This window comes from Myripristis murdjan, chromosome 18 (genome assembly GCF_902150065.1).
Source record: "Myripristis murdjan chromosome 18, fMyrMur1.1, whole genome shotgun sequence".
Lineage (NCBI taxonomy): Eukaryota > Metazoa > Chordata > Actinopteri > Holocentriformes > Holocentridae > Myripristis > Myripristis murdjan.
Window position 1 is genome coordinate 127,375 of NC_043997.1, and position 144,179 is coordinate 271,553.

At 43.1% G+C, this 144,179-nt stretch overlaps 6 protein-coding genes and 2 long non-coding RNA genes across 10 annotated transcripts in view; 6 read left to right on the forward strand and 2 right to left on the reverse strand.

The window, feature by feature from the left end:
* The first annotated feature begins 13,661 nt into the window (after positions 1–13,661).
* On the forward strand, positions 13,662–20,398 carry LOC115376706 (rano class II histocompatibility antigen, B alpha chain-like). Its single transcript, XM_030076468.1, has 4 exons — positions 13,662–13,821; positions 15,198–15,443; positions 18,817–19,098; positions 20,150–20,398. Exons 1-4 carry the CDS (start codon positions 13,773–13,775, stop codon positions 20,269–20,271), a joined length of 699 nt encoding a protein of 232 aa, XP_029932328.1. The 5' UTR covers positions 13,662–13,772; the 3' UTR covers positions 20,272–20,398.
* Positions 20,399–24,368: 3,970 nt separating this feature from the next.
* LOC115376696 (H-2 class II histocompatibility antigen, E-S beta chain-like) lies at positions 24,369–35,681 on the forward strand. Of its 2 annotated transcripts, XR_003929828.1 has the most exons (7): positions 24,369–24,717; positions 27,465–27,737; positions 31,919–32,135; positions 32,289–32,356; positions 32,493–32,606; positions 32,938–33,204; positions 35,556–35,681. XR_003929828.1 is itself a non-coding variant. In XM_030076455.1 (6 exons), exons 1-6 carry the CDS (start codon positions 24,663–24,665, stop codon positions 32,961–32,963), a joined length of 753 nt encoding a protein of 250 aa, XP_029932315.1. In that variant the 5' UTR covers positions 24,369–24,662; the 3' UTR covers positions 32,964–33,308. The 2 variants fall into 2 exon arrangements, 1 of the variants encoding a protein (XP_029932315.1); XM_030076455.1 differs by lacking the exon at positions 35,556–35,681 and having other exon boundaries at positions 32,938–33,308.
* Positions 35,682–36,878: 1,197 nt separating this feature from the next.
* Positions 36,879–58,590, forward strand: LOC115376744 (uncharacterized). Its single transcript, XR_003929836.1, has 3 exons — positions 36,879–36,890; positions 50,813–50,825; positions 58,494–58,590. It is a non-coding gene; the product is annotated as an uncharacterized LOC115376744 (long non-coding RNA).
* LOC115376741 (uncharacterized) lies at positions 53,324–54,410 on the reverse strand. The gene is made up of 3 exons (XR_003929833.1): positions 54,359–54,410; positions 53,965–53,970; positions 53,324–53,533 (listed from the first exon to the last, which is right to left on the reverse strand). It is a non-coding gene; the product is annotated as an uncharacterized LOC115376741 (long non-coding RNA).
* Positions 58,389–64,698, reverse strand: LOC115376738 (H-2 class II histocompatibility antigen, A-U alpha chain-like). Its single transcript, XM_030076513.1, has 4 exons — positions 64,546–64,698; positions 64,175–64,420; positions 59,181–59,462; positions 58,389–58,625 (listed from the first exon to the last, which is right to left on the reverse strand). Exons 1-4 carry the CDS (start codon positions 64,592–64,594, stop codon positions 58,504–58,506), a joined length of 699 nt encoding a protein of 232 aa, XP_029932373.1. The 5' UTR covers positions 64,595–64,698; the 3' UTR covers positions 58,389–58,503.
* Positions 64,699–83,895: 19,197 nt separating this feature from the next.
* LOC115376723 (H-2 class II histocompatibility antigen, E-S beta chain-like) lies at positions 83,896–103,980 on the forward strand. 2 transcript variants are annotated; one of them, XM_030076496.1, is made up of 6 exons: positions 83,897–84,042; positions 84,905–85,177; positions 88,188–88,404; positions 100,248–100,315; positions 100,581–100,694; positions 101,094–103,980. In XM_030076496.1, exons 1-6 carry the CDS (start codon positions 83,988–83,990, stop codon positions 101,117–101,119), a joined length of 753 nt encoding a protein of 250 aa, XP_029932356.1. In that variant the 5' UTR covers positions 83,897–83,987; the 3' UTR covers positions 101,120–103,980. The 2 variants fall into 2 exon arrangements, with proteins under 2 accessions (XP_029932355.1, XP_029932356.1); XM_030076495.1 differs by lacking the exons at positions 100,248–100,315; positions 100,581–100,694; positions 101,094–103,980 and adding an exon at positions 97,032–97,339 and having other exon boundaries at positions 83,896–84,042.
* An 8,513-nt stretch (positions 103,981–112,493) lies between these two features.
* LOC115376705 (H-2 class II histocompatibility antigen, I-E alpha chain-like) lies at positions 112,494–118,630 on the forward strand. The gene is made up of 5 exons (XM_030076466.1): positions 112,494–112,579; positions 112,726–112,971; positions 116,147–116,428; positions 117,624–117,820; positions 118,308–118,630. The coding sequence occupies exons 1-4, from the start codon at positions 112,531–112,533 to the stop codon at positions 117,743–117,745; spliced, it is 699 nt and encodes a 232-aa protein (XP_029932326.1). The 5' UTR covers positions 112,494–112,530; the 3' UTR covers positions 117,746–117,820; positions 118,308–118,630.
* A 16,313-nt stretch (positions 118,631–134,943) lies between these two features.
* The window catches only part of LOC115376695 (H-2 class II histocompatibility antigen, E-S beta chain-like), a 34,911-nt gene continuing 25,675 nt past the window's right edge, over positions 134,944–144,179 (forward strand). Inside the window, exons 1-2 of the mRNA XM_030076453.1 lie at positions 134,944–135,013; positions 136,620–136,892. Coding sequence (XP_029932313.1) covers positions 134,959–135,013; positions 136,620–136,892 — 328 coding nt within the window. The 5' untranslated portion in view covers positions 134,944–134,958. The remainder of the gene's footprint in view (positions 135,014–136,619; positions 136,893–144,179) is intronic.

A 144,179-nucleotide genomic window follows, 5' to 3' on the forward strand; every position in this document is an offset into this window, starting at 1 on the left:
ATAAGTCGACTTGTGAACAGCATGAGACGTCGCTGTCAAGCTGTAATTGATGCTCAAGGGCACATGACAAGTTATTGACACTGACATTTTTTGTTGTGGTATATCCACCACTGTTGTTGGCTTTTGTTTCAAGAAATTGTTTGAGATGAGGAAATCACCAGTGTATGCTTCTACTTAAATGCCCTACTTTCATGATATAATATCACTGTAGCGTGAACATTTTATATTTTCCATAAATTTCACCCGAAAGCCAAATATCCCTAACTTTTTGTGAGTAGTGTATTTCAAGTGTTTATTTCCTTTAATTTTGATGATGATGGCTTACAGGCAATGAATACCCAAAATTCAGTATCTCAGAAAATCATAATATTGTGAATCAGTTCAATTTTGGAGACTCGTGGAGTCACACTCCAATCAGCTGATTAACTGAAAACACCTGCAGAGGCTTCCTGAGCCTTTAGATCTCAGGTGTCAAACTGGTGCCATGGAGGCCAAGAGGCTGCAGGTTTTCATTCCAACCAAAAACTCCACCAGGTGATTTCACTGATTAGTCCCGCCTCTCTGTTTGGAGGTAGGGTGATCAGTGAAGTCACCTGGTGAAAACCTGCAGCCTCTTGGCCTCCATGGCACCAGTTTGACCCCCCTGCTTTAGATGGTCTCTCAGTCGGGGTCAGCAGCTACACAGTCATGGGGAGGACTGCTGACTCGACACCCTGCACCAGGAGGGACGGCACAAAAGGTCTTAGCTGAAGAGGCTGGCTGTTCACAGAGCGCTGTATCCAAGCTCATTAATGCAAAGCTGGATGGAAGGAAAGCTGTGGTAGAAAAAGGTGCAGAAGCAACAGGGAGAACCTCAGGACTGAGAGGATTGTGAAACAAAGCCCATTCCAGAATGTGGGGGAGCTTCACGAGGAGCGGCCTGCAGGTGGAGTCAGCGCTTCACCAGCCACCGGGCACCGACGAGTCCAGGACACGGGCTGCACCTGTGGCATCCCTCCTGCCAAGCCACTCTATTGGACCAGAGACAGCATCAGAGTCGTACCTGGGCTCAGGACCAAAAGGACGGGACTGTGGCTCGGTGGTCTGAAGTCCTCTTCTCAGATGAAAGTAAATTTTGCATCTCATTTGGAAATCAGGGTCCCAGAGTCTGGAGGAAGAGGAGAGGCACAGAATCCGAGCTGCCTGAGGTCCAGTTCAAGTTCCCACAGTCGGTGCTGGTTTGGGAGCCATGCCAGCTGCTGGTGCTGGTCCACTGGGTTTCACCAGCTCCAAGGTCAGAGCAGCCGCCTGCCAGCAGGTTTCAGAGCGACAGGTGCGTTTTTGCGCAGCCGTATGCCTAATGTCGGTTTTAACAATAACAATAATAATAATAAAAGTAAACTGTTAATTTACCATACATCGGCGCTGTCACACTGTGTCCGCTTTGGGTGGAGATAAAAGGCAGGTGGATCAGGAGGCAGCAGGGAGAGGTAGGCTATTTCTCCAGGGAGGCCACCGGACACAGTGGGTTACCCGGCTGCTCATATATGAATCCCTGCAGGCTGTCTATGTTTTTTTTCAGCAGCATCTTTGTGATTTTTTGTGCATTCGTTGAAAGACAGGGTGACATATTTTAGGCCATTTTCGTCGTGGCGAATGCTGAAGGAGTCGGGCTTTAATTTGCGGTTGCCCTCGTTCGCCCTGCGTCCCATGAAGCTGCACGTCAAACCAGACTTTACAGACAAGCCCCCTCCTGATCCACCGGCCTTTTATCTCCACCCACCAAACGCACGCCACCGTCAAGTACTTTCACAACATGATAAATTATAAATTATTATAAATAAATAAATAAATTATAGTCAGTGGTGTACTGTAGTGCTTGTGGACCAAATTTTGAGTTACTCTTTGTTATGATGGAACTGGCTTATGCAGTTCTTTCACTGGCCCCTAGATGGGGCTGTGCTCCAGGGCAATGTTGGGTGAAATGTTGGGAGCTATTCCCAGATTACATCGTCAAAATATTTTGTGTCTTTGAAAAATAATTCCTAGTCAAATGTTCAAAAAATCTTTATTTTGAGAGTGACATGAGTTAATTTATGGGCTATTTATTTACAAAGCTAGCCACAGATTAACACAAAATCAGTCACAATAATCGAAGAATCGTGGCACCAATAATCGCATCGAATCGACAATCGCTATAATCGCTACAATCGAAAAATCGAAGCTCCCATAATTGAAATCGAATTGAATCGTGAGGTACCCGCGATGGAGCGCCCCTACTTTTTACTGTAACAATATGTTAAATTATTATTTGTTTTAACAATGTAAATTGCTTATCAAACAGACCTAACAATTCAACTACCAATGAATGCTACCAATGAACACAAGTATGACCTGCCCCCACCTGGCAGATCGGAGGTGTGAAGCGCTCAACACGGCAGGTCAGGGTCAGGGTTAGGGGTCAGGGGTCACGGGTCAGGCTCAGGGTCAGTGTAATGTTAGTTTGGTCATTTGTAAGTGATTCTGCTGTGTGATCTGAACCTGGAGCCACTTCATCTCAAAGTAAACCAGTTAAACCCACCTGACCCCCCAACCTCCTGGATGCTGGTGTTGGTGGGAACAGTGGGAATATCTTCATGCCACTCTGCATCACCCCAACACGAGTACGTTCTGGGTCACGTTCTCCAACAATAAGGACAGGTTCCCGCTCTCCACCCGGTTCTTAAAGGATTCATTCTGGTGAGTCTAAGTCGGTTAATTGCGCGGTGAATTTAAATGAAGACAGTAACTTTTCTGACTGTGGTTAATCTCCACGTTCATGCGAGTTTGTTTTCCTCGTCTCTGCCAGAGAGAGCAGAGGACAAGAGACACTGCCGAGCCTCGTCTGTCAGCCAGGTGTCAGGTGAGCCGCTTCATCAGAGGAACAAACGGAGGGAACGCTCCTGTCATCCAGTGTCTTTCCCTGCGTTCCAATACTCATACTACCATACTATTTAGTAGGGAAAAACAGAATTAATATGTCCCAATACATACTAAACTACATACTTTTTAAGGGCAGCTGCAGTACATACTAAAAGTAAAAAGTATAAGTATGAGATTTGGAACGCAGGGAAGGTCTCTGTGGGGGGGGGGGGGGGCGGGGCCATGGGCTACACACACAGACACAGACACAGACACAGACACACACACACATACACACACACTGCACTACTGGTAGATAACACGTAAAGACTGGAGGAGAAGGGGTGATTCCATGAGGCTGGATCAAGTCTGACAGTTCCTGAATCCCAGTACCGGGCGTCAGGTTCTGTCGACGGTCTTGGTCTCATAGTTTCACACTAACTCTGAACCTCAGTCAGAGCGTGTGTTCTTCAGGTTAGGTTATTTTCCTCTGCTGTTTAAACTGTTAATACTTCTGTTGAAATTGTTCATATTCCTATCTTTTTATAATCCTTGTTCATAGTGTTTATATTGCTTACTGCTATTTATCATGTGTATACTGTATATTTCTTCTAAATTTGCACATTGACCTACCTCTATGCACATTTTATACACCCATGCACACAGTTTTTTCTGTTTTTTTTTTTTTTTTTGCACATTGCTTTTTGCACACTGGGTTGTACTTAGGTTATTCTGTTGTACTCAGATCTTATTCTGTTGTACTTATTTGTACTTACTTATGTTGTACTTATTTTTATTTCTTTTTATTTACTTAATCTGTAATCTGTGGATACTGCTGAAAAAATGTGAATTTCCTGCGGGATGAATAAAGTATCTACCTACCTACCTACCTATGAGATTTTCTTTAAGAATCAGTAGTCTGTTATTAGTCACAGTCAAACAAATGAAATAACCCTTACTCAAATTAAACACAAAGGAAGATTAAGTGTAAAACTTAACAACCCAAAAAGAACACTGGCAAGTATGCAATCAATGAAACACACCACGTTTTCCTTGTTTTCAATAAAGGCAATATGTATATATTTTCACACACACAATACAAACCCACTATGCAACTCAAATTATATATATATATATATATATATATATATATATATATATATTTTTTTTTTTTTTTTTTTTTTTTTTTTCCACACAAAATTATAACAAAAAATTATTTTCAGTCCTTTCTTTTCTTGATTTTTTTCACAAAGTATACAAACCAAAATTCAGTCCTTGTTTCCTTTGTTTTTCAGTCCTGGGGCCCGTTGCACAAAAGTAGGATTAAGACATCCGGGATAAGTGACTGAGCTGAGCTCAACGAATCCAAAACACGAGCGTCCAGGCTTAATTGGTTGCACAAACGCCAAGCCAGGATGATCAGACACGGATTCATCCAGCAGCTGAAACAGATCCTGGATCAGTGCGTGCACGCGGCTTCCTCAGTAGACCCCGCCATCGATCACAGATTCACCGATCCACCATGGCAGCGAGAGCAGCGTATTTCCCCCCCTCTGAGGCAGAAATCCTTATGGAGGCTTACGAGGAGGTGAAAGATCAAATAAAAAAGAAGGACAACACGGCCACTGTTATCAAACAACGAGAGAAAGCGTGGAAAAGTATTGCGGACCGCCTGAATGCGTAAGTAGTGCGCAAATACACACTCACTGTTCCGCTGAAACCATCACAATTACAATCCAAATAGTTAATTAACATCTACGAAAACGTAGCTGTACTCTGATTATTAATCAGTTGAAATTGTAAGTGTAATTGACTGCAGATGTGAGTGAAATTGTGTAAATGCAACTCCATCAGACTGTATAACAATTTGATAAATAGATGAGCTCACTGACTGAATTGAATTTCCCTTTAGGATAAATAAAGTTCCTCTTATCTTATCCTTATATTTGCCCCTCATGCTCCATGCTCCTCTGCATGCACATCAAGATAAAATCCCCCTCAGGTGCCCATGAGGCAGGTTTTGTGAATAGGAAATCCTTTCACAGCATTAATGTTTAGGTGAACATGACTTTTTGATATTGTCAGTTAATGAACACTGTACACTGCTTGTGATGTGCGTTGATTGGTTTAATAGTCTTCATCTTATAATTTCAGATGGTCTGCAATGCTGACTGTCTGATCAGCAATGTTGTGGCAAAGTGGCCTGGCTCAGTCCATGACTCCCGAGTCTTTCAGACCTCTGGAATCTATCAGCACCTATCACAAGGTGAGCCACACAACCTCTATTAATAACCACTTTTTACATCATGGCTGTGTCAAGAATGTCACTCTATTTATGAGGCTGTGATGACGAGATTTTGTATTGACAGGTGAATTCTCTGGTGTGTTGCTGGGGGACAGGGGGTATGCCTGCCAGCCTTTTCTCCTGACACCACAGACCCCCAGGGAGCACAGCAGGCCTACAGTCCTGCCCATGCCAGGACAAGGGCCAGGACTGAAATGACCTTTGGCCTCCTGAAGGTGCTTTCACTGTCTTCAGGACTTAAGGGTCAGCCCTTTGAGGGCATGTGACATCACTGTGGCCTGTGCTGTCCTCCACAGTGTGGCCTGCCTGAGGAAGGAGAGGGCCCCCAGAGTGCCATCACACACAGACTGGGACAATCCTGCATCTTCCCTGATGACGACAGTGGTCGGCTGCTCAGGGACCAATATGTGTTAAATTATTTTAGTTAACATTCATGCTTTAAATTTAAATTAAATATGTCCTGCAGTGGCAGAGATGCATGCTGTGAATTTCAGTTAAATATGGCCTACATTGGCAGAGGAATTAACAAAAAAAAATGTTTAATTGTATTTAAACTGATTTTGCCTCTTATGTCGTTTGTGCTGTATACTGTGTGTATACAAGCTTGCTACTGCATCCATTCATTTGTCTGTTCATTTGTTGTGTATGGATTTGTCCTGCATTTATTTCAGTGTGCAGACATGCAGGGTGTATTACATACAGACCTTTGAATGTGTCTTTATTCTTGTATTGTATAATATGCTTTGATTCTGTGCTTTCTATCATGTAGAGTCACTGTGTGAAGGAGCTGATTGTTTACCTGCTTTGATTTATCCTTATTCAATAAAGGAATGTCATGTTACTCTTTGATGTGTATTGATATTTATATGGGATGTGTATTTTATAATCTATGGGAAACTGTAAGTTATCTAATGATTGCAACATCTAAAATCATCATTTATCATCAAACTAATGATCACAAATGTTTAAATAATGACAGTGGATCTAGTTTCGACACCTTCCTAAAATAATCGCCTAAGTCTTTTTTTTTTTTTTTTTTTTTTTGTCAAAAATGAGTTTTTTGTCTAAATCATCTCCTCTTGATGCTGGCCACCTCTGGTGAAATCACCAGCATCAGAACAGGTCATGCCATCATGCCAACTGTGACTTCGGTAGTTTTATTTTGCCTAAGGCAAAAAAAAAAAAAAAAAAAAAACGTTTTTAGGCTATTTTAAGCGTTTCAAGATGGCAGCGGTATCAAGAAGAAAGAAAATTTTCTCTGCCAGTGAAGTTATTTCAATGATCCAGGGCTCATCCTCAATTGGTAAGTGATGAGGTTTAGTATAAATTTGGCATATAACATATTACAATTGCCTAAGTCAACAAAGGCATGTTCAGAAATTTGCCTAAGTCATTTATTTCTGTTATGTTACATAATTGACTGACATTGTTTTTAGTATGTCAGTAGTCATCTTTTTTATAACCTTTTTGAGTGAAATTATCAATAAATATCATCCAGTTATTTTTTGGTGAATTTTTTAGTGTCTCCTGAAAAACCTGAAAAAATGACTTAGGCGATTATTTTAGGAAGGTGTTGATGTGATAACAATGCATAGTGGGCAGTGGAATAACGTTTAGTTTCCGTTTGTGGTGACTGCTGACTGAGATAAGGGATGAGATTAAATAAATCCTGGAACTCAGCCTGGTCTGGAGCAGGCTAGCTCCACAGAATATATCTCCATGGTAACTTATATCAAAACATATCCTGCTATCCACTATCCCACTTTTGTGCAACCGGATCAAGCATAAATTAATCCAGGATAACCAAGATATCCCGGCTTAATCCCTTATCCTAGTTTTGTGCAACAGGCCCCTGTTTTCATTCAAAAGAAATAGTTTTCAAAACAAAATATTTTCAGTCCTTTTTCCACAAACAAAATCTTATCAGTCCTTTTTCTTTTCCTCACAATATTTATTTCAACAATAACAACCAAAAAATGGTTAAGTCTTTTTCTTTTTTCTTTTTTTTTTTTTTTTTTTCCAAAAACGCCACCACAAAATTCCCAAACAAAAATCACGCTCTTCTGTGAGGTCTCTCAAAAAATAAAACAAAAGAGAGGAAGCAAACAAAATGCGTACTCACGCCGCACGGCACCACAACAGTCAAATGTCTTGGGTCAGGTGTATATTTTTTCCCAGCCTGTGCCGGACCACACACAGCAGGGGGAGGGAGAGGAGACGGCCGTCTCACGGATCTCCCCAAGGACTGGACGGGAGACTCAACTTCGGGTCGATTTTGCCTTGGCCTTTACCGGAGAGCTGCTCTGCTTTTCTCCAAAGATCTTCCCTACTTCACGTCATTTCCTCGCGACCTTTATGCACCGGCTTGCAAAGGGAATTTGTGACATTGTTACAGAGGAAAGTTGCATGATAAGTTGCATGAAAGTGTGTGACCGTGCATGTGCTCATATAGGTTTGGCAGCCGCTTTGCAGCAGAAACATCACAGAGGAAAGACAAATGGAGGACGAGCGTCAGTCCTGGTCAGACGAGGACGTCAGGGCTCTGCTCGCCGTCTGGACAGAGGACACTGATCCACACTGTCTGACCACATGAGGACGTTAGGAGTTAGGACAGAGAGAGAGAGCTTCAATCCTTTGGTTTGATAAAGTGTGTGTGTCTGGAGTGGAGTTTGAGAATGATGTAACACTAAGTCGAAGAGGGGTACATTTAGTTAAGTTTGAATATGGTCTGATCCACTGCAGTAGCCAGCCACTGCTGTACCTGCTCTCGACCCAGAGAGGTTTTTGAGTGTGTGTGTGTGTGTGTGTGTGTGTGTGTGTGTGTGCGTGCGCGCGCGCACGTGTCTGTGTGCGCGCGATTGCCTAATTTAGATTATGCCAATTTCTGTTTTGTCTGTCAATGTTAGGGGTATTAAAAATGAGGTGAAAAGGAAGAGTTTATTTTTATTTCTTAAGAATAAAGGTGCAGATTTTTATTTTATCCAAGAAACCCACTCTTCTGAGATTGATGTTTCACACTGGAGTCAATGGGGAAGAAATGTGTGGTTTTCTCATGGCAGCAATCGCTCAGCAGGGGTCGCCATCCTACAGGGGAAAGTTGGTGGGCAAATTATAAAGCATGATACCGATAAAGATGGCAGATGGATCATTCTGTTGGCAGATATCAACCAATCTCTTGTTATTCTGATAAATATATATGCCACCAATAATAAAATTCTCAATAACATAATTTTCTCAACAATAGAGAATAAGGTTAATCATTGGCTGACATTGTTTCCCTCTGCTGGAATCTTATGGGGAGGAGATTTCAACACAGTATTTGGCCTCCCAAAACTAAACAGATGACAGAATTGGAAAATATTTGCCTGAGAATGAATTTGACTGACATATGGAGATATAGACATCCACAGGAAAAAGTATACACTTGGAGCAATAAGGACAGATCCCTCCAATCCCACATAGATTTTTGGTTAATGTCAGCAGAACTAGAAAATAAGGTAGACTTAATCAAAATAGAACCCACAATACTGACAGATCACAAAGCTAGAACAATTCAATTCCATGTTGGATCTGATAGGCAGAAGTTGAAGAGAGACTATTGGAAATTAAACCAAACGCTCTTGCCAAATAAAGAATTTGTAAAGGAAAGCCAAAAAAAACATTGATAAATGCTGGCAACAAGCAAACGTGCAAAAAAAATTTGGGCTATACTGGGAACTAATAAAATATGAAATAAGAAACCTTGCCATACGATTAAGCAGAAAGATCAGCAGATACAATAAAGAAAAAGAACTACACCTTATCACCCAAATTATTCCATTATCAGAGAAAACTGACCCCACCAGCAATGAAGTGGAAGAATGGGATTACTTGCAGACTAAATTGGATAATATTTATAAGGAAAAGGCTAGAGGTGCCTTCATCAGATCCAGAAGGAAATGGCTTGAACAGGGGGAAAAGTGCCCAAAATATTTCTTCAATTTAGAAAAAAGAAATCATGAAATATCTTCCCTGAGCAAACTGAAAATTAATGATATTGTATGTGAAGATGAAAACTTAGTCTCACAATATGTAGTGAGCTTTTATGAGAAGCTGTATCGGACTGACCCCTTGAACCAAGATAAGATGACATTATTCCTTCAAACCATACAACCAGATAGTAGAAGAATAGATGAAGTTTTCCAATTAAGATGTGATCAGAAAATAAGTATAACAGAGGTGCAAAAATGTATTGATGCCCTTAAGGATAACAAAGCTCCGGGGAATGACGGGTTAACAGGGGAATTTTATAAATGCTTTAAACAATCAATTGTTCCATTTTTAGTTGGACTGTTTGAAGAGGCTCTAGAGAAAGAGGAACTCCCCCACACTCTGAGACAGGGATTGATAAAACTAATCCCAAAGCCAAAAAAAAGATAAGTTAAGAATTGAAAACTGGAGACCGATTAGTCTATTGAATAATGATGCAAAGCAGTTCACTCTCATCTTTGCCAAAAGATTAAAAACAGGACTAGCTGATATTATTGATGATGAACAACCTGGGTTTATGCCAGGAAGGAGCATTGCTAATAATATTCGTCTGATATTAGATTTGATAGATTATAATGAAATTATACCAGATGAAATTCTTATTCTATTTGTTGACTTTTACAAAGCATTTGATACAGTCAGTCACCAGTTTATGTTTAAAGTCATTGAAAGCTTTAGCTTTGGAAATAGATTTCTAAGGGCATTAAAAACACTTTATAAAGGAATTAACAGCTCCATTAAGGTAACAAATGGTACAATGCCCAGATTTAATATCAGTCGTGGAATCAGACAAGGATGCCCATTAAGTCCATTTTTGTTCTTGCTGGTCACACAGGTCATGGCAACACATATTAAAAGAAGCCACTTTCAGGGTATAATGGCGTTAGGTAGAGAATTCAAATTAGCTCAATTAGCCGATGACACAACAATTTTTTTGTCCAATCAAAATGAACTTGACACAGCTGTGCACTGCATCAAGGAATTTTCTGAGGTCTCTGGTTTGACAATGAACCTTATCAAATCTGTGCTGTTTCCCCTGAAGCACTGTGATCTGGTAGAGCTGAGTGAGATTCCCATAAAACACACTGTGACATACCTCGGTGTAGTACTTGACAAAAATGAAAACAGGCGCTCGGAGGTAAACTTTGAGCCAATAACTCAACAAATAGAAAGAAAATTCAATATGTGGTTAATGAGGGACCTGTCCTTAAAGGGCCGGACGCTGCTATCTAAAGCTGAAGGAATGTCAAGATCTGTATATTTGTCTGCAGGACTAGAAATGCCTGCTGCAGTCTCCAAGAAATTAGATCAGATACTATTCATCTTTATCTGGAAGAACAGGAGTCATTACCTAAAAAAACATATTCTGTGTAACGCCAAGAGGGACGGAGGCTTGGATGTCTTAACTTTTGAAACATTGAACAGTTCTTTTAAGATTAACTGGTTAATTAATTTAAGCAGATCAAAGAACAACTTCTGGAACTCTTTTTCCACACATGTATTTAATTCATTAGGCGGATACACAACTTCTCACCAACCAGCTACTACATATGGAATAATGAAGACATCCTTTATAAGAATAAATCACTGTTTTACAAGGATTGGATGGAGAATGAAATTTTATTAGTTAATCAGCTTCTTAATGACCAAGGTCTTTTACTTTCTTATGAAGAATTTTTGTTAAAATTTCAGTTGCCAGTTACTCCAAAGAATTGTGCTGTGATTTTTGATGCACCACCACAGGGGGCGCTGCAGCTTCTGAAGGGGACTGAAAGGAATACTGCTGTTGCAGAAAATTACAAATGTGAGATTTTTGTTGGTGAAGAAGAAATTACCAAGAAATCCTGCTCTAACAGATCACAGAAGTTGCTTACACTCTACAACTTTGCCCAGAGGGCAAATTTACTGGTCTGCTCGATTTGGAGAGATGAACTGGCATAAAGTGTGGCCGGCTGATGATAAATTCTTTTTTAATAACAAGGTAAAAGAAGTTTCATTTAAAATATTGCATCAAATCTACCCTGCAAAGAAAACACTTGAAAGATTTAAAATAGATATTGAATATTTGTGTGATTTCTGTGGACTTGAAGATGAAACCATCGCTCACTTATTTTATCAATGCACACACAGCAGAACTTTTTGGGAAGATGTCCAACATTTTGTACAAAGAAATACAGAAAGAACGATCATTTTTCAGGAAAAAAACATTTTAATTTACTTTGATGATCAGACTGTAGACAAACATATACGTTTTTTCTGTCAGTTAATCTTGAGTTTGGGAAAATTTCATATCCATAAGAACAAATGGGCCAAATCTAAACCAAACATTGTACTCTTTAGAAAAGAACTGCTCCGTTATGCTGCCAATAATCAAAGACATTAGAAATCAGAAAGCTGCTAAGGCATACACTATCATGGAGACATTTTGTGGAAGTGATCTGTAAAGTCCTTTTCTGTTGGTTATTACTTTTTTGCTCATGGCACCAAGTACCCCTTGTGTGTTTGTAAATATGTATTGTTATGTGTGGTTTGATAAATAATAATAATAATAATAATAATAATAATAATAAAAAGTCGACAATAAACATTTTAAAAGATCAGAGGGCTGTACTACGAAGGAGGCTCAACATCCCCAGGCTTTGTGTTCACTATCAGGCTCAACAAAACCTAAAGCTCCAGTCAAAGTTAAGTGGTGTCACGACGTTGGTTCTCATCAAGGTTTGTTCAGTCCGGCTGTCAGCTTTGTGCTCTGTGCGCCTTCACAGAAAAGGGGGCGTTTTGGCCTCATGTGATTCTACTTCCGCGAAAAATGGACCGTTCACGGGCTGCAGATTTCACACAAGAGGAGCAGCTTGTCCTCATGGAAAGCTCTGAAAATTTTAAAAATAAAATTAACGCTAAGAGCAACAATGTGGCCGCAAATAAGGCGAGAGAGGAGTGCAGGCAGAAAATTGCTGACCAAGTGAATGCGTACGCTATGTCAACACTGACTCATTATATTCTATATATCCATTCAGTAGGCTATTATGAATTTTAGTTTAGAAATATGTAACTTCACTAGCTTTATGGGAGTGTTGTAAAGCCTGAGGTGAAGTCAGGTGACTGAAGGTGTGTGTGGGTGACGGAGCAGGCGGTGGTTACCATGGTTACATGACAATTTTGACTTCTATTGACTCTGCTTAGAGCTACTCGTCAGTAGTTTCAGATAACTGTTCGTTACATTTGAAGTTTAACTAGAATTATGGAGCCATTTCTGTTCATGTTTGTTTGCTGTTTGTTTTTTTTCTAAATCAGAATAAGTGGCGTTTGGAGTGCGTTTGAATCACCACGGGCTGCTCCCGTCCAATCAGCACCTTCGGATGCCGTGACAGTCACCGTTATAATATAAAGGATTTCCTTTAAAAAAAAAGTAGGCTACTATAACAAAGTCTATGATACAACGGAATATTTATAACAAACGTGAAGTCTGTGCACCACTAATAGTAGACCTGCATTGTGCAAATGCAAATGTAGCGTATTCCCTCAGATGAACATCTGTACCGCTCATGGAGAATATCGTCAGGAAATGCCAGCGGAGCCGCGCGATCCCTAAATCCTCTTTGTCTCCGTAATTTTATAGCCGGACGGGGTTAAACTTAGCTCATAACCTGGTCGGGACCAGGTTATGAGTTACCATAAGTTACCATGGTGATCTAGCATCAGTTACCATGGTGATCTAGCATCAGTTACCATGGTGATCTAGCCGGGTTAAAAGAGAGCCACCTTCGTGATACAGGAAAGCCTGGCTTTAGACTCAACATACCTGCTAACCCACTGAACCTGCTTCGTAGTACAGCCCTCTGATCTGACTGATCAACCCAACAAACAGATCAATACTAAGCAGAACCGGGCCTCCAAGTCGGGCTTCATCCAAACCTCAGCTGCCCCGGCTAGCCAGCGGCTAACGTCAGCCGGCGGCTAACGTCAGCCGCTGGCTGACGCACAGGGACATGTCTGCAGAGCAGCAAAACTTTGACTGGACAGAACTGCAACCAGAACCAACACTTAACCACAGACCACCACGCACTGCGCCGATAAACGTTATTGTTATCATTATTATTAATAATAATATCATTATTATTATTATTATTATTATTATTATTATTATTACTGTTATTACTGTTATTATTATGAAGCCGACAGAAGCCTCAGCAGCTGATGGTGTGCTAGCTGGCTAACAGTTAGCCTCCTGCCTCCCGCTAGCGGCTCGCTGTCAGCGGCAGCTCGGTGGGCTTCTGCCCGCTCGCAGGACGTCGGAGTCGTGATACAGGCCTCCGGTTCTCTGCGTCTGGGTTCCTCCTCCTGGTTCCTCCTCCTGGTTCCTCCTCCTGGTTCCAGCTGTGTTGTGGCTGTTTCCTCAGCAGCTCTGCTCTGTGTCTACCTGGAGACTGATGATGTCACAGAAAGCTGTGCTGTGATTGGTGGCTGTGTGTGCGAGCCAACATTTGGACAGAGAACTTGCTCCTGTTTGTGTTAGTTTCCAGCAGAGAGTGAAGTCAGCGCTGAGCCCCACACCGAGATGAAGAGCCTCCTCATCCTCTCCTGGCTGCTGTGTGTCCGAGCAGAAGGTCAGCACAGCTTCTCACCTGCTGCACTCTCACCTGACAGCTACACTACAACTAATGCTGTCGTTATAGTTCAAACACATTCATCATGTCTTCTTTTTCACTAACAAGACTCTTTTTTTTGCGTGTTTCTTTTGGTCAGACTTAAGTTAAAGGGAAGTTATTTACATTGACAGTTTCGGAGGTAACTTCCTCCTTCTTCAGAAAGCGTCCAAATTATATTGTCAGCAGGCAGCTATATACAGCAGCCTGTGTCAGACCCGGCAGACCTGACAGGGCGGTGTCGCGGCCGGCCCACCTGACCTTACAGACCCGGCCCACCTGACCTTACAGACCCGGCAGACCTGACAGGGCGGTGTCGCGGCCGGCCCACCTGACCTTACAGACCCGGCAGGCCGACCGCGTCTCCTGCCGTAAGATCAGCTGGGCCGGCCGCGACACCGCGCGCACAGACTGCTACATACACATATATAGAAACATATAGAAAGACAGCTCGCTACGTCACCGCGCTGTGTTAGCACGGTGAGCGACGTGCTCACGCGGCGGCCATTGCAGAGGGGGCATCCCTCCCATTGTGGACAATGCCCTTACAATTAAAATGAATCATAACTCACTTATTTCTCAACCATTTTTCACGCGTTTTTTTTTTTTTTTTGTTACCAACGTCATGACATGTTGTTATAAGACAGAATTTTTGATTAAGCAAAAAATCAAAAATTCTGTACAAAATAGGCTACTTTTTATCCAGATAAGAGTAAAATATACTTCATATTTAATTATATTAACAATCAAATCTTTCAAACTAAAATCTTATTACCTATATATATATATATATATATATATATATATATATACATATATATGTATTACCCATACACACACACACACACAAACACACACACACACACACACACACACACATATATATTAAAAAATAAAATTAGTTTACAGCATTTATATAATCTAGGCAAAAAAGTTCTGCACCGCTTTTTCAGTCTATAATTTCTCCCCTTTATTTATAGCCAATAGTGTTGTATCTTATACTGTAAAGCCTGATTCGTCCTCTTTCCACTGAGATACAACTTGTAAGGATCCTGCATTTCTGGAATGAGTGACACCGGTAATTGTGTGGGAAGCGACCAATTTTTTTTTTTTTTTGAGAAAATCCTCTGCAATATTTTTTCAGTTGATCATTTCTCCCATTTAACAATACAGATTGGTGTTATCTTTTATACCGTTAGAAAGCCTGATTAGTCCCCTTTTCAATGAGAAATAAGTCGTAAGGATTGTCAGTTGATTGGTATGGCCAACATTCATTTTATTAAAACGCCTTGTTAATTAATGCTGTCGCTTGTTTTGTCCTCCTGTTTCCTGTCCAGGTCCTCATGAGGGCATTGCCATGACTGGCTGTTCAGCCTCTGGTGGAGAGTTCATGATCGGCGTGGATGGTGAGGAGGGATGGTACGCCGACTTCAACAACCACAGAGGAGTCAATGCTCTGCCCAAGTTTGTAGGTCCTCTCAGCGTCCCAGGATTGTATGAAATGGCTATGGCTGTGCTGGGGATCTGCAAACAAAACCTGGAAATATTTGATGGTGCCCATAACAACCCACCAGTGAAACTTGGTAAAGACCCACAACATCTGACTGTCATGAGATTGTTTAATAAGAGATATGAGGAGCTGCACTAACACAGATCAAAGGGTCAGTCAGTAACTAGTTAGGTTATGGTCAGTCAATAATTAGTTAGGTTAGGGTTAGTCAGTAACTAGTTATGATTAGGGTTAGTCAGTAACTAGTTAGGTTAGGGTCAGTCAATAACTAGTTAGGTTAGGGTTAGTCAGTAACTAGTTAGGTTAGGGTTAGTCAGTAACTAGTTAGGTTAGGGTCAGTCAATAACTAGTTAGGTTAGGGTTAGTCAGTAACTAGTTAGGTTAGGGTTAGTCAGTAACTAGTTAGGTTATGGTCAGTCAGTAACTAGATAGGTTAGGGTTAGTCAGTAACTAGTTAGGTTATGGTCAGTCAGTAACTAGTTAGCTTAGGGTTAGTCAGTAACTAGTAAGGTTATGGTCAGTGAGCAACTAGTTAGGTCAGGGTTAGTCAGTAACTAGTTAGGTTAGGGTTAGTCAGTAACTAGTTAGGTCAGGGTCAGTCAGTAACTAGTTAGGTTAGGGTTAGTCAGTAACTAGTTAGGTTTTGGTCAGTCAGTAACTAGTTAGGTCAGGGTTAGTCAGTAATTCGTTAGGTTAGGGTTAGTCAGTAACTAGTTAGGTTATGGTCAGTCAGTCACTAGTTAGGTTATGGTTAGTCAGTAACTAGTTAGGTTATGGTCAGTCAGTAACTAGTTAGGTCAGGGTTAGTCAGTAACTAGTTAGGTTAGGGTCAGTCAGTAACTAGTTAGGTTAGGGTCAGTCAATAACTAGTTAGGTTAGGGTTAGTCAGTAACTAGTTAGGTTAGGGTTAGTCAGTAACTAGTTAGGTTATGGTCAGTCAGTAACTAGTTAGGTCAGGGTTAGTCAGTAATTAGTTAGGTTAGGGTTAGTCAGTAACTAGTTAGGTTATGGTCAGTCAGTCACTAGTTAGGTTAGGGTTAGTCAGTAACTAGTTAGGTTATGGTCAGTCAGTAACTAGTTAGGTTAGGGTTAGTCAGTAACTAGTTAGGTTATGGTCAGTCAGTAACTAGTTAGCTTATGGTTAGTCAGTAACTAGTAAGGTTATGGTCAGTCAGCAACTAGTTAGGTCAGGGTTAGTCAGTAACTAGTTAGGTTAGGGTTAGTCAGTAACTAGTTAGGTCAGGATCAGTCAGTAACTAGTTAGGTTAGGGTTAGTCAGTAACTAGTTAGGTTATGGTCAGTCAGTAACTAGTTAGGTCAGGGTTAGTCAGTAATTAGTTAGGTTAGGGTTAGTCAGTAACTAGTTAGGTTATGGTCAGTCAGTCACTAGTTAGGTTATGGTTAGTCAGTAACTAGTTAGGTTATGGTCAGTCAGTAACTAGTTAGGTCAGGGTTAGTCAGTAACTAGTTAGGTTAGGGTCAGTCAGTAACTAGTTAGGTTAGGGTCAGTCAGTAACTAGTTAGGTTATGGTCAGTCAGTAACCAGTTAGGTCAGGGTTAGTCAGTAATTAGGTTAGGGTTAGTCAGTAACTAGTTAAGTCAGGGTCAGTCAATAACTAGTTAGGTTATGGTCAGTCAGTAACTAGTTAGGTTAGGGTTAGTCAGTAACTAGTTAGGTTATGGTCAGTCAGTAACTAGTTAGGTCAGGGTTAGTCAGTCACTAGTTAGGTTAGGGTTAGTCAGTAACTAGTTAGGTTAGGGTTAGTCAGTAACTAGTTAGGTCAGGGTTAGTCATTAACTAGTTACGTTAGGGTCAGTCAGTAACTAGTTACGTTAGGGTGAGTCAGTAACTGGTTAGGTTAGGGTCAGTCAGTAACTAGTTACGTTAGGGTCAGTCAGTAACTGGTTAGGTTAGGGTCAGTCAGTAACTGGTTACGTTATGGTCAGTCAGTAACTAGTTACGTTAGGGTCAGTCAGTAACTGGTTAGGTTAGGGTCAGTCAGTAACTAGTTACGTTAGGGTGAGTCAGTAACTAGTTAGGTTATGGTCAGTCAGTAACTAGTTAGGTTATGGTCAGTCAGTAACTAGGTAGGTTGTGGTCAGTCAGTATCTAGTTAGGTCAGGGTTAGTCAGTAACTAGTTAGGTTATGGTCAGTCAGTAACTAGTTAGGTTAGGGTTAGTCATTAACTAGTTAGGTTATGGTCAGTCAGTAACTAGTTAGGTTAGGGTTAGTCAGTAACTAGTTAGGTTATGGTCAGTCAGTAACTAGTTAGGTCAGGGTTAGTCAGTAACTAGTTAGGTTATGGTCAGTCAGTAACTAGTTAGGTTAGGGTTAGGTGTTCTCTCTTTTCTCTTGAGGAACAGAACAGAAAAGTGGTTCTCCTGCTTCGTTCCAACAGGATCAGATTAAAGCTACAACAACATGAGAGCAGGAAATAAAAGTCCTCTGGTTGGTGACGGTTAAAACAGTTTTATTTATGCTAGCAGTCCATAAAATAATCTTGACATGCAACACAGATATAATTTGTACATTATATGGTATGTAACCTCCGATAATCCCTCCTAACCTGTCTATACTAACCTGTCTATGGTAACCTGTCTATAGATACACACGGCGTAGTGTCATCAACGCGTCATAGCTGGGGGGCGGAGTCACCTGGGTGGAAAACATTGGTTTGCTCTCATTGATTCCCATTCATTTAGCACGATTTTTGAATCTTATTTTCTAGTAAAATATAGATTTTCAAATGAATATCAATGGCTTACATTAACTCTTTATTGCCAGCCGACAAAGAACGATATCTGACAAAGCTGGCCAAAATCGGAATTGATCGTTGTCCCTATGTTATTAATGACTGGACAGACGATCCAACCCAATGGCGTCCGGTTGCATACGGAGATATTTGAGACACTATTACATTTTCTACAGCTGTGTTCAATTAAACTTACCTTAATATCAAACAGCAAGAGCCAGTAATGAATTAATCATGTTTATGGAGCTCATTTGAGTGAATTACAGGTAGGCTAGTTGTTTTGACACATGAGCTGACCAATACAGATGTTTGCTAATGACCACCTCTTAGTCAGTTTTTTCTTCTTAAGACTCAGTGGCTATGTTGCTGCCCTAGGCCAAATTACTGGCTGTCTATGGTAACCTGTCTATGGTAACTTGTCTGTGGTAACCTGTCTGTGGTAACCTGTCTATGGTAACCTGTCTATGGTAACTTGTCTGTGGTAACCTGTATATAGTAACCTGTATATAGTGTTGAAGAACAGAACAGAAACGTAGTTTCTCCTGCTTCATTCCAGCAGCATCAGATTAAAGCTACGTCAGCAACAACTGCTGCTGCAGCTCACACTTACACAGCCCAGTGTTCTACTTTCCTGATCAACATGAGATATGACGTTCTAATGAGAACCAAACATGTGTTCCCTGTGTGTGCAGACGTTCCTCACAGCACCATCTACACCAAAGACGATGTGCAGCTCCACGTGGAGAACCGCCTCATCTGCCACGTGAGCGGGTTCTTTCCTGCTCCTGTCTCCGTCTACTGGACCAGGAACGAGCAGAACGTGACCGAGGGAACCAGCATCAACACCCCGTACCCCAGCAAAGACGGAACCTTCACCCAGATCTCCACCCTGAAGTTCACCCCCCAGCAGGGAGACATCTACAGCTGCACGGTGCAGCACCCAGCTCTGGAGCAGCCGCTGACCCGAGTCTGGGGTGACGCACCTTTCTCACCTAGCTACCCCTGAGCTGAGCCTGCTGCTAACCTGTTAGCCTGACCCCACCCTGCTGCTAACCTGTTAGCCTGCTGCTAAACTGTTAGCCTGACCCCACCCTGCTGCTAACCTGTTAGCCTGCTGCTAACCTGTTAGCCTGACCCCACCCTGCTGCTAACCTGTTAGCCTGCTGCTAACCTGTTAGCCTGCTGCTAACCTGTTAGCCTGACCCCACCCTGCTGCTAACCTGTTAGCCTGCTGCTAACCTGTTAGCCTGCTACTAACCTGTTAGCCTGACCCCATCCTGCTGCTAACCTGTTAGCCTGCTGCTAACCTGTTAGCCTGCTACTAACCTGTTAGCCTGACCCCATCCTGCTGCTAACCTGTTAGCCTGCTGCTAACCTGTTAGCCTGACCCCACCCTGCTGCTAACCTGTTAGCCTGCTGCTAACCTGTTAGCCTGACCCCACACTGCTGCTAACCTGTTAGCCTGCTGCTAACCTGTTAGCCTGACCCCACCCTGCTGCTAACCTGTTAGCCTGCTGCTAACCTGTTATCTAGCAGAATAAAGCTAAAGCTAACCTTTTAGCAGATTGAAGCTAAAGCTAACCTGTTACCTAGCAGAGTGAAGCTAAAGCTAACCTGTTAGCAGATTGAAGCTAAAGCTAACCTGTTATCTATCAGATTAAAGCTAAAGCTAACCTGTTAGCAGATTGAAGCTAAAGCTAACCTGTTAGCAGATTGAAGCTAAAGCTAACCTGTTATCTAGCAGATTAAAGCTAAAGCTAACCTGTTAGCAGATTGAAGCTAAAACTAACCTGTTATCTAGCAGATTAAAGCTAACCTCTTAGCAGTTTAAAGCTAACCTGTTAGTAGACTGAAGCTAAAGCTAACCTGTTAGCAGAGTAAAGCTAAAGCTAACCTGTTAGCAGATTAAAGCTAAAACTAACCTGTTAGCAGGTTAAAGCTAAAGCTAACCTGTTAGCAGGTTAAAGCTAAAGCTAACCTGTTAGCAGAGTAAAGCTAACTGGTGTTGGTGTGTTGTTCCTGCAGATGTGGAGCAGGACCAGCCGGGGATCGGACCTGCGGTGTTTTGTGGACTGGGTCTGACCGTGGGTCTGCTGGGCGTGGCCACAGGAACCTTCTTCCTCATCAAAGGAAATGGATGCAGCTGATTGGCTGTCGCTGCCTTTAATCTGCTTCTGTCTGCTGCTGATCAACATGGAGCACAGCGCTAACATGCTAGCTAACACACTGATAAAATTCAGTTAAACAAAGATTGTATTTGAGAGATTCAGTTTGAAGTTCCTGTTCCTGTGATACTTTAGCATCATCATCACAACACCAGCTCCTCCTGATGTGTGAGTCATGAACGAGGCGCTTCAAACTCAAGACTCTTTTTATTGACTCTGGACAGCTGAAGCCTGAAGAACTGGGCAGATGAGCTGGGTGAGGTCAAGGTGAGGACTCCACTTTGGTGCCCTTCTCTGTGTTGATGGAGAAAAAACACTTTAGGAAATAGAAAACAGACAACTGTATTAGTAAGAAAACAGCTACATTGACAAAAAGTTCACATCAATTATCATTTTTAATTCAAGTTATGATTTTAAAGCCACTTATAACAGTAAAAAAATAAAGTTCCCCAAAATCACTGCAGCAGCTACTTGAGGTTTCACCCTAACCCAATATACTATACTATTTTCAAGGATTTTCAAGGTGAATTATGATATTTTTCCATAAATTATGTATTTACACGCACACACACACATACATATACATATATATACACACACACACACACACACACTTTACCACAGAAAGATAGCAAACTTCCAGGCTTGGTGCAAAAGCAACCACCTTACTTTAGACACTAAAAAAACAAAAGAAGTGCTCTGTGACCCAAAGGTAGTGAGAGTTCATGAGCCGGTGGTCATAGGTAACTGTGTAATTGAGCAGGTCAACTCTTACAAGTATCTTGGCATCCATATTGATAATTCTCTCAAGTGGCATCACCACATTGATCACTCATGCAGCAAGCTGAGGCAAAGGCTCCACTTCCTTAGGAGGCTCCGGCTGTTTGGTGTGAGCCCTAGGATTATGGAAATACTCTATAATGTGGTGCTTGGCAGTATTATAGGATATGATATGGGTGTGTGGTTTGGTGCTCTCACTGTTAAGCTCAGATCAAAAATAAAAATAAAAAACAGTGAATACAGCAATGAAAGTGATAGGTAAGACTGACTCCTCATCCATACAATCCACTTATGAGCAAAAGCTTGTCGGCCTGGCTCAAAATATACCAAATGACCCCACTCATGTTTTATTTTCAGAATATGACCTGATAAGATGTAAAAGTAATATAAGTTTTCTTTTCCCCCGTCTTCTGTGGAACTGCTAAACAAAAACAGGTATTGCCACGCCCTGCAGGTGGCAGTGTTGCACAGGAAAGAGAGCGGACTGGACTGACTAGTGAAGCTGTTGGTTTATCTGGTGTTTTAATACTGACGATGCAATATTGTTATTTATTGTTTGTGTGCTCGTCTTCTCTGCCAGTGGTTGCGCTTTGCACTTTTCCTTACCTGAGTATTATTCTATTTTAACTCTACTGGGTATGTTATTACCTGAGTGACAATAAAGTTGATCTGAATCTGAATTGGAACATGTAATCAATCATTAACCACTCCATCTCTTTCTGCAATGGAGAAACTGATATCTGAGAATTGTCATTGCAAAGGTTGTATTTCAGTGATGTATGATATGTTGGTTTCAAGCTCATCTGAATCCTCTAACGATCAGTTGAGAGCGTGGAAGGAGGATATGCAGGAGGATATTTCATTGGATGACTGGGGTGAGATATGTGCTGAAGCACATAGTCAAACCGCAAATACCAGGTTAAGATTGCTGCAGTATAATTGGCTGATGCGCACTTATATAACACCAGTTAAATTACATTTTTTGAATTTGAATTTGAATGAATGGTTTATTTTTGGTTTTGGTTTGTACATCAATCATTGCACACAGTACAACAATCACAATAAACACATAAAACCAAAAAAAGGAATATTTTTTTATTTTTGTGCCTACACCTGATACACGGCTTCCATTAAATTACATATGTACAGCATCGAGCATTCTCACTGAACAAAAGAATCAACAATAACAAAAACACATTTACCATCTCAACTTAATATTCCTGTATGATCTTATACTTAACCCTATAAAGCCTGAACTATGAAAGAATCAGCAGAAAATTCCAATTTTTTTAAAATTGAACCCTTTATTTAGTCCTATAACAAAATATATATATAAAAAAAATCAAAAAAAGATGTTATTCCACGACCTTTCTGGTGTATGATATATGATATTTACTTGAAGTGCCAATGGTCCAGGGTGAACAGGGGAAGAGTTCAAAGGTAAACAACAGGATTTTGGTCAAGTATTGATTAAACTGAAAACAGAATGTGTGAATTGATAACGTGTATCATATGATACGAATGGCTTTGTAGGGTTAAGGCATTTTTTAAACTTTGTCAGAAAAGTGAACAACTTAAATTCATCATCAAGTCCATTACATAATTTCACACCCACAAGAGAAATACATCTAGACTTCACATTTGTCCTCACTTTCATACATTCAAAAATACAATGACCTCTTAAATTATAGTTACTCTCTCTTAATTTAAAGAAATCTTGAATGGTATTTGGAACAATATTATTTTTTACTTTATAAATGTACTCTATTCTAAGGTTAACTAGACGTCTTTATGTGCTCCACGCCTCAGTCATTGGTATGTGTTCATGTACAAAACCATCCTGGGTATCACTCCAAACTGAACTGGGCAAGAAAGCATTTAGGTCTTCAGCACCTAATGTTTGGAATAAATTACAATCTGATCTTCGAATCAAAGCCCTCGTTACACTGAGTGAGTTTAAAGCCCTGGTGAAATCATTGCAGTCTACATTGTCTGTATGCACATGCTTTATGTAAGCAAGTTTTAATGTTGTAAATTTTATGTGCTGTTTATTGTTTTTTTATGTGCTGTAACTATGCTGCTGCCCTCTTGGCCAGGTCTCCCTTGGAAAAGAGATCTTTGATCTCAATGGGACTAATCTGGTTAAATAAAGGCTATAATAATAATAATACTCATACTACTACTACTACTACTACTAAGAATAATAATAATAATAAATCATCTCTGATATTTTAATATACAGTACAGGCCAAAAGTTTGGACACACCTTCTCATTCAATGCGTTTTCTTTATTTTCATGACTATTTACATTGTAGATTCTAACTGAAGGCATCAAAACTATGAATGAACACATGTGGAGTTATGTACTTAACAAAAAAAGGTGAAATAACTGAAAACATGGTTTATATTCTAGTTTCTTCAAAATAGCCACCCTTTGCTCTGATTACTGCTTTGCACACTCTTGGCATTCTCTCGATGAGCTTCAAGAGGTAGTCACCGCTTAGCAGTATACTATATCTATATCTATATATCTATATCTATATCTATCTATCTATCTATCTATCTATCTATCTATATATATATATATATATATATATATATATATATATATATATATATATGTGTGTGTGTGTGTGTGTATGTATAGTGTGTGTATATCTATATCTATATCTATATATCTATATATGAATGGGTTTTTGCTCCCCTCAAAAACGGGGGGAGGGGACATGTTTAGCCATGTTGGTCATACCAGTCAATTGACAATCCTTACAGCTTATTTCTCAATGAAAAGGGGACTAATCAGGCTTTCTAACGGTATAAAAGATAACACCAATCTGTATTGTTAAATGAGAGAAATGATCAACTGGAAAAATATTGCAGGGGATTTTGTCAAAAAAAAATTGGTCACTTCCCACACAATTACCGGTGTCACTCATTCCAGAAATGCAGGATCAAGTTGTATCTCAGTGGAAAGAGGACAAATCAGGCTTTACAGTATAAGATACAACACTATTGGCTATAAATAAAGGGGAGAAATTATAGACTGAAAAAGCGGTGCAGAACTTTTTTTTGCCAAGTGTATGTACTGTGGGCGGGGTGCCGGTCGGTCAATGTGTGTGTGTGTGTGTGTGTGTGTGTGTGTGTGTGTGTGTGTGTGTGTGTGTGTGTGTGTGCGCGCGCGCGCGCACAATTTGAGGGGAGTGGAGTTGTGTGTCGTAGGAAGCCGCAGCCACAGTAAGTTACATTAGACTGTGCCTTAAGTCTCTCAAGACTGTTTATCTTCTGTGTCCCGCGGACACAGTGTTTCTGTGCCGGTGGCCACGACACAGCTGACCCGCTGCAGTTGTGTTGTTGTCACTGCGAGCCAGGTTTGCGGTGCAGCTCTCAATAGCGTTTGCCTGAGTAGTTTATCAAACATAAGCTCGAACTGAGGCTGCCAACAAACGGAAACGTGTTCAGGAAAAATATTTTAAAATACTGTGGGAACAAAGCAGCTACTCTATCGCTGAGGATCGATCATTTCAAAAAGGGAAGCAGAAAGCGTCCTTCGGCCCACCGTTTACTAACAGTGTTTGTTCAGTCAGCAGAGGAACATGGCTTCATCCTTTCTGGGCTTTTCCCTCCTCTTCCTCAGCCTGAACGCAGCAGGTAGGACCACTACTGCTAAAAGTACTGCTAAAAGTACTGCTACCACTACTGCTAAAAGTACTGCTACCACTACTGCTAAAAGGACTGCTACCACTACTGCTAAAAGGACTGCTACCACTACTGCTAAAAGTACTGCTAAAAGTACTGCTGCCACTACTGCTAAAAGTACTGCTACCACTACTGCTAAAAGTACTGCTACCACTACTGCTAAAAGTACTGCTGCCACTACTGCTAAAAGGACTGCTACCACTACTGCTAAAAGGACTACTACCACTACTGCTACCACTACTGCTAAAAGTACTGCTGCCACTACTGCTAAAAGTACTGCTAAAAGTACTGCTGCCACTACTGCTAAAAGTACTGCTGCCACTACTGCTAAAAGGACTGCTACCACTACTGCTACCACTACTGCTAAAAGTACTGCTGCCACTACTGCTAAAAGTACTGCTAAAAGTACTGCTACCACTACTGCTAAAAGTACTGCTGCCACTACTGCTAAAAGGACTGCTACCACTACTGCTACCACTACTGCTAAAAGTACTGCTGCCACTACTGCTAAAAGTACTGCTGCCACTACTGCTGCCACTACTGCTACCACTACTGCTAAAAGTACTGCTACCACTACTGCTACCACTACTGCTAAAAGTACTGCTACCACTACTGCTAAAAGTACTGCTACCACTACTGCTACCACTACTGCTAAAAGTACTGCTACCACTACTGCTACCACTACTGCTAAAAGTACTGCTACCACTACTGCTAAAAGTACTGCTACCACTACTGCTAAAAGTACTGCTACCACTACTGCTACCACTACTGCTAAAACTACTGCTACCACTACTGCTAAAAGGACTGCTACCACTACTGCTAAAAGTACTGCTACCACTACTGCTAAAAGTACTGCTACCACTACTGCTAAAAGGACTGCTACCACTACTGCTAAAAGTACTGCTAAAAGTACTGCTACCACTACTGCTAAAAGTACTGCTACCACTACTGCTAAAAGTACTGCTAAAAGGACTGCTACCACTACTGCTAAAAGTACTGCTACCACTACTGCTAAAAGTACTGCTGCCACTACTGCTAAAAGTACTGCTAAAAGTACTGCTACCACTACTGCTAAAAGTACTGCTACCACTACTGCTAAAAGGACTGCTGCCACTACTGCTAAAATTACTGCTACCACTACTGCTAAAAGGACTGCTACCACTACTGCTAACACTACTGCTAAAAGTACTGCTACCACTACTGCTAAAAGTACTGCTACCACTACTGCTAAAAGGACTGCTACCACTACTGCTAACACTACTGCTAAAAGTACTGCTACCACTACTGCTACCACTACTGCTAAAAGCACTGCTACCACTACTGCTAAAAGTACTGCTACCACTACTGCTACCACTACTGCTAAAAGTACTGCTACCACTACTGCTAAAAGGACTGCTACCACTACTGCTAAAAGGACTGCTACCACTACTGCTAAAAGTACTGCTAAAAGGACTGCTACCACTACTGCTAAAAGTACTGCTACCACTACTGCTAAAAGTACTGCTAAAAGGACTGCTGCCACTACTGCTAAAATTACTGCTACCACTACTGCTACCACTACTGCTAAAAGTACTGCTACCACTACTGCTACCACTACTGCTAAAAGTACTGCTACCACTACTGCTAAAAGTACTGCTACCACTACTGCTACCACTACTGCTAAAAGTACTGCTACCACTACTGCTAAAAGTACTGCTAAAAGTACTGCTACCACTACTGCTAAAAGTACTGCTACCACTACTGCTAAAAGGACTGCTACCACTACTGCTAAAAGGACTGCTACTACTACTGCTAAAAGTACTGCTAAAAGGACTGCTACCACTACTGCTAAAAGTACTGCTACCACTACTGCTAAAAGTACTGCTAAAAGGACTGCTACCACTTGCTAAAAGTACTGCTGCCACTTGCTATAAGTACTACTACCACTACTGCTAAAAGTACTGCTGCCACTTGCTAAAAGTACTGCTGCCACTACTGCTAAAAGTACTGCTGCCACTTGCTAAAAGTACTGCTGCCACTACTGCTAAAAGTACTGCTGCCACTTGCTATAAGTACTACTACCACTACTGCTAAAAGTACTGCTGCCACTTGCTAAAAGTACTGCTGCCACTACTGCTAAAAGGACTGCTACCACTACTGCTAAAAGTACTGCTACCACTACTGCTAAAAGTACTGCTAAAAGGACTGCTGCCACTACTGCTAAAATTACTGCTACCACTACTGCTAACACTACTGCTAAAAGTACTGCTACCACTACTGCTACCACTACTGCTAAAAGTACTGCTACCACTACTGCTAAAAGTACTGCTACCACTACTGCTACCACTACTGCTAAAAGGACTGCTACCACTACTGCTAAAAGTACTGTTAAAAGGACTGCTACCACTACTGCTAAAAGTACTGCTACCACTACTGCTAAAAGTACTGCTAAAAGGACTGCTACCACTTGCTAAAAGTACTGCTGCCACTTGCTATAAGTACTACTACCACTACTGCTAAAAGTACTGCTGCCACTTGCTAAAAGTACTGCTGCCACTACTGCTAAAAGTACTGCTACCACTACTGCTAAAAGCACTGCTACCAGTACTGCTACTTCATCAGTACATGAGTCACTAGGTCATCAGTTTGATGATATTTCTATATTCAGTGGTAAATCAGTAAATGTTTAATCAGGTTAATGTTGTGTGCTTTGTCTCCAGATGGATTTAAATATTATATGGTTGGCCGCTGTGACTTCAACTCCTCTGAGCTGAAGGACATCGAGTTCATTTACTCTTATTATTACAACAAGGATGAGATCATCAGGTTCAGCAGCTCAGTGGATAAATTTGTGGGCTACAATGACATTGGTGTGAAGATCGCAGAGAGATGGAACAACGACCCTGTACAGATGGTGAGGATGAGAACAGCGAAGGAGAGCTACTGCAAACACTATATTGAGATCTGGTACCCACACATGCTGGCTAGGAAAGGTGAGCTGCTCTCCTCTCTGCACCATCATCATCATCATCACCTCTGAATAAAACATCACACCATCACCACACACCTCTCACTGGTCACAGTTATTGATTGTTGATTATTAACAGTATTGTGTTTAAGTCATCACAAACACTGTCTGTGTTTAAAACATCAGTGTGTTTCTACTGTTTTAACTTCAGTTTGAATAAAGTTTAGTTTATTTCGATGAGCAGGGTCAGGGGTCACTTTCTGTTTGTTTCTACACTCAGGGTCTGTCCCAGTTCAAAGGCTGTGCACTACTCAGGTCGTATTTGTAGGCTGCTTACGTCACGGCGATGCAACGAGTGCTGTCCCAATTCAATTTTACTGCGCAGGGTCCTGCAAATACAGATCCAGCCTGTTTTTGACTCATTTGCAGGACACACCTCCACCATGACATCACAGCCGACATCACAGCCTACCTCCCTCACAGTGTTGTCCATCTTGAAGCTGCTTATGGTTTGGTTTCATGCACAGGTGTTCACTGACACTCCTCCGAAAACGACTTCAGCATTTCACACTGCATCACTCAAATGTGCTTCGGGAAGCCTCAATAATAATAATAATAATAATAATAATAATAATAATAATAATGACGTAGGAATCCTGTGCAGGCTACATCGTCCCAATTCACTAAACTTTTAGTTCTGGTAAACCTGATATCAGCACACGTCGGACGCCTCCTACATTGGGACTGTAGGCTGTGACCCCGTGGTCATCTAGCCCTTCAACTGAGACAGACCCTCAGAGTTTTTCCAGCAGCTCATCCTGTCGTTTAATGGATTCATGTTCAAATGAATACTGTGACCAAACTATTTTAATAATTTGTCAGTATGATCTCAAGGTAATAATGGAATAATTAGAAAATAATAATAATAAGCTGCCATATTTTTTGTTAAAAAAAAAAAAAAAAAGGAATCAGTGTGTTTTAAAAAGGAAAATATCCCTCATGAAGGTTTCCTGTCTGTAAACCTGAAGCAGACTGAAGTGCAGTGGCACCCTCTGCTGGAAACACACTGACAGTACCAGTCCTGCTGCTGAAGCTGATACTGCAGGCTGGGGGTGTGGGGGTGAGGGGCCTTCATAATGTGTTCTGTTACAGTTACAAATTACTCCAAATATCATAGTATTATAGAGATGTAATGTGATTAATTTCAGTGAGTTTTGGATTACCTCAGTGACAAATATGAAGAAAAGATGAAAGAGAAGAGAATAACGTGACTTTTACTGGAGTTTATTTTGTAAAACTGGAAGCTGAGCACAACTCCCACTGTGCGGTTCCCCGACAACAGACCACCTTCCATCAATATAAATATAAATATAAATATATGTAAATACAGACAGCAGGCCCATCTGCCCCTGGTGGAAATTAACCTGCTACTCTAAATCATTGACACCCTGTGGGAGTTTCAACTTGTTGTCTTAAGCTCACTAATAAAGCTAAATCTAATAAATATAATGAGTTAAATATGATAGATTAATAGTTTGGTTAAATTCATAGAAGAGATAAATACAGACCTGTTTCCTTAGCAACCAGGACAGGCTCCTAATTAACTTTACTGTTTAAACAAACTGAAAGTAAATTAAATATTTTTTTACTGGAAGTGACTGATGGCTGAAATGCAGGATGCTGTTTTTGTGGTGCAGGAGGTGGGACAAGCGTCCCGGGTTGGGGCCCGCCCCCCCACAGTGTCCCGGGTTGGGGCCCGCCCCCCCGCAGCGGGCCGGTGGGCACCCCACACCTGACTGTCATGTTCTCCTCCTTTCCTGGTTAAACTCAGAGTCTCAGAGCTGCTGCCTCCACGCTGCAGTGGCACTGACAGTGGATGAGGCTCTGTGGTTACAATATCAATACAATATCATGTAAAAACATCTGGCTGATATTATTTTAAAACGTAGTCCTGACAAATAATCCCTGTTTTCTCAAACTGAACTGATAATCTGATTATGTGTTGTTTTCTTCTCTAACTGAACCGATAATCTGATTATGTGTTGTTGATTTTTTCTCTAACTGAATTGGAGTACAGAGACTTTGTTGTATTCTGATTACAAAATGCCTGTTACTGTGTTCCATCTCTGTCCGAGTGACTGCACTGACACTACTGCAGTATTTACAGCCACTACTACTACTACTACTAACACTACTGCAGTACCTACAGCCACTACGACTACTGACACTACTACTACACTGATACTACTGCAGTAACTACAGCCACGACTACTACCACTACAACGAATAGTACTGATACTACTACTACTACTGCTACAAGAACAACTACTACTACTGTGACTAGTAATACTAGTAATAATAATAATAATAATAATAGAACCACTGCATCCATCTGCTGGCCACACACTTATATTACAACTGCTACTAATATTAATACCTCTGCAGTAGTCAGTAATATTATTGCAGGTACCAGTAATACCACTGCAGGTACCAGTAATACCACTGCAGCGGCCACTAATACCACTGCAGGTACCAGTAATACCACTGCAGGTACCAGTAACACCACGTCAGGTACCAGTAACACCACTGCAGTAGCCAGTAATACCACTGCAGTAGCCAGTAATACCACTGCAGCAGCCAGTAATACCACTGCAGGTACCAGTAATACCACTGCAGGGGCCAGTAATACCACTGCAGGTACCAGTAATACCACTGCAGGGGCCAATAATACCACTGCAGGGTCCAGTAATTCCACTGCAGGGGCCAGTAATACCACTGCAGCAGCCAGTAATACCACTGCAGGAGTCAGTAATACCACTGCAGGAGTCAGTAATACCACTGCAGGGGCCAGTAATACCACTGCAGGTACCAGCAATACCACTGCAGGTACCAGTAATACCACTGCAGCGGCCAGTAATACCACTGCAGGAGTCAGTAATACCACTGCAGCAGCCAGTAATACCACTGCAGGTACCAGTAATACCACTACAGCAGCCAGTAATACCACTGCAGGTACCAGTAATACCACTGCAGGGGCCAATAATACCACTGCAGGGGCCAGTAATACCACTGCAGCAGCCAGTAATACCACTGCAGGTACCAGTAATACCACTGCAGGGGCCAGTAATACCACTGCAGGTACCAGTAATACCACTGCAGGGGCCAATAATACCACTGCAGGGTCCAGTAATTCCACTGCAGGGGCCAGTAATACCACTGCAGCAGCCAGTAATACCACTGCAGGAGTCAGTAATACCACTGCAGGGGCCAGTAATACCACTGCAGGTACCAGCAATACCACTGCAGGTACCAGTAATACCACTGCAGCAGCCAGTAATACCACTGCAGGTACCGGTAATACCACTGCAGCGGCCAGTAATACCACTGCAGGAGTCAGTAATACCACTGCAGCAGCCAGTAATACCACTGCAGGTACCAGTAATACCACTACAGCAGCCAGTAATACCACTGCAGGTACCAGTAATACCACTGCAGGGGCCAATAATACCACTGCAGGGGCCAGTAATACCACTGCAGGAGTCAGTAATACCACTGCAGGAGTCAATAATACCACTGCAGCGGCCAGTTATACCACTTCAGCGGCCAGTACTACCACTGCAGGGGCCAGTAATACCACTGCAGGTGCCAGTAATACCACTGCAGGTATCAGTAATACCACTGCAGCAGCCAGTAATACCACTGCAGGTATCAGTAATACCACTGCAGGTACCAGTAATACCACTGCAGCGGCCAGTAATACCACTTCAGGTACCAGTAATACCACTGCAGGAGTCAGTAATACCACTGCAGGAGTCAGTAATACCACTGCAGCAGCCAGTAATACCACTGCAGGTACCAGTAATACCACTGCAGGTACCAGTAATACCACTGCAGGTACCAGTAATGAAACGGCAGGTACCAGTAATACCACTGCAGGTACCAGTAATACCACTGCAGTACAATCACTAATGACAACACGCGGGACTCTGGGGATCTAGAATCGGAACAAGTTTGAAAATCCCTGGTTTATCCAGCAGTAGTGCCCTCCGGAGGGGAGTCACACCCACATAATGATAATGATACTACTGCTACTACTTCTACTATTAGTACCACTACTATTACCACTACCACTACTTCTACTACTAACAATGCTACTACTACTACTACTACTAATAATAATAATAATAATAATGTTTCTGGTCCCAGTGCCCCCCTCTGATGTCAGGCTGCGCTTGGTGACGCCCCCTGGTGGGAAACACACCCACATGCTGATGTGCAGCGTCTACGGCTTCTACCCCAAACTCATCAGTGTGAAGTGGCTGAGAGACGGAAAGGTCACAACCTCTGATGTCACTTCCACTGAGGAGCTGGCGGACGGTGATTGGTACTACCAGATCCACTCCTACCTGGAGTTCACGCCCAGGTGAGTCCAGAGGCCTCAGAGCAGCTCAGCTGAGCTTCAGCATCAGCACACACCAACACCTGACTGTGTGTGTGTGTGTGTGTGTGTGTGTGTGTGTGTGTGACTGTGTGACTGTGTGTGTGTGTGTGTGTGTGTGTGTGTGTGTGTGAGCAGGTCTGGAGAGAAGATCTCCTGCATGGTGGAGCACATCAGCCTGAGCGACCCACTGATCAGAGACTGGGGTAACTACCTGTCTGTCTGTCTGTGTCTTTTTTTCTCTCTGTCTGTCTGCCTGTCTGTCTGTCTGTCAGACCTGTCTGTCTTACCTGTCTGTCTGTCTGACCTGTCTGTCTGTCTAACATGTCTGTCTGCCATCAGATCCGTCTCTTCCTGAGTCTGAGAGAAACAAGATCGCCATCGGAGCTTCAGTTCTGATTCTGGGTCTGATCTTATCTCTGGCTGGATTCATCTACTACAAGAGGAAGATGCAAGGTCAGTCCGCCAGACCAGTTCAGACCAGTTCAGACCAGTTTAATTTGTTTTGTTTAGGCCACTGGACCAGCTTATACCTTTGTACAGTTCTAGACCACCTCAGGCCAGTTTAGACCAGTTATGACCAGTTTGGACCAGGATGGACCGTTTGCTTTCAGGCCATTTTAGAGCAGTTTGGACAAGTTCAAACCAGTTTAGACTGGTTTGAACTGTAATGAGCGTCTCTTCTCTGGTCTTTACATCAGGATGGATTCTGGTTCAGACCAGTTTAGACCAGTTTAAACCAGTTTGTCCATCACAGTAACGAGCGTCTCTCTGGTCTTTCCATCAGGACGGATTCCGGTTCCCACAAACTGAGGCAGGAATCCTGAAGCTTCATCCTGCTGAGGGAAAAGGCAGCTGGGAGTTGCTCTGCTGTGTTTTCAGTGCTGCCCCCTGCTGGAGAGGAGGACATCCAGGATGGAGCTCAGCTTCCTGCTCACAGCCTCAGCAGCAGCTGTTTGAAACCTTTAGTGCCTTAACACATTCTCATATTTCTGTCTTTTCTGGAATCATAATGCTCTGGGAAACGCTCTGTCACTCTGGTTTTCTGTCTCAGGTAGGAAAATGCAACATGGGCCAGATGTGGGCCAGATGTACTCCAGTATTCGTTCCAAACTGGTGAAACGGATCAGCTCCAGTGTCTTTTTGCACAATGGGCCTGATTCGGTGTGGACTCACCTGTCAGATCTGCAACAGTTTTGGGCCAGAACTGGTCCAGCGAAGCAAAAACCAAGTTAATATACGACCCAAATCTGGCACAGATATGATCAGCACTGGGCCGGATGTGGTCCAGATTTGTACCAAAGCCATTTTCCATATCAATGGACGAATGGTCCATTTTATTAATGTATCATACTTTAATGTGTTTAAATGGGCAATTAAGTTTGTCTGTCTATTAAGAGCAATAATGACAATACAGTACAATACTATGCCATTTATTCATGGTAACATTAGGCACCACAACATTGTACAAACTGCAACTCAACTTAACAGGTCTCTTCGTGCACACCTTCTCAGGGTGGAGTTAGAGACAACCCTTGTTTCCATCTTGTACTTACGTCATCAGGGTTCAGCACAGGAACAGAGAAGAGGAAGCATTTACACTGTTTTCCAACTCTAGGGCCTCAAAAATCAGCAGGCATGCAGTAGAAGTGTTAATGGTTCAGTCATTCTGACAACATGTTTGTCTCCCACCCAAAAAGCTGGGTGAGGCTAGAAACAATATTTTTCAACATATTAATCCCTAAACCTGGTTTCCCAGATCAGGCGTTTTTGAGACTGTAAAAGTTAAAGAATATCAAGGGCCAAAAATACATAAAAACATTGAAATTGAACACTGATATTTTACAGGCCTTAGTTTCGGGACCAAAATATTATATAGACAAACTCTGAACAAAAACTGAGTCGGTGCTGCAGCCACTTTCCTGGATTCTAACGGATTTGACACCAAACAACCGTTATGCTTTGCTGGCCAAATATGCTAACAGCTAGCGCTTTTGTAACGCTCAATTAAATGATTTCTAACAGGTATGCAGTTCTCTTACAACAGAAACAGAAACGATAAGTCACTAATACACCTGTGTTGTTTTAATATAGTGGTTTAGTGTTTTAACTACATCAATGCAACTAACGTTAGCTAAGTAACGCTAGCAATGCCAAATAATCTCCAAGCTAATGCTAACTACACTAACAACGGAATATGTATATATGCAAAATATTATGCCGACACCACATATCAAACAAAAGCCAGAGGCTAACGTTACATCGTATGAAGCTGCTTTGAACTGTAAACTCGCCGTTTATAAGCAGAAGGCAGCACATGTTCCCAGAGCCCGACGAGCACCGGGGGGCCTCTCCTCTATGCTGTCCTGCTCCAGCTGCCGTCACACTGACCCTGTCGGAGCCACACCGCCTCTTTGACTCGCCGCTGTGCAGCTTTCTTACTCTCTTTTTATGGTGGTTGACATAAAAAGAAATCCTACCACACTTAAAGGATATCCCAGTATTATTCATGTAATGTACTTAGGGATAACTCGCCACACTGATGTTGATGTTGCCACCTTTCACGCAGACAAATTAAGGACGCCCACCCCCCAAACACACACAGAGAGACTCAGCCACGTGAGGTGGAGGTCTATTCATTATCCATTCCATTTTCTTTTTCTCACTCGCATCTGTATTTTTGAAGCCTTTTCACCATTTTTTTCTCGGCGGAGTACTGTCCAAATCAGCGGAGTCGGTGCAGCCGTTATCAGCCATGTTTGTTTCAGACGCAGCGACCTCCTGGTTCCTGGTTACCTGATGCTGTTGCTATGGCAGGGCAGGCACAGTGTAGCTTAGCAACACTGAGTGACAGTGCTTTGACCAATGAACGGAGTGCATACTCACTGATGTGTGTGAATGATCTCTGCTCATTGGTCAAACAGCAGGAGAGGGGGCAGACTCTCAAAAATAAGGAACAAAGTGCATCCCTTATTGGTTCAATATTCGACGTGTCTTTCAGTTGCCAAATACGGGACGATTCCTTATTTCAGGGGATGGTTGGCAAATCTATTTTGCTCCGAACAGCAAAATGGATCTGATTTGGTGCGTCTGTGTCTTTCTTCCCAACAGCTTGGATTTGGATAATGGATCTGTAACAGATTTTGACCGAGCCTGGCCCAGTACAGTGGATAAAGCCATGACATGCGGTCTGTATCTGGCCCAGATCTGTGATCCATGCTTATGATATGTGGTTTGGATTTGGATTTGGCCCAGCTCAGTAATATGATATATGGTTTGGATCTGCTGTATGGGAGGTCGGGGGCAAAGCTGGTGCAGAGGTGTGTAACGGCGTGGCTGCTATGCAGATCTGGTGACTTGAGGGCGGATCCGTTTCGGAGTGTACTGCTGTGTGGGGTGTCTCAGGAAAAGTGAAAAAATGGACATATGTGTCATGAAAAGCTTTTAAAACTCAGAAAGTCTCATGAATATCAAACCTGGGTTACACAGCTTTAATAAATGGTGTAATAATTACTGCTTGATGCTTATTGGCTATGATTTGATGAAATAATTAACTAATTAACTGATGAGTAAATAATTACTTTGTCCACATAAGCACAGTACAAGCCACAGCGTGTTTTTCTTAAACATTAATCATGTATTCAGAAATCAATAAATTATATTGATTCAAGTATCTTATTTGTTGTCTTAGTCATTTCTTGGTCACTTGTTATGCCAGTTAATCACAATCAATAACAAAATAAATTATTGATAAATGTTAAACACATCATGTGTAATGCTGATGTTACAGAGATTAAAAATCAGTTAATTTCAGTTTGAAAGGATGTCACATGACACATGAACATTGATTTGGCGATTTGGCTGTTTACCAGTGTTCTCTCATATAAAGTTAATAATCAGTTTCTAAGGAGTAAATTAACGTTATCTTGGTGCTTTTAGAGTTTCAGTGGATATTTAAAATAATTAGTAACGTCTGACAAAATGTTGATATAAATGCAGATTTTCTTGGTGTCTCATCAAGTTCATCATCTGATGATCATATCCAAAGGCCACAAAATGACTTGAAGAAAAACAATCAGTTGAAAAACTGTAACACAATTCATACTAACTGCACATTCAAATAATCCAATGTAGTATATAAACTCTCATTATTACTATATTTGTATTTATTTATATTTAGCATTGCAAACATATACTTCAACTTTAGTCCAAGGGCCCAAACTGTTTTTCCATATTCAACAAAGTACTTACACTTTTTTAAATAAGCATTTAACAGCTGCAACTTTTTAATGTCTGATCAGTTTATTGAACTTTACAACCTGAAAACGTGCAATTTTCAACATAATGTGAATGTCAGTTGCATCTTATAATGACTCACTAAAAGTTTTATTGAGTATTTCAAAGTGTTTTTATCTTGAAGTTCAAACAGCATCAGCACAGAAGCTGAAGAAGGTCCTCCCACCACTTTTATTGATTTTACACTCCAGTGAGTTTCTGAGTCGGCATGAAGGCAGACACAGCGTTTAGTCTGCAGACGACTGTGGTGGAGGGTTTTACTGACTGCTGACTGCTCGTCTCTGAACATAAATGCTTTCAAAACCAAAGAAATGATCACTGACTTGAGGAAAAAGCCTCCTGAGTTTCCTCATGGCTTGGTGGTTGAGGCTGTGCAGCAGCACAGATTTCTGGGTGCAGATACAGACGACAGCCTGACGTCTGAGGCCAACACAGATGCAGTTTGTGCTGAAGCCCACCAGCAGGTGAACTTTTATCAGAGAAGTTTTAATGTTGATATGTCTTTTATGAAATGTTTTATTCTTCTTTTATTGAGTCTGTTTTAACTTTCTCTTTTATCCGCTGGTTTGAGTCTCTCACTTTGAGAAATAAGCTCAGACTGAACAACACTGTAAGAATGTGGTAAACCTGCAGGGCTGAAGCTTGCAGAGCTCTCCCTCCTTTACAGAGCCAGAGCAGCGAGGACGGCCAAATCCATCCTGAGCTGAGTCAGTCCTGGTCCCTCAGGTGCAGACGCTGCCGTCTGGCTGCAGGTTCATCGGACCAAAGAGTTGGACTCAGAGCTACAAGGCCTCATTTGTCTGTTGGCCTCATTAACAGCTTGATGTGATCTGACCCTTATAACCTTTAGTAGCTGACACCTGTTTGCTGGGTATCCTCTGCAGGTTGTCTGGTGGATTTTGTGCATTAGCTGTTGTCTTTACTTGTTTATTTATCCTCTGCTAGCAACAATGAATTGCCCCTTGGGGATAATAATGTTTACTTACTTATTTAGTTAAAGGTCTGAACAGAGCCGGTGATGAGCTCCAGCAGACGGGTCAGGGTCAGGGTCAGGGTCATGGTTAGGGTCTGAGGTGGCGTCTCCGATCTCCAGGGAATGTCTGGAGTAACGAGTCGGCTTCCACCCGGGCATGGAAGCACCGGTGGAGGTGTTGGTGGAGCCAACATCAAATAGCTTCTTGTCCAGAGTCTGCTATGGAGAGGAGGTCGGTAAATGTTCTGCTCTGGAATTTTCTTAGTGGCAGGTAGTTCACAAGGTTCTTGAAAGAACTTGAAGTGGAACAGCATTTAGAATAGCTCGATTGGTTCATTTTGGATCATGCAAGAGGTAAACAAAGTGATGCTTGAGAAACCAAGTCAAGTCAAGTCATGTTTATTTCTATAGCACATTTACAACAGCTTAGCTCAACCAAAGTGCTTCACAGTAAAAATAAATGCACAGTAAAACACAAATGCACAGGCATGGGTAAAACAGCAAAAACAAACAAAAGACAATTACTTGCAATTTGCAAAAAGTGCATTGAGAGAACGGGAAACCAGATGAGTCGATGATGAGTTGATGATGGTTTTAAAACAAACTGACAGCTGGGGGGCACCGGTGGCTCACTGGTTGAGAGCGTGTACCGTGTACCAGGGCTTAATCCTGATCTCAGCAACTGGGGTTCAAATCCGACCTCAGGTCCTTTGCTGCAGGTCATCCCCCTCTCTCCCTGCCTTTCCTGTCTCCACTGTGACTGTCAAATAAAGGTGAAATGCTGAAAACATAATCTTTTAAACAAACTGACAGTGAATCAGCTGCAGGGGGAAGGTGGCAGGGAGCTGAACTGGCTCTGGATGTCAGTAATGCTGTTAGAAGAAGCAGGAACATCACAGAGAACGTTCTGGTGTGTGGTGAAGTGCTGGATCAGACGGTGCCTGAGCCGGGCGATGGACGGGGAGTCGGGGTCGTCCCTGTCGATGAAGACAAAGCCTGCAGATTGTCTTGAGTTGCTGAGGGTGTGAAGTCGACATGAGGCAGCATTGATGAAACTAGATGGCTGCAGCTCTGATGCTGTAGCTTTCAAAGAAAGAGGGACGTGATCAGGAATTCACTCACAAACTTCCAGCGGCCGTCCTGCTGCAGAACATCTTCAACTGTGGAAACAACCAAGACTGGAATTTAAATAAAGAAGGAACACGGGCTGCCCGTCACAAACAAGAAACCAGACGCTTGTCATATATAAAATGTTTGCTCATGCTCATATTCACCCACATGAATCCCAGTTAGTATGAACATAATTGTTAGATTGCTGCAGGATTACAGGTGGAACATGTATGGCTTACCAATCTACCACTGTCCATGTCATCACTGTCAAGTTTCAAACACGTTGAATTAAAAACATCACCTGGACAAAAACGTCTCAGGTCTGTTTTCTTGAAAGACAAACTTCTGTGTTCTGATTTATATTCTGATTATCAGGGTTAGAAGAAGAACCGCCACAAAACTCAGGAAACACCATGAAATGTGAACGCCGCTTTAAATGTGGCTGCTGCAAGGGATTGTGGGAGGGCATCACCTGTCCTCAGGTAAAGGACGCTCCAGTGTCTCCTCTGCTAAAGGAGACAGGAAAGGAAGCAGTGAAGCTCCTTTCCTTCACATTTAGAGACCTGGATCATTCTCTCTCACACTTCTTAAAGTTTAGATAGATGCTATCTGTGATGGAGGAACACACACACACACACACACACACACACACTCACACACACACACACACCAGCCATGATGAAGCTAAGAATGTGAAGTTAAAAGCCAAATATTGTGATTAATGGGTTTCATTGCACTGACAGTGGAGTCGTGGTACCACACAGTCACAGATGGTGTGAGGGCGCCCTCTGTGGTGACAGAGTGGAACTGCAAGACTGTAAGAGAAATTAAAAAAAAAAAAAAAAAATCTCTCCTTCTAGTTGACAAAATACCTTGATGGACTTTATCAAATACAAATATCATCCAGTGGGAGCATTCATGCCGCCTTAAACATCTGTAGTTTTACAAAGAACTTCAGATTAACTTGAGTTCAGGGAAAAATCTCTGACATTATCTTAGTGGTACACAGTGTTTGTGTTTTTTAATACTTCATGTTCATGTTAATGTGTGTCCTGTCTGTCCAGGTGAGGGACAGTTTCTGTCATGGAGGACAATAAACATATTTCATTTAAATTCATGTCTTATGGGGCAACGGGCCTGGCCTGCTGATTTATTTATTGATTCATTTTTTGCCTGCAGTCTCACCACCAGGGGGCGCACTGGATGCCACATTCAGTCAGATGTGGCTACAGCCCCTCCTCCCCCACTCATATTTTCCCTCATGGTATGACAGATACTGGTGCATCTCAATAAATTAGAATATCATCAAAAAGTTGATTTATTTCAGTAAATCAATTTAAAAAGTCAAACTCATATATTATATCAATTCATTACACACACACACTGATATATTTCAAGTGTTTATTTATTTTAATTTTGATGATTATAACACAGGTACAGGTGTCATTACAGGTAATGAAAACCCAAAATTCAGTATCTCAGAAAATCATAATATTGTGAATCAGTTCCATTTTGGAGACTCGTGGAGTCACACTCCAATCAGCTGATTAACTGAAAACACCTGCAGAGGCTTCCTGAGCCTTTAGATCTCAGGTGTCAAACTGGTGCCATGGAGGCCAAGAGGCTGCAGGTTTTCATTCCAACCAGCAACTCCACCAGGTGATTTCACTGATTAGTCCCGCCTCTCTGTTTGGAGGTAGGGTGACCAGTGAAATCACCTGGTGGAGTTTTTGGTTGGAATGAAAACCTGCAGCCTCTTGGCCTCCATGGCACCAGTTTGACCCCCCTGCTTTAGATGGTCTCTCAGTCGGGGTCAGCAGCTACACAGTCATGGGTAGGACTGCTGACTCGACACCCTGCACCAGGAGGGACGACACAAAAGGTCTTAGCTGAAGAGGCTGGCTGTTCACAGAGCGCTGTTTCCAAGCTCATTAATGCAAAGCTGGATGGAAGGAAAGCTGTGGTAGAAAAAGACCGGCCCTCATGTGGCTGTGGCTCCGCTCTGTATGTCAGCTTAATGTTGCAGTGTAGTACTACAGTAATACTACAATACCACTACTACTACTACTACTATACCATTGATAATAATAACAGCAGGAACAATTCCAATGAATGAAGAGTAGAAAAATAAAGCCTTTGATGTGTAATAAATCTGACAACAGAGTTACAAAGTGCTTCACCATATAAATGAATTAAAGTCATGAAAAACACAGAAATACACAGGAAGAATCCCAACTCCCATCACCACATGTACAAATACAGTCAGTACAGTTACTACATCATGTACACAGTACACAGTAATACACACACACACACACACACACACCAGTCTCACTGCATCACTTCCTGGTTCAGCTCTTTCGACTTTAAAGCCTGAAGAAGACAGGAAGTGAGGACAGATTTAAAGACTCACACCTGTCCAGGTAGACGGTGTCAATAAAGTCTGTTCAAAGCAGCTGAGTGAAGCAGAGAGGCTGCAGCTGGAGGTTCAGGTGAACAGCGAGGCAGAATAACCACAGAGCTGCTCGCTGGGAAGCTGCTGCATGTTTTCATTCATTCAGCTCCTGTCATGAAAATGAACAATACTACAAAATGAAACTGGTACAAACATTCACAGCACATATTTCAAACTGATGCTTTTCATGATTGGAAAGGAGCAGAGAGAAAAATATAATTCTGATTTTTTGTCTGATTCTTTTGTCTTGGATGGTCCGTCATCTCCAGTTTCCTTTGCTCATCATTTATCATTGACTGCACCTTTTATTACAACTTAAAACAAAAAGAACCCATTAAGTAAAAATTTGTGTCTTTTAATGCAACATGGTGGGAACTCCCAAAACTTCGTTGTGCAAAATGTGTACAATGACAATAAAGGCTATTTCTGAGTAAAAATTTAAGCTCAAAACAAATAAAGATAAACATCCAGTTAAATTTCAGATGCATATTTCCTAAATTGTCTCTCTTTATACATTTGTTTTAAAGTGCACAATATCTGTACAACCCTTTAAGTCATTCTGTTGGGAGTTCCAAAGTTTTACACCGGCAACAGAAATACACATTTGTTTTAAAGTGTTCCGAGCAAGCTGATGCTTAAAATAACAATAATAATAACAATAATACTAAAACATCAAATTTATACAGCGCTTTTCTAGGTACTCAAAGACACTTTACAAAAGCAGACACACAAACAAAAAAAACATGTAAGCAGTAAGGTGGAGGAGGAGGGTCGGAGGGGGGGGGCTGGTCAGATGTCACAGGTGATCTTGAACAGGTTGGTTTTGAGTTTTAAAGGTGGAGAGTGTGTCAGAATCAAAATCACATCTCCTTCTGTGATTTAGATTCTGAGGTAAACACAAAGTTTTTGCATGTTCTCTGGCAATACTTTTTTGGCTTTAAACATAACTAATAATGTCTGCAGTTCTATTATCTCGTTAAGTTTCAACAGAGGTGGGAAGTAACAAAGTACAAATACTTTGTTACCGTACTTAAGTAGATTTTTCAGGTATCTGTACTTTAATGTATTTAATTTTCTGCTGACTTTTTACTTTTACTTTATTTTTGGCTTTAAACATAACTAATAATGTCTGCAGTTCTATTATCTCGTTAAGTTTCAATAACCTGACTTAGCAAATAATCTGTTGGTATGTTCTCTAAATTCAGCTTTGTGAATAGCTCTAGCTGCTCTTTTCTATAATAAAAATAATGTCATTATATTACGTATACGTGTTTCCCCACACTTCTACACAATAACTAAAATAAGGCAGTGTGAGTGCACAATACAGTATTCTCATTGTGTTACAATCCAAAACATACTTAGCTTTGTTCAAAATGAAAATATTCTTAGACACCTTTGTTTTAACATGATATGAGATTTCCATGTCAAATTTTCATCCATTATAACTCCCAAAAACCTAAACTCAGATACGTTCTAAATTTTAACTCCATCAATAGATAATGAGACTTCATCCCTTCTTTTATTAGCTTTTATTTTTTTTTAATTTAATGATAACTTATTTTCATCAAATCAGGATTTAAGCCTAACCATTTCATTTTCAATGTTTTCTGATAAAGTTTTTAAATTATCTCCTGAGCAGAAAAAATTTGTGTCATCTTTCTTTAAATCAATGAATACTCCTATTATAAACTTCTTTCTGTCAACTGCTGTTGTAATTTCTTCTATTATTTTCATTATTGCTAAACCTGTAGACCGGTTTGTCCGAAAACCATATTGGTTCTCACTCAGTAAATTATCATTTTCAATAAAGCTACCTAATTTCTGAACAAACTATTTTTCTAGCACTTTTGAAAATTGTGAAAGCAGTGATACTGGTCTGTAATTGTTAAAGCTGCGTTTGTCTCCTGCTTTAAAAAGTGGAATGACCTCAGCTGTTTTCATCCTCTCCAGAAAAACACCGGCTCTAAGGGAAAGACTGTAAACATAACATAGTGGTTTAATTATACAATCAATTGACATTTTTACTATTTTTATGTCAATTCCATCACTATCAGTTGATATCTTGTTTTTTGTGTTAGCTACCACAGAAATTATTTCATTTTCAGTCACCTCACCTAGAAACACTGACTGCATCACTTTATTTTCCCCCTTCAAACCACTTCCTGTATGGCCTTTTTTTTTTTTTGTTAAGTCATTTGCCAAACTGGGCCCAACATTTACAAAAAAGAATTAAATTCATTCATTTGAGTTATTATACATTACCCTTAGCAGAATAACCAGGAAATAACTTTGTTGGCACTTCAAAATACAACAAAACATTTTAGAATGTATAAAAATAGAGATTAAAAGGAAATGGTTTCTAACCGGTTTAGCCTGACAGAAAATAACTAAATAGTGACGAAGGTGTGATGAAACTCTGTGCTTCCTAACTGCTGTCAGGTCTGCAGATCTTATGTGCTATTTTTCTTGCGAGTCTCTTAAAAATAGGAACAACAACAACAGTCAGAAGTAGAATCACATCCAGGTCCAACACCTGCTGCCATCATGCCGACGCCCAGCAGGCTCCTCTGTCGGACCTGCAAACCAGAAAACAGATTCATCAGGTAAACAGTGACTGACTGGAGGAAAACCCTCCGTCTCCTCGTCTCCAGACTCCTGTGGGAGTTTAAAACATGGCTGACCCCCATCACTCATCACCTACTGCACCTTAGAAAACCTTTACGTCCAGAGGCTTCACAGTTTGATCTGCTGACATCCAGCTGGGGCTCCATGTGGAGCTGCACTGGAGAACTGGCTGCACCAAGCCATTTCTGACCACTAGGGGGCGCTGAAAGCTCAAACTCCCTTTAGCAGTCATGAAACAGGAAGCAGGACTGACTGTTTACAGCTTGTACAAACTAAAAGTAAAAAAGTGTTTTGTGATGGAGACGAGGCTACATGTGCCTCTGAAGCTGCCTTGCCCCACCCACTCCAGGTGCGTCTGCAGGTTCAGGTGGAGGATTTGCAGCAGGTACGGGGAGTCCCGCCCCAGGTAGCAGGGGGCGGGAGGGTCAGTAAAGCCCTCTGACAGCCAGTGTGCAGGACGCAGACTCACAACACTCCCAGAAACACTAAACCAAAGACGAAGGAACCTCCTAACAAATGTAGGTCCCTCCTGGTTTTTGTCCCATGTGGTGGTTTTCCCTGCGCCTGCTCGCTCCTTAAACGTCACACAGTGACACTTTGAACCAGGAAAGGGAAGAAACTAATCTTTAATCATTTGTCCCCAAACTCAAATAACTTGCACATGTTAGACAAATTACAACCATCCATGATGTAATAACTAAATGCAATAACTTGGAAGAGGCGCACAGGGCCGGGCTGACTGTGTTTTTTATATTATTATTATTATTATTGTTGTTGTTGTTGTTGTTGTTGTTGTTATTATCATTATTATTATGTATTTTTATACTGATGAGGCTGATGTGACCCTCACTGTCCACCGTACCTGTCCTGACGTCAGCCAATCAAATCAGAGATGCTTTCTACACCGTGTATGTGTGTGTGTTTGAGCTGGAGAAACGTGTGTGTGTGTGTTTGAGCTGGAGAAACGTGTGTGTGTGTGTGTGTGTTCCTGGAGCTGTGGCTGCACCTTTCCGGACAGAAAAACATGAAGGCAGAGAGAGAGGTCAGAGGTCAGAGGTCGTGTCGTCTGATCGATGCAGGAGCCCTGAGGATCGGCCACATGAAGCTCTACATCACAGAATGTAAACATGTAAACATGTAAATAGGCAAATATTTAAAAATGCAAATATGTAAACATGTAAGCATGTAAATATGCAAATATGCAAACATATAAACATTTAAACGTGTAAATATGCAAATATGCAAATATGCAAATATGTAAATATGTAAATGTGTAAACATGTAAATGTGTAAACATGTAAATATGTAAACATGCAAATATGTAAGTAATGCATCATGCAGTTTCACAGCCTGTCAGAAATATGTTTGGCTGTATTTTGTCTCAGTTTTCTCAGAGTCAGGGTCAGGGTCAGAGTCAGAGTCAGAGTCAGGGTCAGGGTCAGGGTTAGCATCAGAGTCAGGGACAGGGTCAGGGTCAGAGTCAGAGTCAGGGTCAGGGTCAGGGTTAGCATCAGAGTCAGGGACAGGGTCAGGGTCAGAGTCAGAGTCAGGGTCAGGGTCAGAGTCAGAGTCAGGGTCAGGGTCAGGGTTAGCATCAGAGTCAGGGTCAGGGTCAGGGTTAGCATCAGAGTCAGGGACAGGGTCAGGGACAGGGTCAGGGTCAGAGTCAGGGTCAGGGTCAGGGTCAGGGTCAGCGTTAGCATCAGAGTCAGGGACAGGGTCAGAGTCAGGGTCAGGGTCAGGGTCAGGGTCAGCGTTAGCATCAGAGTCAGGGACAGGGTCAGAGTCAGGGTCAGGGTCAGGGTCAGGGTCAGCGTTAGCATCAGAGTCAGGGACAGGGTCAGGGACAGGGTCAGGGTCAGGGTCAGCGTTAGCATCAGAGTCAGGGACAGGGTCAGGGTCAGAGTCAGGGTCAGGGTCAGGGTCAGGGTCAGCGTTAGCATCAGAGTCAGGGACAGGGTCAGTGTAATGTTAGTTTGGTTGTTTGGTCGTGATTCTGTTGTGTGATCTGGACCTGGAGCCTCTTCATCTCAAAGTAAACCAGTTAAACCCACCTGACTGGCCAACCTCCAGGATGCTGGTGTTGGTGGGAACAGTGGGAATATCTTCATGCCACTCTGCATCACCCCAACACGAGTACGTTCTGGGTCACGTTCTTCAACAATAAGGACAGGTTCCCGCTCTCCACCCACTCATCTCTCAGCTCCACCCGATTCTTAACAGATTCATTCTGGTGAGTCTAATCTGAGCGCCCATCACAGAGGCAGAAAACATACTGGGATGGGTCCAGGCCAGTTCTGCTCCACTTTACAAACCAGAATAACATCATCTCCAGGTTCTGCCTTTGTCAGGTTCTGCGCTGGTGTGTCTAAAAAAAAACACCAAGCAGAGCAGTCAGCTTCACAATGCAACACACACACAGCCACCTTTCAATACACGGCACTACATGTTGGTTATTTAACTGTCTGAAGGTCATCTGGGCTGAATCCAAATGGTATTTCTTATTTATGAGTTTATTTCATCAGTGACCATGTTCAACATACATTAAAGACATTTAGCTCAAGACCGGACTTCTATCTGCAGTCCCAGGTAGATTTTAAAATCACAATAACATTACAAAGTGCAATGAAGGTATACAACACACACAGATAGATATATAAATTAATGCTTGAAATAGGTCTCTCAAACAAATTTAAAAAGTTTATAACTTTATGAATTAAGAATTTTCTTTCCATTAAAAAAAAAAAACCTTCAAACACGTAGTTACATCACATCATTCTACTTTCTATGCCTCCTAAAAAGTTCATTTCTGGAACCTATTTCATAAAGAGCCATTCTTTTCGACTGCAGAAGTCAATCCATCATGAAGAAATCAATGTCTGTCAACCAAGGAACTTTGGTAACACTTTATAACAAGTACACACTAGTAAGCATTAGTTAAGCATTAATAAATATTGAATTCATCATATATAACACATGAATAATCATTAGTATGTAGTTTATAACACAGTTATAAATGTTTTACTCATCATTTATAGGCACAGTAGTTATGGATTAGTAAACACTGAATTCATCATTTATAAAGCATGTTTCTGACATAAATACTCATTAGTATGTGGTTTATAATCACAGTTATAAATGTTTTACTCTTCATTAATAAGCTCATCTATATAAATGATGGATTCAGCATTTCTAAGTTAAGTATTACATCACTTACCCATTTAGTGATGTAATGTATTTAGGATTTGTCAGTGGTTTGTAAGATCATTTAGAAAGCCTGTGCAAATAATGAACAGTCTATTTAGATGTACATGTCTGCATGCTCCACTATTCAGACATGTAAATGTAAATGTAAATGTTCTTTATTTATATAGCCCTTTACAACAAACCTTTTGGTGAACCAAAGTGCTTTACAATAAAAGGAATAAATAAAAGCAGTGAGAGACAATAAAGACAATAAAAAAAACAATAAAAACCAAATATAAAATACAATAAATAGAATACAATAAAATAAACTTAAAATGTCATCATGCTACTGGTTTCTAAAAGCCAACCTAAAAAGATAGGTTTTTAGTCTTGATTTGAAGGGGCCCAGGTCAGAAAGCAGACGCATTTCAGCGGGGAGCTTATTCCAGAGCCTGGGAGCAGCAACAGAAAAGGCTTGGTCGCCCCAGTGTTTGTATTTGACCTGGGCACTTCCAACAAGAGTTGGTTAGACGACCTCAGCGCTCTTCCAGGCTCACAAACAGTTAAAAGCTCAGATAAATAAGATGGTGCGAGGCCATTAAGAACTTTAAAAACAAACATTAAAAGTTTAAAATCAATTCTGTAGCAGATGGGAAGCCAGTGAAGGGAGTTAAGAACAGGAGTGATGTGCTCTCGTCTGTTAGTGTTAGTTAAAAGACGGGCAGCGGCGTTTTGCACAAGTTGAAGGCGACTAAGAGACGATTGCGAAACGCCGATATAAAGTGCATTGCAGTAATCTAATCGTGAACTGATTAGCGCATGGATGGCTTTTTCCAGGTCATGACGGCTCAAAAACATTTTGACTTTAGCCAGGAGACGTAGCTGGAAGAAACTAGTCCTGACAACATTGTCGATTTGTTTGTCAAACTTCAGATGACTGTCAAAAACCACACCCAGATTTCTGACAGTTGGACTGAGCTTTGAAAACAAAGTGCCAAGGCCAGCCGTCACAGTATCCCTAAACACAATGCATTCAGTTTTATCATCATTTAAATGAAGAAAATTAAGGGCTAGCCAATGCTTAATATCAGCAACACAAGCAAACAAGGAACTGCAATGTGCAATGTGACTGTTAGGCTTCACTGGCAGATAGATTTGTGAATCATCTGCGTAACAATGAAAAGAAAGGTTGTGCCTAGCTATAATTGACCCAAGAGGCAACAGGTATAAAGAAAAGAGAATAGGGCCAAGAATAGAGCCCTGTGGGACCCCACAGGAGAGAGGAGCACAGGAGGAGGACAAGTCACCAACCATCACAGAGTAGGTTCTACTGGATAAATATGATGTAAACCACTTAAGGGCAGTGCCGTGGATACCAACATAATCACTCAAGCGTGACAGGAGGACTGAATGGTCCACCGTGTCGAAGGCTGACGTGAGGTCAAGCAGTACTAAGACAACAGGGCATTTGGCATCCACAGACAGCGCAATATCATTGTGCACTTTTAACAGTGCAGACTCAGTGCTGTGTCGAGATCTGAACCCAGACTGAAACTTTTCAAGAACAGTGTTGTTTTCCAAAAAGGACTGTAATTGTTTAAAAACAACTTTTTCTAGGACCTTAGAGAGAAAGGGCAGATGAGACACAGGTCTAAAATTTGATAAAACTGAGGGATCGAGACTAGGCTTTTTAAGAAGGGGCCTGACAACGGCATGTTTAAAGGCCGTTCGGACGGTTCCTAACCTAAGGCAGGTGTTAATAAGGCCCAGCAGGCTAGGCCCCACAGTATTAAAAGCCGATTTCAGCACAGTGGGAGGGACAATATCCAATGGGCAATTTGTAGGTTTTAAGGATTTCACTATGTCACTTAAGGAGGAGAGAGAAACCAACTCAAACTGGTCAAGTACAGCAGAGTGAGTTGGGGCAACAAGCAAATCATCATTAAAACACAAGTTAAAATTATTACTGGTGTCTTGTCTGACAGAGTTCACTTTGTCAACAAAATAACAAAGAAACTTCTCACAAGTGGCGTTTGAGACATCAGTCACAGCAGAAATGCATGGGTTAAGAACAGCATTAATAGTATTGAATAACACCCTGGGACAGTGATTGCTGCTAGAAATAATATTAGAGAGGTACTGAGATTTAGCTTCCCGTACAGCCCTCTGATAGTCAGCAAGAGAATTCCTCAAAATTTCCAGGGACACATGCAGTTTGTCCTTCTTCCATTTACGTTCGGCCTGCCTGCAACGTTGCCTGAGGGCGCGGGTGATATCGTTCAACCAGGGATCCGTTCTTGGCTTAGCCGATTTTTGCCTAAAGGGGGCAATAGAGTCCAGAATGCCAGCGCAAGTGGAGTGGAAGGAGGAAAGAAAATTGTCAGGACAAAGAGGGGACACCAAGCCATTCAAGGAAAATAACTGTGAGTCCTTGAAAGCAGCAGTAAACTCATCAGCCGTGGATGAAGTGATGATGCGCCGCTGCCGAGATGGAACCAGAGGTTTGCTCACTGACTGGGGGACTGGCTGTACGTGGAGGCCGAAGCCAGGTGAGCTCTCAGCCGGCATATTATTCCACCTCTCTTTCCTCGTCTTCTGCGGCGACTGTTGCATAGCGATGCAGCAGGTGAACACCACAGGTAAGAGGGTATAGACGCCAGTACAGGCGGCGGTGGCTGTCCATTAAAGTCCTGGATCGGAAGTTTTTCCACAAAATCGCGGATTTTTAAAAGACTCAGGCGATCATACACCAGCAGTGATGACACTTTATGATAGCAGAGCGATAGGAACAGGACAATACACAGCAGAGGTAGCACAGGTAGACGGCCAGCCACACACAACGGCGCCATCTTCCCTAATGGTTAGTGAGTGTGTTAGTAGATGTTTTATAAAATCTCACAAATTCCATTTCCAATGGATGGCTTATAAACAGTTATTAATGCAGGAATTCATGAATTCAGGCAGTTGCAAAGCACTTACTACTCGTTAATTAAGCATTTTGTGTGAGCTCATCTAAAGTGGGGACTATCTATGCCTTATTAAGCATTTACAAATGAGATTTCAAGGCTGGCAATGCCTCAAAACTCACAGAAGTTCCAGACCAAGGAGAGACACAACACAGGGACAGAGAACATATTGCACTGATATTTATTGCAACTTCCCAACATATTGTAACTGTACAACTGAAAAAAGGATAAGCATGGCTGGATAAAAACACCAACAGTAACTACAGCAAATAAAATGTTTCTCTGAAAAAAAAAAAAAAAAAAGAAATAAATAATGAAATAAAATCTTTCTGTATCAAAAAATGAAATCTTTGTTTGAAAATAATAATATATATATATATGTATATATATATATATATATATATATACCAGAATATATATATATATATATATATATTCTGGTTCAAAACATAAAGTCAGAAAATATTTCAGTGTCACAATTCAACAATGAACTTTTTTGTCTTCAGTCTCGCAAACATTTGACAGTATCAGTGTTAATCTAGCATTATAGCTGACTTTGTTTTCAGGGGAAGCTTTCCAGAAATCTTAAAGGCTTTAACTGTGTCCACTATTCCTGGATCCTCCTCAATTGCAGTGGCACACTGTATGGCAAACCCACTGAGTTTCACCTGACCGTTGTAGCTTTTAAGGAGTTCCTTATATTTGATGGGGGCAGTGATGAACAGCTCTGTGACTGGAGCAGTGACAACAACCGCGCTCCGGTCCACCCCAACACGCTTGAAAGCAGCAGACATTGTCCTCCCTCGATTAAACAGCCAAAGAATTTTTTGTACCGGGACACAGCCTGTGTTGGATTTAGGACTGCAATTCAGACGACAAAGAATCAGTTAAAAAAAAAATGAAAAAAAGGTATTTTAAAACACGCACACACGCACGCACGCACGCACACACACACACACACACACACACACACACACACACACACACACACACACAGTGAGTTATTACAGTAGATTTACTCAGCTAGTGCCAACACAACAATCACACACAGAATGTCACATCATGTGAGAACCAGCCAGGAGAGGAACAATTGTACAGCAGAACTAAACAGGACCAAACCAAAAACCCAGTCAGTAGAAAGGGATGGAAGTATTACATGTAGCATATTTTACCTCTTTTACGTGTCTTTGGTTTCATTTTCTTTGACTTCTTGGACTTTCTCTCTTTCATCTTCCTCTTCCTCCTCTTCTTTTTCTTGTCTTCTTCTGATGAGGATGCAGTAGAAGAGGACTGACGCACACAGCGCCCCCTCTGGTCTGTATGCGGTGCGGCCCGGTCCTGGATGTTCTGGTGCAGCCAGGTTTCTGTTATCACCATAACACAGTTGTCCATGCGGCGGTTGGAGATCTGACATTTGTGAGCCATTTTTCCAGAAGTGGTCACAGGTCGACTCTACAGGTCAGTGTGTGTGTGGGAGGCAGCGAGCAGCACCTGCCATGCTGAGTCAGCTAACGTGTTTATATCCAGTTTTGGGAAATAACAGGTTTTACCCAGTCACTATACTGTCCCAGAGATGTTCCTTTTTACTACGACCAAGCTTGAAAGTGACTCTTAAGTGTCAATATGAGGCAACTGAAAATCACATTGTTTTCAATGGAAGTGGCTGGAGAGGCGTTTCTTCCTGCCGGTCTTTGTCCAACCTAGCAACAGCGACCCAGGGGGCGGGGCTTAGATAAAGGGTGAGTTGCTCATTTCTCTGAGCTATTGGCCCACCCGTGGTCGTTGGATGTTCTTCCATGATAAAGCAATTGATTGCTTTGCTTGGAGTAAGCACATGTGAAATCTCATTCCAGAATGCTTCAATTTCTGGACAATCCCACATACAGTGGAAAGGTGTGTCTTTAGATTGCTCACATTTAATACAGGTATCCAGGATATTGTCATTGAACCTATGTAATTTAACTGGTGTTATATAAGTGCGCATCAGCCAATTATACTGCTACTTCACACCTGTGAAGTGAAAACCATGTCAGGTGACTACCTCTTGAAGCTCATCAAGAGAATGCCAAGAGTGTGCAAAGCAGTAATCAGAGCAAAGGGTGGCTATTTTGAAGAAACTAGAATATAAAACATGTTTTCAGTTATTTCACCTTTTTTTGTTAAGTACATAACTCCACATGTTCATTCATAGTTTTGATTCCTTCAGTTAGAATCTACAATGTAAATAGTCATGAAAATAAAGAAAAAACACATTGAATGAGCAGGTGTGTCCAAACTTTTGGCCTGTACTGTATATATATATATATATATATATATATATATATATATATATATATATATATATATATATGTATATATATATATATGTGTGTGTGTGTGTATATGTGTGTATTTATATATGTGTAAGTAAGTAAGTAAGTAACATTTATTTGTATAGCACTTTTCACAGAGAAATACAAGAGAATACAAGGATCAGTAGAGTTATGACTCTTTGTAAGTCTAGCTAAGGTGGTGAAAAGAAACCTGGGATTATTTTTGTTTTCCTCTATCAGAGATCAGTAGTAGGCCATTTTAGCGACGCGGAGGGCCTTTCTGTAAATTCTGACTGTTGACTATCTTGCCAGGATGAGCAAGATTCTTCCATTTTGGAGGAGCGCCATAACCTTTCGAGTCTCTGTGAGGTTCGTTTCAGTTCATGAGTATGTGAGTTATACCATGGAGCTGACCTCTTTTGTTTTATAGTCTTCTTTTTAAGAGGAGCGACGGCATCAAGTGTCGCTGGCAGTGAGGCTGCAACACTATCGAAGAGACTGTCAATTTGCGAGGGACTAAAGGAAGCATAAGAGTCATCAGTTAAATTTAGACTTGGTAATAAACTCAGAGCTGATGGGAGTTCCTCCTTAAAATTAGCAACAGCAGTATCAGATAAGCATCTAGTAGAGACGCTTTTTTCAAGCGGACGGTAATCCTGAAGAAGGAATTCAAAGGTAATCAGATAATGGTCAGATAAGAGAGGATTCTGTGGAAACACTGTCAAGTGTTCAATGTCAATTCCATAAGTAAGGACAAGGTCAAGGGTGTGATTATCTTTATGGGTAGGTTCATTTACTCTCTGAGAGAAGCCAATTGAGTCCAGTAACAAAATGAACGCCGTGTTAAGAGAGTTTTCCGTGTCAGTATGGATGTTAAAATCTCCAACTATATTCACTTTATCAGCGCTGAGAACTAAATCTGATAAGAAATCTGGGAATTCCAACAGAAATTCAGAATACGCTGAGTTAGGAGGACGGTATATAATGACAAATAAGATTAGTTGAGCCGCCTTCCAAGCTGGATAAAAAAGAGTAAGAATTAGGCTTTCAAATGAGTTATACTTAAATTTAGGTTTCAGTTTTATAGATAATTTTGAGTTAAAAATAGCTGCAACTTTGACCATCCGGAGGAACATGAATATTAATGTGACTAGGAGGGGTTGACTCATTAATACCCACATAGTCATTTTCATTAAGCCAGGTTTCAGTCAAGGAAAATAAGTCAATATTCAAATCTGCCAGCATGAGGACTGAGCAGAACACCTGCTCAGGTGTGGAGACAAACAGTGACACAGAAAGAAATCAAGACTGACCATGAAATGGCTTTTTGTGTTTTAATTGAACAGGAAAGAAAAAGGCAGAATATCACAACATCATCAAAAGCTGGTCGTCTTTTAGCTCGTCACAGCAGACGGGAGGTTCAACTCCTTTTACTGACTGGAGTTTGTTTGAGTCACTCACTAGCAAGCAGGCAAAACAACACAACGATCTCTTGAATCACTATACAAAAACGCCCTCAAAACCCTTGATAAGAAATCCCGATACTATCACCACTGTCATATCCTTGATAAGTATAATATGCTGACTTTTGAAAATCTGATCATGCACTCAAATGTTTGTCTATTGTTTAAGATCATCCATAATGATGCTCCTCCCCCTCTGAGACAGTTTGTGACTGAGCTGTGAAATAATGACCCGAGCCACTAGATCAACTACTCAGGGGGCGTGCAGGATCCCACAACGTGAGACTGCTTTTGGTAAATCATCTTTCATCTTCACTGCCATAAAACAGTGGAATAGCCTCCCAACCAAACTCCCAACCACAACAAATCTACACACTTTTTCCCGCTTAACAAAGCAGTGGCTACTGTCACAACAGAGCAGCATACACCTGTAGCTGTGTGTGTGTGTGTGTGTGTGTGCATGTGTGTGTGTGTGTGTGTGTGTGTGTGTGTGTGTGTGTGTGTGAGTGTATGTGTGTGTAAGCACATACTGGGGGTAAAATTGTGGTTTTAAAGGTCTGGGGGTATAGTTTTGGGGGTATCCTTAAATGATGAGTGTATCCTTTATATTAACTTTTCGTATTACTTTTGTAAGTAACTATAATTGATAGTCTACTATTTCACACTATTTTAATGATTGTATATTTATTTGTCCAGGGACTGTGGGAGGAAATTAGGTTTATAGCTATAACCTTGTACAGTGCATCTCTACCTTTTGGGTTAATGTCTATTGTACCTTGTCCCTGTTTCAAAAATAAAATCAATCAATCAATCAATCACTACAGAGTCAGGTTTACGAGTTACTGAGTCTCTGAGTCACTGAGTCAGTGGTTAATAGATAAACTAACTTGCTAGTTTTTTTTTTCAAGATTTATTCGTCACATGCATGAATGTACAGGTACAGCAGCAGTGAAATGTAATTGCAACAACTCCAGCACTGTACAAGTAAAAAATAGAAATAAAAAGTAAAAATAATAATAATAATAACGATAATAATAATAAAAAATAAAATAATAAAATAAAATAAAATAAAAATAAAGATAAAATAGAAAGAATATATGACATTCCTAGATACAATGAACAACCTATATACAATATACAACAATATACAAAAAGTACAAATAAGTAGGGGGTAAGTACAAATGAGTAGAAGAACTGAGTTGCAAAACCCTGAAGAACAACACGCTCCGGAGGTCCAGAGTTAGTGTGAACCGTGAGACCAAGTGACAGAACCTGATGCCCGGTACTGGGATTCAGGAGCTGTCAGACTTGATCCAGCCTTGTGGAGTCACCCCTTCCCCTCCAGTCTTTACGTGTTGCAATCTGCCAGTAATGTAGGGTGTAGTGTAGTTGTTGGGGGGTTGGGGGGTGGGGGCAGTGAGTATCAGACAACAGGGGATAGTAAGGTGCTGAGCTGTCTGATACTGCATGCAGGTGGTGTTGTGGACTGATATACAGAGTTTGTGTTATGAGTTCAGAATCCGTGTGGCCTGGGGAAAGAAGCTCCTTCTCAGCCTCTCAGTCCTGGCTTTGATGGAGCGAAGCCGCTTGCCTGAGGGCAGCCACTCGAACAGCCTATGGTTGGGATGATGAGTGTCTTTTAAAATCCGACTTGCCCTGGACCTGCACCGCCAGGTGTAGATGTCCTGGAGGCTGGGCGGTGCCGTGCGGGTGTAGATGTCCTGGAGGCCGGGCGGTGCTGTGCAGGTGTAGCTGTCCTGGAGGCCGGGCTGTGCTGTGCGGGTGATGCGTTCAGCACAGTGTATCACTCTGTGCAGGGCCTTCCTGTCCTGGGAGCTGCAGCTGCCGTACCAGGCAGTGATGCTCACAGAGAGCACAGACCCCACTGTGGCGGCGTAAAAGGTTTTCAGCAGCGTGGTGGAGATCTTAAATTTCCTCAGCCGCCTGAGGTGGTACAACCGCAGCCTAGCCTTCTTCACCAGGGTGGAGGTGTGTGTAGTCCATGTCAGGTCCTCAGAGATGTGAACCCTGAGGTACCTGTAATTGCTTACTCTCTCCACCGGGGTCCCGTAGATTCTGAGCGGCGTATAGTGGATCCTCTGCCTCTCTCTCCTGAAGTTGACCACCAGGTCAAGGTTGTTGTCCTTACACCATGAAGACAGCAGCTCCACCTCCTCCAGATAGGACGTCTCTTTGTTGTTGGAGATCAGGCCTACCACCACTGTGTCATCCGCGAATTTCACAATGATGTTGGATTGGTGTGTCGCTGTGCAGTCATGGGTGTACAGGGAGTATAGCAGAGGGCTCAGTACGCAGCCTTGGGGCGCACCAGTGTGGAGGTACGGGAGCTGGAGGTGTGGGCTCCAACCTTCACCACCTGTGGTCTGCCAGTCAGGAAGCTCTGAACCCAGGAGCAGAGTGAGGAACTCAGTCCCAGGTCCCTGAGCTTGGTGACCAGTCTGTGGGGAACTATGGTGTTGAATGCTGAGCTGTAATCAATAAACAGCAAACGCACATAATTCCCCTTACCGGTGTCCAGGTGGGAGAGGGTGGAGTGGAGGACATGGGTGATGGCGTCGTCAGTTGTCCTATTGGGGCGACAGGCGAACTGAAGGGGGTCCAGGGAGTCCGGCAGTGATGAACAGATGAAGTCTTTGATGAGTCTTTCAAAGCACTTCATCACCACGGAGGTCAGAACTACAGGGCGGAAGTCATTTAGACCAGCTGGGTTGGTCTTTTTAGGCACAGGGATGATGGTGGACTTTTTAAGGCAGGTGGGGACGACAGAGTGGGCCAGGGACAGATTAAAGATGGTTGTGAACACCGGAGCTAGCTGGTTAGCACAGGATTTTAGCAGATGCCCGGGGATGCCGTCTGGGCCGGCTGCCTTCCTGTTGTTCACTCGCTTCAGAGCTCTCCTGACGTCGTGCTCCGGGAGCGAGAGTGGGCGGTCCTCCTCACCGGTCAGGTCGCCTGCTTCGATTACGCTAGCCACAGCACTAGTGCTAGCACCGCCAGCCTCAAAGCGAGCGAAGAAGGTATTAAGCTCTTCCGCCAGTGAGGAGTCCACCACAGCCGAGGTGTTCACTCGTCCTGTATAGTCCGTAATCGTCCTCAGTCCTTGCCACATGCGTCTGCTGTCGCGGTCGCACAGTTGTTCCTCCACCTTATCCCTGTATCGCCTCTTAGCTGCTTTCACCGCTTTCCTGAGCTTGTAGGCTGCCGCTTTGTACGGTGACATATCTCCGGTGAGTCCCTCGTTATAGGCAGCAGTACGTGCTTTCAGAGCCTCGCGGATAGACTTATCCACCCATGGTTTCTGATTAGGAAAAACCTTCACAGTCACCATAGGAATGGTATCATCTAAAAGCTTAGATATAAAGCATGTAGCCACTTTCGTAAACTTATTGACATCATCCGAGCTCGCCCGAAACATGTCCCAGTCTACGTCACTCAGCGCGTCCTGTAGTGAGGCCTCTGATTGGGCGGACCAGCGTCTGACCTCTCGCGATACCGGGGATTCCTGTCTTAGCCTTTGTTTATATTTTGGTAAGAGGAAAATGGCGTCGTGGTCAGCCTTACCAAAAGCCAGCAGTGATATGGCTTTGTATCCGTTCTTGAATGGGGTGTAACAGTGATCCAAAATGTTGTCACCCCTCGTGGGACATGTGACGTGCTGGAAAAAGCTGGGCATAACCTTTTTGAGGTTCGCCTTGTTGAAGTCACCGGCCACGATGACGGCTGCGTCCAGGTGTTTAGCATTGTGTTTGTTGATGGTGTCATGCAGAGTATTGAGAGCAGTGTCCGTATCCGCCTGTGGTGGAATATAAACGGCAAAGACGATGACCGCAGAGAACTCCCGGGGCAGATAGAAAGGGCGACAGAGGATTGCCAGGTGTTCGAGGTCCGATGAGCATGAACGCGACAGAACAGAAACATTCCCTGGATCACACCAGTTGTTGTTGGTTAGGAAACACACTCCACCACCTTTAGATTTACCGGAGTCCTTCGTTCTGTCCATGCGAAACACTGTGAATGTTTCTGCTGGGCGAACGGCGTGGTCCGGCACCTCCGGCGTGAGCCATGTCTCCGTGAAACAAAGGATGTTGCAGTCCCTCATGTCCCGCTGGAACCGGACCCGGGCCCTGATGTCGTCCAACTTATTATCCATGGATTGGACGTTAGCCAGCAGGATACTGGGAAGAGGAGGACGGTGTGCTCGTGCTCGCAGCCTGTTTCTGACTCCGGCACGTTTCCCTCGGTGTTTTTTCCTGCTTCTCCTCGGAGGCCCGTTCCCCTGGTTACACTCCGCGTCCCGCAGGATCTCCTTCAGCCAGGTGGACCTCTCGTGTAAAACTTCAGAAAAAAGGTAAGTAGACCTGGTAGCAATGTTGAATAGTGTGCTGTGGTCGTAGGTAATTAAGCCAGAAGAAAGAGAGGTCAAAGAACTAAAAAAAGCTAAGAAAGTAACAAACAAAAATCACAGTGTACGCGGAGCAGTCACGACGGCGTCTGGACTCGTCTGCGCCATCTTGAAATTGACACATGTAAAAGAAGTAAAGAACACACATGTAAAGAAGTTTAATGTAAGTTTACAGTTTAATGTAAGACTTGCACAGCAGTGACACACTGTCCCACCTCACCAGGCAGGAGCGAGAGGAGGAGTCAATAAAAAGAGTCTTGATTGGAGCGACTCGTTCATGACTCGCACATCACGAGGAGCTGGGTGCTGCTTTGGGATAGTGCTGTGTTAATTTTGGTTTGTCAAGCCGTGAAGCATGATGGGAAATTTATTGAGAGTAGATTTAAAGTAAGAAGCTAAAGTATCACAGGAACAGCAACCTAATACAGAATCTCTCAAAAACACTGTTTAACTGAATTTTATCACAGTGGAAGCTAGCATGTTAGCGCTGTGCTCCATGTTGATCAGAAGCAGACAGAAGCAGATTAAAGGCAGCGACAGCCAATCAGCTGCATTCGTTTCCTTTGATGAGGAAGAAGGTTCCTGTGGCCACGCCCAGCAGACCCACGGTCAGACCCAGTCCACAAAACACCGCAGGTCCGATCCCCGGCTGGTCCTGCTCCACATCTGCAGGAACAACACACCAACACCAGTTAGCTTCAGTCTGCTAACAGGTTAGCTTTAGCTTCCGTCTGCTCACTAACAGGTTAGCAGCAGGAGGCTAACAGGTTAGCAGCAAGTGGCTAACGGGCTAACAGGTTAGCAGCAGTGTCAGGTCAGGCTAACAGGTTAGCAGCAGTGTGGGGTCAGGCTAACAGGTTAGCAGCAGTGTGGGGTCAGGCTAACAGGTTAGTAGCAGGGTGGGGTCAGGCTAACAGGTTAGCAGCAGGGTGGGGTCAGGCTAACAGGTTAGCAGCAGTGTGGGGTCAGGCTAACAGGTTAGCAGCAGGGTCAGGTGGCTAACAGGTTAGCAGCAGGCTAACAGGTTAGCAGCAGGGTGGGGTCAGGCTAACAGGTTAGCAGCAGGCTAACAGGTTAGCAGCAGGGTCAGGTCAGGCTAACAGGTTAGCAGCAGGCTAACAGGTTAGCAGCAGGTTAGCAGCAGGCTAACAGGTTAGCAGCAGGCTAACAGGTTAGCAGCAGGCTCAGCTCAGGGGTAGCTAGGTGAGAAAGGTGCGTCACCCCAGACTCGGGTCAGCGGCTGCTCCAGAGCTGGGTGCTGCACCGTGCAGCTGTAGATGTCTCCCTGCTGGGGGGTGAACTTCAGGGTGGAGATCTGGGTGAAGGTTCCGTCTTTGCTGGGGTACGGGGTGTTGATGCTGGTTCCCTCGGTCACGTTCTGCTCGTTCCTGGTCCAGTAGACGGAGACAGGAGCGGGAAAGAACCCGCTCACGTGGCAGATGAGGCGGTTCTCCACGTCGAGCTCCACTTCGTCTTTGGTGTAGATGGTGCTGTGAGGAGCGTCTGCACACACAGGGAACACAGGTTTGGTTCTCTTTAGAACTTCATATCTCATACTGATCAGGAAAGTAGAACACTGGGCTGTTCACTGTGTTTAAGTGTGAGCTGCAGCCAGTGCCGGCTCTGCCTATGTCGGCGTCCTAGGCAAAATTACTCCCTTGGGCCCTTGCATGCTACTACCACCCCCATAGACAGGTCACCATAGACAGTTTAGCATAGACAGGTTACTATCAACAGGTGATTATAGACAGGTTACTATAGACAGGTGTCTATAGACAGGTTACTATAGACAGGTTACTACAGACAGGTTACTATAGACAGGTGACTATAGGCAGGTTACTATAGACAGGTTATCATAGACAGGTGATTATAGACAGGTTACTATAGACAGGTGATTATAAACAGGTTACTATAGACAGGTTACTACAGACAGGTTACTATAGACAGGTGATTACAGACAGGTTACTATAGACAGGTGATTATAGACAGGTTACTATAAACCGGTTACTATTGGAGGTTACATATCATGTAAATGTATAAATTATATCTGTGTTGCATGTCAAGATTATTTTATGGACTGCTAGCATAAATAAAAGTGTTTTAACCGTCACCAACCAGAGGACTTTTATTTTGAAACGGAGAGCAGGCACTTCCTGCTCTCTTGTTGTTGTAGCTTTAATGTGATCCTGTTGGAACGAAGCAGGAGAACCACTTTTCTGTTCTGTTCCTCAGGAGAAAAGAGAGAACACATCTCTGTTCCACGGCTCCAAAGACACTCAGGGAAACAAAATCACAGTGAACTTGTTTTTCTGACCTCCAGCAGAAAAACAACTAGTCTAGCAGGGGTCTTCAGATTTCGAGATACCCCTATCCGAGTTATAACAAAACACAACCATGCTTTTTCATATCCCATATGTGTCCCATTAATGAAATGGATGGTTGAGGGACTTTATTTTTGTGGGAAATCTTTTTTTTTTTTGGGGGGGCTATTCTTTAGACCTACCCTAATATTTGAAAAAGAGCCAAATTAGGCCAATCTGGATAGGGGTGAGGTGACAAAAAGCCCATTATTTCATAACGCTCACTCAAATTTGCATCAAATTTGCTGTGGTTTGACCCAAGTAACTGTCCAACAACACCAAAGAGTTAAAATGTAATTTTTCCAAAGAAATACTAGAATATAGTCCTGCAAACATGACTTTAGTGTAGCCGGAAATTGTTACTCTAGCAGGAGGGGCCCTCAGATTTTGAGGTAGGCTACTGTACCCCTATCCAAGTTAGAACAAAACACAACTGTTTTGTTTTTGTTTGTTTGTTTGTTTGTTTGTTTATCTTCAGGGTCACCATTGAAGAAATGCATTGTTGTGGAACTTTATTTTTGTGGGAAATTAGAGAAATCAACTGATAAAGTGATGAAGTGATGCACCCCACAGAGCCAATAAAGATCTTTCTAATTCAGGCTTCCTGACTTTTAGTGACCTTGCTGAATGCATCCTCAAGATCTTGTCTCTTCTACAGAAACAAGAGATAAAATGTGTCGTCAAAGTCTTTGACAGGTATGACAATCCACAGTCAGTAAAGATCCTGGAGAGGCAAAGGAGAGGAGCGACTGATGGGCCCACACGTGATCACAGGTAACGCAAATGTTCTGAACTACAGGGGGTACCTGAAGAGCAGTGGAAACATGACGGCACTGTGTATCTTTGTGAGCAGTTACATGCAGGCTCACAGATGATCCAATCAGATGGCTCCATCATCCTGGCAGGTGGATTTGAGAAAGGAGAGGAGGTGAGGAGCATAAGCAGAGCAGGAGTCAGCACTCTCACATCACTTTACAGTGATCAGGAGGAGGCTGATATGAGAATGGTCTTACATGCCATACATCTTGCCGATTCATATTCTTCCATCATTGTGAGGTGTGATGACACAGATGTAGAAGTACTGCTGGTGTATTATGCAAAGGCGTGTTGGGATCATCTTAAGTCTACATGCATGCAGGGCATGGAACGAGAGAGAGGTATGCCCCCATCAACACCATAGCAGACAAACTCGGAAAAGACATGTCCAACTGTCTTCCAGCATGTCATGCACTCACTGCTGTGACACAATAAGCATTTTGTACAGAATAGGCTAAACAACAGCATTCAACAAACTCAAGACACATCTCAGTGAGCTCAAAGACATGGCCCATTTTGGACTCTCTGGATGTTTGGAGGAGTCTTTGCCAGTAGCAAGACATTATGTGCTTCTCCTGTATGGGGAAAAGAAAAAAGAAAATGGAAGATTGTGCACTAACCTGGATGAACTCCGCTACATCATTGCGTTGACAACAGATGCAACCTCTGGAAATCTCCCACCAACAGAGGATGCATTCGAACAACATGTACAGAGAGCAATGTTGCAGACCACAATATGGTGCCTCAGTCACCTCCCCAAACCTCTCCTATGGAGTCCAATCGGCAAGGCATGGACTGTCAGTGATGGAGCCCTTAAGCCAATCCTGTTTAAGAAACCCATGGCACCAACAGAGGTTAGAGACATTACACATTTATATTGCACTGATGCAAATTGTGGACAGACTGGAAAATGCCAGTGCCTCTCCCTGCCCTTCCCTGTACAGAGTTCTGTACTTGCTGTGCAGAATGTCAAAATGTATCCCCACGTGTCTGAAGAACCTGATATTTGACAATTCAATTTCTAAAGCACACTTCGTCAAGTCATGAAACTCAGGTTTATAACAAGGAGTCACAAAGACACACAGAGAGACAAGGGGAACAGCTGAACATAAGAAACTAACTAAACTGAACAATCATACACTAGATGGTGTGGGGAGAATTCAAAGAACAAAACAATGAACCCAAAGGCTTCTAGTATCCAGGGGGGAGGAAATTGGATATACCAAACACTAATGAAGGAGCAAACTAACATAATGGGGAGTACTGAACTAGGGGAATGGACAAATGGACAACCAACACACAAAGGGAAACAAACAAAGACTTGTCAATAAGACATTACAGACTTACACACAGGAAGACTGGAGCATGGCGGAACAAGGAACAGAAGCACAGAGGAACCACAGGGACTGGACAACCACAGGGACTAAAATACTGGAGAAAGCTAGGGATCACAAAATGCATGGAGCAAAAAAAGGACTGGGCAAAGAAACAGGGAAACATGCAAGCTTCAAAAGGAGAACAATCAAGGAGTGAGGGGGAGAAGGCCACCCGGGCACGAGGTGAGTGGACGTCAGCCTGGGACACGGAGAGTATGAGCTGGGGGCCGCCAGACTGAGGCACTGGGGAGATACTTTAGGGGCCGCATCAGGCTGGAGTGGTAGCATTTGCTCCACGCTCTCTCTCTCTCTCTCTCTCTCTCTCTCCCTCCCTCTCTCTCTCTCTCTCTCTCTCACACACACACACACACACACTTTATTTTATGCATTTGTTCTATTTATGTATGGTATGTTCTTGCCTCTGATTTAAATGGATTATTCAATAAAGGTTACTCTACCTACATCTTGGATCTTTATGTTTGTAATTTTAGGTAAGCTTTATTGGGTTACTCAAACTCTGACTGTTTGGTGTAGCGTACAGCACCTGGCCTTTCCCTCTCCAAATATGAGCATTTCGTAATCATTTCATTTGTTTGGTTCCAGAGAAGTAGTCACCTTGTTTGCAATAAAACAATAAAACCAAATTACAGCTGCTGTGCAGCGACGGGTCGGGTCTGGGCATTTTTAGGCACTTCTGAGCAACAAGTAGAGAATAGGAAGATGAAAAGAAAGGTGGCATTCTACATCAGTTGAGGCTTGAACTCACAGTTTCTGGCATGAAGGACAACACTCTATCTCACTGAGCTAATTGGCAAGTGTCAGTTCATGTGAGGCTTCACAAATTGACTAAGCCAGTCACATTATAGCAGCCGCCTATGCATGGAAAGGCAGATTTCAAACCACTGTAAAATAAATAAATCAGTCATTAAGACAAAAATCTGACAATGATGTTCTGGCATGGGACTGGACCTTTATGCAAAGTTTGGTGAGTCTTTGCACATGGGAAGTATGATTTCCTCGGAAGAAAGAAAGAAAGAAAGAAAGAAAGGAAGAAAGAAAAAGAACACCTAGGAATACAATAGTGTCCGAGCAGCTTAGCGGCCCAGACCCTAAATATATATGCACACATCCATTTGGTTTTAGTTCAATAGCACCCTGGGCCAACCAGTAACAGTATATCACATGGGAATCTATGTTTTCCCAATGAATAAGAGAAAAGTTAAGGAGTGCTCTTGTCCGATCCACAAAAATACAATTTCTGCCTAAGTTAAAGTTATGTTTACATGACCTTATATAAGTATTTATTTATATAAAAATAAAAATTTGACTCTGGTTATGTTGGGAAGGTACCTATTTCATACCACAGCAAATCTGATGAAAATCTGAGTGAGCATTATGAAATTATGGGCTTTTTTGTCAATTTTTCCCCAATCAGATATTAGGTAGGTCTAAAGAATAGCCCAAAATACTGATTTCCCACAAAAATAAAGTCCCACAACCATCCATTAATGGGACACATATGGGATATGAAAAAGCATGGTTGTGTTTTGTTATAACTCAGGTAGGGGTATCTCGAAATCTGAAGGCCCCTGCTAGACTAGTATCTCGAAAACGAAAACTAAAGGCTTTTTTGAGGACTTGCTGCGAGCCTATTGGTCTTTACCGAGTTTCACTGGTGGGTTCTTTGAGTCACGATCAAATACTGCCAGGTTTCCTTTGCAGATCTCCTGCTGAGCCACAGACAGTTCATAAAATCCTGGGAAGCTGATAGGATCTGCAAACTTGGGCAGAACAATAACTCCTCTGTGGTTCTTGAAGTCTGCGTACCATCCCTCCTCAGTGTCCACACCAATCATGTTCTCTCCATCAGAGGCTGAACAGCCAGCGATATAGATGCCCTCATGAGGATCTGCACAGGAAACAGCAGAGCCAAACACGCGGCAGCATTAGTTGTTGTGTTTGTTGTGTTGTTGTGTTGTTGTGTTGTTGTGTAGCTGTCAGGTGAGAGTGCAGCAGGTGAGAAGCTGTGCTGACCTTCTGCTCGGACACACAGCAGCCAGGAGAGGATGAGGAGGCTCTTCATCTCGGTGTGGGGCTCAGCGCTGACTTCACTCTCTGCTGGAAACTAACACAAACAGGAGCAAGTTCTCTGTCCAAATGTTGGCTCGCACACACAGCCACCAATCACAGCACAGCTTTCTGTGACATCATCAGTCTCCAGGTAGACACAGAGCACAGCTGCTGAGGAAACAGCCACAACACAGCTGGAACCAGGAGGAGGAACCCAGATGCAGAGAACCTGTACGAGGACGAGGACAGAGAAAAGAGTTAAAGAACAGAGTTAGAGAACAGAGTTAGACAACACAGCTAAAGAACAGAGTTAAAGAACAGAGTTAGAGAACAGAATTAAAGAACAGAGTTAAAGAACAGAGTTAGAGAACAGAGTTAAAGAACAGAGTTAGAGAACAGAGTTAGAGAACAGGGTTAGAGAACAGAGTTAGAGAACAGAGTTAAGGAACAGAGTTAAAGAACAGAGTTAGAGAACAGGGTTAGAGAAGAGAGTTAAAGAACAGAGTTAAAGAACAGAGTTAGAGAACAGATAAAAAACAGAGTTAGAGAACAGAGTTAAAGAACAGAGTTAGAGAACAGAGTTAGAGAACAGAGTTAGAGAACAGAGTTAAAGAACAGAGTTAGAGAACAGATAAAAAACAGAGTTAGAGAACAGAGTTAAAGAACAGAGTTAGAGAACAGAGTTAGAGAACAGAGTTAAATAACAGAGCGAGAGAACAGAGTTAGAGAACAGAGTTAGAGAACAGAAAGAACAGAGAGAACAGAGTTAGAGAACAGAGTTCAAGAACAAAGTTAGAGAACAGAGCTAAATAACAGAGTTAGAGAACAGAGTTAAAGAACAGAGCTAAAGAACAGAGTTAGAGAACAGAGTTAAAGAACAGAGTTAAGGAACAGTCGGAACAGAGTTAAAGAACAGAGTTAGAGAACAGAGTTAAGGAACAGTCGGAACAGAGTTAAAGAACAGAGTTAAAGAACAGAGGTAAGGAACAGTTGGAACAGAGTTAAAGAACAGAGTTAAAAAACAGAGTTAGAGAAAAGAGTTAAAGAACAGGGTTAAAGAACAGAGCTAAAGAACAGAGATAAAGAACTAAAGAACAGAGTTAGAGAACAGAGTTAAAGAACAGAGTTACAGAACAGAGTTAAAGAACAAAGCTAAAGAACAGAGTTAAAGAACAGAGTTAGAGAACAGAGTTAAAGAACAGAGCTAAAGAACACAGAGAACAGAGTTAGAGAACAGAGTTAGAGAACAGAGTTAAAGGACAGAGTTGGAGAACAGAGTTAAAGAACAGAGTTAGAGAACAGAGTTAGAGAACAGAGTTAAAGAACAGAGTTAGAGAACAGAGTTAGAGAAGAGAGTTAAAGAACAGAGCTAAAGAACAGAGTTAGAGAACAGAGTTAAAGAACAGAGTTAGAGAACAGAGTTAAGGAACAGTCGGAACAGAGTTAAAGAACAGAGTTAGAGAACAGAGATAAGGAACAGTCGGAACAGAGTTAAAGAACAGAGTTAAAGAACAGAGGTAAGGAACAGCTGTAACAGAGTTAAAGAACAGAGTTAAAGAACAGTAGGAACAGAGTTAAAGAACAGAGTTACAGAACAGAGTTAAAAAAACAGAGTTAGAGAACAGAGTTAAAGAACAGGGTTAAAGAACAGAGCTAAAGAACAGAGATAAAGAACTAAAGAACAGAGTTAGAGAACAGAGTTAAAGAACAGAGTTAAGGAACAGTAGGAACAGAGTTAAAGAACAGAGTTACAGAACAGAGTTAAAGAACAAGGTTAAAGAACAGAGCTAAAGAACAGAGTTAGAGAACAGAGTTAAAGAACAGAGCTAAAGAACACAGAGAACAGAGTTAGAGAACAGAGCTAAAGAACAGAGTTAGAGAGCAGAGTTAAAGAACAAAGTTAGAGAACAGAGTTAAAGAACAGAGTTAAAAAACAGAGCTAAAGAACAGAGCGAGAGAACAGAGTTAGAGAACAGAGTTAGAGAACAGAAAGAACACAGAGAACAGAGTTAGAGAACAGAGTTAAAGAACACAGTTAGAGAACAGAGTTAGAAAACACAGAGAACAGAGTTAAAGAACAGAGTTAGAGAACAGAGTTAGAGAACAGAGTTAAAGAACAGACTTAGAGAACAGAGTTAAAGAATAGAGTTAGACAACAGAGTCAGAGAACAGAGTTAGAGAACGGAGCTAAAGACCAGAGTTAAAGAACAGAGTTAAAAAAAAAAAGAGTTAGAGAACGGAGCTAAAGAACAGAGTTAGAGAAAAATAAAAAACAGAGTTAGAGAACAGAGTTAAAGAACAGAGTTAGAGAACAGAGTTAAAGAACAGAGCGAGAGAACAGAGTTAGAGAACAGAGTTAGAGAACAGAAAGAACAGAGAGAACAGAGTTAGAGAACAGAGTTAAAGAACAGAGTTAGAGAACAGAGTTAAAGAACAGAGTTAAAGAACAGAGTTAGAGAACACAGAGAACAGAGTTAAAGAACAGAGCTAAAGAACACAGAGAACAGAGTTAAAGAACAGAGTTAGAGAACAGAGTTAGAGAACAGAGTTAAAGAACAAAGTTAGAGAACAGAGTTAGAGAACAGAGTTAAAGAATAGAGTTAGACAACAGAGTCAGAGAACAGAGTTAGAGAACGGAGTTTAAAAAAACAAAAAGTTAGAGAACGGAGCTAAAGAACAGAGTTAGAGAAAAGATAAAAAACAGAGTTAGAGAACAGAGTTAAAGAACAGAGTTAAAGAACAGAGTTAGAGAACAGATAAAAAACAGAGTTAGAGAACAGAGTTAAAGAACAGAGTTAGAGAACAGAGTTAACAGAGCGAGAGAACAGAGTTAGAGAACAGAGTTAGAGAACAGAAAGAACAGAGAGAACAGAGTTAGAGAACAGAGTTCAAGAACAGAGTTAGAGAACAGAGTTAAATAACAGAGTTAGAGAACACAGAGAACAGAGTTAAAGAACAGAGCTAAAGAACACAGAGAACAGAGTTAAAGAACAGAGTTAGAGAACAGAGTTAGAGAACAGAGTTAAAGAACAGAGTTAGAGAACAGAGTTAAAGAACAGAGTTAAAAAAAAAGAGTTAGAGAACGGAGCTAAAGAACAGAGTTAGAGAAAAGATAAAAAACAGAGTTAGAGAACAGAGTTAAAGAACAGAGTTAAAGAACAGAGTTAGAGAACAGATAAAAAACAGAGTTAGAGAACAGAGTTAAAGAACAGAGTTAGAGAACAGAGTTAAATAACAGAGCGAGAGAACAGAGTTAGAGAACAGAGTTAGAGAACAGAAAGAACAGAGAGAACAGAGTTAGAGAACAGAGTTCAAGAACAGAGTTAGAGAACAGAGTTAAATAACAGAGTTAGAGAACAGAGTTAAAGAACAGAGTTAAAGAACAGAGTTAGAGAACAGAGTTAAAGAACAGAGCTAAAGAACACAGAACAGAGTTAAAGAACAGAGTTAGAGAACAGAGTTAAAGAACAGAGTTAGAGAACAGAGTTAAAGAACAGAGTTAGACAACAGAGTCAGAGAACAGAGTTAGAGAACGGAGCTAAAGACCAGAGTTAAAGAACAGAGTTAAAAAAAAAAAGAGTTAGAGAACGGAGCTAAAGAACAGAGTTAGAGAAAAGATAAAAAACAGAGTTAGAGAACAGAGTTAAAGAACAGAGTTAGAGAACAGAAAGAACAGAGAGAACAGGATTAGAGAACAGAGTTAAAGAACAGAGTTAGAGAACAGAGTTAGAAAACAGAGTTAAAGAACAGAGTTAAAGAATAGAGTTAGAGAACAGAGTTAGAGATCAGAGCTAAAAAACAGAGTTAAAGAACTGAGTTAGAGAACAGAGTTAAAGAACAGAGCTAAAGAACACAGAGAACAGAGTTAAAGAACAGAGTTAGAGAACAGAGTTAAAGAACAGAGTTAAAGAACAGAGTTAGAGAACAGAGTTAAAGAACAGAGCTAAAGAACAGAGTTACAGAACAGAGTTAAGGAACAGAGTTAAAGAACAGAGTTAGACAACAGAGTCAGAGAACAGGGTTAGAGAACGGAGCTAAAGACCAGAGTTAAAGAACAGCGTTAAAAAAAGAGTTAGAGAACGGAGCTAAAGAACAGAGTTAGAGAAAAGATAAAAAACAGAGTCAGAGAACAGAGTTAAAGAACAGAGTTAAAAAACAAAGTTTAAGAACAGAGCTAAAGAACAGAGTTAGAAAACAGAGTTAGAGAACAGAGTTAAAGAAGAGTTAGAGAACAGTTAAAGAACAGAGTTAAAGAACAGAGTTAGAAAACAGAGTTAAAGAACAGAGCTAAAGAACACAGAGAACAGAGTTAGAGAACAGAGTTAGAGAACAGAGTTAGAGAACAGAGTTAAAGAACAGAGTTAGAGAACAGAGTTAAAGAACAGAGCTAAAGAACACAGAGAACAGAGTTAAAGAACAGAGTTACAGAACATAGTTAGAGAACAGAGCTAAAGAACAGTTACAGAACATAGTTAGAGAACAGAGTTAAAGAACAGTTAGAGAACAGAGTTAGAGAACAGAGTTAAAGAAAAGAGTTAAAGAACAGAGTTAAAGAACAGAGTTAGAGAACAGAGTTAAAGAACAGAGTTAAAGAACAGAGATAGAGAACAGAGCTAAAGAACAGAGTTAAAGAACAGAGTTAGAGAACAGAGTTAGAGAACAGAGTTAGAGAACAGAGTTAAAGAACAGAGTTAAAGAACAGAGCTGAAGAACAGTAGAACACAGTTTGTGTTCTGTTGTCATTTGTGTTTTTATTTTGTTTCCAGTGTTGTTGTTGTTGTGTTTCTGCTGTTTTTGTGTTTTGTTTGTTGTTTGTTTTGTTCTGTACAGAACAGCACAACAGAACCCGTCGTGTTCTTCAGCATGAGTTTGATAATCTGACAGCAGCCAATCAGAGATCAGCGTGTGGGTGTGGCAGCTGTTGCTAGGACAACATGTTTCTGAGACATGTTGTTGTTGTTGTTGTTGTTGTTGTTGTTGTCAGTCTGTCTTAACTCATCAGACGTTAGCATTAGCCACTGACATTAGCTTTCATTAGCTTAGCTGTCATTATCTACTCGGTTAAGGTTAGCAAACACAATGTTGGCTAACATCAGCTAGCTAAAAGGAGCGGGGTTCTCGCTAGCTCATGTTGGCTAACGTCAGCTAGCTAAGAGGAGCGGGGTTCTCGCTAGCTAATGTCAGCTAACGCCGGCTAGCTAAAAGGAGCGGGGTTCTCAGTAGCTCATGTTGGCTAACATGGTGTCTCTTTCCGCTGTTATGCTGATGACAGTCAGATATATGTCCCCCTGAAGAAAAGAGATGCCTTTTCAATCAAACCGCTTCTGTCATGCCTGGATGACATCAAAGCTTGGATGGCCCTAAACTTTTAAAATTTTAACGAAAAGAAAACGGAAGTAACCCTAACCCACGAAAGAGGGAGCACATAACGCCCATTCTGACCTCCCTCCACTGGCTGCCTGTGCACTTTAGGGTTCATTTTAAGATTCTTTTATTTGTTTTTAAATCTTTAAATGGCCTCGCCCCGCCCTACCTCTCTGCTTTACTCAAACCTTACGCTCCTGCCTGGTGCCTCAGGTCAGCTGAGCAGCTGCTCCTGGAGGTAGCATGAGGCATGAGGGGCAAATATAAGGATAACATAAAAGGAACTTTATTTATCCTAAAGTGAAATTCAATTCAGTCAGTGAGCTCATCTATTTGTCAAATTATTATACAGTCTGATGGAGTTACATTTACACAATTTCACTCACATCTGCAGTCAATTTCACTTACAATTTCAACTGATTAATAATCAGAGTACAACTACGTTTTCGGAGATGTTAATTAACTATTTGGATTGTAATTGTGATGGTTTCAGCGGAACAGTGAGTGTGTATTTGCGCACTACTTACGCATTCAGGCGGTCTGCAGTACTTTTCCACGCTTTCTCTCGTTGTTGATAACAGTGGCCGTGTTGTCCTTCTTTTTTATTTGATCTTTCACCTCCTCATAAGCCTCCATAAGGATTTCTGCCTCAGAGGGGGGGAAATACGCTGCTCTCGCTGCCATGGTGGATCGGTGAATCTGTGATCGATGGCGGGGTCTACTGAGGAAGCCGCGTGCGCGCACTGATCCAGGATCGGTTTCAGCTGCTTGATGAATCCGTGTCTGCTGATCCTGGCTTGGTCTTTGTGCAACCAATTGAGCCTGGACGCTCTTGTTTTGGATTCGTTGAGCTCGGCTCACTCTCTTATCCCGGATGTCTTAATCCTACTTTTGTGCAACGGGCCCCTGGAAGTAAACACCATGAAGTAAACACCAGTAAGTAAACACCATGAAGTAAACACCAGGAAGTAAACACCAGGAAGTAAACACCAGTAAGTAAACACCATGAAGTAAACACCAGTAAGTAAACACCATGAAGTAAACACCAGGAAGTAAACACCAGTAAGTAAACACCATGAAGTAAACACCAGGAAGTAAACACCATGAAGTAAACACCAGTAAGTAAACACCATGAAGTAAACACCAGGAAGTAAACACCATGAAGTAAACACCATGAAGTAAACACCAGGAAGTAAACACCAGTAAGTAAACACCAGTAAGTAAACACCAGGAAGTAAACACCAGTAAGTAAACACCATGAAGTAAACACCAGGAAGTAAACACCAGTAAGTAAACACCAGTAAGTAAACACCAGGAAGTAAACACCAGTAAGTAAACACCAGTAAGTAAACACCATGAAGTAAACACCAGGAAGTAAACACCAGGAAGTAAACACCAGGAAGTAAACACCATGAAGTAAACACCAGGAAGTAAACACCATGAAGTAAACACCATGAAGTAAACACCAGGAAGTAAACACCATGAAGTAAACACCAGGAAGTAAACACCAGGAAGTAAACACCAGGAAGTAAACACCATGAAGTAAACACCAGGAAGTAAACACCAGGAAGTAAACACCAGGAAGTAAACACCATGAAGTAAACACCAGGAAGTAAACACCATGAAGTAAACACCATGAAGTAAACACCAGGAAGTAAACACCATGAAGTAAACACCAGGAAGTAAACACCATGAAGTAAACACCAGGAAGTAAACACCAGGAAGTAAACACCAGGAAGTAACGGTTACGTTGAGCTCTGATCTCAGGACAGTTTGAGGCTCAGAGTCTCTGTCGGACGAACCAGAACACCAGTTTGGTCGCTGGAGGGTTCGGGTCGGGGTTAGCACGAAACCTGCTGAAGCCTTAAACCTTCTAAAAAGTTTCGGTAACACTTTATAATAAGTTAAGCATTAGTTAAGCATTAATAAATATTGAATTCATCATATATAACACATGAATACTCATTAGTATGTAGTTTATAACACAGTTATAAATGTTTTACTCATCATTTATAGGCACAGTAGTTATGGATTAGTAAACACTGAATTCATCATTTATAAAGCATGTTTCTGACATAAATACTCATTAGTATGTGGTTTATAATCACAGTTGTAAATGTTTTACTCTTCATTAATAAGCTCATCTATATAAATGATGGATTCAGCATTTCTAAGTATTACATCACTTACCCACCAGGTATTTAGGATTTGTCAGTGGTTGGTAAGATCATTTAGAAAGCCTGTGTAAATAATGAACAGTCTATTAGATGTACATGTCTGCATGCTCCACTATTCAGACATGTACTAATGGTTAGTGAGTGTGTTAGTAGATGTTTTATAAAATCTCACAAATTCCATTTCCAATGGATGGCTTATAAACAGTTATTAATGCAGGAATTCATGAATTCGGGCAGTTACAAAGCACTTACTACTCGTTAATTAAACATTTTGTGTGAGCTCATCTAAAGTGGGGACTATCTATGCCTTATTAAGCATTTACAAATGTGATTTCAAGGCTGGCAATGCCTCAAAACTCACAGAAGTTCCAGACCAAGGAGAGACACAACACAGGGACAGAGAACATATTGCACTGATATTTATTGCAACTTCCCAACATATTGTAACTGTACAACTGAAAAAAGAAAAGCATGGCTGGATAAAAACACCAACAGTGGAAGTGTAAGTACAGCAAATTTTGTAATGTCAGAGAATCTCTAACACAGGGAGAGGTGCCACTCTCATCTTACTTCCGGGTCTCGGAAACACGTCTCTGTCCATGTGAGGGCGCTCGCGGGTGAGTGCAGAATGAATGGGAGTCTATGGGGATACACCCCTAAAAATCCACTTTTCTCTGGAAATAATTTTTGTCAAGTAATTTGAATACTGTTTTCAAAAGGGGGGGCTAAAAAAATACACTCAGCTGAATATTGGATTTTTTAAGTTCACCTATCTGTTCTAAAAAGCCGTTCAAAAAGTGTGATGACGCCACACATTTCATATCGCGAGAGGTGCTGCTTTACGGCGATTTGAAGGCATTTCAAAAGCATTTCAAGGACAACAACAACCCCAGCATGTGGCAGGGGGGGTCTAAACAATCACCAACTACAGACAAACTCCCACCCTGCCCTCTCGAGTCGCCCCCTCCTTCCCGGATCAGCTGAACACCTTCTTTTCCCGGTTTGACCGAGACACCAGCAGTGTGGGAGCGCCACCTCCACCTCCAGCCCTCCAAAAACCCCCACCCCCTTCACATACAACCAACACACCTCATACACCATCAGCACCCCCCAGGAAGAGAGGCAGCCACTGGTATTGCACCAGTACCAGGTCAGGCAGGCCCTGTTTAACATCAATGCCAGGAAGGCAACAGGCTCGGACGGAGTCTCAGGTCGTGTCTTAAAGGCATACGCTCACCAACTTGCAGCTGTCTTCACTGACATATTTAACAGGTCTCTGGAAGAGGCCACAGTCCCCACCTGCTTGAAGACGGTGACCATCATCCCTGTCCCGAAGCATTCAGCAGTCACATGCTTAAATGAGTATCGTCCTGTTGCACTTACGCCGATTATCATGAAATGCTTCGAGAGACTTCGAGAGAATGAAATACATCAAGGCCTCCATTCCTGCTTACCTGGACTCGTACCAGTTTGCGTACAAAACCAACAGATGCACCGAGGATGCCATATCACTCCTGCTCCACACTGCCCTCACACACCTGGAGAACCCCAACACGTACGTGAGGATGCTGTTTGTTGATTTTAGCTCCACCTTTAACACAATCAAGCCGTGCAAGCTGGTCAACAAGCTGATGTCACTAGGCCAGGACTACCATCTCTGCAGCTAGATTCAAAACTTCCTTTCCAGCAGACCCCAGCATGTGAGACTCGGAAACCTGAGCTCCTCAGCCACCATCCTCAATACAGGCAACCCCCAAGGCTGTGTTCTCAGTACACTCCTCTACTCACTTTTCACACACGATTGCACCTCAATTCATAAAACAAACTACAGATACAAGTTTGCAGATGACACAGCAGTGGTGGGGTTGATGACTAACAACAACGAGGCAGCCTACAGAGAGAAGGTCCAGGCTTTCACATCCTGGTGTCACAACAACGACCTGCTCCTAAACACCACCAAAACGAAGGAGCTGGTTGTGGACTGCAGGAGAAACGACGGAACAACAACACACGCCAGTCTGGTGATTGACGGAGATGAAGTTGAACAGGTGGGAAGCTTCAAATATCTGGGTGTTCATCTCTCTAGGAACCTGACATGGAGAGCAAACACCAAAGAGCTGGTAAAAAAGGCCCAGCAGAGACTCTTCTTCCTGCACACCCTCAGGAAAGCTGGGTTACCACGGATCAGTGCACCATAGAGAGTGTGTTGACCTATGGGTGCACGGTGTGGTTCTCCAGCTGTACCGTGGAGGAAAGGAGAGATCTGCAGTGAATCATTAAGACAGCTCACAAAATCATCGGCGCCCCCCTCCCACCCCTGGAACAGCTCTACTCAGTCCGGCTGAGGACCAGAGCCAAAAAAATCAGGTCTGACAATACACACCCCGGAAAATGTCTCTTTGACACCCTCTCCTCTGGCAGACTCAGGATCATGAGGGCACGAACTGAGAGACTGAGAACCAGCTTCTTCCCTAGAGTAGTGAAAGCCCTGATGGAAGCCTGACGTGGACTGCGGCAATAAGCACTGCACTTTACATTGATATGTTTTTATGTTTAGGTTTTTAGTGTTTTTATGAGTGTCTATTTATTAATGAGCGCTGCTATGATGATTAGGACTGCTCTCAAATTAAAATTTTGTTGTATGGAAATGTGCAATGACAATAAAAGCATCAATCAAATTCCAGAGTCCATCTACGGAGACCAGACCAGAGAATGTCTAATAGTTACATATATATACACTATATTACCAAAAGTATTCGCTCACCCATTCAGAATCAGGTGTCCTAATCACTTGGCCTGGCCACAGGTGTATAAAATCAAGCACTCAGGCATGCAGACTGTGAAACAAGACATTTGTGAAAGAATGGGCCGCTCTCAGGAGCTCAGTGAATTCCAGCGTGGAACTGTCATAGGATGCCACCTGTGCAACAAATCCAGTCGTGAAATTTCCTCGCTCCTAAATATTCCACAGTCAACTGTCAGCTCTATTAGAACAAAATGGAAGCGTTTGGGAACAACAGCAACTCAGCCACGAAGTGGTAGGCCACGTAAAGTGACGGAGAGGGGTCAGCGGATGCTGAAGCGCATAGTGCAAAGAGGTCGCCGACTTTCTGCACAGTCAATTGCTACAGAGCTACAAACTTCATGTGACCTTCAGATTAGCCCAAGTACAGTACGCAGAGAGCTTCATGGAATGGGTTTCCATGGCCGAGCAGCTGCAGCCAAGCCACACATCACCAAGTGCAATGCAAAGCGTCGGATGCAATGGTGTAAAGCACGCCGCCACTGGCCTCTAGAGCAGTGGAGACGCGTTCTCTGGAGTGATGAATCACGCTTTTCCATCTGGCAATCTGATGGACGAGTCTGGGTTTGGAGGTTGCCAGGAGAACGGTACATTTCAGACTGCATTGTGCCGACTGTGAAATTTGGTGGAGGAGGAATTATGGTGTGGGGTTGTTTTTCAGGAGCTGGGCTTGGCCCCTTAGTTCCAGTGAAAGGAACTTTGAATGCTTCAGGATACCAAAACATTTTGGACAATTCCATGCTCCCAACCTTGTGGGAACAGTTTGGAGCGGGCCCCTTCCTCTTCCAACATGACTGTGCACCAGTGCACAAAGCAAGGTCCATAAAGACATGGATGACAGAGTCTGGTGTGGATGAACTTGACTGGCCTGCACAGAGTCCTGACCTGAACCCGATAGAACACCTTTGGGATGAATTAGAGCGGAGACTGAGAGCCAGGCCTTCTCGACCAACATCAGTGTGTGACCTCACCAATGCGCTTTTGGAAGAATGGTCAAAAATTCCTATAAACACTCTCCTCAACCTTGTGGACAGTCTTCCCAGAAGAGTTGAAGCTGTAATAGCTGCAAAAGGTGGACTGACATCATATTGAATTCTATGGCTTAGGAATGGGATGGCACTTCAGTTCATAGTATGAGTAAAGGCAGGTGAGCGAATACTTTTGGTAATATAGTGTATGTTATCACATATACATATGTTACATACACATATGTTATTGCTTATTGTTCTGTCCTCCACTTGTTTGTTTTTTTGTTCAGTTCAGAATAAAGAAGTTCTTTTTCTGAATGTTTTGATGCCTTTTTTCCCCCTCTGAACTATGAATAAACTTGCCTCATTGCAAGGTTTTTATTACTGTTTCAATGTGAGTGTTAGTTTATGGGATGTTAGTTAATAATTGAATGTATTCAATAAATTAAATACAATTTTTATTTAATTTAAAATTAATTTAAATGAACTAAAATTAAATACAATGGCTTACAACAAACCTATCTCTAAAGATCATTGAATGAACAGCAACCAATGAGAAGCAGTGTAGACTTTTCCGTGCAAGGCCCATGGCATAGGCAAACCTATACAGTCTACAGTAGATGTTGAAGTTGGTAAATCATTAACAAAACTCTGTATGGAGCAATATATTAAGGCAAATTAAATGCTAGAGTCCCAACACTTGCTAGCGCGCAACGTGGATAGGTCATGCACTCAAGCTTTCGTAATCTTTCCCTTTAAGTCTGGTTCATTCATACAAGAGCAAGAACGGTACCTTATTTCGTCCTTTGGAAATGAAAAGAATGACCATCCTTTCCCACCATTTGAATGATTAAATACAGCACACCTTCGCGGCATTTTTTCTTTTATTAAGAATGACCGAGATATATTTTTAATTTAATGAAATCGAAAGGATATTAAGTTCTCGCTAATTTCACTTTTAACCTATAATCCATATTGAACTTTCAGAAACTACAACAGTTTTTGGGATTTTTCAACCATAAACAGGAGTAAGAGACAAATTTAGCCTTCTAGCTCTATAGAGCCCCATTCATTCTGCACTCGCCCGCCATCACTCCCAGTGGAATTACGGTGGAACTGCGCCCAATTTTGATACAATGGGGGTTAATGGAGAGTGGCAAGGCTCGGCGTAGACGGGCTCTGGTAATGTAGCAAAGTTTGCAATCCCGCTCTCAGCACGTCATCAACATGATGACGTGGCAGGTGGCAACGCTTTACGTACGAGTGTAGCGGTCAGACTGGAGAGATGGAGACGGAGCGGTGAATCGACGCGTCCGGCGGATGCAGGCTCAAAAGAAAGCCGGTGTGGAGACGGATATATCAGAGTCGACGGCCGTCAGTGGAACTAGTGGTGGTCAGTATGTGTTTGTTTGCTGGCACACATGGACGATAGCTAACTTTAGCTTAGCAGCTGAAGGCGTTAGCTCTCGATTCCCGAAGCTAAGCAAGACATGCAGACATGTACATCTAAATAGATTTTTCATTATTTACATAGTGTTCTGTTGCCCTCATGCGCCCTACATGCACCAACAGACAGATAACTCCTTCCCCAATCACCACGATGAAGACGTTCAGCTTCAGTTCAACGTCGTTTAATGATGACGTAGGATAGGGTAAAACTGAGAAACAAATACAGCAAACAAACACATTGTGTACAAATAAAATACACATTTGACACAAATGCTGCATATTATTCCAATATGGTAATGTATGGACATTAAAATGTGTATATTTAAATGTAGTAGCACCTTAGCAGCCTCAGAGGATGAACAACAAATAAAACAACAGCAAAATATTTTATCTTAGGTATAAACATGTTGCTAACCAACGTAACTGTAGATTATATATCACACATGAAACAAGCATCAATGTACATACCGACAATACTCCAAAACACACATGGATGTAGCAGATGGAACCAGATGCTAGCGACATGCGGCCATGATCCGCCATGTCCTTGCTTTCCTCCATGAACTAAACTATCGTGAGAGTTCCTGGTTCTCATGAGATTTTGCGAGATCACATGATCAGCAAACTCAGGTCTCTTAAAGAGACAGTACACTAGGCTCTAATACAAACAGTATATCTAACTAGAACAGAACACATAGGCTTTCTAAATGATCTTACAAACCACTGACAAATCCTAAATACCTGGTGGGTAAGTGATGTAATACTTAACTTAGAAATGCTGAATCCATCATTTATATAGATGAGCTTATTAATGAAGAGTAAAACATTTACAACTGTGATTATAATCCACATACTAATGAGTATTTATGTCAGAAACATGCTTTATAAATGATGAATTCAATGTTTACTAATCCATAACTACTGTGCTTATAAATGATGAGTAAAACATTTATTAACTGCATACTAATGAGTATTCATGCGTTATAAACAGTATTGGGACCAATTACTCACAAAACTAATAAGTTACAATTACTAATTACTTCTGTAAAAAAGTAATTTTGATTACTACTCAATTACTGCTGCAGAAGAGTAATTCAATTACTGGGGAAAGTAATTTTTACGATTACTTTTTTTCTTTTCTTAAATCCTCTTATTAATGCACATATTTTTGCACATTGCTGTTGCAGTGTGGACATTGCTGTCAAATTTCATCTATCATTGTCAGTGTTAGGCACGTTACTTTGAAAAAGTAATTCATTATAGTTTAAAGTAGTGATGCCAGCTTGTCCAGGTGGCGAATTGAACCCCCGGTCTTCTGTATGGCAGGCGGAGATACTATCCACTCTGCTGTCGGGGAACGCATGTTTCTTGTAATTTGTGCTCATTCTGCATGCATGTTGACAAGTTACGAAAAACTGCAAAGTCCGACCGGTTTGAAAATTGACACACCGCTTTTTCTCCACAAGACACACATTTTTCGAATAGGATAATAAAATAATAATAATAATAATAATAATAATAATAATAAAGCTAAAAGATCTGGGGCTTTTGAAGAAAGGTCCGGGGCTTAAGCAACTCTGATTGCTGACAGAGAGCATGCTCGGTTGAAGCCACATCAGTGAGCTCAGTTATAGCCTAGTAATGGCGCATTTTATTGTCAGTAACGGCGTTGTAACGAGGGAAACAGTAATTTCTTTAATTACGCGTTACTGATAAAAGTAACGCCGTTAGTAACGCCGTTTATTTATAACGCCGTTACTCCCATCACTGGTTATAAATGATGAATTCAGTATTTATTAATGCTTAACTAATGCTTAATAGTGTGTACTTATTATAAAGTGTTACCTTTCATTTTGTCTTTGTTTTTTAATTATTTTTTTTTTCATAAATACCCCATGGAAAAACGAGGAAGAGGAAGAGTGACCCTGCCCGGAGGAAGCCTGGGGCCCACTTCTGGAGCCAGGCCCAGAAGGAGGGCCCGTCTGCGAGTGCCGCAAGCCATGGAGCCTGGCCGGGCCCAGCCCGCAGAAGCGACCACGCTACAGGCCCACCACCTGCAATGAGAACCGCTGGGGTTGGGTGCGCTGCCCGTTAGGTGGCAGTGGAGGTCGGGGTCCTCGACAGACCAGACCCAGGCGGCAGAAGCTGGCTCTGGGGACGTGGAACGTCACTTCTCTGAGGGGGAAGGAGCCAGAGCTTGTGCAGGAGGTGGAGTGCTACCAGCTGGATCTGGTTGGGCTTACTTCTACACACAGCCATGGCTCTGGAACCTTACTCCTGGATAAGGGTTGGATTCTGTTCTTCTCTGGAGTTGCCCAGGGGGTTAGGCGCCAGGCGGGTGTGGGGATACTCACAAGTCCCCGGCTGAGTGCCACTGTGTTGGAGTTCCCCCTTGCGGACAAGAGGGTGGCTTCCCTATGCCTACAGGTTGTGGGGGGGGGGACGACTCTGACTGTTGTCTGTGCCTGTGCACCGAACAGCAATTCAGAGTACTCGGCCTTCTTGGAGACTCTGAATGGAGTTCTACATTGGACTCCGGTATGGGGACTCCATAGTCCTACTGGGGGATTTCAGTGCACACATGGGCAATGATGGAGACACCTGGAGGGATGTTATTGGGAGGAACGGCCTCAATGATCTGATCAAGAGCACCCTTGGCCAAAGGTCAATGATAGATTTTGTAATTGTATCATCTGACCTGCGGCCATATGTTCTGGACACTCGGGTGAAGAGAGGGGCAGAGCCTTTGGACAGACCTGGTAAGCCCAAGTGTATAGTGAGGGTGAATTGGGAACGTCTGGAGAAGACCTCGGTACCTTCAACTGCCACCTCCGGCGGGGCTTTTCTCGCATCCCTGTGGAGGCTGGGGACATTGAACTGGAGTGGGCAATGTTCAAAGCTTCCACTGCTGAAGCTGCAGTTGTGAGCTGTGGTCTGAAGGTCTTGGGTGCCTCAAGGGGCGGTAACCACACCCTCAAACATCGTGGTGGACACGGGTGGTCAGGGAAGCTGCCCAACTGAAGAAGGAAGCCTTCCGGGATATGTTGTCCCGGGGGACTCCCAAGGCAGTTGCAAGGCACTGAAAGGCCAAAAGGGCAGCAGCCGCAGCTGTGGGGGAGGCAAAGCAGCGGACGTGGGAGAGGTTCGGAGAAGATATGGAGAAGGACTTTCAGTCGGCACCAAGGTGCTTCTGGAAAACCATCCAGCACCTCAGGAGGGAGAAGTAGGGGACTATCCAGGCTGTATACAGCAGGGATGGGACACTGTTGACCTCAACTGAGGTCATTGTCGGGCAGTGGAAGGAGCACTTTGAGGAACTCCTCAACCCAACTAACCCGCCCTCTAGGGTAGAGGCAGAGCTGGAGGATGATGGGGGATCGGCGTCAATCTCTAGGGAGGAAGTCACTGAGGTAGTTAAACAGCTCCCCAGTGGCAAGGCCCCGGGGATCGATGAGATCTGTCTGGAAATGCCGAAAGCTCTGGGTGTTGAGGGGCTGTCGTGGATGACACACCTCTTCAACACTGCGTGGAAGGCTGGGGCAGTACCGAAGGAGTGGCAGACCGGGGTGGTGGTTCCCCTGTTTAAAAAAGGGGACCAGAGGGTGTGCGCCAATTATAGAGGCATCACACTCCTCAGCTTCCCTGGGAAAGTTTACTCTAAGGTGCTGGAGAGGAGGGTTCAACCGATAGTCGAACCTCAAATTGAAGAGGAGCAATGCGGTTTTCGTCCGGGTCATGGAACAACAGACCAGCTCTTTTCTCTTGCAGGTATCCTGGAAGGGGCCTGGGAGTATGCTCATCCGGCCTACATGTGTTTTGTGGATCTGGAGAAGGCATATGACCGGGTTCCCTGGGATATTCTGTGGGAGGTGCTGCAGGAGTATGGGGTGAGGGGGGCACTTCTTAGGGCCATCCAAACCCTGTATGCCCAAAGCGAGAGCTATGTCCGAATCCTCGGCAGTAAGTCGGACCTGTTTCCTGTTGGTGTTGGCCTCCACCAGGGCTGCGCTTTGTCACCAATCCTGTTTGTGATTTTCATGGACAGGATATCGAGGTGTAGTCATGGAGGAGAGGGGTTGCAGTTCGGTGGGCTGAGGATCGTGTCGCTGCTTTTTGCAGATGATGTGGTCCTAATGGCATCATCGGTCTGTGACCTTCAGCACTTACTGGACCGGTTTGCAGCCGAGTGTGAAGAGGCTGGGATGAGAATCAGCACCTCTAAATCTGAGGCTATGGTTCTCAGCAGGAAATCGGTGGAATGCCCACTGCAGGTCGGGGATGAGTTCTTACCTCAAGTGAAGGAGTTAAAGTATCTCGGGGTCTTGTTCACAAGTGAGGGAACACTGGAACGTGAGATTTGCCAGAGAATCGGAGCAGCAGGGACGGTATTGCATTCACTGTACCACACTGTTGTGACAAAAAGAGAGCTGCTGCTGAAACTGCTTCCTCCGCGACCTGACTTCGGATAAGCAGTTGAGGATGAGATGAGATGAGATTTTTTTCTGTATTTGTGTATGTGTATACATTTTTGTAATTATTGTGTAAAATCGTGTCCTCTTCTATAATTGTCTTACTTAACATAAAACAAATACATAGTTTAAAAAGACATATATTTCCTCTTCATTCTCTGTAATCTATGAGACAGTGTATTTCCTTTTGGAGACATAGTGTAACAGTGGCATGGTCTGATATTATAATGTCATTAATCCTCCTCGATAGTACTCCGTCCAGACCTGCCTTAGATGTAGATAAGTAATCTACTCAACTGTGCCTATACTGTAACTATAATTATATTCATAATCAAAAGGCCTTTTCACTGCACTTTAAGGTTCTTTTTCATTGTCATGGTGCAGTTCTGTTTCAGTATTTTACAATTCAAATACAGGAAGACACTGAAGCCTTTCAAAAGACCAAATGACAAAGACTGGAAAGTAAACTACACTATATTACCAAAAGTATTCGCTCACCTGCCTTTACTCATACTATGAACTGAAGTGCCATCCCATTCCTAACCCATAGAGTTCAATATGATTTCGGTCCACCTTTTGCAGCTATTACAGCTTCAACTCTTCTGGGAAGACTGTCCACAAGGTTGAGGAGAGTGTTTATAGGAATTTTTGACCATTCTTCCAAAAGCGCATTGGTGAGGTCACACACTGATGTTGGTCGAGAAGGCCTGGCTCTCAGTCTCCGCTCTAATTCATCCCAAAGGTGTTCTATCGGGTTCAGGTCAGGACTCTGTGCAGGCCAGTCAAGTTCATCCACACCAGACTCTGTCATCCATGTCTTTATGGACCTTGCTTTGTGCACTGGTGCACAGTCATGTTGGAAGAGGAAGGGGCCCGCTCCAAACTGTTCCCACAAGGTTGGGAGCATGGAATTGTCCAAAATGTTTTGGTATCCTGAAGCATTCAAAGTTCCTTTCACTGGAACTAAGGGGCCAAGCCCAGCTCCTGAAAAACAACCCCACACCATAATTCCTCCTCCACCAAATTTCACAGTCGGCACAATGCAGTCTGAAATGTACCGTTCTCCTGGCAACCTCCAAACCCAGACTCGTCCATCAGATTGCCAGATGGAAAAGCGTGATTCATCACTCCAGAGAACGCGTCTCCACTGCTCTAGAGGCCAGTGGCGGCGTGCTTTACACCATTGCATCCGACGCTTTGCATTGCACTTGGTGATGTGTGGCTTGGCTGCAGCTGCTCGGCCATGGAAACCCATTCCATGAAGCTCTCTGCGTACTGTACTTGGGCTAATCTGAAGGTCACATGAAGTTTGTAGCTCTGTAGCAATTGACTGTGCAGAAAGTCGGCGACCTCTTTGCACTATGCGCTTCAGCATCCGCTGACCCCTCTCCGTCGCTTTACGTGGCCTACCACTTCGTGGCTGAGTTGCTGTTGTTCCCAAACGCTTCCATTTTGTTATAATAGAGCTGACAGTTGACTGTGGAATATTTAGGAGTGAGGAAATTTCATGACTGGATTTGTTGCACAGGTGGCATCCTATGACAGTTCCACGCTGGAATTCACTGAGCTCCTGAGAGCGGCCCATTCTTTCACAAATGTCTTGTTTCACAGTCTGCATGCCTGAGTGCTTGATTTTATACACCTGTGGCCAGGCCAAGTGATTAGGACACCTGATTCTGATCATTTGAATGGGTGAGCGAATACTTTTGGTAATATAGTGTACATGTAAAACTGGGACAGGCAGACAGAGCTGAGCTGTTGTTGTTGTTGTTGTTGTTGTGTTGTTGTTGTATTATTGTTGAAGTCAGAGTCTGTCCATCAGGAGGTTGGGGATTCAGTGTTTTGCTCCAGGACACTTCAACAGGTTCTCTGGAGGAGCGGGGGATCAAACCAGCAACCTTCTGGTTACCAGGCAACACTCCGCCTCCTGAGCCCCGCCCCCTGGTAGCAAGGAGACACAGAACAGCAAGGGAGGACAGGAAACAGGACAGAAAGGCTGTAGCTCAGTGTATATCTCCCATGATGCTCTCTGTGTGCCTCCAGCAGCCGTCAGGCCGTGCAGTCTGCCCGGCAACAGGTGATGCTGGTCATGTGATCAGCGTGTGGCTCCTGGGTTGGTTTTTGTAGCAGGACTCAGTTTGAGCTCTGTCAGTGTTTGTTCAGTCAGCAGAGGAACATGGCTTCATCCTTTCTGGGCTTTTCCCTCCTCTTCCTCAGCCTGAACGCAGCAGGTAGGACCACTACTGCTACCACTACTGCTAAAAGTACTGCTACCACTACTGCTACCACTACTGCTAAAAGTACTGCTACCACTACTGCTAAAAGTACTGCTGCCACTACTGCTAAAGGTACTGCTACCACTACTGCTAAAAGGACTGCTACCACTAATGCTAAAAGCACTGCTACCACTACTGCTAAAAGGACTGCTACCACTACTGCTAAAAGTACTGCTACCACTACTGCTAAAAGTACTGTTACCACTACTACTAAAAGTTCTGCTACCACTACTGCTAAAAGTCCTGCTACCAGTACTGCTAAAAGTACTGCTACCACTACTGCTAAAAGGACTGCTACCACTACTACTACCACTACTGCTAAAGTACTGCTACCACTAGTGCTACCACTACTGCTAAAAGTGCTGCTACCACTACTGCTAAAAGTACTGCTACCACTACTGCTAAAAGTACTGTTACCACTACAACTAAAAGTACTGCTACCACTACTGCTAAAAGTCCTGCTACCACTACTGCTAAAAGTACTGCCACCACTGCTGCTAAAAGTACTGCCACCACCACTGCTAAAAGTACTGCCACCACTACTGCTAAAAGTACTGCCACCACTAGTGCTACCACTACTGCTAAAAGTACTGCTACAACTCCTGGACAGTACTGCTACAACTACTGGACAGTACTGCTACAACTACTGGATAGTACGGCTACAAGTACTGCACAATACCGCATCAATACTACAGTACTTAATCAGTTCTTCATCAGTACATGAGTAACTAGCTTATCAGTTTGAGCAGATATTTATATATTCAGTCGTAAATCAGTCAATGTTTAATCAGGTTAATGTTGTGTGTTTTGTCTCCAGATGGATTTAAAAATTATGTGGTGGTCCGCTGTGTGTTCAACTCCACTGAGCTGAAGGACATCGAGTTAATTGTCTCTTTTTATTACAACAAGGATGAGATTGTCAGGTTTAGCAGCTCAGTGGGGGAATTTGTGGGCTACAATGAGCTTGGAGTGAATACTGCAGAGTACTGGAACAACAACCCTGCAGAGCTGGCGAAGATGAGAGCAGGGAAGGAGATCTACTGCAAACACAACATTGGGAACTGGTACCCACACACACTGACAAAGAAAGGTGAGCTGCTCTCCTCTTCCTGGTTTGGATTAGCACAATCAATCAATCAATCAATCAATCAATCAATCAAACTTTATTTGTCCCACAGGGGGAAATTTGGTTTAAGTTGCATCCCGTCCAAGAAACACAAAAAAGACATGACAAATACAGGGTTACAGGATCAGGAGAACTTCGGGTCAGCCAGCGTGCGCAGCGCCCCTTGCGGTAGATGAGAAAGGAGGACAATAGGGAAAGAGGGGGGGAAAGGTCAAATGTCAGACTGGGCTCTTAGGCGAGCACAACATGGCATTGGAACAAAAACACCCCAGCACAATAAGCACATATTAAGCATTACAACATGACTCGAGACATTGCACAGTCTGCATAACCATCCAGGAGAAAAGTGAAGATACCGGCCTTCCAAGGTTGCTGGGGCGCCGAATTGTAGATAAAGTGATTGTTTTGGGTCAGGCTGATTCTGCAATTTCCATCAGCCTTCAGTCTCTGTGGTTCTCTCGTGATTCTGAATAATTTCCAATTATGGCACATTTCCTCAGTGTCGAGCTTCCGACTTCTCCAAGTTGTTATCCATCTGGCGTAAAAGTCCAGGAATTTCTTCCTGCTTGCGAACCAATTTGCGAATTAATTCCCACAACGCATGAGTCTGAGTGTTGTTGGCTCGGCTCAAACCTTCTATTGCTGGCAGCTTCTCGAGAGCCAAAAGTGCTGCCAGCACCCTCTGAACTTTGCGATAAATCAGGAATCCACCAGCACCAAACAGCAAAAATCCTGTTATCATAAATCCAATAATGTAGACGTCTTCAACATCCTCGACGGAAAGAATCGACAGGCACATCACCCTCCACTTCTCCCAGGAGTCCATGGTGTACCCAGCGGCAGACGTTCCGGCGGGGCATGTGGGCTCTCCTTTGCCCAGTTTCCTTGTAGAGAAAATTTGATCAATTGCACTGAGAGACCAGCTGATCAGATCCATTGTTGTAGATTTTCGGAGAGAAATGCAGAGAGAGGCTCCGATAGAGACAACACAAGACAGAGAGCAGAGCAGGGCAGATAAGGGCAGGAGGGAGCAAGAGAAAAAGCGTCCACCTTCGTTGAGAGCAGGAAGAAGACAGTGTCAAATATGAAGAAAAAATGAAAGAGAAGAGAATAACAGAGTTTGTTTTGTAAAACTGGAAGCTGAGCACAGCTCCTACTGTGCAGTTCCCTGACAGCAGACCACCTTCCATCAATATAAATATAAATATAAATATAAATATGTGTAAATACAGACAGCAGGCCCATCTGCTGTGCTGGTGGAAATGAAGCTGCTGCTATAAATCATTGACACCCTGTTGGATTTTCATCTTGTTGTTTTAATCTCACTAATTAAGCTAATTCTAATAAATATAATGAGTTAAATTTAATAGATTAATAGTTTGGTTAAAATCGTAGAAGAGATAAACACAGATGTGTTTCTTTAGCAATCAGGACAGGCTGCTATTTAACACTACTGTTTAAACAAACTGATAGTAAATGAATTTTTTTTTTTTTTTTTTTTACTGTGAATGACTGCGGGACACTGCTTTTGTGGTGTAGGAGGCGGGACAAGCGTCCCGGGTTGGGGCCCGCCCCCCCACAGCGTCCCGGGTTGGGGCCCGCCCCCCCACAGCGGGCCAGTGGGCACCCCACACCCGACTGTCAGGTTCTCATCCTTTCCTGGTTAAACTCAGAGTCTCAGGGCTGCTGCCTCCACGCTGCAGTGGCACTGGCAGTGGACGAGGCTCTGTGGTTACAATATCAGTACAATATCATGTAAAAACATCTGGCTGAAATTATTTTAAAAACGTAGTCCTGAAAAATAATCCCTGTTTTCACAAACTGAACTGATAATCTGATTATATGTTGTTGTTTTCTTCGGTAACTGAATTGATAATCTGATTATGTGTTGTTGTTTTCCTCTCTAACTGAATTGGAGTACAGAGACTTTGTTGTATTCTGATTACAAAACGGCTGTTACTGTGTTCCATCTCTGTCAGAGCGACTACACTGACACTACTGCAGTATTTACAGCCACTACTACTACTGTTACTACTACTGACATTACTGCAGTAACTAGAGCCACTACTACCACTACAACTGACACTACTGCAGTAACTAGAGCCATTACTATTACTGCTACTACTACAACTGACACTACTGCAGTAACTACAGCCACTACTACTACTACTACTACTGACTCTACTGCAGTAACTAGAGTCACTAACATGACTGCTACTGCTACTACTACTATTACTGCTACTATTACTACTACTACTACTACTACTACTACTATTACTGTTACTACTACTGCTACTAATATTACTGCTACTACTACTAATACTGCTGTTACCACTACTACTACTGCTACTACAAATAGTACTACTGCTACTACTGCTACTAGTAATAATAATAATAATAATAATAATGATAATAATAATGATAACAATAATAATACTATTAATAGAACCACTGCCTCCATCTTCTGGCCACACACTGATACTACAACTGCTACTAATACTAATACCTCTGCAGCAGCCAGTAATACCACTGCAGGTGACAGTAATACCACTTCAGGTACCAGTAATACCACTGCAGCGGCCAGTAATACCACTGCAGGAGTAAGTAATACCACTGCAGCGGCCAGTAATACCACTGCAGGTACCAGTAATACCACTGTAGGTACCAGTAATACCGCTGCAGGAGTCAGTAATACTACTGCAGCAGCCAATAATATCACTGCAGGTGGTAGCAGTACAATCACTAATAACAACACGCGGGACTCTGGGGATCTAGAATAGGAACAAGTTTGAAAATCCCTGGTTTAGCCTGGCAGTAGCGCCTGCAGGGAGTCACACCCACATAATAATAATAATACTGCTACTACTACTACTATTAGTACCACTACTATTACCACTACCACCACTACTACTACTGCTACTACTACTACTACTACTAATAATAATAATAATAATGATGACGTTTCTGGTCCCAGTGGCGCCCTCTCTTGTCACACTGCGCTCGGTGACGCCCCCTGGTGGGAAACACACCCACATGCTGATGTGCAGCGTCTACGACTTCTTCCCCAAACACATCAGTGTGAAGTGGCTGAGAGACGGAAAGGTCACGACCTCTGATGTCACTTCCACTGAGGAGCTGGCGGACGGTGATTGGTACTACCAGATCCACTCCTACCTGGAGTTCACGCCCAGGTGAGTCCAGAGGCCTCAGAGCAGCTCAGCTGAGCTTCAGCATCAGCACACACCAACACCTGACTGTGTGTGTGTTGTTGAAGAAAAACCACTGTAGTCAGTCTAGAAGTTTGCTGTAATGGTGTGAGTTTATTGAAGTATACCGGCACACTGGTGAACTGATCGACAACAGAGAGTATCTGGGGCGGTGAGCTGACCAGGAGCAATGTCAGAGGAAGACTTTTATACAGTATGTAAATAGGCAGAGAACAAAAGGTGAGGGAAGGTATTATAAGGCAGTGATCAGGTAGGATGCGATTCCAAATGGGAACAAAAGACATGAAAAGTGTTTGTGTTCACGCCCACAGGATTAAAGGCCAGGGCCGGATGACAGGATGATCCAGTCAATTAGCAAGTCTGAATCAATCAGGAAGTCTGGACAAAAAATCTGAAGTTTCCTCTTCCATTTGAGGGACTGATTGAATTGTAGAGGAGTACATGATTTTAGTAGTTGATTTAGTTGCAAAAGGGTTACAAATGCTCTTGAGGCAGGTGATTAGAAGACTAATGACAATCAGGATTCCAAAACCAAATATCACAAATTCAAAAATTAAATAACCCAAGGCCCCTAACTCAGCTTGAACCAGCCAAACAAACTAGTGGTGGTAGGGTTATGTAATGTCTTTGCAATGTTTGACGTATGATTAGTTATTTCTTGCATAGTGGCATTATGGTCTGGTATAAACGTACAATGTACAACAAGCAGCACAATTTTGTAGAGTCATCATCCTTGTGGCGGTCATTTCCTGCAAGAGCATGGATGTAGTGTAGTACTTGAGATCAGTCTCGGTCTCGAGACCACTTTTTGAGGGCCTCAGTCTCGTCGCGGAATCGAAGGCATTTTCACTTGGTCTTGTCTCGGTCCCGGACTGGGCGGACTCAGGATTTTTGATCAAGACCGGTCAAGACCAGGCTCTCACTACTTTGATAACAGAAAAAAAGAAAAGTGCAGCTGATGATGTTGACGGCTGGAGAAGCAGTGCTTATGTTTGGTGTCCCCGAGAAATTGCCATGAAAAATGTCGGCAAACTCTGGCTGGCTTTCTCTCTTGTTGCATAAGTTCTTCATGGCCATGCATAGGGTTGCCAGATTACCAATTGACAATGAAATGTTGCACAATTTGCCCCGTATTTTCATAAATGCCCCATACGCGTCTATCACACACATCAATACTGAATAATGAACCAAATAAAACACAGGAAATGTCAAAGGCAGCTCATTTAATCGTGGCAGGACCCACTTAGCGAGGACCTGATGCGAGGTACAGCGGATAGACCTCCACCTCCCGTGGCTGCGTCTCTCTCTGTGTGACTGTCTGTCTGCCTGCCCACTCCTGTTTTGGGTTGCCTAGTTACACACACCGACGCTGCGCACGGCGCGCACCAGGGCACCCGCGTGTTTTAAAGATGTCTGCTACACCTGACACTCCACCCCGTCCCAAAAAGTAAAAACGTTTTCAAAAGTACAGACATGAATGGGAAGAGGCGAACCCGTGGCCTGACAGCGTCAGAGGCAGCGAGGACGAGGCAAACTGCAAACCATGTCGGGAGTGTTTCCTGTGGCTCATGGTGGACTGGCTGACGTGCAGCAACATGCAGGAGGGGGTCGACAGAATAAACATGAACAAACAGGAACCAAACGGCAGTCCCACAGTTTTTCATAGCTGTCACGGCTCCCGAGGTCCATACGCTAAGGGACATCATCATATGACCAACTTGATTTCCTGTATGTGTATTTAGCAGAAGATGTCAGTGCTTATGCTGATGTGGGCATATACCCGACAGTATTTTAGTAGACTACTTTAGGCAACATGTCTGATTTGTTTATTACTTTTTAAGGCTTTTAAGTTTTTAAAGTCAAATAAATAAACATAAACATAAATAAACAATATAATTAATCAATTGTGGCCTTTGCCTATTTGAAGAACAACTCAATCAGAACTCTGATTCATTACAGTAATAAATAAATAAATACATTCATACATACATTACATACATACAATCATACAAAAGTAAATAATTAGTGGCCGTGGCCCTGAGGTCGAGGAGCCAAGGTGGGCATCCTTTATTTTCATTTCTGAAAGGTGGCAACCCTAGCCATGCATCCAAGGTTTTCTTTGTCTGTGTGAGTGTGCTTACTGTTTTGCATCTTTGGAAATCTACTTGTGTCTTTTATAAGACCCATGCAAAAACTAAAAGAAAGTGTATCTTAATTCAGATGAAGATGTATTAATCTATTAATCTTTGCACTCATTATAAGCCATATTCACCTGACAAATCCAGATTAACATCTTATTTCAAGATATAAGCAAAAAAAGCCTTAATTGCTTGAAATGAGTCAAAATATAGTTGTCAAAGCACCAAAATGCAAAATGTTCTCAAATTGCTTAAGATAAAGACCCATGTTCAAGAAACCTTGCTGAAATGTTTTTTTTTTTTTTTCCACTTAGTTCATTTAATTTTGGCCTTATTCCTTTTTCTTTTAATCTTTCTTCATGAAATGAGATATTTATCATTGCTTGTCAGGTCAATGCAGTTTTAGTTTTTATTGCAGTTGTGCTGATTAGAAAACAACAGCATTTTGTTTTTGCTGCTGTTGCATTTGTTTAAAAGCAAACTTCGTTTAAAAGAGATACCTGTCATTTTGTTCTATTTTGTTAGGTTTTTTCATTAATATATTTGGTCTTGGTCTTGTCTCGGTCTCGACCTCCAGATGTCTTGGTCTTGTCTTGGTCTCGGTACTCTGTAGTCTCGGGAATGTCTTGGTCTCGGTTGGTGCGGTCTTGACTACAACACTACATGGATGTGCCTTTAGCAGTATAATTTGCGAGATTTTCAACTGCATGAGAGAAGTCTCTTATTTGGTCCAAGGATGCCATGAATCCCTAGCTTGGAATGAGAGCCTAAAATCTTGTCCAAGGTGTTTGTGTGTGTGTGTTTAAGTCTCTTTTGACAATGTGAACCTTGGGTGGCCCTGTAAGGACTCTCATGGCTGGTGTCACGTGACCCAGGCCACATTTTCAGACCATCCTTCTGGCAAGTATTCATAAGCCTTCATGCCACAAATCCAGTATACACCTTTTGGTAGTGGTATTGAACAATGATTGATCTTTCTGGCAAAGTGATTATAATCATCATTTGGATTGGATGATGAATATGGTCTTAGTGGAACAGATGGTACTTCTGATGAAGAGTATGTAGAGTCACATTTGGATGTTCCCAAGTAGATGTTTCCCTTTCCTTTAATACATCATTTTAATGTCTTTGGAACCCTTGTGAGGGTGAGAGGGTAAGGGTGTTGCAGGAATAACACTCCACATAAAGTTGATTGCAGTATAGTTGTCTTGTTTGGGGGGAATTAAAACAGGCACATTTTTCTTTCGTGATAAACTGAAAGATCCCGTTTGTAGTATCTGTTCTGCTCCCCTGATGGCTGTGGGTGAGCATGGTGGTCCTCTTCTTCTGGGACTCCAGTGCCTGTGCTGCTCCTCTGTTCCTCCGACGACTGTTGGTGAGCTGGGGAATGTTGGACCTCTACTTCAGGGATTCCAGGGGCTGAACTGCTCTCCAGGGAGGAAGTCCATCCAAAGGATGTGGCCAACATTCTGTGGTTCTGTAGATGGTGATGAAGAGGATCCAACTTGATTGCTGTGTTGGTGGTAAGCAGGACGTGTTGAGACTTGGACCACCGGGGCTTCAGGGTGTTCTTCTGCCAGAACTCTTGGACACAGACCCAGTCCCCTGGTTGGATGTTGTAGCACTGTTTGTCACTAGAAGGAGAAAGGTCAGCTTTTCAGCAGAAGTTAGAGCACAGCAAAATGATCTCATCGACTCATCCATAGCATGGAGATCCATCTTCTTCTGCATAGTTGTGCTTGGCACAACCATTGGTCTACCTGTAATAATCTCATGAGGTGTGAGTTTGTGTTTCTTGATGGTGTGGGCCTCATTGACTTTAAGGCTAGTGACAACAACACTGTCCATTTTAGTCATGTTTCAGCACACAGTTTGGCTAGTTCAGGGTACCGTTTTGTCTTTCAACTAGCCCTGCAGACTGTGGGTGGTATGGACGATGTAGTCGTTGTTTAATCCCCAGTGATTTACAGATTTCAATCATAATTTGTCCAGTAAAATGACTATCTCTGTCTGGATTGATGCTCTGTGGAATGCCAAATCTTGAGACAGTGTCTTTCAGTGTCTGATACAGTTAGCCTTCTTGAAAGCTCAGGCTTCGTGCCAGTTTGAAAACATATCAACACATACAAGAATATTGTCATATCCATCACATTTTCTTCAAAAGCTTCAGAAGGTCCCCAAGGGGGAGGATGTGTCGACATTGTGGTCTGTACTGGTTTCCCAGGGTTGTGCTATTGTTAGATTAGGCATTGTTCACAATATTTTTATATGGGATGTAAATCCCACAGCATACTAACACTATTTGACACATCCCCCCTTTGCTCAAATGCAACAAGTCATGTGATATGCATGCTAGCCATGGGTACAAGGACTTGGGTGCCACAACACGGCCGTCGTTGTGGACTCAAAGATTATTTACATATTTACAACCATGAGAAAGCCATGACTCCTGCTCCTTCACATCAGCACCCTCTTGTAATAGAGCCACATCATTAGGAGAAGCAAAGTCATTAGCAAGTATGGAAAGACAGCTTTACATGAACAGGAATGCCAAATTTTTCAGCTGCCTTGGCTGCATGGTCAGCCATTGCATTGCTTTGTGAAATAGGGTCATTGGATTTAGTGTGGGCATCACATTTTACAGCAGCAGGGTGTCCCAGAGGAGGTAATGAATCCTCGATTTGCCCACAGTATACCAAAGTCATGTAAACATCCAAAAGCATACCTGGAGTCTGTGAAAAAAACTTTTAACTTTTTGCTTGGTGGTAGGCTCTCATCAATGCGTGTAACTCAGCTACTTGGGCGGAGCTTGAGGGTGGCAGGGCAGCACTTTCAATAATTGAGAAATTATCACTGATTGCATACCCTGTGTACGGCACTCCATTTTCTTTATGAGCAGAGTCATTAGTATAGAAAATGAGGTCAGGGTTAGAGAGGGGAGTTTCTGAAAGTTCAAGATAAAGTTTAGATGAACATGAGATGACATCCAGTTATGGGGTCACCATCATCTTCTGTAGACAGTAGTGTAGCAGGGTTAGTTACAGATAGATACATAGGAATCTCTCCAACCCCCACAGCTCTTATGGTTTCTTCAGATGTTTTCAAATTTGTGAATTCTGTTGGTTTTTAAAGTTGAGAGAGAAGCTCCTGTCTCTTACCTAAAAGGATGCAGATTTTCCATTGATATATCTTCCATCAAATGAGGTTTCTGCCAATTTAATTAGTGGAGCTTGGGTCACAGTTTCTGCTGTTTCAGTTTTGGTCACTGTCCTGACAGCTCTATTGACTGTGCTGTGGGGTTTGTTGGTGCTCCATCGGGTTTCTCAATGCCGTAGGCAGGACGAGGTTCTGGGAGGCTCTATATGGGCAGTTTCTCATCCAATGATTCGGCTCTCCACAATGAAAGCGGTTCTCATGTTCGTTGTTTGAAAAGGGTGAGTTGTGACTTTGGTCATGATGTTGATGATCTCTTGGCCCATGTTTTTGGCTCCACCTCCCTCTTTTGTCGGTTCCTCTGCCACTGCGTCCTCCTCTGGTTGCTCCACCTGTGTAGTGAGACACTTGGGCAAGCATTAGGGTTTCATGCATTTTACATTCTCTTTGCTCTGTGTTATCCCAATGATGTTGGGCTATCTCTGCTAGCTCATTCATAGGTTTTCCTGTCCATCCAACAGTCAGTTGTACTTTTACTTTAATCTTTGGCTGAAGACCGTTCACAAACATATTTTGCACATAACCAGTAGGAAGTTCATCAATATGACTTTGTGACAGGCCACAATTTTCTTTTGCTGTAGTCATCATTTTTTCATAAATCTCCCAAGGATTCTCATCTTTTCCTTGTCTAATTTTGGTGAGCGGACTAAAATTAATCTGCTGTACTACCTCATTTTGACCTGCAAATGCTATGACAATGTAGAAGGCATGCGCTTGCTCTGGTGTGATTCTTGCAAATTCAGTGGGAATTTTACAAACATCAAACACTTTGTCTTTCAAATCAGATGTTAAAGTCAGTTTAGCAGTTGCATCATGTCAGGCATATGGGCTTGTATATGGTGCATACTGATTCCCATTCTTTTCCCACTCTCTTCAACTCCAAGGTTTATAGACAACAATTTTCCCCATTGTAATCAGTGGGGCCAGTTTTGTTGGATCTGATTTCTTTTGTTTTTTGCCTCTGTTCCTAACCCATCCATCATCTCTCTAGTCTGAGAGATGATGAAGATCTTGGGTACTCAAAAATCCAAGCATCATCAGTGCTGTCATCATCACTAGATTCTTTTATCTCTTTCACAGGATAAAGGTTTTGGATTTGATTTTTTTTTTTTTTTTTTTTTGGTGATCTTAGAGGACTCGTCTAACTGGCTGTTCGGTTTATTTTCTATCTGTGTTGTGTCTTTTCTTTCTTCCAAATTAGCTATTAACTTCTTATTTTGATCTGTAAGTGAAGCTATTTCAGATTTTGCATTTCGGCGCCTACTTTCATCCCTCCATGTCTGAGGGAGGAAAAATGTTTGTTGTTATCTCTGCGAAAACTCAATCTCTCTCGAGTCGGGTTCGGTCAAAAGTGCCATTTTGGGGAAATTTGAGAAGACCATCATCTGCAGTTACTTTAACCCATGTTGCAACAAATTTAATGCTATCAGCACCAAAGTTATCACATACAGTACAGGCCAAAAGTTTGGACACACCTTCTCATTCAATGCATTTTCTTTATTTTCATGACTATTTATATTGTAGATTCTAACTGAAGGAATCAAAACTATGAATGAACACATGTGGAGTTATGTACTTAACAAAAAAAGGTGAAATAACTGAAAACATGTTTTATATTCTAGTTTCTTCAAAATAGCCACCCTTTGCTCTGATTACTGCTTTGCACACTCTTGGCATTCTCTCCATGAGCTTCAAGAGGTAGTCACCTGAAATGGTTTTCACTTCACAGGTGTGCCTTATCAGGGCTAATTAGTGGAATTTCTTGCTTTATCAATGGGGTTGAGACCATCAGTTGTGTTGTGCAGAAGTCAGGTTACTACACAGCCGACAGCCCTATTGGACAACTGCTAAAATTCATATTATGGCAAGAACCAATCAGCTAACTACAGAAAAACGAGTGGCCATCATTACTTTAAGAAATGAAGGTCAGTCAGTCCGGAAAATCGCAAAAACTTTAAATGTGTCCCCAAGTGGAGTCGCAAAAACCATCAAGCGCTACAATGAAACTGGCACACATGAGGACTGACCCAGGAAAGGAAGACCAAGAGTCACCTCTGCTGCTGAGGACAAGTTCATCCGAGTCACCAGCCTCAGAAATCGCAAGTTAACAGCAGCTCAGATCAGAGAGCAGATAAATGCCACACAGAGTTCTAGCAGCAGACCCATCTCTAGAACAACTGTTAAGAGGAGACTGCGCGAATCAGGCCTTCATGGTCAAATAGCTGCTAGGAAACCACTGCTAAGGAGAGGCAACAAGCAGAAGAGATTTGTTTGGGCCAAGAAACACAAACAATGGACATTAGACCAGTGGAAATCTGTGCTTTGGTCTGATGAGTCCAAATTTGAGATCTTTGGTTCCAACTGCCGTGTCTTTGTGAGACGCAGAAAAGGTGAACGGATGGATTCCACATGCCTGGTTCCCACTGTGAAGCATGGAGGAGGAGGTGTGATGGTGTGGGGGTGTTTTGCTGGTGACACTGTTGGGGATTTATTCAAAATTGAAGGCATACTCAACCAGCATGGCTACCACAGCATCCTGCAGCGACATGCCATCCCATCCGGTTTGCGTTTAGTTGGACCATCATTTATTTTTCAACAGGACAATGAGCCCAAACACACCTCCAGGCTCTGTAAGGGCTATTTGACCAAGAAGGAGAGTGATGGAGTGCTGCGGCAGATGACCTGGCCTCCACAGTCACCGGACCTGAACCCAATCCAGATGGTTTGGGGTGAGCTGGACCGCAGAGTGAAGGCAAAGGGGCCAACAAGTGCTAAACACCTCTGGGAACTCCTTCAAGGCTGTTGGAAAACCATTTCAGGTGACTACCTCTTGAAGCTCATGGAGAGAATGCCAAGAGTGTGCAAAGCAGTAATCAGAGCAAAGGGTGGCTATTTTGAAGAAACTAGAATATAAAACATGTTTTCAGTTATTTCACCTTTTTTTGTTAAGTACATAACTCCACATGTGTTCATTCATAGTTTTGATGCCTTCAGTGAGAATCTACAATGTAAATAGTCATGAAAATAAAGAAAACGCATTGAATGAGAAGGTGTGTCCAAACTTTTGGCCTGTACTGTATACTTAACAGGACCGCTCAGTTCTCTCTCTGGCCTTCTACTAAAACAACATCCCATTGTCTTTCTATAAACTTACATTTACACAAAACAATAACACACAACAAAAATTGAAATAACTCCTAAGTATTTGGGAGAGCTAATCTTTCTCATTCTTCCTTACAGGTTCAGCACTGAGGCAACTGGATTGGTAGTCGAAAAGGATCACAGGACTTGAACCTGATCTTTCCTATTCTGATAGAATCACAGGACCTGAACCTGGTCTCTTCTATCCTCAGTGTCTTAATAGAATCACAGGACTTTAACCTGATCTCTTCTATTTCGATAGAATCACAGAACTTTAACATGATCTCTTCTATTTTGATAGAATCACAGGACTTTTACCTGATCTCTTCTATCCTCAGTGTCTTAGGGCCCACTCACATTGGCAAGTTTGAGCCCGTATCGTGCTAAAGCCAAAATCCCCCCCTCCCCAGTCCCCGGCTGGCCTGCACTCACATTACCTTTTTCCCAAACGCGCCCAAGCACGATTGCCCCCGGTGTGCACGTCATCACGTTGAAATACGACAACAACAGGCATGGCCCGACGTCATTATAAATCAGTGTAGTTCAAATACATTCATCATGTCTTCCTTTTAACTAAAAAACGTTTTTGGTCCTTTTAATCAGACATGGGATGTTTATTTACCTTGACAGTTTCGGAGGTAACTTCCTCCTTCTTCAGAAAGGTCAACTGACAGCCGGAGCGGCACCTGGCAGATCCGGCAGACCGGGTGACCGGGTGGCCGCACACCGTGCAGTGCCGCGGCCAGTGCCGGCTGGTGCCGACGCGGTGCCGGCCAGCACCAGGTCTGCCGGATCTCCGCACACAGACTGCTGTACTTTCATTACAAACTGACTTTTGTTTATACGTGGTTGCAGCAGCACAACGGACAATGACACAGACAACATGGTTGATTATTGATTGCGCAACGCGGCCATTCACCGGTAATCAAGCTGCGCACATTAAACAATTTTGCAGAGGCAGGAGGAAAGTTGCATGATTTACGTCCGCGCACTGCATGCGTGATCGTGCATGTGCTCGTGTATGCGCCCGTACCGCGCTGAAGCACACCCCCTCCAACCGTGCCAGAGCGGGGGAAGTTACTGTATTCAAGCACGATACGGAGCGATCACACTGGTCAAAGAATCCGGATTTTAGGGGCAATCGTGCTTGGGTGCGGATCAAACTTGCCAGTGTGAGTGGCCTCTTAATAGAATCACAGGACTTTAACCTGATCTCTTCTATTTCGATAGAATCACAGAACTTTAACATGATCTCTTCTATTTCGATAGAATCACAGAACTTTAACATGATCTCTTCTATTTCGATAGAATCACAGAACTTTAACATGATCTCTTCTATTTTGATAAAATCACAGAACTTGAACCTGATCTTTCCTATTCTGATAGAATCACAGGACTTTAACCTGATCTTGTATATTCTTAATCTTGAAAAATAGAATAACAGGACTTTAACCTGATCTCTTCTATCCTTAATTTTCTTAAACAGAATCACAGGACTTCAACCTGATCTTTTCTATTTTACTTATTTTTATTACCTCTGTTACCTAAATGTTAAACCTATTTGAAAGACTGGGTCTGATTCTGAGGCTAACAAGAATCAAGCAACCTCCCAGCCAAACCAAATCCCCAGAAGCTTTCCTAAACATACACAGAGAAATCTTTACAATAACCCCATTCACAATCATACAGCAAACTTACATGAAATTGGGATGGCGTCAACTTCTTTGGGTCTCCGGTTTCAGACCTCTAGACAACACACAGCAACAATAATTGGCTTTTCAAAAGGATCCCTTACCTCTTTGTGAATTTTGGATTCTCAAGTCACTGGTGTGTCCTTGGTCTGGAAAAGAAGTCTCCGTGGAAGTATGTTGCCATCCGGGTCATGGCACCATTTGTTGAATAAAAACCATTGTAGTCCAGTCTAGGAGTTTGCTGTAATGGTGTGAGTTTATTGAAGTATACCGGCATACTGGTGAACTGACCGACGCAGAGGGTATCTGGTAGGGTGAGCTGACCAAGAGCAATGTCAGAGGAAGACCTTTATACAGTGACTACAGACGGTATGTAAAGAGGCAGAGAACAAAAGGTGAGGGAAGGTATTGTTTTTAAATTTTCTTTGTTTTTAAATTTTCTGATGATACCACCATCCTCAGTCTACTGCACAAAGATTCTAGCACCTCAGCCTATTTTTCTGAAATAGAAAACTTTGTGCAATGTGGTGATGCTCACCACCTTATTCTGAATGTTAAAAAAACTAAAGAGATGCTCTTAGACCCGAGATCAGTTGGGGACCATAGTCCTGTTGTTATACATGACTCATCCATCAAGCAGGTCAGCTCATACAAGTATCTTGGAGTTTATTTAGATGACACTTTTAGTTGGAATGTGCATGTGGAAAGTCTGTGTTCTCGTTTACAGCAAAGGCTGTATTTTCTGCGCAGACTGAGAGTGTATAGGATGGACAAAAGCATCATGTTTTTATTTTACCAGGCAGCACTAGAGAGCTCAGTCCGATATGGGATGTCATCCTGGTAAGGCAACCTCACTGCAAAGCTGAAAACTAAACTGGCTCATCTGGTGCACATGGCCATGACGGTGGGAGGAAAAAGTGACTATCAGACCTTAGAGTCTATTTACGAACAAACTGTTCTGAGCCCCAGAGGACAGCGACTGACCCGTCCCATCTTCTTCATTCAGAATATGACCTCCAACCCTCGGGCAGACGATACAGAGTCAAACTGGAAACTCAGCCGTTTTAAGAATTCATTCGTTCCAACCTCCATCAGATTCTTAATCAAAGCTGCTTGAGGCTGAAGTTTGTGCAATAATTTCTGTAGTGTTTTTGTTATGGTGATCTTTTGGCATGTATTATGTATGTATGGTGTATGTGTGTGTTATGTTATGGGTTATGTGCCATACTGCTGCTGATGGTATGGCTGATGATGTATTGTTTGTTGTCATTGTGGCTGTCAAGGCATTTATGGTGCAGCTGCTGAGTCCAAGACAAATTTCCCTGAGTGGGACAATAAAGTTTATCGTATCGTATCGTATCGTATCGTATCGTATCATATCGTAAGGTAGTGATCAGGTAGGATGCGATTCCGACATGAAAAGTGTTGGAGGATTAAAGGCCAGGGCCAGACGACAGCATGATCCAGTCAATTAGCAAGTCTGAATCAATCAGGAAGTCTGAGCTGCCCAAAATGTGTATTTTCCTTTCACAGTGTGTGTGTGTGTGTGTGTGCCTGTGTGTGTGTGTGTGTGTGTGTGTGTGTGTGTGTGTGTGTGTGTGTGTGTGTGTGAGTGAGTGAGCAGGTCTGGAGAAAAGATCTCCTGCATGGTGGAGCACATCAGCCTGAGCAACCCTGTGATCAGAGACTGGGGTAACTACCTGTCTGTCTGTCTGACCTGTCTGTCTGACCTGTCTGTTTTTCTGACCTGTCTGTCTGACCTGTCTGTCTCTCTCTGTCTATCCTGTCTGTGTGTCTGACCTGTCTGTCTGTCTGACGTGTCTGTCTGTCTGTCTGTCTGACCTGTCTGTCTCTCTGACCTATCTCTCTCTCTGTCTGTCTGACCTTTCTGTCTGTTTCTCTATCTGACCTGTCTGTCTGACCTGTCTGTCTGTCTGACCTGTCTGTCTGCCGTCAGATCCGTCTCTTCCTGAGTCTGAGAGAAACAAGATCGCCATCGGAGCTTCAGGTCTGATTCTGGGTCTGATCTTATCTCTGGCTGGATTCATCTACTACAAGAGGAAGATGCAAGGTCAGTCCGCCGGACCAGTTCAGACCAGTTCAGACCAGTTTAATTTGTTTGTTTAGGCCACTGAACCAGCTTAAACCTTTGTTCATCAGTCCTGGTCAGTTTGTACAGGTCTAGACCACCTCAGGCCAGTTTGGACCAGTTTAGACCAAGTCAGACCAGTTTAAACCAGTTTAAACCAGTTTGTCCATCAGTAACAAGCGTCTCTCCTCTGGTCTTTACATCAGGACGGATTCTGGTCCAGACCAGTTTAAACCAGTTTAAACCAGTTTGTCCATCACAGTAACGAGCGTCTCTCCTCTGGTCTTTCCATCAGGACGGATTCTGGTTCAGACCAGTTTAAACCAGTTTAAACCAGTTTGTCCATCACAGTAACGAGCGTCCCTCTGGTCTTTCCATCAGGACGGATTCTGGTTCCCACAAACTGAGGCAGGAATCCTGAAGCTTCATCCTGCTGAGGGAAAAGGCAGCTGGGAGTTGCTCTGCTGTGTTTTCAGTGCTGCCCCCTGCTGGAGAGGAGGACATCCAGGATGGAGCTCAGCTTCCTGCTCACAGCCTCAGCAGCAGCTGTTTGAAACCTTTAGTGCCTTAACAGATTCTCATATTTCTGTCTTTTCTGGAATCATAATGCTCTGGGAAACGTTCTGTCACTCTGGTTTTCTGTCTCAGGTAGGAAAATGCAACATGGGCCAGATGTGGGCCAGATGTACTCCAGTATTCGTTCCAAACTGGTGAAGCAGATCAGCTCCAGTGTCTTTTTGCACAATGGGCCTGATTCGGTGTGGACTCACCTGTCAGATCTGCAACAGTTTTGGGCCAGAACTGGTCCAGAGAAGCAAAAACCAAGTTAATATACGACCCAGATCTGGCACAGATATGATCAGCACTGGGCCGGATGTGGTCCAGATTTGTACCAAAGCTATTTTCCATATCAATGGACGAATGGTCCATTTTATTAATGTATCATACTTTAATGTGTTTAAATGGGCAATTAAGTTTGTCTATCTATTAAGAGCAATAATGACAATACAATACAATACTATGCCATTTATTCATGGTGACATTAGGCACCACAACATTGTACAAACTGCAACTCAACTTAACAGGTCTCTTCGTGCACACCTTCTCAGGGTGGAGTTAGAGACAACCCTTGTTTCCATCTTGTACTTACGTCGTCAGGGTTCAGCACAGGAACAGAGAAGAGGAAGCATTTACAGTGTTTTCAAACTCTAGGGCCTCACAGAAAATCAGCAGGCATGCAGTAGAAGTGTTAATGGTTCAGTCATTCTGACAACATGTTTGTCTCCCACCCAAAAAGCTGGGTGAGGCTACAAACAATATTTTTCAACATATTAATCCCTAAACCTGGCTTCACACATGAGGCGTTTTTGAGACTGTAAAAGTTAAAGAATATCAAGGGCCAAAAATACATAAAAACATTGAAATTGAACACTGATATTTTACAGGCCTTAGTTTCGGGACCAAAACATCATATAGACAAACTCTGAACAAAAACTGAGTCGGTGCTGCAGCCACTTTCCTGGATTCTAACAGATTTGACACCAAACAACCGTTATGCTTTGGTGGCCAAATATGCTAACAGCTAGCGCTTTTGTAACGCTCAATTAAATGATTTCTAACAGGTATGCAGTTCTCTTACAACAGAAACAGAAACGATAAGTCACTAATACACCTGTGTTGTTTTAATATAGTGGTTTAGTGTTTTAACTACATCAATGCAACTAACGTTAGCTAACTAACGCTAGCAATGCCAAATAATCTCCAAGCTAATGCTAACTACACTAACAAAGGAATATGTATATATGCAAAATATTATGCCGACACCACATATCAAACAAAAGCCAGAGGCTAACGTTACATCGTATGAAGCTGCTTTGAACTGTAAACTCGCCGTTTATAAGCAGAAGGCAGCACATGTTCCCAGAGCCCGACGAGCACCGGGGGGCCTCTCCTCTATGCTGTCCTGCTCCAGCTGCCGTCACACTGACCCTGTCGGAGCCACACCGCCTCTTTGACTCGCCGCTGTGCAGCTTTCTTACTCTCTTTTTATGGCGGTTGACATAAAAAGAAATCCTACCACACTTAAAGGATATCCCAGTATTATTCATGTAATGTACTTAGGGATAACTCGCCACACTGATGTTGATGTTGCCACCTTTCACGCAGACAAATTAAGGACGCCGACCCCCCAAACACACACAGAGAGACTCAGCCACGTGAGGTGGAGGTCTATTCATTATCCATTCCATTTTCTTTTTCTCACTCGCATCTGTATTTTTGAAGCCTTTTCACCATTTTTTTCTCGGCGGAGTACTGTCCAAATCAGCGGAGTCGGTGCAGCCGTTATCAGCCATGTTTGTTTCAGACGCAGCGACCTCCTGGTTCCTGGTTACCTGATGCTGTTGCTATGGCAGGGCAGGCACAGTGTAGCTTAGCAACACTGAGTGACAGTGCTTTGACCAATGAACGGAGTGCATACTCACTGATGTGTGTGAATGATCTCTGCTCATTGGTCAAACAGCAGGAGAGGGGGCAGACTCTCAAAAATAAGGAACAAAGTGCATCCCTTATTGGTTCAATATTCGACGTGTCTTTCAGTTGCCAAATACGGGACGATTCCTTATTTCAGGGGATGGTTGGCAAATCTATTTTGCTCCGAACAGCAAAATGGATCTGATTTGGTGCGTCTGTGTCTTTCTTCCCAACAGCTTGGATTTGGATAATGGATCTGTAACAGATTTTGAGCGAGCCTGGCCCAGTACAGTGGATAAAGCCATGACATGCGGTCTGTATCTGGCCCAGATCTGTGATCCATGCTTATGATATGTGGTTTGGATTTGGATTTGGCCCAGCTCAGTAATATGATATATGGTTTGGATCTGCTGTATGGGAGGTCTGGGGCAAAGCTGGTGCAGAGGCGTGTAACGGCGTGGCTGCTATGCAGATCTGGTGACTTGAGGGCGGATCCGTTTCGGAGTGTACTGCTGTGTGGGGTGTCTCAGGAAAAGTGAAAAAATGGGCATATGTGTCATGAAAAGCTTTTAAAACTCAAAGTCTCATGAATATCAAACCTGGGTTACACAGCTTTAATAAATGGTGTAATAATTACTGCTTGATGCTTATTGGCTGTGATTTGGTCAAATTATTAACTAATTAACTGATGAGTAAATAATTACTTTATTCACATAAGCAAAGTACAAGCCACAGCGTGTTTTTCTTAAACATTAATCATGTATTCAGAAATCAATAAATTATATTGATCCAAGTATCTTATTTGTTGTCTTAGTCATTTCTTGGTCACTTGTTATGCCAGTTAATCACAATTAATAACAAAATAAATTATTGATAAATGTTAAACACATCATGTGTAATGTTTATGTTACAGAGATTAAAAATCAGTTAATTTCAGTTTGAAAGGAGACACATGAACGTTGATTTTGCTCCTGTTAGGTTGCAGCCAGTGTTTACCAGTGTTCTCTCATATAAAGTTAATAATCAGTTTCTATGGAGTAAATTAATGTTATCTGGATGCTTTTAGAGTTTCAGTGGATATTTAAAATAATTAGTAACGTCTGACAAAATGTTGATATAAATGCAGATTTTCTTGGTGTCTCATCAAGTTCATCATCTGATGATCATATCCAAAGGCCACGAAATGACTTGAAGAAAAACAATCAGTTGAAAAACTGTAACACAATTCATACTAACTGCACATTCAAATAATCCAATGTAGTATGTAAACTCTCATTATTACTATATTTGTATTTATTTATATTTAGCATTGCAAACATATACTTCAACTTTAGTCCAAGGGCCCAGACTGTTTTTCCATATTCAACAAAGTACTTACACTTTTTAAAATAAGCATTTAACAGCTGCAACTTTTTAATGTCTGATCAGTTTATTGAACTTTACAACCTGAAACGTGCAATTTTCAACACATTGTGAATATCAGTTGCATCTTATAATGACTCACTAAAAGTGTTACTGAGTATTTCAAAGTGTTTTTATCTTGAAGCTCAAACAGCATCAGCACAGAAGCTGAAGAAGGTCCTCCCACCACTTTTATTTATTTTACACACCAGAGAGTTTCTGAGTCGGCATGAAGGCAGACACAGCGTTTAGTCTGCAGACGACTGTGGAGGAGGGTTTTACTGACTGCTGACTGCTCGTCTCTGAACATAAATGCTTTCAAAACCAAAGAAATGATCAGTGACTTCAGGAAAAAGCCTCCTGAGTTTCCTCATGGCTCGGTGGTTGAGGCTGTGCAGCAGCACAGATTTCTGGGTGCAGATACAGACGACAGCCTGACGTCTGAGGCCAACACAGATGCAGTTTGTGCTGAAGCCCACCAGCAGGTGAACTTTTATCAGAGAAGTTTTAATGTTGATATGTCTTTTATGAAATATTTTATTCTTCTTTTATTGAGTCTGATTTAACTTTCTCTTTTATCCGCCGGTTTGAGTCTCTCACTTTGAGAAATAAGCTCAGACTGAACAACACTGTAAGAATGTGGTAAACCTGCAGGGCTGAAGCTTGCAGAGCTCTCCCTCCTTTACAGAGCCAGAGCAGCGAGGACGGCCAAATCCATCCTGAGCTGAGTCAGTCCTGGTCCCTCAGGTGCAGACGCTGCCGTGATGCTTGAGAAACCAAGTCAAGTCAAGTCATGTTTATTTCTATAGCACATTTACAACAGCTTAGCTGAACCAAAGTGCTTCACAGTAAAAATAAATGCACAGTAAAAAACAGGTGTACAGGCACGGGTAAAACAGCAAAAACAAACAAAAGACAATTACTCTAGTAAAAGTGCAATTTGCAAAAAGTGCATTGAGAGAACGGGAAACCAGATGAGTCGATGATGAGTTGATGATGGTTTTAAAACAAACTGACAGCTGGGGGGCACCGGTGGCTCACTGGTTGAGAGCGTGTACCGTGTACCAGGGCTTAATCCTGATCTCAGCAACTGGGGTTCAAATCCGACCTCAGGTCCTTTGCTGCAGGTCATCCCCTCTCTCCCTGCCTTTCCTGTCTCCACTGTGACTGTCAAATAAAGGTGAAATGCTGAAAACATAATCTTTTAAACAAACTGACAGTGAATCAGCTGCAGGGGGAAGGTGGCAGGGAGCTGAACTGGCTCTGGATGTCAGTAATGCTGTTAGAATAAGCAGGAACATCACAGAGAACGTTCTGGTGTGTGGTGAAGTGCTGGATCAGACGGCGCCTGAGCCGGGCGATGGACGGGGAGTCGGGGTCGTCTCTGTCGATGAAGACAAAGCCTGCAGATTGTCTTGAGTTGCTGAGGGTGTGAAGTCGACATGAGGCAGCATTTATGAAACAAGATGGCTGCAGCTCTGATGCTGTAGCTTTCAAAGAAAGAGGGACGTGATCAGGAATTCACTCACAAACTTCCAGCGGCCGTCCTGCTGCAGAACATCTTCAACTGTGGAAACAACCAAGGCTGGAATTTAAATAAAGAATGAACACGGGCTGCCCGTCACAAACAAGAAACCAAACGCTTGTCATATATAAAATGTTTGCTCACGCTCATATTCACCCACATGAATCCCAGTTAGTATGAACATAATTGTTAGATTGCTGCAGGATTACAGGTGGAACATGTATGGCTTACCAATCTACCACTGTCCATGTCATCACTGTCAAGTTTCAAACACGTTGAATTAAAAACATCATCTGGACAAAAACATCTCAGGTCTGTTTTCTTGAAAGACAAACTTCTGTGTTCTGATTTATATTCTGATTATCAGGGTTAGAAGAAGAACCGCCACAAAACTCAGGAAACACCATGAAATGTGAACGCCGCTTTAAATGTGGCTGCCGCAAGGGATTGTGGGAGGGCATCACCTGTCCTCAGGTAAAGGATGCTCCAGTGTCTCTGCTAAAGGAGACAGGAAAGGAAGCAGTGAAGCTCCTTTCCTTCACATTCAGAGACTTGGATGATTCCCTCTCACACTTCTTAAAGTTTAGATGCTATCTGTGATGGAGGAACACACATACACACACACACACACACACACACACACACACACACACACACACACACACACACACACACACACACACACCAGCCATGATGAAGCTAAGAATATGAGGGTAAGAGACAAATATTGTGATTAATGGGTTTCATTGCACTGACAGTGGAGTCGTGGTGCCACACAGTCACAGATGGTGTGAGGGCGCCCTCTGTGGTGACAGAGTGGAACTGCAAGACTGTAAGAGAAATTAAAAAAAAAAAAAATCTCTCCTTCTAGTCGACAAAATACCTTGATGGACTTCAAATATCATCCAGTGGGAGCATTCATGCCGCCTTAAACATCTGTAGTTTTACAAAGAACTTCAGATTAACTTGAGTTCAGGGAAAAATCTCTGACATTAACTTAGTGGTACACAGTGTTTGTGTTTTTTAATACTACATGTTCATGTTAATGTGTGTCCTGTCTGTCCAGGTGAGGGACTGTTTCTGTCATGGAGGACAATAAACATATTTCATTTAACTTCATTTCTTGTGGGGCAACGGGCCTGCTGATTTATTTATTGACTTATTTATTGCCTGCAGTCTCGCCACCAGGGGGCGCACTGGATGCCACATTCAGTCAGATGTGGCTACAGCCCCTCCTCCCCCACTCATTTTCCCTCATGGTATGATAGATACTAGTGCATCTCAATAAATTAGAATATCATCAAAAAGTTGATTTATTTCAGTAAATCAATTTAAAAAGTCAAACTCATATATTATATCAATTCATTACACACACGCTGATATATTTCAAGTGTTTATTTCCTTTAATTTTGATGATGATGGCTTACAGGCAATGAAAACCCAAAATTCAGTATCTTAGAAAATCATAATATTGTGAATCAGTTCCATTTTGGAGACTCGTGGAGTCACACTCCAATCAGCTGATTAACTGAAAACACCTGCAGAGGTTTCCTGAGCCTTTAGATGGTCTCTCAGTCGGGGTCAGCAGCTACACAGTCATGGGTAGGACTGCTGACTCGACACCCTGCACCAGGAGGGACGACACAAAAGGTCTTAGCTGAAGAGGCTGGCTGTTCACAGAGCGCTGTATCCAAGCTCATTAATGCAAAGCTGGATGGAAGGAAAGCTGTGGTAGAAAAAGACCGGCCCTCATGTGGCTGTGGCTCCGCTCTGTATGTCAGCTTAATGTTGCAGTGTAGTACTACAGTAATACTACAATACCACTACTACTACTACTACTATACCATTGATAATAATAACAGCAGGAACAATTCCAATGAATGAAGAGTAGAAAAATAAAGCCTTTGATGTGTAATAAATCTGACAACAGAGTTACAAAGTGCTTCACCATATAAATGAATTAAAGTCATGAAAAACACAGAAATACACAGGAAGAATAGTCAGTACAGTTACTACATCATGTACACAGTACACAGTAACACACACACACACACACACACACACACACACACACACACACACACACACACACACACACACCAGTCTCACTGCATCACTTCCTGGTTCAGCTCTTTCGACTTTAAAGCCTGAAGAAGACAGGAAGTGAGGACAGATTTAAAGACTCACACCTGTCCAGGTAGACGGTGTCAATAAAGTCTGTTCAAAGCAGCTGAGTGAAGCAGAGAGGCTGCAGCTGGAGGTTCAGGTGAACAGCGAGGCAGAATAACCACAGAGCTGCTCGCTGGGAAGCTGCTGCATGTTTTCATTCATTCAGCTCCTGTCATGAAAATGAACAATACTACAAAATGAAACTGGTACAAACATTCACAGCACATATTTCAAACTGATGCTTTTCATGATTAGAAAGGAGCAGAGAGAAAAATATAATTCTGATTTTTTGTCTGATTCTTTTGTCTTGGATGGTCCGTCATCTCCAGTTTCCTTTGCTCATCATTTCTCATCGACTGCACCTTTTATTACAACTTAAAACAAAAAACCCATTAAGTTAAAATTTGTGTCTTTTAATGCAACATGGTGGGAACTCCCAAAACTTCGTTGTGCAAAATGTGTACAATGACAATAAAGGCTATTTCTGAGTAAAAATTTAAGCTCAAAACAAATAAAGATAAACATCCAGTTAAATTTCAGATACATATTTCCTAAATTGTCTCTCTTTATACATTTGTTTTAAACTGCACAATATCTGTACAACCCTTTAAGTCATTCTGTTGGGAGTTCCAAAGTTTTACACCGGCAACAGAAGTACACATTTGTTTTAAAGTGTTCCGAGCAAGTTGATGCTGAAAATAACAATAATAATAACAATAATACTAAAACATCAAATTTATACAGCGCTTTTCTAGGTACTCAAAGACACTTTACAAAAGCAGACACACAAATAAAAAAAACATGTAAGCAGTAAGGTGGAGGAGGAGGGTCGGGGGGGGGGGGGGGGGGGGGGGGGGTCAGATGTCACAGGTGATCTTGAACAGGTTGGTTTTGAGTTTTAAAGGTGGAGAGTGTGTCAGAATCAAAATCACATCTCCTTCTGTGATTTAGATTCTGAGGTAAACACAAAGTTTTTGCATGTTCTCTGGCAATACTCTATTTTTGGCTTTAAACATAACTAATAATGTCTGCAGTTCTATTATCTCGTTAAGTTTCAATAACCTGACTTAACAAATAATCTGTTGGTATGTTCTCTAAATTCAGCTTTGTGAATAGCTCTAGCTGCTCTTTTCTATAATAAAAATAATGTCATTATATTACTTATACGTGTTTCCCCACACTTCTACACAATAACTAAAATAAGGCAGTGTGAGTGCACAATACAGTATTCTCATTGTGTTACAATCCAAAACATACTTAGCTTTGTTCAAAATGAAAATATTCTTAGACACCTTTGTTTTAACATGATATGAGATTTCCATGTCAAATTTTCATCCATTATAACTCCCAAAAACCTAAACTCAGATACTTTCTAAATTTTAACTCCATCAATAGATAATGAGACTTCATCCCTTCTTTTATTAGCAAAAACCATAAACTTTTTTTTTTTCAAATTTAATGATAACTTATCTTCATCAAATCAAGATTTAAGCCTAACCATTTCATTTTCAATGTTTTCTGATAAAGTTTTTAAATTATCTCCTGAGCAGAAAAAATTTGTGTCATCTTTCTTTAAATCAATGAATACCCCTATTATAAACTTCTTTCTGTCAACTGCTGTTGTAATTTCTTCTATTATTTTCATTTTTGCTAGACCTGTAGGCCGTTTTGTCCGAAAACCATATTGGTTCTCACTCAGTAAATTATCATTTTCAATGAAGCTACCTAATTTCTGAACAAACTATTTTTCTAGCACTTTTGAAAATTGTGAAAGCAGTGATACTGGTCTGTAATTGTTAAAGCTGCGTTTGTCTCCTGCTTTAAAAAGTGGAATGACCTCAGCTGTTTTCATCCTCTCCAGAAAAACACCGGCTCTAAGGGAAAGACTGTAAACATAACATAGTGGTTTAATTATACAATCAACTGACATTTTTACTATTTTTATGTCAATTCCATCACTATCAGTTGATATCTTGTTTTTTGTGTTAGCTACCACAGAAATTATTTCATTTTCAGTCACCTCACCTAGAAACACTGACTGCATCACTTTATTTTCCCCCTTCAAACCACTTCCTGTATGGCCTTTTTTTTTTTTTTTTTTTTTTTTTTTTGTTAAGTCATTTGCCAAACTGGGCCCAACATTTACAAAAAAGAATTAAATTCATTCATTTGAGTTATTATACATTACCCTGAGCAGAATAACCAGGAAATAACTTTGTTGGCACTTCAAATCTGATCAAACCCCCTAACCAATTGGGCTTTTTCAACCGATCACTACCCTCCAAATTAACAGCCTCTAGTCCAAGCTCAGAGGAATAGCGAGGTTGCACCGGGACCACAGGCGTTTCATTTCCTCAAACTTTTCCCATTGGAACCTAAAACCACGCCAAAAATAAAAAATGGCAATGGACGACTTTAAAATTCTGACCAAAAATCTTAAAAAGTACCTGAAGTACTTGCACCACCAGGGTGAAGTACAACAGGCAGAATACCGGGACCTTCTCCTAAACAACCCCAAACAAATTGCAGGCCTACTGCAACTTTTTGGCCTCCAATTGTCAGACATGGTAACAGCGGATTGGATACAAACCTCTCTCCTAAAAATTTCCAATCATTTCTTCCAATTGGCACAGGATACAGAATGGGAAATCAACCAGACCAACACGACCAGATGGAGAGAGGCCTGGACTGTAGCAGTCCGATGGGTCCAAAAGGAAATTAAAAAGCTGGACAACTCTACCATCAATAAAGCACAACAAAGACTCACGGCTCTATTGGATACCAAAACAGTGCCGACCACAATTGGCAACCAAAAGAGCCTCTTTAAGAGACACGAGCACTACGGAAACAAATTGCAAAATTGGCAATTGAATCCGAGCTGTCCCTTTTTAATTATTGGTGACTCGAACATCTCTAGGCTACCTAACAATTTGGGCCCCCAAATTCAGATGGACTCTATTCTAAAAAGAAAGACCCCCACAACCGAGAAGGTCCGCAAGGTAATCCTGTCATTTGGGATAAATGACAAAAACACAGCTGTCCCACGACAAACAATTGGACAAGTGGGACAGCTATACAAAATTGCACAGAGCACATTTCCCCAAGCAAAAATAAAATGGGCACTGATTAACTATAGCGACAGACTAACAATCAAAGAGAGAGACATGCTCAAAAATATCAGTCTTGAAATCAAAAAATACCCGCATGTCATCCCACTAAAACAAACAGACTTTCAGACAGGGGCAGACAAAGTCCACTGGACACCCAACATGGTGCAAAAAATAGCTAAACATTGGCAAGACATCCTAAAGTAATTCCAGAAACCTGGAACATTAGCTGGGATTTGATCACCCCAGCTGGCCTCCACGGAGCAGAGGGTCTAGTGTGTAAACTGTGTAAACGGCCAAAACCCTCGATGATTCTGTGGTGACACTACGGATGAAATGTTCCATAGCAACCCAAATTTAGGAACTAAAATGAGGGGAGGTATGGGTGCATTGATGTCACACATATACACACACACAGACTTATGTGTGGGTGTGGGTGTGTGCGTGGGTGCAAACATACAGCCCCCTACTTAAAAGCAAGCGTCAAAATACTCTACCAACCAAAACTAAATCCAGCCCAAAACAAACCAAAAGCAATTTAGTCCAAATTTTGACCGTGTCCGGAGTAGCCTGAATCCCAGTACCGGGTGTCAGGCGCTGACACATGGTCTCACAGTATTACCACAAAAAAAAAAAAAAAAAAATTGCGCATTGCTCAAAACTGCCAAACATTTGCGCTAACCGGACCAAGTTTGACAATTCCTGAATCCCAGTACCGGGCGTCAGGTCCAGTCATATGGTCTGGTATTGACTCACCCCTGGTACAAACACTCTGATGTGTTTGTACCAGGGGAGCAAAGGGGAGCAAAGGGTTTCAGGACAGGATCAGGACAGGTTTCCTGTCCCGATCAGAGGTGAACCAGCTTTGTGATACAGAAAATCCAGAGTGGAGCCTGAAGGCATCTCGCTAACGCCTTAATCCCGCTTCCTGATACAGGCCTCTGGTTCTCTGCGTCTGGGTTCCTCCTCCTGATTCCAGCTGTGTTGTGGGTGTTTCCTCAGCAGCTGTGCTCTGTGTCTACCTGGAGACTGATGATGTCACAGAAAGCTGTGCTGTGATTGGTGGCTGTGTGTGTGAGCCAACATTTGGACAGAGAATAGGTTTCCAGCAGAGAGTGAAGTCAGCGCTGAGCCCCACACCGAGATGAAGAGCCTCCTCATCCTCTCCTGGCTGCTGTGTGTCCGAGCAGAAGGTCAGCACAGCTTCTCACCTGCTGCACTCTCACCTGACAGCTACACAACAACACAACAACACAACACAACAACACAACAAACACAACAACACAACAAACACAACAACTAATGCTGCCGCTGGTTTGGCTCTGCTGTTTCTGTCCAGTTCTTCATGAGGGTATTGTTATCAGAGGCTGTTCATCCTCTGATGAAGAGTTCATGATTGGTGCAGACGCTGAGGAGGGAGGGTACGTCGACTTCAAGAACCACAGAGGAGTCATTACTCTGCCCAAGTTTGCAGATCCTCTCACCTTCCCAGGATTTTATGAACTGGCTGTGGCTCAGCTGGAGATCTGCAAATATGACCTGGCAAATTTTGATCGTGACTATAAGAACCCACCAGTGAAACTCGGTAAAGACCAGCAACATCTGACTGTCATGAGATTGTTTGTTTAATAAGAGATATGAGGAGCTGCAGTAACACAGATCAAAGGGTCAGTCTAACTAGTTAGGTCAGGGTTAGTTAGTAACTAGTTACATTATGGTCAGTCAGTAAATAGTTAGGTTAGGGTTAGTCAGTAACTGGTTAGGTTAGGGTCAGTCAGTAACTAGTTACGTTATGGTCAGTCAGTAACTAGTTATGTTAGGGTCAGTCAGTAACTGGTTAGGTTAGGGTCAGTCAGTAACTAGTTACGTTATGGTCAGTCAGTAACTAGTTACGTTAGGGTCAGTCAGTAACTAGTTACGTTATGGTCAGTCAGTAACTAGTTACGTTAGGGTCAGTCAGTAACTGGTTAGGTTAGGGTCAGTCAGTAACTAGTTACGTTAGGGTGAGTCAGTAACTGGTTAGGCTAGGGTCAGTCAGTAACTAGTTACGTTAGGGTCAGTCAGTAACTGGTTAGGTTAGGGTCAGTCAGTAACCAGTGAGGTTGGAGTTAGTCAGTAACTAGTTAGGTTAGGGTTGGTCAGTAACTAATTACGTTAAGGTTAGTCAGTAACTAGTTAGGTTATAGTCAGTCAGTTTGAAGTGAGGTTAGGGTTAGTCAGTAATTAGTTAGTTTGGGGTCAGTCAGTAACTAATTAGGCTGGAGTTAGTCAGTAACTAGTTAGGGTTAGGGACAAACAAACTCACTGATTTTGTTTCCCTTCGTGTTTTTGTAGCCGTGGAACAGAGATGTGTTCTCTCTTTTCTCTTGAGGAACAGAACAGAAAAGTGGTTCTCCTGCTTTGTTCCAAAAGGTTTCAGATTAAAGCTACAACAACAAGAGAGCAGGAAGTGCCTGCACTCCGATTCAAAATAAAAGTCCTCTGGTTGGTGACGGTTAAAACAGTTTTATTTGTGTTAACAGTCCATAAAATAATCTTGACATGCAACACTGATATAATTTATACATTTATATGATGTGTACCCTCCAATAGTAACCTGCCTATAGAAACCTGTCTATAGTAACCTGTCTATAATCACCTGTCCATAATAATCCATCTATGGTAACCTGTCAATAGTAACCTGTCTATAGTAACCTGTCTATAATCACCTGTCTATAGTAACCTGTCTATGATAACCTGTCTATAATCACCTGTCTGTAGGAACCTGTCTATAATCACCTGTCTATAGTAACCTGTCTATGATAACCTGTCTATAATCACCTGACGATAGTAACCTGTCTATGGTAACCTGTCTATAGTAACCTGTCTATAGTAACCTGTCTATGGTAACCTGTCTATAGCAGGGGTCGGCAACCTATTCCACTCAAAGAGCCATTTGGACCCGTTTCCCACAGTAAAGAAAACACTGGGATCCACAAAACACTGCATATAAAGTTGTTTTTTTTTTTTTTTTTGCCTTTATGCTATGTATAGCTAAACAAACCATAATGTGTTGCATTCATGAAATCAATGAACGACTTCAGAGAAAACGAAATTAGGCATTTCTGCACGCAACAAAAACATTTTGAACTCCGAAAAAAGACACTGGGTTGAAGGTTACTTCAAATAGTAAAGCAGAATAGCCTACTCAGTGTCTATTTGAGTCCTTTTTGTATTTATGAAAAAAATGTTAAACTTAAATTATCCACCGGCAGCAAACCATCATCCGTCATCCTTTTACTGTCAACCTGAATAATAAAAGGACTATTTCACTGAACAATGAAAAAAATATGAATATATGCAAAATAACAGGCAATTAAAATATTTATCATGCTTAATGTGATTTCTGCTCCTGAACCTCAGTGCACAGCGTCTGCACATCTGGGGTCCGTTTGACGAAGCAGCTTCAACAAACTCCGAGTCTTACCCCGAACTCTGAGCTGATCTACGCTGATATTGCAGGCGAAAACTGCTTGAATGGTTGCCTATTAATTTATTTCATTTAGGTGCAATCCCGCGGGGGAGAAGCGCACTTGGCAGCAGCTTAAGATGAAATATAAAAACATGGTTCAAACAGGTAAAACATCTATGTGCGGTCTTATAACCATCTCCCGACGAATATTTAATTCTCTGCGCAGTAACACTGCACCTTCATCCACGGGATCGCTGTCGAAAGGACATGCCATGTTTGTGAAAAAGTGGCCACCTAACTACTAATGGACTTCTAATAAAAGGCTTAAGTTACATCCCTCTCAGAAACTCAGAGTTTCCCTCATTTCAGGGTTAACAGACTCAGAGTTTTCACTAAACCTGCTCTGGGAAACGGACCCCAGGGCTGTATACCGTCACCTTCATCTTTACACAGGATCAGAATCTGTCATCTGTGAGGCGTGCGTGATGTTTGCTTTTAAGAGCGACAATTTTTTTAACACGTTTTATTTAGATGTTACAAGATCACCATAATCTTCAAATTTAGAATTAGCCTACATTTTAAAAACGAACGAACTAAAATAAAATACACTTTAATTAAATACTCTTTAATTATTTTCAAAAGCCACAGGGAGCCGCATCAGAGGAAAGAAACGGAGCCGCGGGTTGCCGACTCCTGGTCTATAGTAACCTGTCTATGGTAACCTGTCTATAATCACCTGTCTATAGTAACCTATCTATAGTAACCTGTCTGTAAACACCTGTCTATAGTAACCTGTCTGTAAACACCTGTCTATAGTAACCTGTCTATAGTAACCTGACTATAGTAACCTGTCTGTAAACACCTGTCTATAGTAACCTGTCTATAATCACCTGTCTATAGTAACCTGACTATAGTAACCTGTCTGTAAACACCTGTCTATAGTAACCTGTCTGTAAACACCTGTCTATAGTAACCTGTTTATAGTAACCTATCTATAGTAACCTGTCTGTAAACACCTGTCTATAGTAACCTGTCTATAGTAACCTGTCTATAGTAACCTGTCTGTAATCACCTGTCTATAATAACCTGTCTATGGTAACCTGACTATAGTAACCTGTCTATAATCACCTGTCTATAATCACCTGTCTATAGTAACCTGTCTATAGTAACCTGTCTATAATTACCTGTCTATCTAGCAACAACTGCTGCTGCAGCTCACACTTAAACACAGCGAACAGCTACTTTCCTGATCAACATGAGATATGACGTTCTAATGAGAACCAAACCTGTGTTCCCTGTGTGTGTGCAGACGTTCCTCACAGCACCATCTACACCAAAGACGAAGTGCAGCTCGACGTGGAGAACCACCTCATCTGCCACGTGAGCGGGTTCTTTCCCGCTCCTGTCTCCGTCTACTGGACCAGGAACGAGCAGAACGTGACCGAGGGAACCAGCATCAACACCCCGTACCCCAGCAAAGACGGAACCTTCACCCAGATCTCCACCCTGAAGTTCACCCCCCAGCAGGGAGACATCTACAGCTGCACGGTGCAGCACCCAGCTCTGGAGCAGCCGCTGACCCGAGTCTGGGGTGACGCACCTTTCTCACCTAGCTACCCCTGAGCTGAGCCTGCTGCTAACCTGTTAGCCTGCTGCTAACCTGTTAGCCTGACCCCACCCTGCTGCTAACCTGTTAGCCTGCTGCTAACCTGTTAGCCTGACCCCACCCTGCTGCTAACCTGTTAGCCTGCTGCTAACCTGTTAGCCTGACCCCACCCTGCTGCTAACCTGTTAGCCTGCTGCTAACCTGTTAGCCTGCTGCTAACCTGTTAGCCTGACCCCACCCTGCTGCTAACCTGTTAGCCTGCTGCTAACCTGTTAGCCTGACCCCACCCTGCTGCTAACCTGTTAGCCTGCTGCTAACCTGTTAGCCTGACCGTACCCTGCTGCTAACCTGTTAGCCTGCTGCTAACCTGTTAGCCTGACCCCACCCTGCTGCTAACCTGTTAGCCTGACCTGACCCTGCTGCTAACCTGTTAGCCTGCTGCTAACCTGTTAGCCTGACCCCACCCTGCTGCTAACCTGTTAGCCTGACCCCACCCTGCTGCTAACCTGTTAGCCTGACCCCACACTGCTGCTAACCTGTTAGCCTGCTGCTAACCTGTTAGCCTGCTGCTAACCTGTTAGCCTGACCCCACCCTGCTGCTAACCTGTTAGCCTGCTGCTAACCTGTTAGCCTGACCCCACACTGCTGCTAACCTGTTAGCCTGCTGCTAACCTGTTAGCCTGACCCCACCCTGCTGCTAACCTGTTAGCCACCTGACACTGCTGCTTACCTGTTAGCCTGACCCCACACTGCTTCTAATCTGTTAGCCTGCTGCTAACCTGTTAGCCTGACCCCACACTGCTTCTAACCTGTTAGCCTGCTGCTAACCTGTTAGCCTGACCCCACACTGCTTCTAACCTGTTAGCCTGCTGCTAACCTGTTAGCCTGTTGCTAACCTGTTAGCCTGACCCCACACTGCTGCTAACCTGTTAGCCTGACCCCACACTGCTGCTAACCTGTTAGCCACCTGACACTGCTGCTAACCTGTTAGCCACCTGACACTGCTGCTAACCTGTTAGCCACCTGACACTGCTGCTAACCTGTTAGCCTGACCCCACACTGCTGCTAACCTGTTAGCCTGACCCCACACTGCTGCTAACCTGTTATCTAGCAGATTGAAGCTAAAGCTAACCTGTTAGCAGAGTAAAGCTAACTGGTGTTGGTGTGTTTGTTCCTGCAGATGTGGAGCAGGACCAGCCGGGGATCGGACCTGCGGTGTTTTGTGGACTGGGTCTGACCGTGGGTCTGCTGGGCGTGGCCACAGGAACCTTCTTCCTCATCAAAGGAAACGAATGCAGCTGATTGGCTGATTGTCTGCTGCTGATCAACATGGAGCACAGCGCAAACGTGCTAGCTTCCACTCTGATAAAATTCAATATACAGTTTTTTTCCAATTGCTAAAACACAATTTTGGAAACTCGGCTGGTTTTATCAAAATACTTAACACAATTCACAAAACCACACACCCAAACTGCAAAACACCTCATATATCCTGCAAAATGAAGCACTGCAACCAAAACTACATACAGCATTATCAAAATCAAACTTTCACACCAAAATTCACACATTTCATTCATATTACCAGATTTTTGTCTAAGCAACTACACACTGTTGGGCATAATGAAAATAATGTGACTTTATGTTAGATTGTTGTGTCTTATGCAGAGAACCGTGTTCAGTGCATTTAAAAAGTGCCATTTTGAATTGCAAAATGTTTGTAAAGCAGAAAATGTGTTTAGAGTTTAGGGTTAGGGTTAGAGTTTAGAGTTTTGGAGATTTGAGAAGAGGTTTAGCTCTCTGTGAGTCAGTTTAAATAACTGTGCTATGCATGTCATTTTAGTATGTTAGCAATTGGAAAAAAATGTAAACAAAGATTGTTTTCAAGAGATTCTGTATGAAGTTGCTGTTGGTTCCTGTGATACTTTAGCTTCTTACTTTCAATCAACTTTCAATACATTTCCCATCATGCTTCACAGCATGACAAACCAAAATTAACACAGCGCTATCCCAAAGCCCAAAGCAACACCCAGCTCCTCGTGATGTGCAAGTCATGAATGAGTTGCTCCAAACTCAAGACTCTTTTTATTGACTCCTCCTCTCCTTCCTGCCTGGTGAGGTGGGACAGTGTGTCACTGCTGTGCAAGTCTTACATTAAACTGTAAACTTACATTAAACTTCTTTACATGTGTCAACTAACACGTTAGTTAATCTATTAACCACTAACTCAGTAACTCAGTGACTCAGAGACTCTGATTCAGTGATTCAGTAACTCATAGACTCGTAAACCTGACTCTCTGTAGTGAGTGACTCAAACAAACTCCAGTCAGTAAAAAGAGTTGAACCTCCCGTCTGTTGTGACGAGCTAAAAGGCGACCAGCTTTTCATGATGTTTTGATATTATGGCCTTTTCTTTCCTGTTCAATTAAAACACAAAAAGCCATTTCCTGGTCAGTCTTGATTTCTTTCTGTGTCACTGTTTGTCTCCACACCTGAGCAGGTGTTCTGCTCAGTCCTCGTGCTGCACAGGTTCTGCAGCTTGAATCCTCCAGGTTTGGTGGACCAGGTGACTGGAACCCGCTTGTTGTACTGAAGAGGCAGAACTCAAGAGCTTGATTAGTTAATAAAAATGTTGAGTGTCACTTCAACTCGGAAAAGGTATTTTTTACATTTTTACTCTTTGTTTCAGTGTTTCACATTCTTAATCTTCTGCATCTACTCCAGACTGTAATATACCTGCACATAGATCTAGAACAGATAGATAACAGGATTCCAAGTGCCTCCTTCCTTTGTGACCAGGAAACTGAGTTTGATGTTCTCTGGCAAATGTACTGTTCTGGTGCTGCTTGATCTCAGTGTAGCATTTGACACTGTGGATCATGGAATCCTTTTACATAGGCTCAGAGACCATGAAGGCATCTCAGGCAGTGCCCTCTACTGGTTTGCCTTGTACCTATCAGGCAGAACCTTCTCTGTAGGTGCTGACACTTTTATAAGTCTGCCTCCCCTTCCTGTGGGGTGCCTCAGGGGTCAGTTTTGGGCCCCATTTTGTTTGCACTGTATATGCTGCCTCTGGGAGACGTTATTAGCCAGCTCCATGGTGTGTCTTATCATATGTATGCAGATGATATTCAGTTACAGTGTTCTTTTAAACCTGACAACAGTCTGAATGTGCTGCATGGCTGTTTGTCAGCTATTAAGGTCTGGTTGGCTGACAATTTGATGGGCCATTGTTCCATCGATTTGGAGTGAGGATATCTGGCAAGGATTTTCCTCTTGTAATATCATCAGCGGGGCTAACTGCTGTGTTGACATATCTCCAGTCTTGACTGTTTGTGAGGTTTTGGATTTCTGATATTCTTGCTCCTACAAATACTTTAAAGCGGCAAGAGTCTGCTTGAAGCCAGTGGAGAACAGTTGTAGAATCAGTCCAAAGTGTAGCGTTTCTGATAGGGAAAGTGAGTTCATTTCTGATGAGGTCACAGAGGCGTGCACCCACATAGTTCCAGTCTTGGTACTGATAACTGTCGTCTTGGGGAGACACGTGATCGAGCTAGTATGAAACTCAGTTCTACTTGGCCTTTATCTTCTGATCTCAGATAAGCAACAGCAGCATAGGCATGTTCAGATGCGTCACAAAAGATATGGATATCTTGTGCTGTGGTGGGGGAATCCATCCTTTTGGAGGTATGACAGCAAGGGATGGTGATTTGTGGAAGATAATGTAGTTCTTCTTCCCAGGCTTTCCATGCTGTAAGGATCTCATGTGGAAGGAGAGGATCATCCCATTCCCTCTCTTTTCTCCAGAGTTGTTGAACCAGAATTTTCGCATGAGTTGTGAAAGGCAGGAGGTAGCCTAAGGGGTCATACAGACGAGCAAGGATTCTGTAGATGTGATGCATTGTTGTGGCATGTGACTCAAGGATTCTGTATTTGTACCTGAAAAGGTCAGGTTTGCAGTTCCATAGCAGTCCCAGTGTACGCTATTGGGGATCAGCCTGATCTTCAGAAAGCCAAAGTTCACTGCTTTTGGACCTTGCTTCAGAGGGTAGATGGCTGATCATGGTGGTATCATTGCTTGCCCATTGACAGATATCAAAGCCTCCTGTTGAAAGAGCAGCTCTCAATTTGTCAAGGAATGTTTGGGCTGTTACTGCTAAGGGAAAGCTTTGCAAGCAATTGTCAACATAGAAGCACCGGGTTACTGAATCCTGCACATCTTCATCTGGTTGGATTTCCTTCACATGTTTTTGCAGGGCATAAGTTGCACAGCAGGGACTACAAGTAGTACCAAAAGTACAAAAGGAAGGACCTGCCATTGGTACACAGAAGGAGTAACATCTTTGTTCAAGTCACGCCATAGGAATCAAAGAAGGGGCCAATCTTGAGGAAGGAGATAGATTTGGTGAAACTTGCTTTTAATATCACCACTTATTGCTACAGCATGTTGCCTGAAGCGAAGCAGCACACCAAGGAATGACGGCCCAAAGATTGGTCCTGGCAACAGGTATTTGTTGAGGCATTTTCCTTGAAATGTGAATGAGCAGTCGAATACAATGCGATCTTTGTTATTATGAGTTACCATATGATTGTCAGGGCTGGGAGTCAGAATTGGACCCAAAAGCGCAATCTTGAGTCAGAGGTCAAAAAACACTAGTCCTTTATTCCAAAAACAGGGCCGAAAATCACAAAAGCAGACAGAATATAAGCAGAGAATCCAAAAGGGCTAGGCAAAAATCAGTGTCCAATAAATCAGAAGGAGAGTCAGAAGAAACCAGGACAAACACTGGGAAAAACGGCTTGAACGTGAAGGCACAAAGGGCTACAATGAACTGGCACAGAGAGCAGGGAACACACTGACTAAATACATGAGGAGAGGGGAGACAACAAGGCACAGGTGTAACACATTAGGGCGGGGAAGGCAATCACACAGGAGGGAAACTTGACAGGAAGTGATCTGAAATGAGAGGAGAGTTAGACAATAAAACAGGAAGTGCAGAAAAATAAAAATGAAACCAAGAAAACATAATTTAAGGTGCTGGGTGAGACATGACAGTACCCCTCCCTCTAGGGGCGGCTCCAGACGGCCAAGGTTGGCGACGATGAAAATCAGCAATGAGTTCGGGGTCAAAAATATCCTTAGACGACTCCCACGACCTCTCCTCTGGGCCGTAACCCTCCCAGTCAACGAGATACTGTAGGCCTCGGCCCCGACGGCGGACAGCAAGGAGACGCTTGACTGTGTAGACAGTCTCCCCATCAATGACCCGGGGGGGAGGCGGGGGTCTGGAGACGGGAACCAGTGGGCTGTCCTTCACAGGCTTCACACGGCAGACATGAAACGTTGGGTGTATCTTCCAGGACCTAGGGAGCTTCAGACGCACAGACACTGGATTAATGACCTTTGAAACAGGAAACGGTCCCACAAACCTGGGAGCCAACTTCCTTGACTCCACCCGCAATGGGAGGTCCTTAGTGGACAGCCAAACTCGCTGGCCAGGTTGGTATGATGGAGCCGGGACCTGGCTCCGATCCGCCAGCCGCTTGTACCGGGATGAGGCCTGAAGGAGCCGCTGACGTGCCCACTGCCATACACGACGGCATCGGCGGATGAGTGCATGGGCAGAAGGAATGCTGACCTCACCCTCCAGTGCAGGAAATAGTGGAGGCTGATATCCATAAGCACACTGAAAAGGAGAGAGACCAGAGGCAGAACAGGGCAGTGTGTTATGAGTATACTCAGCCCACATGATGTGCTTGCTCCAGGAGGAGGGGTTATGGGATGCCAGGCAGCGAAGACAGGTCTCCAGTTCCTGATTCATCCGTTCAGTCTGGCCATTAGTTTGTGGGTGGTAGCCAGAGGAGAGACTGACCGTGGCCCCCAGTAGAGAGCAAAACTCCTTCCAGATTCTGGAAATGAATTGGGGCCCCCGGTCTGACACCACATCCTTGGGAAAACCATGCAGACGAAACACATGGGAAAGCATAACCTCAGCCGTTTCCTTGGCTGAGGGCAGTTTAGGCAGAGGAATAAAATGTGCCATCTTAGAAAACCTGTCAACCACTGTGAGGATGGTAGTGTTACCTTCTGAGAGAGGCAGTCCAGTAATGAAGTCCAATGAGATGTCAGACCAGGGGCGCTGAGGGACAGGGAGAGGATGCAGAAGACCAGCTGGGCGGCTATGCTGCGTCTTATTGCGGGCACACACAGGACAAGCAGCAATATATTCCCCCACCTCCCGTGCCATGGAGGGCCACCAGAAGCGTTGTTTGATAACAAAAATAGTTCGTTTAACTCCTGGGTGGCAGGCAAAAAGACCTGTGTGAGCCCAGTGAATCACCTGAGAGCGGAGAGGGCCAGGAACAAACAGGCGGTCTGGGGGACAACCGGCTGGCATGGGTGTGTCACCATTGGCCTCCTTGACGGCCGTCTCAATTCCCCATGTGATGGCCCCGACCACACAGGGTGAAGGGAGGATGTTAGTGGGTGAGCTGCAGGAAGAGTCAGAAGCAAACTGGCGAGAAAGGCTATCAGGTTTCACATTCTTTGAACCAGGGCGAAATGACAAGGTGAAATTAAATCTAGTAAAAAAAAAGAGCCCACCTTGCTTGTCTTGCATTGAGTCGTTTTGCTGTCCGAATATATTCCAAATTCTTGTGGTCTGTCCACACCAAGAATGGATGCTCTGCCCCCTCTAACCAATGCCTCCATTCTTCCAAAGCTGCCTTCACAGCCAGCAGTTCCCTGTTCCCAACATCATAGTTCCTTTCAGCCGGGGAGAGTTTGCGTGACAGGAAGGCACAAGGATGCAGCTTGTTGTCAACTGGAGAGCGCTGAGAAAGAACTGCCCCAATGCCAACATCCGAGGCATCGACTTCCACCACAAACTGGAGATGAGGATCTGGAAGAGTGAGGATGGGTGCGGAGGTGAAACTCTCTCTCAGCTTCTTGAAGGCCAGATCTGCTCGAGGGGACCACTGAAACTTAGACTGTGGAGAGGTTAAGGCATGCAAGGGGGTGGCAACAGAGCTGAAATTCCTAATGAACCGCCTATAGAAATTGGCAAAACCAAGGAAGCGCTGTAACTGTTTTCTGCTCTCAGGTTTTGGCCACTCAGCCACAGCACTGACCTTAGCAGGGTCCATTTGTATGTTGCCTTGAGAGATGATGAAGCCCAGGAAGGAGACTGTAGCGACGTGGTTGTCGCACTTCTCAGCCTTGACATAGAGTTGGTGTTCCAGAAGGCGCTGAAGCACTTTGCGCACATGTTCCACATGGGTTCTCTCGTCCGGGGAAAAAATTAGGATGTCATCCAAGTATACGAACACAAAACAGTTCAACATATCCCGAAGGACATCATTTACCAGAGCCTGAAAAACAGCCGGTGCATTTGTGAGTCCAAAGGGCATCACCAAATATTCATAATGGCCACTAGGTGTATTGAAAGCCGTTTTCCATTCATCCCCATCCCTTATCCTCACCAAGTGAAATGCATTCCTCAGATCCAACTTTGTGAACACCTTAGTACCTTGTAACAGTTCAAATGCAGAGGAAATGAGTGGGAGGGGGTACCTGTTCTTTATGGTGATGTCATTCAATCCCCTATAGTCAATACAGGGGCGTAGAGTCATGTCCTTTTTGTCCACGAAGAAAAATCCAGCTCCAGCAGGAGAGGAGGAAGGACGGATTATACCAGCAGACAAGGAATCAGAGATGTATTTGTCCATTGCCTCCCTTTCCGGAGCTGACAGGGAGTAGAGGCGACCTTTAGGGGGTGATGTTCCAGGCAACAGGTCAATGGCACAGTCAAACTCACGATGGGGAGGCAGAGAGGTGGCTTTAGATTTGCTGAACACCTCCTGTAGATCGTGATAACAGGTGGGAATCTTGGACAGGTCGGGAGGCTCAGGCTCTGGACTAGTCTTGGCCGTAGAGGGAATGGACTGGGGTGGAGGCATAGCAGATGAAACAGGCAAAATCTGAGAACAGACTGGAGAAAAACAGGTTACTTTGCACCCCTCCCCCCAACCCACAACCTCACCGGTAGACCAGTTCATATGAGGATTATGTTTGATAAGCCATGGAAGCCCCAGGATAAGTGGGTTCAAAGGGGACTTTAACAGAAAAAAACTTAAGTCTTCAGAATGTCCATGGGCCATGACTATTCTCACCGGAAGGGTGCGGTGAGTTACTTCACACAATAGTCTGCCATCCAAAGCATTAGCGTCCTTGGGGCTAGTCAGGGGAAGCACAGAAAGTCCCAGTCTCTTAGTTAGACTCCAGTCCATAAAACTTTCATCTGCCCCAGAGTCCCTTGACAGGCAAAGAGACTAGTTGGTCCTTAATAGGAGCAGAAAGTCCACGATGAAATGCGTCCAGCAGAGGAGAGGCAGGCCAGCCACTGTCAGTTGCCAAGGTACGGAACTCTATGGCATAATCCAGGACTTGTCGCGTGCCTTGACAGATGTCCATCAGCGCCCGTGCAGCCTCAGGTCCGGGACATGATCTGTCAAAGATTTTGCTCAGTGTTTTGGTGAAAGAGCGAGAGAGAGGAGCAGACGGGTGAATTCTGAGCCCACTCGGCTGTAGCCCAAGCCTCTGCACGGCCGGATAGGTGCGTGATAATAAAAGCTACCTTAGCTCGATCAGTCGGGAAGGCAGAAGCTTGCATCTCAAAGTGCAGACCACACTGGACCAGGAATGCTCTACAATTCTCAGAGTCGCCAGAAAAACGTTCCGGTCTGGACAGGTGGAGCATGGGTGAAGAGGTAGAAGCAGAGGCTGAAGATGATCTTACTTCCACAGAAGATGCTGGTGTGGGGTCCACAGGACCAGGAGGAGGAGAACCTAGGGTGTCGAGCCGTGCCAATAGCTGCTGGAATGGTGGCGGATGGCGGCGTGAATTTTCTCATGGCGATCAGACATATCTCTCACCCCTACACAGATGGAAGACAGTTGCTTCTCCAGCCGATCAATCTTTTCCGCTTGGGCAGCCAGTGGAGCAGGTACTGACTCAGGGTTGGCTGGGTCCATAGTGGCCAGTTCGTAATGTCAGGGCTGGGAGTCAGAATTGGACCCAAAAGTGCAATCTCGAGTCAGAGGTCAAAAAACACTAGTCCTTTATTCCAAAAACAGGGTCGAAAATCACAAAAGCAGACAGAATATAAGCAGAGAATCCAAAAGGGCTAGGCAAAAATCAGTGTCCAATAAATCAGAAGGAGAGTCAGAAAAAACCAGGACAAACACTGGGAAAAACGGCTTGAACGTGAAGGCACAAAGGGCTACAATGAACTGGCACAGAGAGCAGGGAACACACTGACTAAATACATGAGGAGAGGGGAGACAACAAGGCACAGGTGTAACACATTAGGGCGGGGAAGGCAATCACACAGGAGGGAAACTTGACAGGAAGTGATCTGAAATGAGAGGAGAGTTAGACAATAAAACAGGAAGTGCAGAAAAATAAAAATGAAACCAAGAAAACATAATTTAAGGTGCTGGGTGAGACATGACAATGATGAGGAATGTACCAAGCTTCTTTGGTGTTATGAACCTCATCAGGGGTTAGCTTGGCAACATAACCAGCCTGCTCCAGTTTTGAAATCTGATCACTGTATGAGATGGCTCTCTCTGGATCTTTGAATAGTCTAGATTCAGTGTTACAGAGTCGTGACATCACTGCCAACTGAGGAATGTTCAAGAGGGGAGAATTTGCTAGCCTCAGAAGGGGAGTGGGATAGCGGTTGACACCACTGATTTGAACTCTTTCTGTGGCCTGTTCAAGAAGCTCCATGGCTTGTTGGCCTTGCCTTGATCTAATGACTGCTTTGTCACTACGTGCAGGTAAAGTATCAAGTTATCAAAGTTTCTCAACATGATAATGTAATTCATCTACTGGGAACCTGAAGGAGGTAAACAAACACTGAACAGGCACTGAAGAATTCTGAGATTCAAAGTCTCTGATGGGGCCTTGGAGTGTCCATCCTAGATGGGTTTGGACAGCTGCAGGAGATCCAGAAGGGCCCAGTCTGACTGGCGAGACAGGAGTGATAAGATGGATGTGATCCGAGCCTATGAGCAGCAGTGGTGATGCCTTGTTGATGTATGGTAATGGAAGACCTTGTAGATGCTTGTATTTTCTTTGAAGGGATAGCACCGGGTAAGTGTGGTCTGACAGTGCTAATTGGTTTGCAGTAAAGGCTTGGTTGATGGTGAAAGTCTTCTCTGGGTAGGCAACAGGGGAGATCTGAAAGTTAAGAGATAAACCGTCAAGAGTTTCAACCTCCTGGCGAACAGTTCTGAGGGATAATTTCTCAGCTTTACCATTCAGGTGGAGATGCTGGGTAGCTGACTGCAGAGGAATGGTACGTTGAGAACCATCGTCAAGGACAGCATATGTTTCCAGGGTTCGTTTTCCACTATGAAGGAGAACTTTTACAACTTTCAAGAGAATACCATTGCTGTCGCTTGGTCGGTCAATCAATCAATCAATCTTTATTTGTATAGCGTCAAATCACAACAGAAGTCATCTCATGACGCTTTACAGGTAGAGCAGGTAAAGACCACGCTCTACAAATTACAATAGAAGAAAAAACAAGAAACCCAACAGATTCCCTCCTGAGCATGCTCTTGGGAACAGTGGCAAGGTAAAACTCCCCTTTAACGGGAAGAACCCTCAGGTAGAACCAGACTCAGGGCGGGCAGTCATCTACCTCTACCGGTTGGGTGGGGAGGGGAGAGAGAGAGAGAGACAGAGACAGGGAGATAAGGACAAAGTGGGACAGCAGACAACAGCAGAAACAGCAGGGGAGGACAGGAAGAAGGAGAAAGGAAGAGGGAAGAGAAAGATTAGAAAAGAGGAAAGTGCTCAGAGCGTGCCCCGACAGTCTAAGCCTATAGCAGCATAACTAAGGGCTGGTCCAGGGCAACCTGGGCCGACCCTAACTATAAGCTTTGTCAAAAAGGAAAGTTTTAAGTCTACTCTTAAAGGTAGAGAGTGAATCTGCCCTCCGAACTGAGACAGGAAGTTTGTTCCACAAACGGGGAGCCTGGAATTGGAAGGATCTGCCTCCCGATCTAGTTTTAGAGATTTCGGGAACCACCAATAAACCTGCATTTTGGGAGTGCAGTGCTCTGGCAGGGAAATAAGGAACTATGAGCTCTTTCAAGATATGATGCCCTCACAGCAGAACTGACAAAGGGGTTGGATCTCTAATTTACATCACACAGTATTTGTAGATGTCTTCCTTTGCAGGTGGCACAGTATTTCTTCAGATCACACTCAGCGGCTTGATGAGATCGAGCACAGCGCCAACAACGCTAGTTCTCCTTTATCCAGTTTGTCTTTTGTTCCTTTGTCATCTCAGTGAACTCAGGGCATCTGCTGATATGATGTTCAGATGATCTGCAATATGCACAGGTTGCTGTGGACTTTGGAAAGAGCTCTGAAGATGGCGTGGGCTCATTAGGTTTGTTTGCCCCATGTAGAATTGTAGTCAGAGGAGGTATGGATTTACGAGGATGTCTTTGTTGATTGGAAGATGAGTTAGACAGCTCTTTTCTTGATTGACATCGAGCTTCAGTTTGTAACCAAGATAAGAAAAGTAGTAAGTCATACCTCATGACACCTTGACTCCTGTAGACATGCCGTTTAAAGCGACTGGAGTGTTCTGCAGGCAGCTTTTCAAGGAGACGCTCCACATGAGAGCCACAGAGGAGTTCTGCCCGTCCTTGATCTTCCATGATGCTAAGCAGACCAACAAGTGCTTTTACATGAAGGGCAAAGTTGTCGAGAGTTGACCATCACCTGCTCTGATAAGAGGGAGATCCATGATGTTCCTGAGCCCCTTCAATGCCAGTAGTCTAGGTTGCCCATAACGTTCATCAAGAGCCTTGATAGCTTGGGTTTATGGGTCAGATGCACAGGAGAAAGCGAGAGCTAGTCTTTTGGCTTGGTCCACCTTCAGATGATCAAGAAGAACGTGATATTTAAAATGCTCTGTCTCATTGGGGTCAAGTAGATTATTCAGTGCCATCCGCAGCATCCTATACTGCATTTCATCTTCTCTGGTAAGGTCTGGAAAAGAGGGGCCCTCAAGCTTGTAAACATGTGTTCTGCCAGTAGATGGTGCCAAAGATCTCTGTGCCTGGTAGTCATGAGAAATAGAGGACTGGGACATTTGAGGGAAACACTGCTCCTGCTGGGTGGAGAAGGAAACAAGAGGCTGAGCAGAGTTTACAACTGGAGGATTCAAAGGTCGAATATATGGACTTTGTCGGTGACCCTCTAGTGGTGCTACAGCAGGAAAACTGGAGGGTAAGTCTTGTGAAGTACCTATTGGCTTAGGTAAATCAGCTGAAGGAACTGCAGCATCAAGGATCAACAAGTTAGGTAGACATGGCACAGCAGAAGAAAGAGCAACAGGATGACGGCTGACCTCTGGTGGACAAGATGACTGTGGTTGTAGTATTGTAACACTTGGAGGTTGAACAGCTTGGTGCTGTGTCTTGGTGGTTGCTGCTAAGTTACACACAGAGTTCCCTGCAGATGACCCAGATATGGGTGTAGATCTGCAGGAAGAGGACTTTGGAGTGGATTATCTACTCATGAGACGCTGAATCCCTGTCATTGTCACTAAAATCTCTTTCATGATTTCAACCTGATCAGTAGGCACAGGATTAGCAAAGTCAGTCATGTCATCCTCCATTTTACTGTCTGGCTCAGGAATTGTTTGTTGCTCTTGTGTGTCATCTTGAAGCCCATGTGTGTCTGTATGATGAGTGCATTGTGTACCTTCTGTTTGGCATGCAGCACCTTTAACTCCAGGATACTGGACTTCATAATCTGCCAGATAAGTAGGCTTCACTTCCACTTCACTTTTTCCACATTTTGTTATGTTACAGCCTTATTCCAAAATGGATTAAATTCATTTTTTCCCAAAAAATCTACAGACAACACCCCATAATGACAATGTGAAAAAAAAGTTTTTTTTGGTTTGTTTTTGTTTTTTTGAAATTTTTGTAAATTTATTAAAAATAAAAAACTAAGAAATCACATGGACACAGGCATTAACAGCCTTTGCCATTAAGCTAAAAAATGAGCTCAGGTGCATCCTGTTTCCACTGATCATCCTTGAGACATTTCTGCAGCTTAATTGGAGCCCACCTGTGGTAAATTAAGTTGATTGGGCATGATTTGGAAAGGCACACACCTGTCCATATAAGGTCCAACAGTTGACAGTGCATGTCAGAGCACAAACCAAGCATGAAGTCAAAGGAATTGCATTTTGCACTTTTCCTTACCTGAGCATTATGCTATTATACCTCTACTGGGTATGTTATTACCTTATTTATCCAATTTTTTAGGGTTGGGTTAGGGTTAGATGGAACTCGATATCTCACGCCAACTTCATCTCCAATTTCGGTAGTACAAGCAGCATAGTTGTGAGTTTTCGGGTTAAAAGGCACTGGCCCTCGCACGTTACTGGACTGCCAAAACCCTGAAGAACACCACGTCTTGACCAAGGTGCGGGGTTGGTGTGATACCATGTGGCAGAACCTGATGCCCGGGACTGGGATTCAGGAACTGTCAGACTTGGTCCAGCCTTATGGAGTCACCCCCTACCCTCAGGTCATAACGTGTTGTAACAAATTGGGGGCCTGGTTCTAATCATAAGTCTACGGCTTGAGATCGCTTTCTGGGGTCAGTGGGGGGATGGGTTCCGTGTACTTCGGTCCCTGTCCCTCCAAATTCCCCAGCTATCACAAAGGTCCGATAACCTGGTATGTTATAGTTCTATAGATGGGAGGTCTAGTGACCTCCATGCTATCTGCGCCAGGGGTGGGGGGGTTTTGGGGGCTGTTTTACAAAAACAAGATGGCTGTCCTTCAAATAACTCAAAATGGCTGCCGGGTGTGCAATAAGGGTGGGGTAGAGTTAAAGGGTCCAGGAGGTTAGGGTTAGGAAGAGGTTAGGTTTAGGAGTGGTTAAAGGTGAAGATTAGGAGAGGGTTAGGGTTAGGTATAGTAGAAGGGTAAGGTTAGAGTAGGAAGAGGTTAGGGTTAGGTATGGTAAAGGTTAAGGTTAGGAGAAGGTTAGGGTTAGGGTTAGGAAGAGGTTAGGGTTAGGTATAGTAGGAAGGTTAAGGTTAGGGTTAGGTAAGGGGGAAACAAAGGTTAGGGTTAGGAATAAGTTAGGTTTAGGTATAGGATGGGGTTGGTTAGGGTAAGGAAGAGGTTAGGGTTAGGTGTAGTTGGAAGGTGGAGGTTAGGGTTAGGTAAGGGGGAAAAAAAGGTTTATGGTTAGGAAGAGGTTAGGGTTAGGTATAGTAGGAAGGTTAAGGTTAGTTTTAGGTAAGGGGGAAAAAAAGGTTAGGGTTAGGAAGAGGTTAGGTTTAGGCATAGGATGGGGTTGGTTAGGGTAAGGAAGAGGTTAGGGTTAGATGTAGTTGGAAGGTGGAGGTTAGGGTTAGGTAAGGGGGGGAGGTTAGGGTTAGGAAGAGGTTAGGTTTAGGTATAGGTTGGGGTTGGTTAGGTTTAGGAAGAGGTTAGGTTTAGGTATAGTTGGAGAGGTAGAGGTTAGTAAGGGTAGGGGTTTAGGGTAGGATTTTAGGTTTGGATTGATCTGGGCTAGGTAAGAGGTTGAGTGGGGGTAGGGAGAAAGGGTTCGGGTGGTAGGAGTGGTGGGGGGGCTTTTGGGCCGCGTGGCTGAACCTGCTGCCCGGGACTGGGATACAGGTTCCGCCAACCATGGTCCAGTTGGCCCCCCTAAAAGGGATCTCACCTGTTGGCGGGTAGTCTGATACGAGGTTATGTGGGCGTAACTGACTCCCGGGACTGGGTCTCAGAAACTCCTCACCTGGGTCCTGTCATCGCGTTCGTTTCAATGTTTCTGAGTAGCCTGCATCTGACTCCCTGTACTGGGTCTCAGTTTAGGTGGTAGGTACTTGTCCTATTTTTGGACTGTTATAGGTTTGACAGAATATTGCTATTTAGGCACTTTGTTATTAAGCAGAGGGTTATATGCCTGTATTTACGTACCCATGCATGCCCCACACATAAGTGTGTGTGTGCGTGCCTGTGTGCCGTCAATTCATGCATACCGCCTTCCATTTTGGTTCCTAAATTTGGGTTGACTATGGAACATTTCATCAGTAGTGTCACCACAGAATCATCGAGGGTTTCGGCCGTTTACACACTAGACCCTCTCCTCCGTGGAGGCCAGCTGGGGTGATCAAATCCCAGCTAATGTTCCAGATATTTAAAGTTATTTTAGGATTCCTTGCCAATGTTTTGCTATCTTTTGCGCCGTGTTCGGTGTCCGGTGGACTTTGTCTGCCCCTGTCTGGAACTCTGTTTTTCTAAGAGGGATGATGTGCGGGTATTTTTGAATTTCCGAGTTGATATTTTGGAGCATCTCCCTCTCGTGGATAGTTAGTCTATCGCTATAGTTGAGTAATGCCCATTTAATTTCTGCCTGCGGGAACGTGCTTTGCGCAACTTCATAAAGTTGTCCCACTTGCTCACGGGTTTGCCGTGGGACCGCTGAGTTTTTGTTGTTGATGCCGAAAGATAATATAACTTTTTGGACCCTCTCTGTGGTGGGGGTTTTCCTTTTCAGGATGTGAATGGCATGGAATATCTTGGCTCCTGGATAGGAGTCCATTTGAATTTGGGGGCCAAAATTGTGTGGGAGTCTGGAGATGTTGGAATCATCTATAATTAAGAAGGGACAGCTTGGTTGGAGTCGCCAATTTTGTAATTTGTTGCCAAAGTGTTCGTGCCTCGTAAGGAGGTTTTTCGGGGATGTGATTTTGGTTGGAACTGTGTTTGTCTCCAATAAATTGGTGAGTCTAATCTGTGCCCTGTTTAGTGTCGAGCTGTCCAGTTTTTTTAAAATATATCAACAACAAATAAGATATACCTAATACATTATATTAACAGGAAATAACAAACCGTTAATAAAAGTTATAAAACTGGCATATGCAGAATGGATGCACCTGGAGTTCAATTAAAACAGTTACAATTAGAAATACAGTGGCTAGTGATAATAGAGTTAAATTCAGTTGTGAAGGCTGTTGTGATGGTCCCTCTGCGCTGTTTGACTGTGCCCTGTGTCGATGATCCTGTGCCGGGCTGGAGCCGAAGCGGCGTGCTTTACGCTCGGCCTCCCTCAGGATTTTCTTCTGCCAAGCCGACGAAGGCCGGGAGGGAGGGGTCTTTCACATCCGATGGTCGGCCCCGGGAGGAGAACCAGGGCGGGGAGCGTTGGCTGCCCCGGCAGACAGTGGTGGAAAGGGGGCTGAAAAGCCCACTGATGCCGAGCCTTCAGGACGGGATGCATCGAGGCCGTCAGCCACAAGGGCAGCCTGAGTGTTGACAGCCACAAGCGGTGGAAAGGCCGCGGCGTCTGCCAGTGGGAGGGCAGCTGCGTTGTCTGTCAGCAGAGGGACAGCAGGGATGTCGATGGGCACTGCACACTGGCCAGGGCTCAGGCGCGGTGCAGTCCCAGATGCACAGGCATCAATGTGGACCACCGGGTTTTCCTCCATAGATAGGTCTGCATACCGGTTGGAGAGTGGAACGGCCCAGCCTGAAACCTTCTTCCGACCGCGGGTAAGCACTTCGGACCAGGGAATCCCGTGGTTCGGAGTTGAGCAAGAGGGCTGCTGAGAGGAGGAAGGGTCCCACACAACGGTGTCCTGGAGGGCAGCCCCCTGGGAGGCCGACTCTCCATAGTGTGTGGTCTCCAGGAAGCTGGACTTTGGGAACCAGGCCCTGTCTTCTGACATCACATTATCTATATAGTGGTAACTGGGGAGGAGAAAGGACAGCTGCAGCCAGTAAAAGGGTCTTAATAAAAAGATGAATTGTTATTATTGACATTAAGGTTGTTTTGTTGTGGCAGGCGTTCAGATAGACTTGATCACAGAGGAGAGCATATGTTTGCTCGGAGCGAGACTTACCAGCGTAGGCCCAAAGACTGGGCCTACTGCTGTTTAACGGCCTCTGGTAAGCAGGTCTGATGGTTGCGTTTTTTCCCGGTTTGTGGATTAAAACGTAGTTTCGGAGCTAAAAAGCTAAAATAGTGGCTTAATCTGTATACAGGAGGATATTTCATTGGACAACTGGGATGAGATATGTGCTGAAGCACATAGTCGAACCGCAAATACCAGGTTAAGATTGTTACAGTATAATTGGCTGATGTGCACTTACATAACACCAGTTAAATTACATAGGTTCAATGACAATATCCTGGATACCTGTATTAAATGTGAGCAATCTAAAGACACACCTTTCCACTGTATGTGGGATTGTCCAGAAATTGTAGCATTCTGGAATGACATTTTGCAAATCATTCATAAAATGCTGGATGTAAAGTTGCCTTGAGATCCAAAACTTTTTATTTTGGGGTTATATCCTAACACCCTGGTAATACCAAAAAGTAAAATAGTTCTTATAGATATGTGCTTACTCCAAGCAAAGCGCTCAATTGCTTTATCATGGAAGAGCATCCAACGACCACAGGTGGGCCAATAGCTCAGAGAACTGAGCAACTGACCCTTTATCTAAGCTCCGCCCCCCGTGCTGCTGTCGCTAGGTTAAACAAAAACTGGCAGGTTTGTTATCTGGCCAGCCACTCCCATTGAAAACAAGGTGATTTTCAGTTGCCTCATATTGACACTTAATGAGTCAGTTCTTATTTTAACCTTGGTCGTAGTAAAAAGAAACATGTCTGGGACAGTACAGTGACAGGGTAAAACCTGTTATTTCCTAAAGCTGGATATAAACACTGGAGAATGACTGATTAATCGGCAGGCCGATAGTATCGGCTCCGATAGTACTAATTACTAATTAGTTACTATCGACCTCAGGACTGGTAGTATTGGCCGACCGACAGTATCAGCCAAACATTGCTAAAACGGGCTGAGCATGCACCACGGTCACGGAAACACGTGGCTCTCTGCAGAGATTGTAGAGTTATGTTGGTGAAAAGCCCTCCATACGTGAGGCTTTTCTCAGGGTGGAGGGAGACTGACAACCTGCATTACATCACCGGTGGACCACCAGTACACGCACCCCAAACTCGTCATACGTCCGTGCCTCAATTCAAGTGTGTTTAAAATGGACCGACTCAGTTTGGAGAAAGAGGAGAGAGCAGTCGGGTGTGCAGCACGGAGCATACAGTAAAAGCTGCGATAAACAAGTCATCAGATCCCTTATCCCTGTCTTGGTTCTCCGTTTCAGCCACTATTTCCACCCGTTTAAGCAGTATTCTCCTGGATCGCTTCAATTCCAGACACAGAACAATGAGGGAGGTCAGGAAACAGGACAGACAGGCTGTAGCTCCATGTATATCTCCCATGATGCTCTCTGTGTGCTGTCAGGCCGTCAGGTCGTGCGGTCTGCCCGGCAACAGGTGATGCTGGTCATGTGATCAGCGTGTGGCTCCTGGGTTGGTTTTTGTAGCAGGACTCAGTTTGAGCTCTGTCAGTGTTTGTTCAGTCAGCAGAGGAACATGGCTTCATCCTTTCTGGGCTTTACCCTCCTCTTCCTCAGCCTGAACGCAGCAGGTAGGACCACTACTGCTAAAAGTACTGCTAAAAGTACTGCCACCACTACTGCTAAAAGTCCTGCTACCACTACTGCTAAAAGTACTGCTACCACTACTGCTACCACTACTGCTAAAAGGACTGCTACCACTACTGCTAAAAGCACTGCTACCACTACTCCTAAAAGTACTGCTACCACTACTGCACTGTACTGCTACCACTGCTGCTAAAAGTACTGCTACCACTACTGCTAAAAGTACTGCTACCGCTACTGCTAAAAGTACTGCAACAAGTACTGCATAGAACTGCTACAACCAGTAGTCGAGTTGTTAAAAAAAATTCAGGGGGGATGGTCAATTTTTTTCACTTTAAAAAAAAATAGGGGTGGGGGCAGGGTTGTAATTTGAAATGAACATATCAGCCTACTGATGTACTGTCTAAATGATATATTATGCATCTCCTACAATATTTAAAACTCCAGTAGCCTATGCAGAAATATATCAAAACAGGTGAAAAAACACATTTTCCTACATGATAAAAACTGCATTATTTTTTGCCCAAAGCTGCATAGGTATAGCCAAAATGTATGGGTTAGGGTTATGTAGGGTAGGGTTATGTATGGTAGGGTTATGCAGGGTAATGTATGTACAGGGGAGACTTGTGGCTACACCTACACTCAGTCCCCAGGCTGCCCTGCTGTGGCTGCCATGGCTCCTAAGCAGTTCGGGTCAAATGGAGAAGACAAATTTCAACCAAGTGTAACTTAATATTCATGGTGCTTTTGAATCGGTTGGGAATGCATTAATTACAATTTTCAACAACCACAATGTCCAGGGAGAAAATTCATTATCAAAACAAAACACTGTAAATAAGACTTCTGAATCCTCTCAAATCAAGTCAAGCCAATTTTATCTTAAGTGCAAAATCATAAGCACAGAATTTACAACTCCTTTCCAACATTTTTCCAACAGTTGCTCTTGGATAATAGACAGAATATACAGTATATAGATTAAATTCATCAGTTCAATCAATAATTTCATCATTAATACTGATAAAATATTTGAGACAAACTCTCATCTAACGTTAACTGTAAATATCTGTCCCACGTTTGCCACGCTTATTAACCCGAATCTAATGTGACTGAATGACAAGTCCAGTGTTTTAGCAGGCTAGTTAACAAGAATCTCAGCTAGTTTGGAGCCGACTAGCCGTGTTGTTATTGTGCATGCAATCTTTGGCGACTTTTGTAGGTTAATAAAAATGAATGATTGTGATTCCTGAGTCTTGACTTATAGCTCACCTTTGGTTTTCGTCTTTTTAAAGTAGTCCCTAAGAGCGCGTTGTTCAGCCGCTCGTTTGGCCATGCTGGAAGGGGGGGTTGAAAAGGGAGGATGGCAGTTTTACAGGGTGGATGATTTTGACCGTTTTTATCTCGGGGGATGCCATCCGCCCTCATCCCCCCTCAACTCGAGTACTGGCTACAACTACTGCACAGTACTGCTACAACTACTGCATAATACCATATCAATACTTCTTGAAACTAGTTCATCAGTTTGATTATATTTATATATTCACTAGTAAATCAGTAAATGTTTAATCAAGTTAATGTTGTGTGTTTTGTCTCCAGACGGATTTAAAAATTATGGGGTTCTCCGCTGTGAGTTCAACTCCACTGAGCTGAAGGACATCGAGTTCATTTTCTCTTATTATTACAACAAGGATGAGATTATCAGGTTCAGCAGCTCAGTGGGGGAATATGTGGGCTACAATGAGATCGGTCTGAAATACGCAGAGGCCTGGAACAACGACCCTGCATTGCTGGTGATGATGAGAGCAGCGAAGGAGATCTACTGCAAACACTACATTGAGATCTGGTACCCGCACACGCTGACTAAGAAAGGTGAGCCGCTCTCCTCTCTGCACCACCATCATCATCATCATCATCATCATCACCATCATCATCACCTCTGTAAATAAAACATCACAGAGTAAAACCATCACCTCTCACAGGTCACAGTTATTGATTACTGATTATTACAGAATTGTGTTAAAGTGAAATAATCAGTGTGTTCTACTGTTTAACTTCAGTTTAAATGATTAGTTTATTTCAATGAGCAGGGTCAGGGTCAGTTTCTGTTTGTTTTTACACTCAGGGTTTCTCCAGCACTTCATCCTGAATCCTTAATGGATTCTGAATCATGGGTCTTCATAATGTGTTAATGTTAATGTTCATAATATGTTCTGTTACAATTACAAATTACTCCAAATATCACAATATTATAGTGATGTAATGAGATCACTCTCAGTGAGTTTTGAATTGCCTCAGTGAGAAATATGAAGGAAAAAATGAAAGTGAATGAAACCGGAGTTTATTTTGTAAAACTGGAAGCTGACCTGCGGGACCATAAATATAAATATAAATATAAATATAAATCCATGTAAATACAGACAGCAGAGGGCTGTACTACGAAGGAGGCTCAGCATCCCCAGGCTTTGTGTTCACTATCAGGCTCAACAAAACCTAAAGCTCCAGTCAAAGTTAAGTGGTATCACGACGGTGGTTCTCATCAAGGTTTGTTAAGTCCGGCTGTCAGCTTTGTGCTCTGTGCGCGTTCACATTAAAGGGGGCGTTTTGGCCTCATGTGATTCTACTTCTGCCAAAAATGGACCGTTCACGGGCTGCAGATTTCACACAAGAGGAGCAGCTTGTCCTCATGGAAAGCTATGAAAATTTCAAAAATAAAATTAACGCTAAGAGCAACACTGTGGCCGCAAATAAGGCGAGAGAGGAGAGCTGGCGATTAATTTCAAAGGAAGCACAAAGGTTGGGGATTCTGTCACTGTTATAGCCATTTTAGATAATTGCTGCAATATTCATTCAGTATTATGAATTTTAGTTTAGAAATATGTAACTTCAGTAGCTTTATGGGAATTGGAGGTAAAGCCTGAGGTTAAGTCAGGTGACTGAAGGTGTGTGTGGGTGAGTCTAGCAGTGTCGGACGGAGCAGGCGGTGGTTACCATGGTTACATGACAATTTTGACCACTATTTATGCTGCTTAGAGCTCCTTGTCAGTAGTTTCAGATAATTGTTCGTTACATTTGAAGTTTAACTAGAATTATGGAGCCATTTCTGTTGATGTTTGCTCCTTTTTTGTTAAATCTTTTTTTCTAAATCGGAATAAGTGGCGTTTGGAGTGCGTTTGAATCACCACGGGCTGCTCCCGTCCAATCATCACCTTCGGATGCCGTGACAGTCACCGTTATAATATAAGGGGTTTCCTTTAAAAAAGTAGCCTACTATAACAAAGTCTGTGATACAACGGAATATTTCTAACAAACGTGAAGTCTGTGCACCACTAATAGTAAACCTGCATTGTGCAGGTACTGTTAGTGCCACACACACTGTTTGCATATTCCCTCAGATGAACATCTATACCGCTCATGGAGAATATCGTCAGGAAATGCCAGCGGATCCACGCGATCCCTAAATCCTCTTTGTCTCCGTAATGAGCCACGGACAGTCCTGGCTCCCAGGTCCACCGGATCATCAATGAACGGTGATGCCATCTCCAAAAGAGTTAAATGGTGAGATAGCGCCGCTTTTATAGCCGGGGTTAATCTTAGCTCCTAACCTGGTCGGGACCAGGTTATGAGCTAAGCATAAGTTACAATGGTGATCTAGCATAAGTTACCATGGTGATCTAGCCGGGTTAAAAGAGAGCCACCTTCGTGATACAGGAAAGCCTGGCTTTAGACTCAACAGGCAATCTTACCAAATGCAGTGATTTTTCTGTGTTTAATTTTTACTCGCTCCCATGTTCTTTTACCCCCTGAGGGGTCCCACCTGGAGGAGTTCAGCTCTACCTGTCCCACATGCAGCACACCTGTGCAGTGAGTTCATGGGTTTCAGTGTCAGATGTGGAAACTTGAGCCGTTGATGTGGAACTTCCACATTTCTGCAGTCGGCGGTTCACTGCCAAGCGTTCTGCCTTCTCTTGGCGGCAGCCGCGGTGTGTGATTTAGGATGTAAATTTTTTTTCCCTCTTCATACTTTCCCTGTATAACACGCTGCTCCTCCTCGTACTTTCCCAGTATAACACGCCGCTCCTCCTCATGCTTTTCCAGTATAACACGCTGCTCCTCCTCACTTTCCCAGTATAATACGCCGCTCCTCCTCATGCTTTCCCAGTATAATACGCCACTCCTCCTCATGCTTTCCCAGTATGACACGCTGCTCCTCCTCACACTTTCCCAGTATAACACGCTGCTCCTCCTCCGTGAAACACGCTGTGTGTTTTTCCTTGTTGCTCATGTTTGTGATTGGTCGGCTGCCTCAGACTCCGCCCCTTATACGTGCTCGTTCACGGCTCCTGATGAGGCAAACCTGGATCGAGTGAGCGAGTTGATGACCAGCGTCGTGATACCGGTTATCCCTGATCACCATGATCTGCATTAGTGTGGCCGGATAGGTCTGAGAGATCCAGGGAGAGTTGAGGTGCTGCCTGATACAGGCCTCTGATTATGTGTTGTTGTTTTCTTTTCAAGCTGAACCGATAATTTGATTATGTGTTGTTGTTGTTTTCTTCTCTAACTGAACCGATAATCTGATTGTGTTGTTGTTTTCTTTTCAAGCTGAACCGATAATTTGATTATGTGTTGTTGTTGTTTTCTTCTCTAACTGAACCGATAATCTGATTGTGTTGTTGTTTTCTTCTCAAACTGAACTGATAATCTGATTGTGTTTTTGTTTTTTTCTTCTCTAACTGAACCGATAATTTGATTATGTGTTGTTGTTTTCTTCTCTAACTGAACTGATAATCTGATTGTGTTGTTGTTTTCTTCTCTAACTGAACTGATAATCTGATTATGTGTTGTTGTTTTCTACTACAAAATGCCTGTAACTGTGTTCTCTGTCTGAGCTGCTACACTGACACTACTGCAGTAACTACAGCCACTACTACTACTACTGTTACTACTACTACACTGACACTACTGCAGTACCCACAGCTATTACTGCTACTGACACTACTGCAGTAACTACAGCCAGTACTACTACTGACACTACTGCAGTACCTACAGCCAGTACTACTACTGTTACTACAACTGACACTACTGCAGTACCTACAGCTACTACTACTACTGACACTACTGCAGTAACTACAGCCACTACTACTACTGACACTAATGCAGTGCCTACAGCTACTACTACTACTACTGACACTACTGCAGTACCTACAGCCACTACTACTACTGTTGCTACAACTGACACTACTGCAGTACCTACAGCTACTACTACTACTTTTACTACTACTACTGCTGCTACTACTACTACTAGTAGTGCCACTGCTACTACTATTTTTACTGCTACTACTGCTACTACTATTGCTATTATTACTGCTACTACTGCTGTTACCACTACTACTACTACTACTACCTCTACTCCTGCTAGTGCAGATACCTTTGCTGTGGACTTCCTCAATTTTACGGACTTATTCCATCTCATCCAGCATGTGTCTTGTCCGACTCAGGAGAGAGGTAACACATTGGACCTTGTTTTCACTATCGGTCTAATTATTAGCAATGTCTGTATTGTGGACTTGATGTTGTCTGACCACAAAGGTGTAATGTTTTGCTTATCTTTTGACAACGACTTTGTTCCAGAAAAACGTGTGAAAAGCTCTCGCATTATCAACAACCTAGCAGTGGAGAGCTTTAGAACTAGTTTCAACTGCAATGTTTTGATGTCGCTGGATGATGACGTAGATTGTTTGGTCCGTGTTTTTAACACTCACTGCGCAGCCATTCTAGATGACGTAGCTCCTCTCGTCACTCACTCTGCCCGCCCCACAAATTCATCTCCCTGGATGAATGGAGATCTGTGCACTCAGACGAAAACGCTGCAGAGCAGAGAGAGACTGGAAAGCGTTGAATCTGGGAGTCCATAGACTGTACTACAAAGACCTAGGGCCCTATCTTGCGCCAGACTCCCTAAACCCGTTATTTGCGGATTTAGGATTTAGGAAGAGGCGTTCCCCCGTAAAAGTTGCTATCTTGTGCACCTCCCGCTATCCGCAAAACACTTGCGCTACCCGCTATATTATGCATAGGCGTGTTTTGGGCGTTACGCCAGTTAAACCAATCAGTGTGCCAGGTGCCATTGCCTTTAAGGACAGGCTGCGCTATCCTAAATCCTAAATCCTAAACCCGCGATGGAGAGAGGGAGGTAGATTTTCTCAGGGCTTCTACTGAGGCTAAAGCAAGCTGGCTTTATATACATATTATATATTATATTATAGGCGAGTTAATTTGGGAGGTGGAGCCACATGTGTCCAAGTGGACGTGTCACAAGGTTGTACTGATTGAGTAAAATCCCCGGGTCACACCACACACACACAAGAGGCAGAGGTGGAACTATGTGTAAACTAATTTATTGACAAGGTAGATTGGGCAAATAAAATATTAACAATAAAAATATAGCACAGCTGCTGGCTTATGATAAAACAATAAAACGTGCTGGCGTAAGTGTCCAATTAAAACAGTCTATATGAGTAATATACTCATATAATATAATATACCATTCCGGCGGCGTCCCGGTATCAGTCCGACCGTGTGCGTGGCGAGGCTCTGTCGGGGTGTGCGTTGAAGCCGCCTGGGCACACTCTCGTAACAGCCCAAACTTTAGGGATAGCGGATAACTTTAGGGAAAGTGGTCAGGACCACCCGCTATCCGCTTTCCCTAAAGTGTGTGCGCAAGATAGCAACTTTAGGGATAGCGCATGAAACACGGCCACGGACACACCTCCAGGCACAAATAACAGAGTCGGCATAACGGATAGCGGGTAGCGGGTGGCGCAAGATACCGTTTAGGGATAGCGGAAGCTCCTAAATCCGCAATTTGCGGGTAGCAGGTAGTGGCAGCGGGTAGCGGGTAGCGGGTAGCACAAGATAGGGCCCCTAATGTCTGAATTCGATAAGTTGGTTGAAATGGCCAGGGCTGCTTAGGGTTAGGGTTACCTGTACCCATGTTTTCAAATGATGATTGTAACACCTTTCTTTTGTTTTTTGTCAACAAGGTTGCAGATGTAAGAGCTAACATCACTCCATCCCCCTCCCCCCGGTCCCTAGTCCAGTTGCTTTACCATCTCTGAGCAGCTTTTCACCTGTCTCTCTTGAAGAGGTTCTAGAGGTAGTTAGCTCCATGAAGACCTCCTCAAGCCCCCTGGACATCCTCCCCACCTCCTTGCTGAAGCAAGTCATTATGTCTGTTGCCCCCTGCCTGGTCACTATCATTAACAGTTCCCTGGTCACAGGTGTGGTGCCCTCTTATTTTAAGGAGACGGCAGTCCAACGCCTCCTTAAAAAGCCCAACCTGGACCCCTCCTCTCCACAAAACTACAGGCCCATCTCAAAACTTCCATTTATATCCAAGGTGTTAGAGAGAGTTGTAGCTAACTAACTCAACTCTTATTTGTCCACCTATGACATTGGTGACAAATTCCAGTCTGGTTTACGTAAAAAACACTCCACCGAGTCTGTACTCCTTAGGGTATCCAATGACATTTTGATGGCCTCCGACTCCGGCAATTGCTCTGTTTTAGTCCTGTTAGACTTAAGCGCACCATTTGACACGGTCGACCATGGCATCCTCTTGGACAGGCTGAGGAACTGGGTTGGTGTGTCAGGATGTGCCCTAGAGTGGTTTTCCTCCTACCTCAGTGAGCGTTGTTTCTCAGTGACCGCTGGTCATTTCAAGTCCGACACCGCCCCTTTACACTGTGGTGTACCCCAAGGTTCGGTGCTGGCCCCTTTACTCTTTGCCTTGTACATGCTGCCGCTAGGCCAGCTCATCAGGAATTTTCCTGGTGTAGCATATCACTGTTATGCGGACGACATCCAGCTGCATTTCTCTTTCAAACCTGAGAATATGGCCAAACACGGAGTGTTTGGCCGCCATCGAGGGCTGGATGGCAAACAACCTCCTACAGCTAAATGCGGCAAAGACTGAGGTGCTAATCATTGCCTCTGACAGTGTCACAGCCAGGGTATTAGAATATCTGGGCCCCCTCAAAAATAACACCCGTCCTAGTATCAGGAACCTTGGTGTACACTTTGATCAATTAATGCTCCTGGATAATAATGTGAAGACTCTGAGTCGTAATTGTTTTTTTCACCTAAGAAACATCACCAAACTGCGTTCCATCATCTCCCACTCAGAGCTGGAGACGGCCATACATGCATTTATCTCCTCCAGGCTTGATTATTGTAACTCGCTTTTCACTTGTTTAAACCAAGCATCTGTAAACCGTCTCCAACTGGTCCAGAATGCAGCTGCCAGACTACTCACCAGATCAAAAAAATCATGTCACATCACACCAATACTTGCCGCCCTACACTGGTTAACAGTTCCTTTTAGGATCCAATACAAGGTACTGCTTTTTACTTTTAAGGCTATCCACGGCTGCGCTGCCAGCTACATCTGTGACCTCATCCACCATCACACCCCCAGTCGCTCTCTGTGGTCAGCTGACCAGGGGCTCCTGGCAGTGCCTCGCATGAAACTAAAAACTAAAGGTGATTGGGCCTTTGCAGCAGTAGCCCCACGCCTATGGAACTCGCTTCCTCTCTGAGAGCTGCCCAGTCTGTGGATAGCTTTAGAAAGAAGCTCCAAACTCATATTTTCCGGCTAGCCTTCTTAACTAGGGTTGGGTATAGGTTGGGTTTTATCCGATACCGGTGCCTACTCGGTATTTTTTAAATGGTTCCGGTGCTTAAACGGTTCTCGAACCAGTACTTAAAAAAACAAAAACGCACACACTTTGTCAAAAAACAATACCCTTTTATTTCCAGGGCCAAATTGAACACAATATTAACTTAAATATTTAAACAATATAAATACTAGGGATGAGCTGGATACTCGGCTGAAACGAGTATCCGGTACGGATATAGCACTTTTGCCGAGTACGAGTATGATCCGAGTAATATGAGTCAATATCCGTGCTCGTGATGAATGAAAATCTTCATTAGGTAGCTGACTGTGTCCAGCAACCCTCCCCTACACACACACACACAGTACAGCGGTGCCCTGCTCACACACACACACACACACACACACACACCCAGGGACAACCTCAGCTGTCACTCACTCAGGTGTGACAGCTCACATCGTGTCTCTCTTCAGTAGCGGTC

Bases quoted from the DNA above. Each gene is read 5' to 3' on its own strand.
- LOC115376696 (XM_030076455.1), top strand. From the start codon at position 24,663: ATGGCTTCATCCTTTCTGGGCTTTTCCCTCCTCTTCCTCAGCCTGAAC. The intron at 32,136-32,288 runs GTGAGTCCAGAG...GTGTGTGAGCAG, and splicing joins TACCTGGAGTTCACGCCCAG to GTCTGGAGAGAAGATCTCCT. The intron at 32,357-32,492 runs GTAACTACCTGT...GTCTGCCATCAG, and splicing joins CCCACTGATCAGAGACTGGG to ATCCGTCTCTTCCTGAGTCT.
- LOC115376738 (XM_030076513.1), bottom strand. From the start codon at position 64,594: ATGAAGAGCCTCCTCATCCTCTCCTGGCTGCTGTGTGTCCGAGCAGAA. The intron at 64,421-64,545 runs GTCAGCACAGCT...TTTCCTGTGCAG, and splicing joins GCTGTGTGTCCGAGCAGAAG to ATCCTCATGAGGGCATCTAT. The intron at 59,463-64,174 runs GTAAAGACCAAT...CTGTGTGTGCAG, and splicing joins GAACCCACCAGTGAAACTCG to ACGCTCCTCACAGCACCATC.
- LOC115376706 (XM_030076468.1), top strand. From the start codon at position 13,773: ATGAAGAGCCTCCTCATCCTCTCCTGGCTGCTGTGTGTCCGAGCAGAA. The intron at 15,444-18,816 runs GTAAAGACCCAC...CTGTGTGTGCAG, and splicing joins CAACCCACCAGTGAAACTTG to ACGTTCCTCACAGCACCATC. The intron at 19,099-20,149 runs GTGACGCACCTT...TTGTTCCTGCAG, and splicing joins GCCGCTGACCCGAGTCTGGG to ATGTGGAGCAGGACCAGCCG.
- LOC115376723 (XM_030076496.1), top strand. From the start codon at position 83,988: ATGGCTTCATCCTTTCTGGGCTTTTCCCTCCTCTTCCTCAGCCTGAAC. The intron at 88,405-100,247 runs GTGAGTCCAGAG...GTGAGTGAGCAG, and splicing joins TACCTGGAGTTCACGCCCAG to GTCTGGAGAAAAGATCTCCT. The intron at 100,316-100,580 runs GTAACTACCTGT...GTCTGCCGTCAG, and splicing joins CCCTGTGATCAGAGACTGGG to ATCCGTCTCTTCCTGAGTCT.
- LOC115376705 (XM_030076466.1), top strand. From the start codon at position 112,531: ATGAAGAGCCTCCTCATCCTCTCCTGGCTGCTGTGTGTCCGAGCAGAA. The intron at 112,580-112,725 runs GTCAGCACAGCT...GTTTCTGTCCAG, and splicing joins GCTGTGTGTCCGAGCAGAAG to TTCTTCATGAGGGTATTGTT. The intron at 116,429-117,623 runs GTGACGCACCTT...TTGTTCCTGCAG, and splicing joins GCCGCTGACCCGAGTCTGGG to ATGTGGAGCAGGACCAGCCG.